Source organism: Pristiophorus japonicus, chromosome 3, assembly GCF_044704955.1.
Source record: "Pristiophorus japonicus isolate sPriJap1 chromosome 3, sPriJap1.hap1, whole genome shotgun sequence".
NCBI classification, from domain to species: domain Eukaryota; kingdom Metazoa; phylum Chordata; class Chondrichthyes; family Pristiophoridae; genus Pristiophorus; species Pristiophorus japonicus.
In genome coordinates this window covers 304,927,262-305,049,157 of record NC_091979.1, presented here as the reverse complement: position 1 = coordinate 305,049,157, position 121,896 = coordinate 304,927,262, and the positions used below count along the sequence as shown (strand labels likewise).

The 121,896-nt window shown below is 43.9% G+C and overlaps 1 protein-coding gene across 5 annotated transcripts; it reads right to left on the bottom strand.

Moving 5' to 3' along the window:
* Positions 1-900: 900 nt before the first annotated feature.
* On the bottom strand, positions 901-91,605 carry rhobtb1 (Rho related BTB domain containing 1). 5 transcript variants are annotated; one of them, XM_070876856.1, is made up of 11 exons: positions 91,334-91,605; positions 80,093-80,169; positions 69,996-70,197; positions 69,016-69,119; positions 54,824-55,009; positions 36,357-37,342; positions 35,056-35,174; positions 9,555-9,705; positions 6,312-6,400; positions 3,945-4,050; positions 901-1,983 (listed from the first exon to the last, which is right to left on the bottom strand). In XM_070876856.1, exons 3-11 carry the CDS (start codon positions 70,185-70,187, stop codon positions 1,817-1,819), a joined length of 2,100 nt encoding a protein of 699 aa, XP_070732957.1. In that variant the 5' UTR covers positions 70,188-70,197; positions 80,093-80,169; positions 91,334-91,605; the 3' UTR covers positions 901-1,816. The 5 variants fall into 5 exon arrangements, with proteins under 5 accessions (XP_070732957.1, XP_070732956.1, XP_070732958.1 ...); XM_070876855.1 differs by lacking the exon at positions 80,093-80,169 and having other exon boundaries at positions 91,334-91,604; XM_070876857.1 differs by lacking the exons at positions 69,996-70,197; positions 80,093-80,169; positions 91,334-91,605 and adding an exon at positions 55,226-55,297 and having other exon boundaries at positions 69,016-69,105.
* Between the last annotated feature and the right edge of the window lie 30,291 nt (positions 91,606-121,896).

Here is a 121,896-nt window from a genome sequence, read left to right as displayed (position 1 = left end):
CGTAACCTGCAGGGTTACGGACCTAGAGCTGGAACATGGGATTAGGCTGGATAGTCTCTTGTTGGCCAGCAGGGACACGATGGACCAAAATTGCCTCTTTCCGTGCTGTAAACTTCTATGATTCTATGACCACCACCTCCAAGTCACACACCATTCTGACTTGGACGTGCCTCGCTGTTCCTTCATCGTCGCTGGGTCAAAATTCTGGAACTCTCTCCCTAACAGCACTATGGGAGTAACTTCACCACATGGACTGCAGCGGTTCAAGAAGGCGGCTCACCACCACATTCTCAAGGGCAATTAGGGATGGGCAGTAAATGCTCGTCTTGCCTGCGTCGCCCACATCCCATGAACGAATTTTAAAAAAAAATTTCTGTGGTCAAATCCTGGAGTGGGATTTCAACTCCTGACTCAAGAGGCAAGAGCGTTACCAACTTAGCCAAGGCTGCCACTTTTGTATGACATAACACATCCAGTATTTCAAATTACGATCTACAGATAACTGCCATTGTACAAATAACAAAATAAATATAGAAGCATATGTTGTTTTCTTCGTTGAGCACCGTAGTTGTGTGTTTTGAGCAATGCAATCTAAGCATTGACATTCATTCAGTGAGATGATAGGTCCTTGGTTGGATCTGTAATTAACCTGTCAAGTTATTTCTGTCAGATTATATTAATTAATTGCAAAGTATTTTACTTCAGAAGCCTGTTTTTATGTAAACACTAATGAAAATTCATTTTTTTCAAGTCAGAGAAGCTACAGAACAAATGCTCCTTTTGTGGAATATATATTACTGTATATTAGTAAGGATTGTGCAATAAAAAGAAAAAAAACTGGCTAATCTTTTGAAAAAAGTGTGTTATATGCCACTGTACAATTCTACCATGACACAGTCATAACATATATTTAATTTTATTGATGCATAAAAATGAAAGGTAATGAGCACAAAGATCGAAGGCTAAAGAAACTGCAACCAAATGAACCAGCCACTTGGTGTCAGCAGCTGACAGCTACAGGCGATTGAGGTTACGTGTTATGTACTGAAATATAATTACATGCAGAAAACTTTTGGCAAAATAGGATTGAACGCAACTTTAGTACATTATTTTCCCACTGCTCGAAAGAATCCAACTGAATCAATCTCTTAACACTTCAAAACTTTACTGTTAAATAACACATAGCTTCAGTTTTATTTTTGTACGCTAATATTTGGGGTATACAGTAAATGTGCAGTAATAATGATAACTATAGCAAGATAAAACAGCATGACTGAAAAGGTACATATAGAGAGAGCAGCAAACCGCTCCTAGTTACTTGTGTGTGTTTAGGTCCATATAGAAGCAAGTCACCTTTTTCATGGATTAGTTACTAAGCCCTCCTAATTATATAAGTTTCCTAAAAACTAAATTACTTCTTTGACTCTACTTTGGTTACAACAAAGGTATAGCCAATACCGGTACAAAAATAATTAAATATTTTATTTTGAATTAAAACACAAGAGTGGCAATTCTTTTCACAACAAAAGAAATGTCACTGTTGACAGTTAATCTATATTAAAAGTATTTTAAATCAATCTATAGGCACCACATGGGGACCAGTTTGTTACAGCAAGCATGTGTGTTTTTTTGGACAAGAGGGTTGTGCTTCAGACGCAACAATGATTGTTTAAATACACATGGCAGATTATCCCAAGACAATGAGCCATTTTTACAGTAAACAGAATTAAGACAAATACGTTTGTGGGTTTTTAATCTACACAATAATGCACAGGATGTTCTGGCTGTTTACTGGAGTTGGTTTCTCATGGAGGTTTTAGGCAACAGCAGAATGATGCCAGAAGCACCACCTGCGTTTCGAGTGATGCTTGTGAAGAGCAACCTCATCCTTCTCACGTTCCCTTTTCACTCTCTGGTAATGGTCCTCTTCTTTAAGGTACCACACAGGTGGCCAACGGTGCTTTTCAAAATACTCTTGGTTTTCTGGTAATTAAAACGGTAGAGTTACAAATCTGAACTGTCGCTTTGCAAATTTAAGATTCCTCCATGTTCTACAATACTCCAATCAATTTAAATGTTTTTTTAAAAAGTCAAGCTGATGAGAAAGCAAACAAGAACAACTTTCAATAGTGTAAATCTTTACAGTGTAAAGATTTTGCACACAAAAATTGCTGTTAGACTAAATAATCCAGGTTGAACACGTTTTAAAAAAAAGCCTGCATAGCAATAAACTTTGATGAGAATTGAATACAGTAAGGTTGTGAGTGCTACAAACTACAATCGTTTCTTGCTCAAAAAAATAAATTATCCAGCAGTACAAATTAAACAAGTTTAAGGAATTAGCGCTGGAGGATTGTTTTTGTTGCATGATTTCAATCCTAAATAGCAGATTATTCAAATGAAGCAATTTTGAATGATGAGGATTAGACCATATCTGCTGTTGGTCCACTGGTGAAGGAGGCAGCTGACTTCTGCAGTTGAATTTACAGAAAACAATTAAATCCAGTTGAACAATGCGAAAAGTCTATAGCGTACATTAGATTGTTGATATAACACATATCGACCAACAAGAGAGAGATCATCTCCAGGGTAACCATTCAAAGATGCATAAAATGATCCTTTGCAGGTTCCTAGGCACTTCAGCTTACTTAGGTGTGTGGGGGACCTGACCCATCCACCTCCATGGCACGAACCTGGTATTGCAGTACTTCCAGGAACGGTGCAGTGGCTCTAGGCCTTTTGGCTAAGAGCATTGGCGCAGAGTGATCCTTGGCGTGTGCAAGGTGACCTCTGGCGTTTGTGATTTGACAAAGAATTGGAACGATTGGCTACGAATTTCAAAAAAAAAAAAAATAATTAAAACTTTGTCAAATAAACATGAGCCCAGTAGAAAGATACCGCTGCCAGCTTTTCCAAATGTATCTCTTCTATTTACTGTTTAACTGTAAAAGCATGTGAACAGTAAAAGGTCACTCATGCTATTGTACCGCCAGGATCGAAGGTCATTAAAACAAATGCAACATTAAGGTGGTACGTATCCACTGGATTTTACAGGAAAGTTGTGGCTTTGTGCAGGAATTCTGAAACATTTATCAAGTGTTGTGCATTATTTCAAATACACTAAAGATATCATTACCTATTTACCAGAAATCCTCCTCTCCTCTTATTCTGTGAACCATCCCTTAGCCGAAGCAGCAAGCAACATTCATGCTTTGAACCATTTGCCAGAGTTGCTCATGCCCAATGATGCAACGTGCGAGAGGCCCAGACTAACTTGCTCACCACAGCACACATGTCTGCAACAGTAATTGAGGGGTCGGGAACTGGCTCCATGGGAGTGAAGGGGGCAGGTGATGGGTATCATGGAAGAGAGTAGTCTGATGGATTGGGGGGTTGGGGAGAAAAGCCGTGGGGTATCCTGCACTCCATGACTACTGTGCTGACGGGTTTATGTAATTCTTCAAGCTCTGATCCCTAAATTTTCTGTGAATGTTTCATGTACATCAAGATACTGGGAAGTGGAATACTTATCCAATTTTAGGCATCTCATATGAGCACTGAACACTCACATACTAGATGTAGAGTAACGTTCCCCTCGACTCTGGTCTATCATCATTAACATTGTGCCAACTGAACCTCAGAAGTGCTGCAACGAGTTTAGATTATCATCCATGCTGTAACAATTTGACATCAGCTATTGTCTTGGCTCTGAGAATTTTGTGCTGTAGGGTTTTGACATTTAGTTATTAGTTTTATATCGTCTATACACTTTCATGCACGACTCTTGTGATCAACAGAAAGAGATTTTTTAATTCCATCAATCTAGGTTGGATTCAAATACAGGCTTCAGAAGTGGAAGGAGGGAATGTTAATCCACTGCATTACTCTGTCTCCAAGATTTAATAATGATATACGAGTAAATCAGTAAATATTCAGTTTCTTACCAGGAGATATTGCCTTTATCTCTTTCCTGAACTTGCAGCAAACACTGTTGTAGCTCGTACAAATGTGATGCAAACACCAAGCGGCCAGTTGATGTGCATTATGAAACTGCAAGTATAAGGGGTAGAGAAGTTTTTTTTAGATCTGCTATGTTTAATATATAGGATACCTGAATAATAATGCTTCATTATGTCACAAATGAATTACAGAAGCTTTCCCATGAATGATGGCCATCCTTCAGTTGCTGAATACATGGCAGCACCAGTAAGACCACAATCTATAAATGTTAGCAAGCTGGCTAGAAATTGAGACTAACTCCGTGACAACGTATTTAATTATTTGTTTTGTGGCAATTAAAGGGCAGAGAAAGTCTCTATTACACTGAAACTGTAATTTATACTTTACTTCACCAGTTGTTTCGTTCAACCTAGATTGAACTATACAGGAGTCTCACTGATAGACAAGTCTTTTTTTTTAAATCGCAACATCTGCAGCAGCTGTAAGAGCTGACAGGCCAATAGGAAAAAGTCCTAGTCCACTCAGCTGACGTCATCATGGGGGCGGAGTTAGAGCAACAATTTCCAGATCATACATGTGGTTTAAAATTTTTTTTTTTAGAGTGTGCAGATAACATGTCTAATTACTTAAGAACATGTACATAATACAGGGTAGCAAAACAAACACAGTATCTGCCATGCCATTCTCTACAAAACCGGCAAAATAGGTCAATTGTATTTAGAGCAAAATCATTCCAAATGTTTTTTTTCTGAGAGAAACGGGGTTAATGTGTTATTCTAAAATAAGCTTAGCATTCACATGACGGAAAAATGCCACATAAGGTGTAAGGAAATAGTTTAACTGCCAAGGAACATAATGGCCGCAGGATAAACATGAATGCCGACTTTCTACAGTTACCACTTGTTACAGAACCTGTTCTACAACACATTTCAAAGCACAGCTGCACAATAAACAGGACAATGTACCATTGCCAATGTACCACGTGGGTTCTTTCACTTGTGGAAAATGGCTATTGTTCTTCCACTTGCTCGGACTGCTGTTAGAGATCATAGCCCCGAAAAGTCCGTTAGTCGCCTCGCTGTCTGATGCGTGGCAGGGCAGCGCTGCCCCCAAATCCAAGGAAAGGTACATTAACATAAAAGGGGTAGGGGCCTGTCCAATTTAGTGTGTTGTCTGCATCATGGGGGGGGGGGTGGGGGTAGATAATCGTGCAGCACGATGACACTGTCAGATGGGGGCAGGCCATGGCTTTCTTCTAAGCCACAAAAACTCCTCAGGTGTTTGATTTTCACTTTAGTCATGGCAATCAATCGCTCAGAGACTGTGTGCCATTGGACAATTACACTGCGGGCCCAACTTACACCTCATGCGCAGCAAGTACGCCTACATCATGCTGTACACTGGCTGCAGGATTGGAGAATTTCTGCTGGATGACACCATTCCTGCTTCTTCCAGTATCGCCGGGACCAGGAGGGCAGGAAACGAGAGTGATGGACCGCTTCCCCTAGATCCCCATCTGTTGCAATTTTGCATCATGCTGGATGGAAAAGACATGTGCCCCAGACTCTCTCCTCCCCGCCCTCTAAAGATTTTGAGATAAAAATCAAAGGGAATTTGGGGCTCGTAAGTCACTCATGTCTTTGATGCCTGAGGTTTTTTTGTTGTTGCAACTCATTGGCCTTGGTATTCTGCAGGCATTTCCCTGGCAAGAGACTGCGGAATCCCTGAAGAATTTCGAGACCATAGTCACTAAAGAAACATGCAACTACTAAAAGGAAAGGTCTTGCATTTATATACAGCTTTTCATGACCATACGACGTCCCAAAGGGCTTTACAACCAATGAAGTACTTTTGAGGTGCAGTCACTGTTGAAATGTAGGAAATGCGGCAGCCAATTTGTGCACAACAAGGTTCCACAAACAGCAATGAGATACATGATCAGATAATCTGTTTTAGTGATGTTGGTCGAGGGATAAATATTGGCCAGGACACCGTGGAGAACTCCCTGCTTTTCTTCGAAATAGTACCATGGGATCTTTTACATCTAGAGTGCAAAGGGGGCCTCGGTTTAACGTCTCATCTGAAAGACGGCACCTCCAGTAGTGCAGCACTCCCTTAGTATTGCACTGCCCTCTAATTCCACATAGTAATACATCCACTGCCAAAGATCCCATGCAGTGTTCTTTTTCATTTTGTCATTTAATTGCATTAAGAGGCCATGAAAGGATTGTTAAAGTTAATCTTGTATCGTAAATGGTTTCATACTGGTTTACATACTAATTCAGGAGGTATTTTTATGCCAGCTGTCAGCCTAAAGCTTATTAATGTATATGGTTATGGAAATGACCTACTTGGGCAATTTCCAGGTATGTCAACACTTCTCCATCAATATCAACACCTTCTTTTACTGCTTTCATCAACTCCTGCACAGCATATTGTTCTGTAAAGGAGCAATGTACACAATTACATAACAAAAAAATGGAAAACAAACAAAATTACCCATAAATTAAGACTAAATACAATATACCTGAATTCCCTTCATCAGAATAATCTGGAATGTTCTCATCTGGCACATGATATTAAGGATGTAATTTAGTTATAAAATGTTCCCAAATCCCTCGCGACAAAATGGTTAGGAGGCAAGATCAAATCGAAGCTGGCTTCATCTACACCACCACCAAAGCATTGAGCTTTCCAAATTACTGACACATGATTACAGCCATGTGATTTCAGTAATGTCTGGTGAAAAAGTTGTAATTTTGTAACTTTCAAAAATGAAATTTTTATTACACGGTTGGAATTAACATTCACTGGGGGTAATTTTGACTTTGAACGATAGTGTAAAATGGACGCTATCAGATCATTTCCATTAACTTCAAAATTCAATGTCAAAATTACCCAGACTGCTTTTTAATGTTCTGATGACTCAGAAAAGGGGGGCCACTATATCATGTAAATTCAGCTTGGGTGCAAAATCTGCTCCCACCTATTATGGGAAAAAAAAACTGTGCCCCAAGTGCCTGCGAATCACAAAAGCATTAGGAATAAGGAGGCCACCTACTCCTTTGGAAAACAAGTGGGTAAATGGGGTAGAGGTGCAAAGAGATGTAGGGTTACAGATTCACAAATCATTAAAAGTAGCAACACAGCTTAACACAGCCATAAAACATGCAAACAAAACATGTGGTTCATTTCTAGAGGAATAGAATTCAAAAGCAGAGAAGTTGTATTGTACTTGTGTGGGACCTTGGTTAGATCATACTTATCAAGTAATGTGCACAGTTCTGGTCTCCAGATTATAACAATGATATAGAGGCACTGGAGGAAGTGTACAAAAGATTTACATGGATGATACCAGGAAAGACTGAACAAGCTGGGGCTCTTTTCTCTAGAAAAGTATCTGAGAGATTAAAATTATGAAGGAGTTGATAATAGGGTAGATGTAGAGATAATGATTCCACTTGTGGAGAGTCCAAAACTAAGGGCCATAAATATAAGATAGTCACCAATAAATCCAATAAAGAATTCAGGAGAAACTTCTTTACTCAAAGTGGTGAGAATGTGGAACTTGCCACCACAAGGAGTAATTAAGGTGAACAGCATAGATGCATTTAAAGGAGAAGCTACATAAGTAGATGAGGGAGAAAATAATAGAAGGACATGTTGGCATGGTTAGATGAAATAAAGTGGAAGGCGGCTAGTGTGGAGCATAAACACCAAATGTCCTGTTTCTGTGTTGCAAATTCTATGTAATTCAGAAGCGTAACTCAAAGTGATGATGCTTTAGAGCTACAGTGCAGATTTTGTGTTTTTGTAGCGCGATAGCTGCAGGAAAAATGCAGGGAACAGCACCAGACCTTATACATGGTCTTCTTCGACCTTGCAAAGGCCTTTGACACTGTCAACCGCGAGGGGTCTATGGAACGTCCTCCTCCGTTTCGGATGCCCCCAAAAATTAGTCACCATCCTCCGCCTGCTCCACGACGACATGCAGACCGTGATCCTTACCAATGGATCCATCACAGACCCAATCCACGTCCGGACCGGGGTCAAACAGGGCTGCTTCATTGCCCCAACCCTCTTCTCAATCTTCCAAGCTGCCATGCTCCACCTCACAGTCAACAAGCTCCCTGCTGGAGTGGAACTAAACTACAGGACCAGTGGGAACCTGTTCAACCTTCGTCGTCTCCAGGTCAGATCCAAGACCACCCCAACCTCTGTCGTCGAGTTACAATATGTGGACGATGCCTGCGTCTGCGCACATACAGAAACTGAACTCCAGGACATAGTCTACGTATTTACTGAAGCGTACGAAAGCATGGGCCTTACGGTAAACATCCTCCACCAGCCTGTCCGCGTCACACAGCACTGCCCCCCAGTCATCAAGATCCACGGTGCGGCCCTGGACAACGTGAACCATTTCCCAGTCCTCGGGAGCTTCTCATCAACAAGAGCAGACATTAACGACGAGATTCAACACCGCCTCCAGTGCGCCAGTGCAGCCTTCGGCCGCCTGAGGAAAAGAGTGTTTGAAGACCAGGCCCTCAAATCTGTCACCAAGCTCATGGTCTACAGGGCTGTAATAATACCTGCCCTCCTGTATGGCTCAGTGACATGGACCATGTACAGTAGACACCTCAAGTCGCTGGAGAAATACCACCAACGATGTCTTCGCAAGATCCTACAAATCCCCTGGGAGGACAGACGCACCAACATTAGCGTCCTCGACCAGGCCAACATCCCCACCATTGAAGCACTGACCACACTTAATCAGCTCCGCTGGGCAGGCCACATTGTTCGCATGCCAGACACGAGACTCCCAAAGCAAGCGCTCTACTCGGAACTCCTTCACGGCAAACGAGCCAAAGGTGGGCAGAGGAAACTTTACAAGGACACCCTCAAAGTCTCCCTGAAAAAGTGCTACATCCCCACTGACCCCTGGGAGTCCCTGTCCTAAGTGGAGGAAGTATATCCGAGTGGGCCCTGAGCACTCGAGTCTCATCGCCGAGAGCATGCAGAAATCAAGCGCAGGCAGCGGTAAGAGCGTGTGGCAAATCTGTCCCACCCTCCCCTTCCCTCAACGACTATCTGTCCCATCTGTGACAGGGACTGTGGTTCTCGTATTGGACTGTTCAGCCACCTAAGAACTCATTTTAAGAGTGGAAAGCAAGTCTTCCTCGATTCCGAGGGACTGCCTATGATGAGAGTAAGGGTAGGTGAATTAGAGATTATGCTGTTGCAGGCGGGGGATGTTGGGGTGTGTTGGAGTTCACCAGGCCCACTGAAAGAATTTCGAAAGACACAGTAATAAGGTGTTCTATTTACCAAAGAACCACTCTCCTGTGTTACACTTTACAGATGGAATAAGCTAATCCTAGATCCCTGTTGTGATGCATTAACAATTGGTCACACAGCCAGAGCAATATAATTTCTTTACATTTCTGAGTTGGTTTTTTTGCACTATTTTACTAAACAACACAGGGTGCTACTTAATTTCCTTTTGGAAAATTAGTGGTAAAATATTTGTTTTTCTAGTCAGTATTTATTCTTGCCTGATGTGCTACTTGGCCTCGTATCCCTTTTTTAACACTTACCTGTCAGAGCCACAAAACGTGGAAGGCACAGCCTGTTTGCCAGGACAATCAGCTCAATTGGATCAAGCTTTGAATTGAATGAGAATTGGCTGGTGTACAGGTACTCTAGAACTGCTTGCATGCAAGCCTTGCTCGTGGTAGGGAAATAAACCTGTAAGTAAAGATAAAGTACTATTATAGGACCAGAACTTGTTCTCAAGTGCTGCATAAATATATTCATGGTTAATAAAAAGTGTGTTATTAAATATTAATATAAAATTGCATACATGAAATTGTGCCCAAAATGTGAATTAAAATCACTTTAATCTAAATTTGGACGGTCATGACAAGAGACTATCATTCTGCTCCATCAAACATTTAGGACTAAATTCAGTATCACCCATTTTGAGGCAGTAAGCACGCCTGATCGGTAAGTTTAGCACCTTGGGAAAGTTAGCATCGGCTATCGTGAAATTCGGTTTCAGCGCTCCAATGGGGAAATGGAGCGGTAAATCAGGCGTTGCACAATTCTTAGGGTGGTGAAGCCGAAAATCGTTGCTCTAACTTCCCAGAGCAAATCTGGATGATGCGATGGTCGTTAGACATTCCAGCGCCAGCCGCTTCTTAAAGGGGAGGTAAGATGACTGCGCAGGCGCTGTCTCACTATCGCAGTCTGATCAGAGCGGCAATATGGCTGAGGGTGGAGCTCGGCAGCGAGCCCACTGCTTTTCAAACGCGACTCTGGAGGCTTTAATAGAGGCTATGGAGAGGCGAAAGGAGGTCCTCAGCCAGAGAGAGGCAGGAGGCCACTGCCAAGAGCTTTTAGATGTCTGTGCAGGGAGATGGTACAACACGTGTCGGCAAGGAGCACAGTGCCCAGAACTGCGTCATAATGTCGCAAGAAGTTGAATGACCCAACTCAGGTTGTCAGGGTGAGCATCCTTTCCATTAACCTTACAATGCCATAATGTGAACCTCACTGTCTCACACAATGTACAGTTTGTGCATTACCTGCTCCTTCAATGTGTACCAGCCTATGCTCTTCGCTGCTGAAGATAGCTGGAAAGTTTCGCCTCAGTTCATCAGTCATGCCCTGGGCCTCGATGCGTAGCTCTCTTTCTTGGTCCCTACTCAGCCCCAACACTTCTCTTACTACTTTTTCACTCTTTATATGCATTTGGAAAAATTTAGCCTTACCCTTAAGCTTAGCTGGTAGCCCCCAAATCCCACCATTCACACAGCCACTCTGCACATCTATTAAGAATGAAATGGGCATCTGCAGACTTCCATACAGTAGCAGCTATTCAACTATGCACCTTCTTTTGTTAGTTATTGCAGGCGAAACTCGCTCACAACCCGCAAGAGTAAATGCAGACCGGAGGAGGGGAGCCTCACATCCACGCCCTCACAGAGGTGGAAGAACGAGTGGCCCCCTCATGGGCGCAAAAGTGGGTGCGGTAGCGGTCGGGGAAGCCGAGCCCCCTGGGTACAGCGACGGTATGTTCATCCTCTTCCCCTCTTCTAGGAGACCATTTACCCCCAAAGCCACATGCCTTTCCCACTTTACATGTCATCATCATCATCATAGGCAGTCCCTCAGAATCAAAGAAGACTTGCTTCCACTCTTAAAATTAGTCCTTAGGTGGCTGAACAGTCCAATGCGAGAACCACAGTCCCAGTCACAGGTGGGACAGATAGTCGTTGAGGGTGAGGGAGGGTGGGACAGGTTTGCCGTACGCTCTTTCCACTGCCTGTGCTTGATTTCTGCATGCTCGCGGTGATGAGACTCGAGGATGCACTTCCTCCACTTAGGGCGGTCTTTGGCTAAGGACTCCCAGGGGTCAGTGGGGATGTTGCACTTTATCAGGGAGGCTTTGAGAGTGTCCTTGTACTATTTCCTGTGCTGGGCAGGCCACATTGTCCGCAGGCCAGACACGAGACTCCCAAAGCAAGCGCTCTACTTTACATGTCATACGTCACCTCCTTGTTCTCTTCCTTCCCCCTCCCCTGCAGCTAACCGCACTTCTGTCACTTTGTGCTTACAGATATTGAGCCAGAAGCGCAACAGCCTGTCAGCGAGCCGTCCACCTCCAACGACTAGGGAGGCGAGGAGGAAGGATGACAGTTCTGCACCAGTCCAGCAGGATCCAGCTTCCGCAGACAGCGGGGACACCACCTCGGTGGATGAACCGATGTTCATGGGCTTTGAGGAGTTTGATGTTTCTGGACCCAGTGGCCTGCAGCAACACTAAGCGTGAAGGGAAACTCGGGAGCCAGCTCCCGGAGGGAGTGTGATACTCCGATGTGGACCTGGATTTTGAGGGTATGGTGACAGAGTCTAAGGGGATGCACTACGAGCTTATGGCAAGGATCCCGCAGAGGATGGATGCACTTGCTGAGAGATTGGAGGAGGCCACTCAAGCATTGCCTGTGCCTCTCAGCAGCCCATTGAGCCCATCCTTGGCACTTACCAACGAATGTTGGAGTCAACGAGCGATCGTGGGGACCCAGAGGCAACGGCGCAGGCCACGGCTGATGTGGCATCAGCTATTATAGCACAGGCCGAAGCCACGCAAGGCCTTTGTGATGTGATGCAGTCACTGGTTGGTGGCATCAATTCCCAGTCTGCTGAGTTTCAGACTTGGTCTGTTCTCATGCAGACTCAGATTGATGCCACACAAGCACTGACCACTGCCATCATCTCTGGGGAGCTCACTGCAGCAGACTGCACCTGATGGCTCTGCCACGGTGGAGTGGCTGTGTCGATGGAAATGGAAGGTGCTGTCCTCTCACGATTGACAGCATTTGGCTCCCACCACTGCCACTCTGCCTTTGCACTGCCGCGGTCTGCACCCCACCCATCCGAGACTGCTGTTGCCTATGCTGAAGTGGTGCAGTCCAGAGCTGGTCTGGGGCGCCCTGCTAGACCATCTGCAGTCTCTGCCTCACAGACTCAGTAGCCTTCAAGCAGCCTTGCAGCAGGCACTGCGGCCACATTAAGGAGGAGCAGTAGGCATGGGAGGATGGAAAAGGGAAGGTCTGGCAAGTCTGTCAGCAAGTCGCACTAAGGTGTTTCCCACCATATCGTGTAAATATAATTGTACATATTTCGTGGAAGTTTGACGCGTTATTTGTGGAAGGTCTTGGCAAAATATGCTTCATGAGAGCTGGTCTTGCATTTCAGATGGGAGGTGCGTTTGTACATATATTCATGAAGTTGCTTGTGTGTTATGCTGTTTCAAGGGGCATTTGTTACATTCTTTATTAGTTGCTGGTGATGGGTTATTAGTGTGCTGTTTGAGGGCACACTCTTGTTACAGATTATAAAATATTTATTTGACCATTTGTAAACCCGTCATGTATATTAATTGCAAATTTCACGGAGCTGTGCCATGAGCCTAGCACATAGCAATGTGACTATGAGGCCCAGTTGACATCTGTTGGTTGATTCAGCGAAATCGATGGAGGATGAGGCGCTGACGTATGGCCCTTGTAGCGGCAGTGTTGGCACAGTGCCTCCTTCGTGGCTGCTGATCCTCCTCCTCGTCTGCTTCGCCATGCTGTGCGTCAGCACGCTCCTCTTCCTCCTCCTGAGGTGGAGCTGCAATCCCCAGTGACAATGCCTGGACCCTCATGATGGCCAGGTTGTGCAGCATGCAGCAGGCAACAATAAAGAGCAAGATTTAATCAGGGGAGTACTGAAGGCTCCCTCCAGAGTGGTCAAGGCAGTAGAAACGCTGCTTCAGCACCCTGATAGTCTGTTCTATGAGATTCTGGGTGGCATCATGGTTCTCGGACCGAGGCTCAGCAGGGGTGTTTGGGTTGCGGTGGGGTGTCATGAGCCAGGTGACTAGAGCACAGCTTTTGTCGCTAAGCAGCCAGCCACGTCTTTGATGTGGTGACTGGAAGAATCGTGGCACAGTGCTCTCCCGTAGGATGAAAGCATCGTGTGCGCTGCCAGGATAGTGGGCATTGACGGCAAGGATGCGCTGCTTGTGGTCGCACACTAACTGCACATTGAGGGCGTGGTAGCCTTTGCGGTTCCGAAACACCTCCTCATTCTGGTGCAGTGCGTGCAATGCCATGTGGGTGCAATCAATGGCGCCCTGAACCATCAGGAAGCCCGCTATCGTGGCAAAGCTACATGACCATTGCTCCTGTTGCTCCCTGGTCATGGGAAACTTTATGTAGTCCATGCGCCTGTGGCAGAGTGTGTGTGATCTGGCGGATGCAGCAATGAGCAGCAAATTACAAAATGCTGCAGATGTACCCTGTTGTGGCCTGGAACGATCCAAAGACATAGAAGCGGAGCGCCACAGTTACCTCCACTGCGACGGACAGCAAAATCCGGGTCCCGATGTCAGCCTCAAGGTCTGGCTGCAGGAGGTGGCATAGCTCGGTGACTAACACCTTGTGGAACCGCAGCCTTCCAACGCACTGCTCCTCAGACATGTTTATGTCTGACAAGTAGCCCCGATAAACCCGGGGTGGCGGGGGTGCAAGATCTCCTGTCCCGACGTCCACGGGGTCTCCTCATTCATGGCCCCACATTGCCAATCTCCCTTCTCTGTTGACGCCGCTTGGAAGATGCGAAGGTGGCGTGCTAGCACTACACCTATCAAAATGCTCATCTTCAAATCACTAGGGTAAGTATAAATTGCAAGACAATATCTGCCGCAGCAATCCAAGAGAAACACACACTGTGCTCTGTGAAAATGGAGCACTTACTGTGACCTCTAAGTAACCCGGTTGCTCATCCCTTTAAATACCCTCCCGGCATCGCTCAAAGAAGCTGGGACTGCCTGTTTTCTCTGGCGTGTTCAGCAGCTGGCAGTAAGTGAGGCGCACAAAGCGAATTTCACACCCAGGGTGCTACAAGCGTACGGACGTCATGATCTGGCTGGCGCTAGAGGGCACTAACGGAAGGCGATAACCAACCGAATTTCGTGCTCATAGTACTCCTACTTTATTACATTCACCAACTTGGTATCATTGGATACAATTGTTTGTAAACATTGATGAATACAGTTTTATTGTAAGAAAAAGGAAGATAGGAACAGACATTCATCATTTGGGAGCATTGATCTTGTATGCAGGCAGTGGAGATGGTTCCCATGCATATGGTTGTGATAATGGAGAACTACACTTTATAGTAAATTTCTTATGGCACGCAGGACATCCCAGAGAGTGACAGTCTAGGAGACTTCTGTGGCAATCACAGGAAGAGATTCCAAGGACATTGGTGGCTCCTGGAGCAGCAGCTACCATTGCTTCAACTGTTTTGACAGTCAGCTGAACACAATGCTTTCACAGAACTTCACCGAGTGTATTCTGTCTGTAATGACACCAACTTGCAGTGCATCTAAGTCTGTGCCTTGAAACATTTTACTATGTTAAAAGGTGCTATATAAATGCAAGTTGTTGCTGTTGTGTCCTTGAATTATTGGAACCTTTTTGTTGAATTTTGTTCTGAAAAGTAAAGCACATAGGGATCGAAATTTGCTACTGCCAATTTTGAGGTGGTGTCACCAGCTGAGAGGATTTTTTAACGGCAGGCGCTAGACGTGGCCCCGAAACATGGAATTCAGATTTGTAAGTGGCGTTGATTGTGCCGTTAAGCAGGGCCTCAACATAGGCAGCATTTGGAACTGTGCCACAGATATAGTGGCGCCACCTGGATTCCATTGAGGCATTGATTGGGCGCTTCAATGCCTCGTGGTTATATTCGCTTCCTATGCACTCACTCAGATGGTGAGGATGCAGACCTAGAAGCAGCAGCTCGCCAGCATGCCCACCAGGTCTCGGACGCCACCGTGAATGCACTCTTTGATGCCCTGGAGAGGTGGCGGGAGTTGCTCAAGATAGAAGCTGGGAGGAGACGTCAACCACAGACGTGCAGGGGTCCCCCCTGTGGTCATCCCACTGCAAAACAGATACACTGCTTTGAGTGCTGTTGAGGGGGATGACTCATCAGGAGCGGGCAGCAGCAGCCAAGTTCATGGCACCGTGGCTGGCTCTGTTGCACAGGAGGGCAGGAAAAAGAGTGGGCGAGCGATAGTGATAGGGGATTCAATTGTAAGGGGAATAGATAGGCGTTTCTGCGGCCGCAACCGAGACTCCAGGATGGTATGTTGCCTCCCTGGTGCAAGGGTCAAGGATGTCTCGGAGCGGGTGCAGGACATTCTAAAAAGGGAGGGAGAACAGCCAGTTGTCGTGGTGCATGTTGGTACCAATGACATAGGTAAAAAAAGGGATGAGTTCCTACGAAATGAATTTAAGGAGCTAGGAGCTAAATTAAAAAGTAGGACCTCAAAAGTAGTAATCTCGGGATTGCTACCAGTGCCACGTGCTTGTCAGAGTAGGAATCGCAGGATAGCGCAGATGAATACGTGGCTTGAGCAATGGTGCAGCAGGGAGGGATTCAGGTTCCTGGGGCATTGGAACCGGTTCTGGGGGAGGTGGGACCAGTACAATCCGGACGGTCTGCACCTGGGCAGAATCGGAACCAATGTCCTCGGGGGAGTGTTTGCTTGTGCTGTTGGGGAGGAGTTAAACTAATATGGCAGGGGGATGGGAACCAATGCAGGGAGATAGAGGGAAACAAAAAGGAGGCAAAAACAAAAGACAGAAAGGAGATGAGGAAAAGTGGAGGGCAGAGAAACCCAAGGCAAAGAACAAAAAGGGCCATTGTACAGCAAAATTCTAAAAGGATAGAGGGTGTTAAAAAAACAAGCCTAAAGGCTTTGTGTCTTAATGCAAGGAGTATCCGCAATAAGGTGGATGAATTAACTGTGCAAATAGATGTTAACAAATATGATGTGATTGGGATTACGGAGACGTGGCTCCAGGATGAGCAGGGCTGGGAACTCAACATCCAGGGGTATTCAACATTCAGGAAGGATAGAATAAAAGGAAAAGGAGGTGGGGTAGCATTTCTGGTTAAGGAGGAGATTAAGGCAATAGTTAGGAAGGACATTAGCTTGGATGATGTGGAATCTATATGGGTAGAGCTGCAGAACACCAAAGGGCAAAAAACGTTAGTGGGAGTTGTGTACAGACCTCCAAACAGTAGTAGTGATGTTGGGGAGGGCATCAAACAGGAAATTAGGGGTGCGTGCAATAAAGGTGCAGCAGTTATAATGGGTGACTTTAATATGCACATAGATTGGGCTAACCAAACTGGAAGCAATACGGTGGAGGAGGATTTTCTGGAGTGCATAAGGGATGGTTTTTTAGACCAATATGTCGAGGAACCAACTAGGGGGGAGGCCATCTTAGACTGGGTGTTATGTAATGAGAGAGGATTAATTAGCAATCTCGTTGTGCGAGGCCCCTTGGGGAAGAGTGACCATAATATGGTGGAATTCTGCATTGGGATGGAGAATGAAACAGTTAATTCAGAGACCATGGTCCAGAACTTAAAGAAGGCTAACTTTGAAGGTATGAGGCGTGAATTGGCTGGGATGGATTGGCGAATGATACTTAAGGGGTTGACTGTGGATGGGCAATGGCAGACATTTAGAGACCGCATGGATGAACTACAACAATTGTACATTCCTGTCTGGCATAGAAATAAAAAAGGGAAGGTGGCTCAACCGTGGCTATCAAGGGAAATCAGGGATAGTATTAAAGCCAAGGAAGTGGCATACAAATTGGCCAGAAATAGCAGCGAACCTGGGGACTGGGAGAAATTTAGAACTCAGCAGAGGAGGACAAAGGGTTTGATTAGGGCAGGGAAAATGGAGTATGATAAGAAGCTTGCAGGGAACATTAAGACGGATTGCAAAAGTTTCTATAGATATGTAAAGAGAAAAAGGTTAGTAAAGACAAACGTAGGTCCCCTGCAGTTCGAATCAGGGGAAGTCATAACGGGGAACAAAGAAATGGCGGACCAATTGAACAAGTACTTTGGTTCGGTATTCACGAAGGAGGACACGAACAACCTTCCGGTTATAAAAGGGGTCGGGGGGTCTAGTAAGGAGGAGGAACTGAGGGAAATCCTTATTAGCCGGGAAATTGTGTTGGGGAAATTGATGGGATTGAAGGCCGATAAATCCCCAGGGCCTGATGGACTGCATCCCAGAGTACTTAAGGAGGTGGCCTTGGAAATAGTGGATGCGTTGACAGTCATTTTCCAACATTCCATTGACTCTGGATCAGTTCCTATGGAGTGGAGGGTAGCCAATGTAACCCCACTTTTTAAAAAAGGAGGGAGAGAGAAAACAGGGAATTATAGACCGGTCAGCCTGACATCGGTAGTGGGTAAAATGATGGAATCAATTATTAAGGATGTCATAGCAGTGCATTTGGAAAGAGGTGACATGATAGGTCCAAGTCAGCATGGATTTGTGAAAGGGAAATCATGCTAGACAAATCTTCTGGAATTTTTTGAGGATGTTTCCAGTAGAGTGGATAAGGGAGAACCAGTTGATGTGGTATATTTGGACTTTCAGAAGGCGTTCGACAAGGTCCCACACAAGAGATTGATGTGCAAAGTTAGAGCACATGGGATTGGGGGTAGTGTACTGACATGGATTGAGAACTGGTTGTCAGACAGGAAGCAAAGAGTAGGAGTAAATGGGTACTTTTCAGAATGGCAGGCAGTGACTAGTGGGGTACCGCAAGGTTCTGTGCTGGGGCCCCAGCTGTTTACACTGTACATTAATGATTTAGATGAGGGGATTAAATGTAGTATCTCCAAATTTGCGGATGACACTAAGTTGGGTGGCAGTGTGAGCTGCGAGGAGGATGCTGTGAGGCTGCAGAGCGACTTGGATAGGTTAGGTGAGTGGGCAAATGCATGGCAGATGAAGTATAATGTGGATAAATGTGAGGTTATCCACTTTGGTGGTAAAAACAGAGAGACAGACTATTATCTGAATGGTGACAGATTAGGAAAAGGGGAGGTGCAAAGAGACCTGGGTGTCATGGTACATCAGTCATTGAAGGTTGGCATGCAGGTGCAGCAGGCGGTTAAGAAAGCAAATGGCATGTTGGCCTTCATAGCAAGGGGATTTGAGTACAGGGGCAGGGAGGTGTTGCTACAGTTGTACAGGGCATTGGTGAGGCCACACCTGGAGTATTGTGTACAGTTTTGGTCTCCTAACCTGAGAAAGGACATTCTTGCTATTGAGGGAGTGCAGCGAAGGTTCACCAGACTGATTCCCGGGATGGCGGGACTGACCTATCAAGAAAGACTGGATCAACTGGGCTTGTATTCACTGGAGTTCAGAAGAATGAGAGGGGACCTCATAGAAACATTTAAAATTCTGACGGGGTTAGACAGGTTAGATGCAGGAAGAATGTTCCCAATGTTGGGGAAGTCCAGAACCAGAGGTCACAGTCTAAGGATAAGGGGTAAGCCATTTAGGACCGAGATGCGGAGGAACTTCTTCACCCAGAGAGTGGTGAACCCGTGGAATTCTCTACCACAGAAAGTTGTTGAGGCCAATTCACTAAATATATTCAAAAAGGAGTTAGATGAGGTCCTTACTACTAGGGGGATCAAGGGGTATGGCGAGAAAGCAGGAATGGGGTACTGAAGTTGAATGTTCAGCCATGAACTCATTGAATGGCGGTGCAGGCTAGAAGGGCCGAATGGCCTACTCCTGCACCTATTTTCTATGTTTCTATGTAGACACCTATGGAGGGAAATTGCAGAACGAGTTTCTGCAAGTGACAGGACAGCCACTCAAAGCCGAAAAAAGTGGAACGAGATCATGTGCCTGGTGAGAGCAAGTATCTTAAACGTGAAACGTTAACATGCTATGTTCTGAGCTCAATGTGCACTCTCTGTTCAATGTAGTGTTTTGGAATCCATGCTCTACATAGGTGAGGCCAGATACAAGGTTCCCATTTGAAGCATCACCCATTGCAAGAGCCTGCATGCGCAGTTAACCTTGCTGCTCGGTTCTGCAGACTTACCCTATGTTGTTAACTCTTCAGTCTTCATATGCGTCTCGAAGACGGTAGCCTCCCTGTTATGGTTATGTCCTGGTCCCCTAATTCAAGCATTGCCACAGCAAGTGCATGCAGCAAATGGAAGTTACATCAAACTGTGAAGACTCTCATACAGTAACATCGACTAAACTATGTAAGGCACTTGGGACAGGCTGATACGAGGGCTCTAACTCAGACGTTCTCTATAATCTTACAGGAGAAGCTTGCCCAGGGAGCAGATGAGGACTGGAGGAAGGGGACTCTGAACACCAGGACCTAACTCCATTGGAGGAACGTGTCTCAGTGCTGATGGACGTTCAAGTTGGTGCCATGGCGGTGGGTGAGGCCGGCCGATTCCTCCCTCCCGGGGACAGTGACGGTATGTTGAGTTTCTTTACAGCATCCAGCAGGTCACACAGGCCTGACACCACAATCCTTCAGCTCTTTCCATGAGACTGCCATTCTTGAATGGCCTTTGCCGCTCCTGGCCCCCTCCCCTGCAGGTAACCACTCTTCTCTGGCTTTGTGCTTTCAGATGATGATTCAGTGGCAAGGGGCCTGCACATCAGCCTTCCACTGTGGGCGACGGTGGAGAGGATGAGGAAGCGGAGGACACCTCTCTGGACGTGACAGAGCGGGGCCAGCAGCATTTTGTCGGAAGACATGGTCGGGGAGATGGAGGTGGGTGATGCTCCGGGACCTAGTGGCCTGCAGCAACGCCACAGGGGAGGAGTGATCAGTGGGCAGCTCCCCGGAGGATGAGTGCACACCCGAGTGATGCTCAGCAGCACTCTGATGATGAGGCCAACTTAGAGGATCGCGCAAGCAGTCATTCCAGATGCACAGCTATCTGCTGGGCATTTTGTTAAGGGTGTCCTAGAGTGTCGATGCACTTGTTTTGAATGTGGTGGAGGCCACCTCAACGATTGCATGTATCTCATAGAGTCCAGCTTTGGTAGATACTAACGGATGTTGGATGCTTCAAGTGATCAAGGGGACCCAGACGTGGGGGCACGGGCTATGGCTGATGTGGCAGTAGCCATTGCGCACCAGGCCGATGCTATGGTTGGCCTGCAGACTGTCATGTCATCAGTGCGTGGTGGCATCAATCAGCTCTGTGGTGTGCTGCAGTTGCAGTCCGCCCTGATGCAGAGCCAACTTGAATCCACACAGGCACTGACCACTGCCATGGTGTCTGGGGCCCCATCAGTTGCATGAGGAACTAACGCTGGCTCAGCCAGATAGCTCCAGATACTGAGGCTCTGTCCCAGGGGAGTAGCAGTGTGTCGGGCCTGTTGGAACGTGATGTCCTCTCTCAGGACATCATTCCGTCCTTGTCCTTGTCCCTGCCGCTCACTGCAACCCATCCACGAGAGTGCTGCCGAACCATGCTGAGGTGATGCAGCCTGCAGCTGGGCCTTCCAGGGCCAAAGCTAGTGCGGAACGTCCTGCTAGACCATCAGCTGTGGCAGCGGCGCCAACACAGCGACCTTCTACTAACTTTGCTGCAGGCACTGAGACCCCATTGAGGAGGAGCAGTAGGCCTGGGAGGGAGGAGAAGGGAAGGATGGGAAAGCACTGAAAAAGAGCCGCTAAATATGTGCGAGTTAGTGGCCAGAAATGGTGACCTTGCTCGAATATGAACTAATGTCAATAGTTGCACTTGCATGAGCCATTAAAGAATTGTCTGATGCTGGCCAGAGATGCTGTCCTAGTTCCATTAAGTAATGTGAGTAGTTGCACGTGGATATGGGTGATGTTTCAAGGGGTCTGGTTTCAATTATTGTTTGCTGTGGATGATGGTGTCCTTTAGTGTTTCTTTACAGCACACTATGGCTTTTTTTGCATATAAAAATTGGTTTCATTTGTCACAATCTTGTCTGGCCATTTATATGCACGGAGGCTTGGACGCGATGTATTCAGCAGATGGCCAGGTGAATAGGCTGGCCAGGTATAGCGGGGCCCGCAATACCACATGGATACAATCAATGGCCCCCTGAACCATGGGGATGCCCGCTATCCTGGCGAAGCCATGGGAACGCTCATCCAGGTCTTCCCAGGACATCTGAACTTGATGTAGTCCATTAGTTTGCTGTAAATGAAGCAACGTACAGCAAACTGCTACATGTTGCACATATAGCCTGCAGGAGACTGGAAGGAGCCGGTAGAATAGAAGTTGAAGGCTGCTGTCACTTTCACTGCCATGGACAGCGAAGTCCTGATGTCAGCTGCCAGGTATGTCTGCAGGAGGTAGCAAAGCTCCATCACTACCTCTTTGCGGAACCTCAGCCTTCCTGATCCTGGGAATAATGCGCACGGTAAATCCTGCAACTGTATGGCTTCCTGCCCTGCTAGTTGGGGTCTCTCCTCTGGCGAGCATCCACATTTGCCATAAGCTATCTCAGCATCCGGCAGATTTGAAGTCCTCGCCGCAGGACGACAGTGCGTGATCACTAGTGCCCCTATAACTTTGCAGAGGTAAAATCGATATGCTAGTTCCAAATGTATCCGATGTTGAATGCAACAATGTCTCCGAGATGCCAGTACTGAAGCTTAGTCAGTAGCCGCAGGACGCCAGCACCTTCAAACTGTGCGAGCAGCCAATGCAGCACAGACCGCGAACTCTGTGGGCGAGCTGCAACTCCATTTAAATAAAACCCTGGATTCATTTCCCCGCCCCGAGCACGGCAACTTTTTCAGATGTCACTGCCGTCAGCCGATAAGTGAGGCGGCCAAAGTGAATTTGGTGAGACGGCGCCAAGGAAGCATTGCACGCGAGGTGACATGATTTCCATGGAGTTAGCCGGCAGGACTTTAAATTTTAATGCCCTTGAAAAAGGACAGCCGAATTTCCCATCAGGCGTTAATCACGCCTAATGCCGCCAGCCAGCTGTTCACGCCCTGTTGCCACCTCACTCGGGCAGCATCAGCTGGCGGTAGCAACCGAATTTCGAACCCATAGACTTGGGAGTCACTTGTGTAGATACTTACCGCTTAGTGGGCTTGGCTGATGACGAGAGAGTGTATTATGGGGATAAGGTAACTCTCTGTAACCTAACTCACACCAAGTCCCGTTCACCCATCACCCCTGTGCTTGCTGATTTACATTGGTTCCTGGTTAAGCAATGCCTCAATTTCAAAATTCTTTCACTTTGATTTCAAATCCCTCCAAGGCCTCGCCCTCTTCCAATCTGTAATCTCCTTCAGCCCCACAACACCCCACCCTCTTCCCAATATATCTGTTGCTCCTCCAATTCTGCCCTCGAGCTTCCCTGATTATAAATCACTCAACCATTGGTGGCCGTGCCTTCAATTGCCTAGGCCTCAATCTCTGAAATTCACTTCCTAAACCTCCCTACCTCTTTTTCCTCCTTTAAGTTGCTCCTTAAAACCTACCTCTTTGACCAAGTTTTTGTTCATTTGCCCCAATTTCTCCTTACATGGCTCGGTGTCAAATTTTTGTCTTATAACATGCCTTGGGACGTTTTACTACTTTCAAGGCGCTATATAAATACAAGTCGTTGTTGTTAAATGCATGTCTTTGTGAGGCAGTTGTGAATGAGGCGAGGGGGAAGGACAGGAGGGGAGAAATTTCTATTCATTTTCTCATATTAAAACCCTCAGTTATAGGTTGTTGCCTTGTTCGTCTGGCTGCAGACGGAGGGCTCTCCTGTTCCACTTCCTCTCTTTCCTGTGCCCACTTCTCCTGATTGGAGGGCCCTCTCCAATCTTCTTCATCCACTGTCATCCCCTTCAGCTTCAGAAAGTATCAAAACCTTTCTGTCGTGTAATATTCTGTGGGATGCAGCAAGCCAAAATGGCTTGGCTGTACTGCAGGAGTGAGTACCCCAGATATTTGAGACTTAAGAATACCTACAGTCAGCTCCATTGAAATTCATATAATCCCATGAGCCTCAATGCATTTATTGGAGTCTTACTGGGATTATAAGTCATGACTGCAGGATAGACCCTGATTACCAATGAACTATTTCAATACATGGTTCTGAGTTATGAAGGCTGATTTGATGGATTCATGTATGATAGATAGCTTTCAGTGTAGTGCGGATTAATATGTACGACGAGGTGAATGGAATCACATACTACCTGAAGATCTATCGAATGAAAGCTTTGCCTATTAATGAGACTGAAGGGGTTGGAGTGCGAGGCTTTCAAGGCTACAGATGCTCCGTCAATTGCTCCTTGCATCTGTGGGAACCCTGCCAATCTACTAAAGTGGACTTCTCACTATATTGTTTCCCCAAACAGGTAATAAACTGCGAGGCCAGAGCAGTGGCCTTCTTTATAGAAGTGTATGCTGGTGCCTGACATATGTGACAAAAGTCACCTGAGGCTGCCTGAAAGGATTCAGTGCAAAAAACAATTGAGGCAGTGGTCACATTCTCTGCTACAGAGCATGTGTGTGGAGGTGCGTCGCTGAGTCGGGAGCAGCATCGAGGAGGTGCGTGGAGAGGCATGAGATCCGGGGTCGGCGAGAGGCCTACAAAAGGCCCAACGCGGCGGCAGTCGGGAGCAGCGTGTGGAGGTGCGTCGCCGAGTCGGGAGCAGCGTCGAGGAGGTGCGTGGAGAGGCGTGAGTTCCGGGATCGGCGAGCCGGTGCAGCTACAGGGAGAAGGCAAAAAAGAAGTAGAAAGAAACAGAAAGGTGACGTCACAACCAAGGGGGTAAGTGATTGGCTGGTGATTGGTGAGTAGTTTTTCTTTTTCCTCTTCCATAACAGTGAGTAAACTTTAACATTGTTGTTGCTTATCTAAGGGTCAAGTCATGGCAGGAGAGCTCGGTCACGTGTTATGCTCCTCCTGTACCATGTGGGAACTCAGGGACGACTCCAGTGTTCCTGACGACTACGTGTGCGGGAAGTGTATCCGCCTCCAGCTCCTGAGGGACCGCGTTGCGGAGTTGGAGCTGAAGGTGGATTCACTCTGGAGCATCCACGATGCTGAGAATAACGTGAGTAGCGCGTGTAGCGAGTTGGTCGTACCGCAGGGAAAGGGTCCACAGCCAGATAGGTGCAAGGAAGGTAGTGCAGGGGTCCCCTGTGGTCATCCCCCTGCAAAACAGATACACTGCTTTGAGTACTGTTGGGGGGGGGGGGGGATGACTCATCAGGGGAGGGAAGCAGCAGCCAAGTTCATGGCACCGTGGCTGGCTCTGTTGCACAGGAGGGCAGGAAAAAGAGTGGGAGAGCGATAGTGATAGTGGATTCAATTGTAAGGGGAATAGATAGACGTTTCTGCGGCCGCAACCGAGACTCCAGGATGGTATGTTGCCTCCCTGGTGCAAGGGTCAAGGATGTCTCGGAGCGGGTGCAGGACATTCTAAAAAGGGAGGGAGAACAGCCAGTTGTCGTGGTGCACATTGGTACCAACGACATAGGTAAAAAAAAGGGATGAGGTCCTACGAAACGAATTTAAGGAGCTAGGAGCTAAATTAAAAAGTAGAACCTCAAAAGTAGTAATCTCGGGATTGCTACCCGTGCCACGTGCTAGTCAGAGTAGGAATCGCAGGATAGCGCAGATGAATACGTGGCTTGAGCAGTGGTGCAGCAGGGAGGGATTCAAATTCCTGGGGCATTGGAACCGGTTCTGGGGGAGGTGGGACCAGTACAAACCGGATGGTCTGCACCTGGGCAGGACCGGAACCAATGTCCTAGGGGGAGTGTTTGCTAGTGCTGTTGGGGAGGAGTTAAACTAATATGGCAGGGGGATGGGAACCAATGCAGGGAGACAGAGGGAAACAAAAAGGAGACAAAAGCAAAAGACAGAAAGGAGATGAGGAAAAGTGGAGGGCAGAGAAACCCAAGGCAAAGAACAAAAAGGGCCACTGTACAACAAAATTCTAAAAGGACAAAGGGTGTTAAAAAAACAAGCCTGAAGGCTTTGTGTCTTAATGCCAGGAGTATCCGTAATAAGGTGGATGAATTAACTGTGCAAATAGATGTTAACATGAATGATGTGATTGGGATTACACAGACGTGGCTCCAGGATGATCAGGGCTGGGAACTCAACATCCAGGGGTATTCAACATTCAGGAAGGATAGAATAAAAGGAAAAGGAGGTGGGGTAGCATTGCTGGTTAAGGAGGAGATTAATGCAATAGTTAGGAAGGACATTAGCTTGGATGATGTGGAATCTATATGGGTAGAGCTGCAGAACACCAAAGGGCAAAAAACGTTAGTGGGAGTTGTGTACAGACCTCCAAACAGTAGTAGTGATGTTGGGGAGGGCATCAAAAAGGAAATTAGGGGTGCATGCAATAAAGGTGCAGCAGTTATAATGGGTGACTTTAATATGCACATAGATTGGGCTAACCAAACTGGAAGCAATACGGTGGAGGAGGATTTTCTGGAGTGCATGAGGGATGGTTTTCTCGACCAATATATGTCGAGGAACCAACTAGGGGGGAGGCCATCTTAGACTGGGTATTGTGTAATGAGAGAGGATTAATTAGCAATCTCGTGCGAGGCCCCTTGGGGAAGAGTGACCATAATATGGTGGAATTCTGCATTAGGATGGAGAATGAAACAGTTAATTCAGAGACCATGGTCCAGAACTTAAAGAAGGCTAACTTTGAAGGTATGAGGCGTGAATTAGCTAGGATAGATTGGCGAATGATACTTAAGGGGTTGACAGTGGATGGGCAATGGCAGACATTTAGAGACCGCATGGATGAACTACAACAATTGTACATTCCTGTCTGGCGTAGAAATAAAAAAGGGAAGGTGGCTCAACCGTGGCTATCAAGGGAAATCAGGGATAGCATTAAAGCCAAGGAAGTGGCATACAAATTGGCCAGAAATAGCAGCGAACCCAGGGACTGGGAGAAATTTAGAACTCAGCAGAGGAGGACAAAGGGTTTGATTAGGGCAGGGAAAATGGAGTACGAGAAGAAGCTTGCAGGGAACATTAAGACGGATTGCAAAAGTTTCTATAGCTATGTAAAGAGAAAAAGGTTAGTAAAGACAAACGTAGGTCCCCTGCAGTCCGAATCAGGGGAAGTCATAACGGGGAACAAAGAAATGGCGGACCAATTGAACAAGTAATTTGGTTCGGTATTCACTAAGGGCACAAACAGCCTTCCGAATATAAAAGGGGTCAGAGGGTCTAGTAAGGAGGAGGAACTGAGGGAAATCCTTATTAGTCGGGAAATTGTGTTGGGGAAATTGATGGGATTGAAGGCCGATAAATCCCCAGGGCCTGATGGACTGCATCCCAGTATACTTAAGGAGGTGGCCTTGGAAATAGCGGATGCATTGACAGTAATTTTCCAACATTCCATTGACTCTGGATCAGTTCCTAGCGAGTGGAGGGTCGCCAATGTAACCCCACTTTTTAAAAAAGGAGGGAGAGAGCAAACAGGGAATTATAGACCGGTCAGCCTGACATCGGTAGTGGGTAAAATGATGGAATCAATTATTAAGGATGTCATAGCAGTGCATTTGGAAAGAGGTGACATGATAGGTCCAAGTCAGCATGGATTTGTGAAAGGGAAATCATGCTTGACAAATCTTCTGGAATTTTTTGAGGATGTTTCCAGTAGAGTGGACAAGGGAGAACCAGTTGATGTGGTATATTTGGACTTTCAGAAGGCTTTTGACAAGTCCCACACAAGTTAAAGCACATGGGATTGGGGGTAGTGTGCTGACATGGATTGAGAACTGGTTGTCAGACAGGAAGCAAAGAGTAGGAGTAAATGGGGACTTTTCAGAATGGCAGGCAGTGACTAGTGGGGGACTGCAAGGTTCTGTGCTGGGGCCCCAGCTGTTTACACTGTACATTAATGATTTAGACGAGGGGATTAAATGTAGTATTTCCAAATTTGCGGATGACACTAAGTTGGGTGGCAGTGTGAGCTGCGAGGAGGGTGCTATGAGGCTGCAGAACGACTTGGATAGGTTAGGTGAGTGGGCAAATGCATGGCAGATGAAGTATAATGTGTAGAAATGTGAGGTTATCGACTTTGGTGGTAAAAACAGAGAGACAGACTATTATCTGAATGATGACAGATTAGGAAAAGGGGTGGTGCAACAAGACCTGGGTGTCATGGTACATCAGTCATTGAAGGTTGGCATGCAGGTACAGCAGGCGGTTAAGAAAGCAAATGGCATGTTGGCCTTCATAGCGAGGGGATTTGAGTACAGGGGCAGGGAGGTGTTGCTACAGTTGTACAGGGCCTTGGTGAGGCCACACCTGGAGTATTGTGTACAGTTTTGGTCTCCTAACCTGAGGAAGGACATTCTTGCTATTGAGGGAGTGCAGCGAAGGTTCACCAGACTGATTCCCGGGATGGCGGGACTGACCTATCAAAAAGACTGGATCAACTGGGCTTGTATTCACTGGAGTTCAGAAGAATGAGAGGGGACCTCATAGAAACGTTTAAAATTTTGATGGGTTCATACAGGTTATATGCAGGAAGAATGCTCCCAATGTTGGGGAAGTCCAGAACCAGGGGTCACAATCTAAGGATAAGGGGTAAGCCATTTAGGATCGAGATGAGGAGAAACTTCTTCACCCAGAGAGTGGTGAACCTGTGGAATTCTCTACCACAGAAAGTTGTTGAGGCCAATTCACTAAATATATTCAAAAAGGAGTTAGATGAAGTCCTTACTACTAGGGGGATCAAGGGGTATGGCGAGAAAGCAGGAATGGGGTACTGAAGTTGCATGTTCAGCCATGAACTCATTGAATGGCGGTGCAGGCTAGAAGGACTGAATGGCCTACTCCTGCACCTATTTTCTTTGTTTCTATGTTGTTCTCCTGGTAGAAGTGAGCTGCAGGTATTCAGCCAGCAGCTGACAATAGCTCCGGGGGAAATGAAGCTTTGAGGCACTGAAATCTATAAGGCTTTCTAGGTCTGTAAACCCGGAGGAGAGGATATTGACAAGTAGGAAACAAAACTCTTCTGTGTTGCCTCATTCTAGGAGCCTCCAATCTAACCACTTCCATATCTTCCTCTTCAAAGCACTGGAATAGAGGGATTCCCATCTGGAAATCTATTTCCCCAGCTCAGGAAGTTATTTTCTCAAGTACTCATTATGGGCCAAGTTTCCACATGATTTGCGCCTGATTTTTAGGAGCAACTGGTGGAGAACGGACTATCTTAGAAATCGCAATTCTCCACATTTTTTTTTCTGCAGTTCTAGTCAGGTAGAACAGTTCTACTTTGGAACAGAATTTTTTCTTCAAAAGGGGGCGTGTCCGGCCACTGACGCCTGATTTCAAAGTTTCCACAGTGAAAACGTACTCCAAACTAACTTAGAATGGAGCAAGTGAAGATTTTTGTAGAACTGAAAAAACCTGTTCTACACATTAAAAAATCAGGCGCAGGTTACAAATTAGGCGTAGGGAACGAGGGGTGGCCGGGGGGGGAAGTCATTAAATTCGACAATAAATCCTTAGTTATACTTATACAAATATTATACAAATAAATCCAACCTGAACAAACATTTATAAGCAAAGAAAAGATTAAACAAACCATGTTCCTACCTGTGTGAAAGTTCTTCAGGCAGGCCTTTAGGAAGCGGTTTGCCGTCGGGACCGAAGGCTGAACGGGCCGGGCCCGAGATTTCGGGCAGGGCCCGTCCCCAGCACCAGAGGTAGGTGGCGTTGGGTCGGGTCGGGGAGAGAGGTTCGGTTCGGGTCGGCGGGGGAGGGAGGGAGAGAGGGGGAGGGAGGGAGAGAGAGAGGGGGAGGGAAGGAGAGAGGGAGGGGGAGGGAGGAAGAGAGGGAGGGAGGTCAGGTCGGGGAGGGAGGTCAGGTCGGGGAGGGAGGTCAGGTCAGGTCGAGGGAGGTCAGGTCGGGGAGGGGGAGGTCAGGTAAGATCCAGTCCGGGGGCGAGAGTAGAGTCGAGTCCAGTCGGGTGGGAGCGGGAGCGGCAGACGTAGACGGGTCGAGTCGGGTCGGGTCCGGTCGGGGGGTGGGGGCGGAAGCAGGAGCGGCAGCGACAGGCGGGTCGAGTCGGGTCCGGTCGGTGGGGGGGGAAAAGCAGGAGCGGGAGTCGGCAGGAAGCAGGAGCTGGCCGTGGGAGGAGCCTTATTCACGCAGCCCCAGTGAGGCCATTCGGCCAGGGCTAGAGGCTGCGTGCTTCGGGCCCCTCCCACAAAGTTACGGGCGCCTGGAGCTACTGCACTTGCGTGCCCACTGTCGCGCGCATGTGCAGAGCTCCCGGCACTGTTTTCAGCGCAGGGTCCTAGCTCCGCCCCCTACAGCTCCTGCTGCGCCGCGCCGAGGGCCAGAGGACCTGCAGGGAGGTGGAGAATACGGAGGGTTTTTTTAGGCGCACTTTGTGGTGCGAAAAACGGGCGCCCAGCTCGGAGGGGCGCCCGTTTTTTATCGTGTGGAAACTTGGGCCCTATAATTGGTCAGAAGAGGTCTTCAGAGGAGCTCTAGAGCAAGAATCACCAAAAGAAATCACTGAGTAGGCAGTTTCTGCAGGCTCCAGTCAGGAAATCCTAAATGACCTCCTCCATGTGATACCCACCTTGTTGTGCTGCTCACTCAGTGGTGCTGTTCTGAGGTCAGGTTAGGGACGATAATTAGGGAAAACTGCATTGAGACCTGTTATGAATGCAATAAAGGTTCAAACTGAGTACTGTTTAACTAAGCAAGGTACAACCTCGGCTCTGCTTTATTTAGGCCCAAAGTACCTGACTCTCAAAATGGCTGGCCTTTTATACCTGAGCAGCACCATGTGCGTGCTGCTCAATGGGCTCCAACAATGACGCCATCTGGTGGCTACAAACAGCATGTACATACATGACAATACCCCCTCTAAGACTTATCACAGTCTTTCACAGGTTGAGACAGTCCGGTGCTTTGCACTCCCAGGTTGACCGTCTCAGTTCGATTCCAGTCTTGGGTGAGTGCGGGGTCTGTTGTGGCTGATGGCTGGATGACTGACTTGTTGGGGGTGGCAGTGACCATGTCAGGAATTGCAAGTTCATTTTTATTGAACAGGTCCATGATGGAAATTCCAGGTTCACTGATGACCCTCGAGTCCTCTGAAGACTGCTGGTAGGTTGGTTGTCAATGGTTTCTTTGTCCGACTGTTCTGGCTCGTCTGTATGTCTCAGCTTTGTCTGATCCATGTGTTTCCTGCAAGTTTGCCCATTCTTGAGCTCAATAATGAATACTCTGTTGCTCTCCTTGGCCATGTCCGTACCAGTGAACCATTTGGGACCCCGACCATAGTTCAACACATATACAGGATCATTAACAGAAATCTCGCATGACACAGTTGCGTGATCATGGTACCCTTGTTGACTTTGTCTTCTGAATTCAACATGATTATTTAAATCCGGGTGTACCAGAGATAGCTTGGTCTTAAGATCTCTTTTCATCATGAGTTCAGCAGGCGAGACCCCTGTGAGTGTGTGGGGTCTTGTCCTGTAACTCAGCAGTATGCAGGACATGCGGGTCTGCAGTGACCCTTGGGTTACTCTCCTCATGCTTTGCTTGATAATTTGTACTGCATGTCCAGCTTGCCCGTTGGACACAGGCTTGAACGGTGCTGACTTTACATGTTTTATGCCATTAAGTTTCACAAACTCCTGAAACTGCCGACTGGTGAAGCACGACCCATTGTCGCTCACCACTATGTCAGGCAGACCATGTGTCACGAACATGACATTGAGATTCTCTATGGTTGCCGTGGACCTGCTGGATGACATGATTATGCATTCTATCCACTTCGAATAAGCATCCACCACCACTAAAAATATCTTGCCCAGGAAGGGACCTGCAAAATCTACATGGATCCTGGACCAAGGTTTGGATGGCCATGACCACAGACTCAGCGGTGATTCCGCTGGTGCTTTGCTGAGCTGCATGCAAGTGTTGCACTGATGCACGCATGCTTCCAGCTCAGAATCAATTCCTGGCCACCATACATGAGACCTGGCGATTGGCTTCATCATCACTATACCCGGATGTGTGCTATGTAACTCACGCACGAACTTCTCTCTTTCTTTCTTGGGCATTACAACATGATTGCCCCACAATATGCAATCTTCTTGAATAGACAGTTCGTCCTTGCAACGAATGTATGGTTTGGCCTCCTCACACATTTGCTTAGGTATGGCAGACCAATCCCCCTTTGAGGATGCAACCCTTTACCACTGATAAAATCTGGTCCTGGCTGGTCCCGGTTTAACTTGTTAAGCCGTGACAGGGGTTTCTTCACTCAAAAGCATCCATGATTAACATTAGATTCACCGGTTGTGGCGTTTCCACCTCCGGTGTGGGCAACGGAACCGGCTCAAAGCATTGGCACAATTCTCTGTGCCAGGTCTGTGGCGAATGACAATCATAAGCAGATAATGTCAGTGCCCATCTTTGAATGCGGGATGAAGCTTTGGTATTGATACCTTTACTCTCGGAAAACAATGAAATGAGCAGCTTATGATCAGTCTCTAATTCGAACCTCAGACCGAACAGGTATTGATGCATCTTTTTAACACCGTACACACACACTAAAGCTTCTTTTTCTATCATGCTGTAGGCTCTTTCCGCTTACGACAAACTTTTGGATGCATACTCGACAGATTGAAGTTTCCCTGACTCACTGGCTTGTTGGAGTACGCAACCAATTCCATATGACGATGCGTCACATGCCAAAACTAAACGTTTACATGGGTCATAATGTACCAGCAGCTTGTTCGAGCAAAGCAGATTGGTGGCTTTCTCGAAAGCTCTGTCTTGTGATGCGCCCCACACCGTTGTCCTTTTCTCAATAGTATGTGCAGTGGTTCTAATAAGGTGCTCAATTTAGGTAGGAAGTTCCCAAAGTAGTTGAGTAGACCTAGGAACGAACACAGCTCCGTTCTGCGGCTTGGATGCATTCTTGATGGCCTTGGTTTTCACGTCAGTAGGTCTGATGCCATCAACGGCGATTTTCCTCGAGGAATTCGACCTCTAGTGCCATGAAGACGCACTTCGAGTGTTTCAGTCTGAGTCCTACTCTATCCAAATGCAGTCGAACCTCTTCCAGGTTCTTCAGATGTTCCTTGGAGTCACGACCGGTGATCAGGATGTCATCTTGGAACATGACGGTTCTGGAAACGGACTTCAGTAGACTTTCCATGTTCCTCTGGAATATTGCTGCAGCCGAGCGAATTCCAAAAGGGCACCCGTGGTAAATAAACAGTCCTTTGTGCGTGTTAGCGCACGTAAGTCTCTTCGACGTCTCGATCAACTCCTGTGTCATATAGGCCGACGACGTCAAGTCCAGTTTTGTGAACAACTTCCCTCCGGCTAGCGTTGCAAACAAGTCATCAGCCTTCGGAACGGGTACTGATCTTGTTTCGAAACCCTGTTGATCGTAGCCTTGTAGTCTCCACAGATTCTGACTGTGCCATCACTTTTTAGCACAGGAACAATGGGACTGGCCCATTTATTAAATTCGACCAGTGATATGATCCCTTCACGCTGGAGTCTGTCCAGTTCAATTTTGACCTTCTCCCTCATCATATACGGCACTGCCTGAGCTTTATGATGGACGGGTCTTGCATCTGAGTCCACGTGGATCTGCACCTTGGCTCCCGTGAAGTTGCCGATACCCGGTTCGAACAGCGAGGGGAACTTGCTCAATACTTGGGTACATATATCTTCCTCCGATGACAACGTCTATATGTCGTTCCAGTCGCATCTGATTTTCTCCAACCAGCTCCTGCCGAGCAGCGTTGGGCTACTGCCTGGAACAATCCACAGCGGTAACTTGTGAACCGCATCGTTATACGACACATTAATTTATGCACTGCCAATCACCTTTATCAGTTCTTTGGTGTACATGCGCAGCTTGGCGTTAACAGGGCTCAGCCTGGGCCTCACAGTTTTAGTATTCTACAGCTTATAAAATACCCTCTAGTTCATGATCAATTGACTCGCCCCAGTGTCCAGTTCCATAGATATCGGTATACCGTTAAACTTCACATTAATCAAAATTGGTTTACTCTTGGTTATGAAGGAGTAGAGTCCATACACTACCTCCTCTGGCATCTCAGATTGCGTATCCGGATCCGCGCTAGTCTGACTCTCATCCTCCACGTGGTGTGTTGCAGCTCGCTTGCTCATCTGTGGACACTTGCGCTGGAGATGCCCCACTCTCAGACAGCCTTTGCAACTATATTGCTTAAATCGGCACTGCTGGTGCCAATGATTTCCCCCACAACTCCAACACGGAGAAGTCGGATCCATTCCCACTTGCGGACTTTGGACAGCCACAGGTTTCACGAATGCAGCCGGATAGGCCCTGTCATGTGCCGCTCTGCCGAATCAATCGCATTTACAGTACTTGCCGAGGTTCGGTTCTTCACCGCTATTTGCTTTAGACTCCTGTCTGTCGTCATACATGATTGAGCGATCTGGATGGCCCTTTTTAAATCCAACTCTTCCACCGCCAGAAGTTTGCGCAGGATCACCTCGTGGTTGATACTGATAACAAAGTCGTCCCGCACATGGCTGCCAACACCGTCCCGAACTTGCACAGTCCCGCTAGATGTCTCAGGCTGGCAACGAATTCTGCCACACTCTGGCCCTCCGATTGAATGGGTGTATAAAACCTGTATCTCGAGATGATGATGCCGTCATCTGGCTTGAGGTGTTCCCGTACCAATGTACACAACTCCTTGTATGTTCTCTCTGTTGGATCACTAAACATAAGTAAATTCTTTATCAGACCGTAGGTCTTTGAACCGCACACAGTGAGGAACACGGCCCGGCGCCGATCTGCATCGTCGACTCCCTTCATTTTGTTGGCCACGAAGTACTGGTTCAAATGGCTCACAAAGTCTGCCCAATCTTCTCCCTCCACAAATCCTAAAAATCCAATCGTGCTCATTTTGCAATCAAAGATTCTTGTATTCTCGTCACCAAATGTTATGTTTGCAATAAAGGTTCAAAGTGTGTACTGTTTAACTAAGCAAGGTACAACCTTGGCTCTGCTTTATTTAGGCCCAAAGTGCCTTATACCTGAGCAGCACCATCTGGTGGCTAAACAGCATGTACATACATGACAAGACCAAAGCCATGCCCACCTATACCCATTTGCATGGGAGAGGGCGGATCTGAGCGGATGGTACTCCAGACTACCATGTTTAAAGAAGGAGAATTTTGGTGCAATTTGTTTGGAGCAGTATTGCAGCAGTAAATCCATACTGCCCTATTTTATTGTTTTCCCTCAAAAAAAAAGGGAAATTCCAGCTGAGTATCGGGAAGATACTCAGCTATAAGGGCACCACAGCCAAGCCAGCTTCCATCTTCGCCTGATGTTTACACTCTTACACAGACAAAAGGGGCCACTGTGTAACAATCAGGAAAGGGATTCCTGGTCCTCCCCACCACAGAAGCGCAAATACTAATTGCAGGCATGCTCACCACTGCTCCAGCGGAAATCAGCTAACTCAGAGAAGACCAAGGCCTTCCTGATCTATATGGCTCGGGTGCTCACTAACCAGGTGAACCAGGAAACAAGTCAGACATTACAGTTTCAATCTTTTACATCATTTACAATATTAATTCATAAATATCTAATATATTTTCTCTAAGAATATGAAGCTTATTGCACTAACCTCTTTGTTTGAACTCTCCAGGAAAGACCCTCCAAACATAGCTGCCATCCACTCACAGCTGGAAATCAACAAAGACTTGTGGCCATTAATACACCCATCTTCTAATTTAAGCGTTACATCTGCCATTGAAAATATAAAAAAAATGTTGCCAACATCGTAACTGTAAAATCTAAATGTAAAACAATACATACTAATTACTTTCTTCTAAGCATTAGTGACAGGAGATAATTGAATTCTGCATCTGGTGCATGCTATAAATACTTCAGATTGTTAATCCGCAGACAACATGGCACCAAGAATAAAATTATTTAAACCAATTACCCTTTCAACATTCCAACCATTATTGTGACTGTTATCTGATACTATGCTTAATACACGAGAAATGCCATTTTACATATACACAGGTGTTCTGTGGACAGTTTATTTTACGAAAAGTCAACAGCGCTGGCAATGTTTCATCTGGTTTGTTCAGTTTCTGCTAATGCTTTGTTGGATCCAAATAAAGTCATATACTTCTCACATCGTCTTATCAAAAGCAAGAGGCTGTGCACAGGAGACAAATATGTCAAACCAATTGCTACAAACCTCGGAGCATTTACAATATAGCTGCAGTGTTGATGCCAAGCAGTTTTTTCTGCATTGATGCTGTAATTAAGATCCGGAGTCAGGACCTGATCTTACACCAGAACGAAGCAGAGCAAGACTGGTGGAGAGAGTCTCGCTCCACTTCATTTTGGAGTCAATTCAAAACTACTGTGCAGCAACACCAAGCTTGGAGTGTGAATGAGCTTTCTGATAGCACAATTATGGGAATTCGCATAGAAAACAGGCCAAGGAAAAGCAGGGTCAAAAATCTTGTGTCATGTACAAGAAGAAACAAATGAAAGCTTCACATATTCTGTTACCAGCTAAGAGCGAAACAATGAAGTTGGCATTGGCGCTCTTTAACTACTCCAATGTTAGTCACAGCATTTTGTTGTACCTCACTGCAGAGCCCGTGTTTACGCAGAAGGTTAAGTATTAGAATATTAGAATGCAAATGTAGCTGGCTAAATTTCAAATCACATTAGATTTTTCAAAAGCTGTTTCTCTTTAAAATCAAACTGTATGGCTTCTTGCTGTGTGTGAGATTACCAGTTATTTATTATTAATAGTTAATGTAGTCATGTTCAAAGTTGTTATATGCATTGAAAAAAATGGATTGGAGTCAATGGATTTTAGATTGACAGGAATAGACTGTACAAATTAAAATAGATTGTTACAAGAAACTGTGCAGTGAAATTAGAAGTTGAAAAACTTACCAGAAAATGTTCCTTTCGCTAAGCATTCCTTTATTCGGTTTGCTTTCCTGACATGAAATGCTTTTGTGATCTCCTGATTCATAAAGGCTTCTTTATTTTGAATATTTTCAACCATCATACGCAAGTCAAAAACTTCCAAAATTTCTGCTATTTGTGCAATTCTCATCAGATTTTTTTCATTTTCATCCAGCTCTCCTGTGTAGAGAAATCGTAATACAGCTTCAAAAGGCCCTGGCTGGATTGAATGGTCCATTCTAACCACTGTCATAAGATCCATCCTCTTTGTTACGGGGTTCTCCAGGACTTCTTTGTGAATATGATTAAAGGCCTTGCTCCATGAAGACAACGATCTTCCTGCCCGTGTTCCCTTCACTGCTGAGGATTCATCCTCGTACAAGTTCATTTTTAAAATGCCATCACTCTTGGATGTTTTTAGAGTGCAGTGCATTGAATGAACGCTGATCTCACTGCTGTCGTCATCTGTATCAAGGCTCAAAGTTCTCATCAAATGGTCTCTGCCTAGTTTCGGCGGTTTCTCATTTTTCCCACCATATGTCTGAGATTCACCAGTTAGATCCAACAAAAAAAGGTCATAAAATTTTGATGATGAGGTAGCCAGGTATACCTTATGAGCATAGATTTTAACCTGGTTCTGAAGTACAAACATAACATCAGTACACAGTGGATTGTCGAGCAGATGGCTAGGTCTAAAAGCACTCACAGGATTATCTGGAACTTTTATTACTGGAGGCGGTGGCTTAGGTGGTAGGAATGGTGCCTGGAGTAAAGGCTTCTGCACCTTTTTTAAATGAGATTTCCAGAACTGAAGGTGTCGCCTCGAAATCAGTGCACCTCTGACGGCATTATCAAATACATCTTTGATGCCAAACTGATCAAACACACTTGTTTCGTAATATGGGATCCCAAGTTCTTTGGCTACCTCTCGGCCTTTTTCAGGAGGTAAAATGTCATTGGGTCTTATTGGTCTAGGGCATAAATACAACAAAGTAAACTATTTGAAATGTAGTACATTTGCCAACATAACAGTGACTGCACTTCAAAGTAAGTTGTGTGACGTGCTTGAGACGTTTGATATAATAAGTGGCTGTGTAAATTGTAAGTCTTTCTTTTCTTTACAATGACCCAAACTTATTGATAATAGTGGATATCTACTTCATCAATGGAAGCCAAGTGCATCTCAAATCTATTAGAAAACCGCTTCACGACATGCCAGAGTTATAAAGGTGTCAAATGAGTTATTGATCCTCTAAAAAAAATATATACATTTTTGTTGGGAAGTCATTCTCCATTGGTGGCCTATATTTGTTTATAGGCCCCCAAACAGTAGTTGTAATGTAGAGCAGAGTATAAATCAGGAAATTAGAGGCGCATGTAACAAGGGTAACATGGTAATCATGGGGGACTGTAATCTTCATATAGACTGGGCAAACCAAATTTGCAGTAATAATGTGGAGGACGAATTCATGGAATGTGTACAAGATAGTTTTCTAGATCAGTATGTTGAGGAACCAACTAGGGAGCAGGCTATTTTAGATCAAGTATTGTGCAATGAAAAAGGGTTAATTGATAACCTTGTAGTAGTAAAGGGGCCCTTAGGGAAGAGTGACCATAATATGATAGAATTTTTTATTAAGTTTGAAAGTGATTTCGTTAAATCCGAAACTAGGGTCTTAAATCTAAACAAAGCAAACTACTTAGATATGAGGGATGAGTTAGCCAAGTTAGATTGGGAAACGACATTAAAAGGTCTGATGGTAGACAAGCAATGGCTTGCATTTAAAAGAATTAATACATAATTTACAACAAATATACATTCCTTTAAGGCATAAAAACTCCAGAGGAAAAGTGGTCCAACCGTGGCTAACAAGAGAAGTTAAAGATAGTATTAGATCAAAGGAAGAGGTTTATAATATTGTCAAAAAGAACAATAAGCCTGAGGATTGGGAGGATTTTAGAATTCAGCAAAGGAGGACCAAGAACTTGATAAAGAAAGGGAAAATAGAATGAGCGTAAACTAGCGAGAGACATAAAAAGACTGTAAAAGCTTCTACGGGCATGTAAAAAGGAAAAGATTAGCGAAAGTAAATATAGGTCTCTGACAGGCTGAGACAGGAGAAAATATAATGGGGAATAAGGAAATGGCAGAGAATTTAAACAAATACATTGCGTCTGTCTTCACAGAAGAAATTGCAAAATACCTCCTGGAAATAGATGAGAATCAAGGGTCTAGCAAGAATGAGGAACTGAAAGAAATTAATATTAGTGAAAAAATAGTGCTGGAGAAATTAATGGGACTGAAAGCCGATAAATCTCCTGCACCTGATGGCCTACATCCTAGAGTTTGATAGAGATGGCTATTGAGATAGTGGATGCATTGGTTGACATCTTCCAAAATTCCAGATTCTAGAAAGGTAGCCACGGATTGGAAGATAGCAAATGTAACCCTGCTATTTAAGAAAGGAGGGAGAGAGAAAACGGGGAACTACAGACCAGTTAGCCTAACATCGGTAGTAGGGAAAATGCTAGAATCTATTATTAAGGACATGGTAACAGGGAACTTAGAAAATAATAATAGGATTGGGCAGTCAATACGGATTTATGAAAGGGTAATCATGTTTGATGAATCTGTCAGTGTCGTGAGGTTGTAACTAGCAGAATAGATAAGGGGGGAACCAGTGGATGTGGTGTATTTGTATTTTCAGAAGGCATTCGATAAGGTACCACACAAGAGGCTATTAAACAAAATTAGAGCTCATGGGATTGAGCATTGGTTAATTGTCAGAAAACAGAGAGTAGGAATAAAGGGGTCATTTTCAGGTTGGCAGACTGTAACTAGTGGGGTACTGCAAGGATCAGTGCTCAAGTCTTAGCTATTCACAATCTGTATCAATGATTTGGATGAGGGGACCAAATGTAATATATTCAAGTTTGCTGATGATACAAAGCTAGGTGGAAATGTAAGTTGTGAGGAGGGTGCAAAGAGACTTCAAGGGGATATAGACAGGCTAAGAGAGTGGGCAAGAACATGGCAAATGGAATATAATGTGGAGAAATGTGAAATTATCCACTTTGATAGGAAAAATAGAAAAGCAGAGTATTTGTTAAACAGTGAGAGATTGGGAAATGTTGGTGTTCAGAGGGACCAGAGTGTCCTTGTACATGAATCATTGAAACATGCAGGTACAGCAAGGAATTAAGAAAGCAAATGGTATATTGCCCTTTATTACAAGAGGATGCGAAGATAAGAGTAAAGATGTTATACTGCAATTACATAGGGCCCTGGTGAGACCGCACCTGGAGTGTTGTGTACAGATTTGGTCTTCTTGCCTAAGGAGGGATGTGGTTGCCGTAGAGGGAGTGTAGCGAAGGTTCACGGGACTCATTCCTGGGATGGGTGGGGTAAGTGGGGGGGGAATTGTCCTATGGAGAGATTGAGTAGACTAGGTCTATATTCTCTCGAGTTCAGAAGAATGCGAGGTGATCTCAATGAAGCATACAAAATTTTTACAGTGCTAGACAGGGTAGTTGCAGGGTGGATGTTTCCCTTGGTTGGGGAGTCTAGAACCAGGGTCACAGTCTCAGAATAAGGGGTCGGCCATTTAGGACTGAGATGAGGAAAGATTCCTTCATTCAGAGGGTGGTGCATCTTTGGAATTCTCTACCCCAGAGGGCTCAGTTATTGAGTATATTTAAGACAGAGATCGATAGATTTTTGAATATTAAGGAAATCGAGGGATATGGGGATAGTGCAGGAAAGTGGAGTTAAGATAGAAGATCAGCCATTATCTTATTGAATGGCGGAGCAGGCTCGAGGGGCTGAATGGCCTACTCCTAATTCTTATGTTCTTATGTCACTGGCAGCCTGTGCCATAATAGTGTGTCATTCTCTAGCACTGACAACAAACCCCATAAAACAAATATAAACAGCGAACACGTTTAGTCAGAACTGTGCCCAGACCAGCTAATATCTGTCCTGAAATGCGAAGAATAATAGTCCCAGTGCCATGTCCACACTGTTGTCACCACTAAGAAGAGGTTTCATCTGGTTTTGACTTGTGCTGGGTACACTACGATGCCAGCAGCATACTGATGCAAGACCCAGAATTAACTTTGTGCTTGCATGGGAGCACAGTGGAAAAAGATGTCAACCAATAGTAGACTAAGATTTTTTTATAAATCTGTTTCTACCAAGCATGAATTTGGAAATTGGGCAGAGAATTATGTTTTGGCTGACAGTGCAACCATGTTAAATTGGATGAAAAAGTATTTCTTACAGTCATAAAAGCTACCAATTTAGCTAATTATTGGGGGTTCAATTCAATTTCATCAAGAATCAGCGCAAATTGGGCGTCATGTATGGAATTTAGACTAAGTCATAAAAATGTAAAAATTGCCAGCAAAGCAGAATTACATAAAAATTACAACAAGGAAACAGACCATACAGCCCAACCAGTCAGTGTTGGCGTTTATCCTCCACAGGAGCAGTGGTCCTAAATCCCATGTGCCTTCCCATTTATCGCCCTTTCGTTCAATCATCTATCGAACCTATGCTCATGGCCTCTGCTTCAACCACCATCTCTGGTTGTGCATATCACAGCCTCACAACTCTAAAAATAAGTTTCTCCTTCTCTGAGTGGAATGGAAAAGAATTTATGTTCTTTGGAATACAATGCTACATTTGTAATATAATGCAGCGGACATTTTTAGAGTGGTAAAGCAGCAAGTCTGGTCTCCATTGTTGAATGATACAATGTTATAACAAACTATGAGGGTACTATTACATAATAGAAAGAGCATATTTTGCAAAGTATACTTGTGGAAATATATATATGCTTATGACAAGTAGTGTATATTTATTGATGAAATATACAATCCAAAGCACGTGTTACATTAATATTTAGGTGAAGGGAGAATCGCAAGATAAAAAAGTGCAAGACAAATGATTCCAGAACCCCGTCAAAAAACATTTCAGATTGCACTGCAACACTCGGGACTAATGCACAATCTAGAAATAAAATGGGAAGAAAAAGTCATTCTACTCAAAACAAAAAGAGACACAGGACAAAGACTTATTCCAAACAGAGAAGTGTTATGACAAGTAGTAACATATTTGGATTAGAAACTGTATGAAAGTCAAATGAAGTTGTATTCACTGTATAACAAATAACCTTAAAACACATATGCATATCCACAAATACATTTTTAAGTGTTATATTACTCTACTAATCAAAGTTGAAAAATGTGTCTTTAAGTATAAAGTGGCTTGCGTAAAAAGTACTGAGAGATAGATAAATAATAAAACTGTGGAAGTTAGACTGCTACAAATGTACAATTTAGATATTTATTTACAGATATAATACAAAGAAGCATTAAGAGGATTAATCGGTGGAGATGCCCTCAATACAGAATCAGCCACGTTACCACCTGAACATTTTCATTAGTGAGCTTCAACCGACTTAGAGGTCTGAATCGTGACATTGTGATGCTGTAAAGATGACTAGTGGAACCTCACCAGTGTAGGACTCATCAGCCGGTGTGACAAACTGGCAGTATAACAATATACAGCATTTTTCAGGAGTGATCATACATCTGTCACTAAATTATCTGCCTGGTCTTGACGAAGCTAATGATTGAGCTTTAGGTTGAAATCTAGACTTTGGTAAAACTTTCACCATTTTAGATTGTCCATCCCATTAGGAAATTTCTCCTAACCTCTCTCTTCAGGTAATTCTAAAAGGCTCAACTCAGCTTCCTCAACTAAGTTGAGTATCATGAGTAAATACACATTCATGCTTTTGCTTCCCACGAAATTCACCAACAACTAGGTTTTTTTGGTCTTGGTTTAGCAGTTTGTAGCGATCCCTTTAAGGAACACTGATTTGGCCCCATTCCAGTCAGTGCGAGTGGGCGGGGCTTGTACTGTTAAGGCACCGTGCATTTGTGTATCAAAATTGTATTGAGGTCCCAAGTACATCATAGGCCCCTGATTTAGGAATATTGACAAGGCTCCTGCTTATTTTAAGACCCCCTGCAACATTGCAGCCGAAGCAAAAATAGTGGGATGTTGGCAGTCTTAATTTTGATATTCATCTAATAATAATAATAAATAGTAAAACGTACCAAGGCGCTTAATGATGATGCAAGATGCAAGTTGGCCTCTATATCTTTTTTATATGACTTTAGAGATAGAGAAACTCATTGAAACATTGGCTTTGGTTAGCTGTAACTTTAAGGGAATTCTTTTGACTTTGTGACATGGGAGAGTAGTCAATACATGAAACCACCCAGATAACATCCAGTTTCACTGAGGTCAGTTTTTTATGTAACAGCACGCAGGTTGTAAGTCAGCCAGGATGTAGTCATTTGTTTTTTTTTTAAAAAAGATAATTGACATAGCAATCTCTGGAAGGACACAAGGGTATTTTATTCCGAGATTCGAAATAACATTAAGAAAAGCTTCTATTAAAGTCAGCTGGCAGAAGCAATCAAGTCATCAGAAAGTCAAGTGACCCTGTTCGTACCCATCTCTATTAATACAAACAGTTAAACATCTTAACTGCCTGAATATTGAAAGGGTTCCATTTGATCTTCGAATAAGCTTGATTCAACACCAAAGAAAAGGCAGACATAATTTCCACCACTTTCGGCAGAGGTGGAAAACAGGCAGCTATGAATCGCTGCCCAATTTTCCTTTCTCTCGACTTCACCCGAAGGGGCAGTTGGGGACTCGGTCTAACAATTCATCCAAAAGACAGCAACTCCGACAATGCAGCACTTCCTCAGTACTGCACTCAAGTGTCGGCCAAGATTATGTGCTCCAACCTCGGGAGTAGAGCGTAAACCAACAACCTTCTGACCCAGACACAAGAGATCTATCATTGAGCCAAATCTGAGGCTTTTAACAAAAATGTGGCTGAAGGCTTTGCTGCCAATAGTGGGGAGAAAGGAGGGGGAAGGAATAAAGAACTGGACTCAGGGAAATGGACTGTTTAGGAGGGGTAAATGGGATGGAGGAGCTTGGGCCAAGGGGGGGTAGGGCAAGACTGTGGAAGAATTTATAGACAAGTATCTTAATTTAATTTCTCATCAATATAATGCCCCTCGGCAACATCATCCCAAAACGCCTCTCTCAATCCCTCCACAGCCTCTGATTTGTCATGCTGTTTGTCCGACACCCGATATTGGATGAGCAGAAATTTTCTCTAATTAAATATTAGGAAGATCAAAGCTCTTGTCTTTGGTCCCCGCCACAAATTGTGTTCCCTAGTCACCGACTCCATCCCTCTCCCTGGCAACTGTCTGAGGCTAACAAGGCCAATCACAACCCTGCCGTCCTATGTGACACAGAGCTGAGCTTCTGACCCCATATCCTCTCAATCCGCCTCCATAACATTGCCAGTCTTCGCCCCGCCTGAGCTCATCTGCTGCTGAAACCCTCATCCATGCATGTGTTACCTCTGGACAGATTATTCGAATGCTTTCGTGGCCAGCCTCCCTTGCACTATCTGCAAACTTGAGGTCATCCAAAACTCTGCTGCCCGTATCCTAACTCGCACCAAGTCATGTTCACCCACATACTTGCTGACATACATTGGCTCCTGGTCCGGCAATGCCTCAATTAAAAAAATCTCATCCTTGTTTTCAAATTCCTTCATGGCCTCGCCCCTCCCGATCTTTGCAACCTCCTACAACCCTCCGAGATTTATGCACTGCTCCAATTCTGGCCTCTTGCGCAGCCCCAATTTTCATTGCTCTACCATTGGCAGCCATGCCTTCAGTTGCCTAGGCCCTAAGCTCGGGAATTCTTACCCTATACCTCTCTCTCCTCCTTTAAGACTTGCATTTATATAGCGCCTTTCACAACCACCGGACATCTCAAAGTGCTTTACAGCCAATGAAGTACTTTTGGACTGTTGTAATGATCCTCCTTAAAACCTACTTCCTTGGTCACCTGTCCAAATAGCGCCTTATGTGGCTCGGTGACAAATTTTGTTCGATAACGCTCCTGTGAAGCGCCTTGGGACATTTTACAATGCAAGTTGTTGTTATTGGGGTACAGGAAATCAGTGAAGGTCAAGAAGCACAGAGGTAAGACAGGTAACTTATCTACTTTCACTGACATTTTCTTATGTTTTAAGTGCAGTATTTACAAAGGTTACATATCGCCATGTTAAAAGCCAATCTCCAGTCACCAACAAGATGGAGACAATGCTATCAGATGGTGCACGAGCTGACCTCTCTGTAATGGCACAGAACTGTCACTGGCATAAACGGTAATCAGCAGGTCCTGTGCTTCTCCATACATGCCGCTGCTGGAGGGCATGTTCACAAAACAATCTGCTGATGTGTGAGGACAAGGAACAATAGTCACCTACAAGTTCTCTGAACCACTGCAAGTGTGGTGTTAGGAATGCCCAGTGCTCCATTCTCTGGATGGTTAATTCTTAACATTAGGAAACTGCAGAGTCCCAGTGCACTTTTTAAAGATAGTTTTGCATGGAGTTAGTTAGCTGCTATATCGGAGGGCCAATTTTACAAATGTGTGCTACTGGCAGGGATCCTTGCCTGCCTGCTGGGCCTATCAGGAAATCAGGGACCTGCTGCCTGCGATCCTCCATTCATTCATTTTAATGGCTCCTTGCCAGTAGCACCGCATTTCTAAAATAAGTCTATTGGTGCTAAACCCAAACAATGTTTGACAAGAGATGGTCTCATACCTCCTGGCTTCAGTGCATTGGTAGTCAGAGTAAACTACCATTCCGGTGTCGAGGTAAAAGTACAAGGACAATGTGCGAGTTTATGATTATTCTACAGCAAGTGGACAGAGGAAAAGTTCTCCCATATAAAAAGGAATTAAAAAGATGTCCTGAGGATAATTTTCATAAACGCTGGTTTTATTTTAAGGAGTTTTACTGTTTGGAATATTGTACAATGAGGTCAAAATTGGGCATTGTTGTGTTTGCCTGTGTCCATTAGTCAGCAGTTGTGTGGAAGAGATCATTATTTATGCTTATTGCCGGTTTGTTTGTGGTGGAACGGGCACAGAAGTGGCACAGCAGAGACCGTTAAAGGAAGAGGTTCCTAATTGATTGGAAGCTCAGCAGCGATTCAAGGGCAGGATGGCTAAGCTCTTAGCTCCAGTGGAGGAGCAGCGTACCTTGTTGTGTTTGGGGCGTTGCCAGGGCTGCTTGCCGAGTTAGTCAAGTGCAGGTTGCAGTTGGTGGCGATGATTTTGGCAGCCTCAGATGGTCAGTCTTGTCACAGGATCTGGGGACTTTGAGAACACTTCCATAGATCGTGGGAGCAGATGAGAAGGATGGTTTGTGGACTCACAAAGATTGCCATGCTAAGAGTAAATCCAGTTTGTCCATTTTTGAGTACATGAATAAATATCAACAAGAGTTCACTTGCAGCTAAGTTTTACTAAGGCAGCATGCAAAGCAGTCAAACAACCTTTCAGCTCTTTGACACGTGCACATGCATGCCCCTGTTGGAGCATGACAGACTTTGTTGCTGGCACAGGAAATCTTGCATATAAATTTTGCAAGCGAAAATGACCAAACATGCTATGAACAGAAGCTACTTACCTGTTGTGTAATTCATTAAAGGTGGCACATTGGTTGGGTATTTAGTTCTCCCTGCTCTCCCAAATTTCAGGGTACGTAGGTTTTGTACCTGCTTACAAGAAAAAGTCACACAACAGGTGGGATCAACAGTGGATGGAGCAGGCTCGTGGGGCTGTATGGCATACTCCTGCTCCTAATTCTTATGAAAGCTGGGTAATAGTTGGCCATCACAACTATCGCCCAATAGCTTGCTATGAGGTCACTACCCTCCAAATTCTGGGGTTTGCGGTCAGGTGTCACCCAAGTTCAGAGCTAATACCTTCTTTTATTCATTATTATTTCTCTTCCTACTTGCTCATTCATTCACTAATGTATAGGCATACCTGCACTTCAGCACCAACAACACACAATGGGGTATGATTTTCATCTTCCTGCAGCCCTGTTTCTAGGAACCCAACACTGCTGCCAGCTGCTCTGAAATATCCCAAAAAACATGAATACTGCTCCTGCCCGCACAAAAATCTTCCCATCCACCGCTAAGTGAGCTTGCCAGGATTGCCTCCCTTCCCCCTTTAAAGGCTTACTTCCAACTGAGCTCCAGAGGAGCAACCTGAGGTAGTATTAATAAACTTGCTGTTTGAGATATATGCTGTTGCTTGAAAGGACCCAATAGCATAGAAGTTCACGTAACAGCTGCCACCAGTCATTCTTGTCATGGGACATTTGTAGGCTGTGATTAAGGTGATGGTATAATTTAATTGGCTGCCTCTATGAAGTGACAACAGTGAAGGCAGATCTCATCTAACAAGTCAAGGTAGCTGCGCCTTGGTCTGTATAATGAGAGGTTGGATAAAAATGGGTGTGGGCAGTCCAGCTCAGGCATTTATGCACTTTCCTCTTATTCCTCATCACATCCTCCTTCAAAATATCAAAGGGATGTTCATCTTCTTAAATTACAACTGCCAACAAACAATAGATGCAAAATATGACCCTGCCCCACAAAAATTGGAAAAAATGCCAAAAGTAGGCCTAAAGGCAAACCCATGCAACTAAAATTATACAGAAACTATATAAACTACTTAATGCAGGAAAACTAATTTGCAAAGTTATTAATGGCACTCATTTACCAAAACAGCTAACCAGTGCTTCTCTCCAGCACTCATTTTAAATGGGCTGGTCAGGCATTTTAGAATAGGTGCTCAATGTCTTCAGCACATTCCAAGAGTAAAAGAAAAACGCCACACTCTGAACATCAGATTCAAAACAGACCCAAGGCCTGCTCCTCCAATTCTTTTGCCGGCACTTAAATATACTGTCCAGAATACAACTGAGCAGAGTAGGATTTATGGGTTACAGAACTCTGGAAGGTAACTACCGGGGCAGGAACACAATTAGATTGCGGTGTTAAGTGACTGCAAAAATGTTGTGATTATAAGGTGGTGGTAAAAGCCCCACCTTTCCCACTTTAGCCTCCCACATTATTCCAATCAAGCGAAATAAAATTTCTGAAGAGTATTCACTCAGCAGCTCTTATTTTCTTGCCTATTTTTTCCATCTCCTTCAACTTAACTCATTTCTATTTTAAAGTTTTTCTTTGTGCTCATCTTTCCCATACCTTTTCACTGCTTTACTTTGCTATTCTCATTCAATCTTTTACTGCCTGACTGAGATGACTGTGGAAATATCAGAAAGAATTCACGATTAATAAGAATTTAGCTCAGGCTTGAGTTTAAACCGGTAGACTTAGTGTCTCTTGCACTGAAAACAGCAGGCACTGACCTCAGGGTGAAGGAGATAAGGATAAAAGTTGCAGAAGGTAAAGCCAAATTCAAAGGAGTCACCATGTGTAAGAGATAGTGTGTGAATAATGGATGTTCAGTTAACAGGGTCCCTACAAACGCTAGTTAACGAACAAAAGATCAATTGCAGGAATAACAATGGGCTGAATGGGAGGGAGGTTTAGCTTAGCAGAAACACGCTGTAGGAACAGCAGGGGTGGGAAGGGATGGAAAAGACCTAACTGCTCAAGATATGGAGCACACACCAGTAACAAAGGCACCAGCATTGGTAATAACTCATGGAGGCAAGACAGGGTTACGATAACAGAAGAATGTATATGTACAAAGTTCAAATGTCAGCAGAATCTGTCGAAACCAACACGTGTTTAACAGCGAGAAGAATGGGTATAACTAGGCACAAGATTTGGAGGAAGTTAGCGAGAACCTAGGAGCAACACGCGACAGCAAGAATCTGGGGTAGAATCCCTCAACTGAAGTCGGATGGAGCTTGATCACCTCGGATCGAATCGGGTAATTTCTACATAGGTTGTGAGTCCTAAATTCTGTAATCCATACATGCTCCACCTCACAGTTGATAAGCTCCTCTCTGGAGTGGAGCTAAACTACAGAACCAGTGGGAAGCTGTTCAACCTTCGCCGTCTCCAGGCCAGGTCCAAGACCACTCTAACCTGTCGTTGAGCTACACACAGAGGCTGAACTCCAGGACATAGTCGACGTATTTACCGAGGCGTATGAAAGCATGGGCCTTACGCTAAACATCAGTAAGACAAAAGGTCCTACACAAGCCTGTCCTCACCGCACAGCACTGCCCCCCAAACATCAAGATCCATGGCGTGGTCCTGGACAACATGGACCACTTCCCCTATCTCGGGAGCCTCCTATCAACAAGAGCAGGCATTGATGATGAGATCCAACACCGCCTCCAGTGAGCCAGTGCAGCCTTCGGCCGGCTGAGGAAAAGAGTGTTTGAAGATCAGTCCCTCAAAACTGTCACCAAGTTCATGGTCTACAGGGCCGTAGTAATACCAGCCCTCCTGTATGGCTCAGAGTCGTGGACCATGTATAGAAGACAGCTCAAGTCGCTGGAGAAATACCAACGATGTCTCCTCAAGATCCTGCAAATCCCCTGGGAGGACAGACACACAAACATTAGCGTCCTCGTCCAGGCCAACATCCCCAGCATTGAAGCACTGACCATACTTGATCAGCTCCGCTGGCCTCGTGATTGGCATGCCAGACACGAGACTCCCAAAGCAAGCGCTCTACTCGGAACACGTCCACGGCAAATGAGCCAAGGCGGGCAGAGGACACCCTCAAAGCCTCCCTGATAAAGTTCGACGTCCCCACTGACACCTGGGAGTCCTTGGCCATAGACCGCCCTAAGTGGAGGAAGTGCATCCGGGAGGGCGCTGAGCTCCTCGGGTATCGTCACTGAGAGCATGCAGAAATCAAGAGCAGGCAGAAGGAGCATGCGGCAAACCAGGCTCTCTGCCCACCCTTTCCCTCAACGACTATCTGTCCCATCTGTGACAGAAACTGTGGTTCTCGTATTGGACTGTACAGCCACCTAAGAGCTCATGCTAAGAGTGGAAGCAAGTCTTCCTTAATCCCGAGGAACTGCCTATGATGATGAATCCATATAGGTTGTGAGTCCTATATTCTGTAGTAACTAATGAGCAGTGTTTGTTAAAGCATTTATTAAAGATAAGTTGGCTTGTGAATCTAGTCATAGTCTTTTGTTCAGGTTAAACTTACAGTGGGAACCCTAAAAGAAAAACTGCGAACCTATTTGTTCGATCTTCCGAACATCAAGTGAATTCGGCGCACCATGACCTTTGTACGTCATCCAACAGTTTTCCCATTTTTTCTAGCTTTTTATAAAATTATTTGTAGGCCATTAACTGCCACTCTTGTGTTCTCCCCACCTCTTCATTTTGTTCAGTCCGATAAAGGCGCTCATTTGTCTTTTAGTTTCCAATTCTGATGAACAGTCTACACCTGAAACATTTATCCACCTTTTTACTTTTCAGATGCTGTCAGATCTACTGTACATTGCCAGCATATTTTGTTTTTAATTGAAAGATATCACACATTGCAACAAATAGGAAGCACAGTTACTCAGTTAATGGTGTCGACCTAATTAGAGGGAGATTGAAAGGAATCTTGGAGTGACAGTACAGTCAACTCTTAACAGGGAATCTTCTGACTTTATGCTCTCAAATGGAAGCCTTACTGGAAATTTGTGCACGCACTGGAAAATTATGCTGAGTACAGGGCCCAATTTTCAATATGCAAGTCAAGTTCCCCACTGGAAGTGCAACATCATAAAATTGCCCCCAACTGGTCCAGATACTGTGAAGCATGAATTATTGAAGCTAATAGAAAGGTGGGTTACAGCACCAAGTCAGTAGATTACAAGTTTGAAGCCACCATGGTGAAACTGTACATTGCTCTGGAGCCTTTAATTCAGTTCTGACCACCACGGCACTAGGGAAACATCCTTGCTCTGCAGAGATTTTCCACAAGACTGATCTCTAGCATCAGAAGACTGAGTGAAAGAATAGTCTAGAAAAGCTTGAACTTTTCAGCCAGACGAGAGGGAAATCTTATGGAGGTATACAAGAGTGCGGGGGAATGGGGAGTGGCTGCTAGTGCGGTTATAAGAACATAAGAATTAGGTACAGGAGTAGGCCATCTAGCCCCTCGAGCCTGCTCCGCCATTCAACAAGATCATGGCTGATCTGGCCGTGGACTCAGCTCCACTTACCCGCCCGGTCCCCATAACCCTTAATTCTCTTATTGATTAAAAATCTATCTATCTGTGATTTGAATACATTCAATGAGCTAGCCTCAACTGCTTCCTTGGGCAGAGAATTCCACAGATTCACAACCCTCTGGGAGAAGAAATTCCTTCTCAACTCGGTTTTAAATTGGCTCCCCCGTATTTTGAGGCTGTGCCCCCTAGTTCTAGTCTCCCCAACCAGTGGAAACAAGCTCTCTGCCTCTATCTTGTCTATCCCTTTCATGATTTTAAATATTTCTATAAGATCATCCCTCATCCTTCTGAACTCCAACGAGTAAAGACCCAGGTTGGAGAGGATTTAAACTAATTTTGCAGGGGTTTGGGCACCATGATGTAGCAGTAGAAAGGAGAAACAAGGAGCACAAAAGATTGTGAGAGACAAATAGCACTAGAGTAAGAAATAGTACAGTATTAGATGGGGTCAGACCGAGAGAGAATACAAGATCTAAGATAGGTTTACAGTGGAGGTGTGTAAATGCACGAACGTGGTAAATAAGGTTGGTGAACTGCAGGTGCAAATAGCCACATGGGAATATGATGTTGTGGCAATAAGAGAGACCTGGCTCAAAAAAGGGCAGGATTGGATACTAAATATTCCTGGATATAGGTGTTGAGGAAGGAAGGAAAGAAAGAAGGTATTGACCAAGGAGAAATTTATAGTGCTGGAGAGAAAGGATGTCCTGGAGGGGCCAAGGACAGAATCTATTTTGCTTAGAGTTAAAAAAACAATAGTGGTGCCATTACACTACTAGGTGTATTCTCTAGGCCACCAAATAGAGGAAGGGTGGGGCCAATTAGAGACCAAAAAGGAGACCTAAGTATGGAGGGAGAGGTACAAAATGAGTTCTTTGCATCTGTCTTTACCAAGGAAGAAGATGCTGCCAAAGTCTTATTGAAAGAGGAGGTAGTTGAAATACTGGATAGGATAAAAATTGATAAAGAGGAAGTACTAGAAAGGCTGGCTGTACTTAAAAGTAGATAAGTCACCAGGACCGGATGGGATGCATCCTAGGATGCTGAGGGAAGTAAAAGGTGGAAATTGCACAGGTACTGGCCATAATCTTCCAATTCTCCTTGGATACGGGGGTGATGCCAGAGGACTGGAGAATTGCAAATATTACACCCTTGTTCAAAAATGGGTGCAAGGATAAACCCAGCAACCAAAGGCCAGTCAGTTTAACCTTGGTAATGGGGAAGCTTTTAGAAACAATAATCAGGGACAAAATGAACAGTCACTTGGACAAGTGTGGATTAATCAAGGAAAGCCAGCACAGATTTGTTAAAGGCAAATTGTGTTTAATTAACTTGATTGAGTTTTTTGATGGGCTTCAACTTTGCTGGCAAGCCTATGGAATAAAAGGGACAGTGACAGCATGGATACAAAATTAGTTAAGTGACAGGAAACAGAGTCGTGGTGAATGGTTGTTTTTCAGACTGGAGGAAGGTACACAGTGGTATTACCCAGGGGTCGGTACTAGGACCACTGCATTTCTTGATATATATCAGTGACTGGGACTTGGATGCATAGGGCACAATTTCAAAATTTCCAGACGACACAAAATTTGGAAGTATAGCGAACAGTGAGGTGAATGGTGATAGACTTCAAGAGGACACAGATAGGCTGGTGAACCGGGTGGACACGTGGCAGATAAAATTTAACATAGAAAAGTGTGAAGTGATACGTTTGGTAGGAAGAACGAGGAGAAGCAATATAAACTAAACGGTACAATTCTTATGGGGGTGCATGAATAGAGAGACCTGGGGGTATATGTGCACAAATCACTGAAGGTGGCATGGCAGGTTGAGAAAGCGGTTAAGAAAGCATACGAGATCTGGGCTTCATAAATAGAGGCAAAGAGTACAAAAGCAAGGAAGTTATGATGAACCTTTATAAAACACTGGTCCTGCCTCAACTGGAGTATTGTGTCCAATTCTGGACACCACACTTTAAGAAGGTTGTAAAGGCCTTAGAGTGGGTGCTTAAACAATTTACAACAATGATTCCAGGGATGAGGGACTTCAGTTACATGGCTAGACTGGAGAAGTTGGGGTTGTTCTCCTTAGAGCAGAGAAGATTAAGAGGAGATTTGATAGAGCTGTTCAAAATCACAAGGGGTCTAGACAGACAGAGTAGATAGAGAGAAACTGTTCCCATTGGCAGAAGGGCCGTGAACCAGAGGACACAGATTTAAAATGACTGTCAGAAGAACCAAAGACAACATGAGGAAAAACTTTTTTTTAAAACGCAGGGAGTGGTTAGAATCGGTTAGGATTTACGCAGATGCTAACTACTCCCTGCATAAAAAATGTGCAGGCAGATTCAATCGTGGTTTTGAAAAGGGAACTGGATAAGTACCGGAGGAAAAGAAATTGCAGGGCTACAGGGAAAGGGTGGGGGAGTGGGACTAGCTGAAGTGCTCTTCTCGAGCCAGCACAGGCTCAATGGGCCGAATGACCTCCTTTTGTGCTGTAACCATTCTATGAATCCATTCTACTCTATATTAAGCAGAATAGATAAGGAAAATCTGGAACATGTTAAACCATGACTGCAGAACAAGGTACTAACAGGTAAAAGACAAGCCCAGCACTGAAGTCAAGAAGTACTTCAATGCAAGAGATGATGAATAGGTGCAATGGGGTCTTCCCAGTAGGGTAGTAGTGGCAAACTCTGGAATCATTAACGAGACAGTTGAATACTTTTGATAGCAAAAACTAGATTTCTATTGAAGGATGTGCTTGATGGGTCTCCTTGGCCTATAGTTACCATTGTGTAACAGCCTGAAGCATAAACATGGAGGCAGGTAGTATTAATAAACACAAGATGGTGTTGGAAAGTTTTATGGTGAAAGAAAAAATTGAGGAGAGACAGAGTATAGTATGGTATTTTTTGAACTATGAGACTGACTTGATGGGCCACAATAGTCTTTTCCAGTTCTGTACATTCTTGTATAACTATGCACTTGGTTAAAGACATGGCGCACAATACCAAAAGCATAACACCTCTGTGACATACGAGGCTCATAAATTCCCCGTAAAGTGAGGCTTGGGTGGATGAAGGGAAAGTTACACTCAGGAACTTCATCTGTGGACTGTGGCAGCCAAGTCCCTTTCATCTGTTATGGCCCTGTGGAGGATACCTCCATACAAGGGTCTTTTTCCAAGGATTTTGTTGCACATCTTCTGTTTCGAAGCCACCCTTAGCTACACCAGTATCCTCGTGTTGGGCAGAGACCAGCTCCTACATCACTATGGCTTGCTGTTGCTCCAGCTCAAAGGTGAAGACATGGATGATTCATATGCGGAAATGTTAAACAATGTTTTGCTTTATTCTTGATGGACTATATGGAAAATGAACAAAAAAGAAAAATACTCAATAACTGATCAACAGACATTCATTAACGAGCATCACACATTATTGGGATGCACGTTATACAATATGTATTGGTAATAGCTGAAACAGCAACATGTGAAGTGATCGAGGCAGAGTTATTAAAAAACTTACCAGAATCACAAATGTCAGGTGGGGCTGCTCCTTGTTCTACAGGATGCAGTGGTTGGGGCACCTTCATTTCTGCACAAGCCATTATTTCCTCTTTGCCCAGGTTGAGTCTTTCAAAGTAAATCTCTTGTTATTTTTTTTTTGCCTTGCCATTTGTTGCAAGTTTTTGCACTTCCTACAATCTTCAGGCATTCCACTAAGTTTTGCTTTCTTTGCAGCAGTACACCCATCTTTTTAATGGGTTTTAATAGTTGATTGTTTGGGGATTTGGTGCGCAGAATAAATCTTGGCAGTTAACAAACAGATATTTTCAGTGGGACATTGGAAAACTTTGGTTTCCTTTGTGTGTCTGTATTCAGTGCCATTCTCTGCTCTTTGCCAACTTACAAATGGAGATAATCCACCATGCACAAGCAAATTGGCTGGTATTATATTTATTGCGTCCACTTATTACAGTTAAGTTCTGAATCTGCATCTTCCATCAGAAAAACAGGTTTGTGTTGAAAGACGCAGCAAAAAGTAGCGGATGGTTATTTTATTATCCCTTCCTCCCACATCTGTCCACAATCTTTCCAGAGGCAACTTGGAAGATTCAAATTTAGATATGTAGTAACAATTAGAATCAGAGTTATATAAAGTATGACTGACTATATAAAGGAGCAAAATTCACTTGTATGTGTAACAACTTGCATAAGAATATTACATCAGGATTATAATTACACTATGTGCACTTGTACTGAGATACACATGCCTTTTATTGCATGGATGTTATATAGTACCTTGCTAAGGGGCGTCGTGCACGATTTACAGCCTCAAGATCAGCATAACGCAAGTCCAGCTGACAGCCAACTAAGACAACAGGTGTTCGTGGGCAAAAGTGCTTGATTTCAGGAAACCACATTGTTCTTACATGGTTAAGGGAATTGGGATTAGCAATTGAGAAGCACAGGACCACCACATCAGACCTGAAAAATGAAAAAGATTGCAAAAGGTTATTTTGGATGTTTATGCAGTTCTTCACTTTATCATCAAGATCATTAACATTTTTCTCTCAGCAGTGCATATCATTTCCTTCCATGCAAAATTGGTGCCATACTGCATATGAGCAGAAAATACTGAAACATAAATATCTAGTCATGCACTTCCTCCTGGTAGTACTAGAACTAACTTTGCTACATTACCTCATGTGGTATGTCCACAATGCTGGTATGAGTTAGTTTCCCCGAGGCAGTATTTACTTTGGCTCTCATTCTCTGTACAAACGTTAATAAAAACAAACGTTTTGATTATATTTTTAGTTTGAAAAGTAATATTTAATGTTCTATTATTTTTAGTTTGAAGAAAATACTTTTTAAACATGTTAAGGTTATTTTAATATATTTTCTGTATGCCATTTCTGCCTCAGCCTTCTACTATTCTAGGGAATAAGTTTTAGTTAAGTATTTTTCTGTAAAATAAAAAGCATATAATAATAATCATACTCTTAAGCCATTTAAAGCTAATCAAGCTTTATATAACCAGCATAAAATGTATAATAAAATATATTTAAAACAAACTAACAGAAAAACTTTCTTTTTAAAAGGATGTATATCATTTTTGATGACCTAACGAGGCATTCAGAAATGAGAAGTTTTTTTCTTTTTTTAAATGCCTTTCCAAAGTTTCACTTCTGATATCAGTTACCTTGAACAAAACACAGGTAAAAATGTGTTAAAGGTGACATAGTGTAGCTTAATAGGTTGACACACTTTTCAATATTTGCCTAGACAGATGAGATGAATGCCCCCACTATCTGATGCGCAGGTCAAGGCTCTTAATCCATTTTCCAGTGACCACAAGTCCAAACAAACACAACTGCCCATAATTTAACACTAATTGTGCAGGCACACTCAGAAAATCCATACTGCTGGATAGTGAGGGAGATGGAGTTGTACCTATAAAATAGCGAGTGCTTGTCTAAGAAATTGGGTAAATGACATTGTTTGGGAAGCTCTGCACCACCTCAGACCTATGAGCGTTCGCTGCTGTGACTGAGTGTCCCATTTTAACTCACTCTCCCAAAAAAGATGCTGTCATTTTAATATTGCTTCGAAGTGTTTCTCTTTTTAAAAAAAAAAATCCAAAATCCAAAATGCAAGAAGAAGAAACCATGACTCATGAAATCTATGACTGCACAAACTTAAGTGTTTCATTTACCGTATCTTGAATGTGGGTCAGAGGAAACCGTATAAACAAAAACAGGTTCAACAAACGCTATAGATTGTTGACAAAATAACAAACAATTTATTTTACAGTTGAGCAATAAATTCATGCAAAATGTTTGTTCAGAAAGGTTTGGCATGTAGATAATGGGAAAAATCAAGAAACTTATAATTTTCCTTGACATTAATTTTCAGAATGAATGAAAAGTAGAAGGAAAGAAAATTTGAAATAAATCTCCCCTTGAATGTTAAGTTTTTGTCATGCAAGTGTGCTAAAATTGAACTGTGGAGGTGCCTCGATTTAAATTAAAGCCCCCTTTATTATACTGGGTTGCCTTGTAACATGAACAAATCAATTCTCTTGGAAATGCAGGCAGCAAAACGTTTCATGATTTTCACTGGAGACTTCCAACTGAATATGATAGAGGATAGCTAAACAGTATGCGCTGGTGGCACTTGGCACTGGTTGCCATTTTGCGTCTGGGCTCTCTGCTTCCCAGTTCGGAACAGTCTCCCAACATTCTGGCCAAAGCTGTAAAGTCACATGCACGCACTTTTCCGTTATGTTGAATCTACTTAAGAGGGAGTTAAAATTACACGGTAGTAATTGCATCAAGAGACTTTCCTGAAATTATAAAACAGTAAGAGTAAACCTTCAGGAGAATTGGAAATGTCACCTGAACCCCAAGATAAAAATATTGCTCTCAATGATTCCCAGGGCTTTGTGACTTTGTAAGATTTGGTCGACAAGAATCAAAAGATCATTTCTTACCAGGAGTGGCTGCTCACTATGTGTTGAGCTGCAAAAAAGTACATTTCACACTGTATACAATGAGGTAATTTGGTAGACTGAATGAGTTGACTGTAGTTTGAAGTCTAAAGGTGCTTTTATATTACAGGAGTGCACTCGACTGTAGACGTGTGGCTCTGTGCCATCAGCTGAACTCAATGTCGACAGTTGAAGCTGCAAGGAATCGACAGTAGGAAACAAAATGTATCTCTGAATTTGCTGTCACTAAGCTCAGCAGAGTAAAAATGAGCAAGCACTCTCATTATGTGATCTCACAGAACCAGATCTGGTCTGCTAATATGTGATTTGTGGTGAGCTTTAAAGCAGATTCTATATCCCTTATTGTGACCTCTATTAGAAGAATGGATTTCTTTGTGGCCTCATCAGGAAGATGTGTGGCATCTCAGTACTTAAAGTCTACTGGAGAAGGACAAACAGCCAAATTTATTGCATGCTGGACATACAGTGGAGCTTGTGCCTGTGGAGACCAGAACCCGTCATCAACTGTAAAAACGGGGAGGGTTGCAAGAAATTATCCTCTCTAACAATGAACATAAACATTTGTAAGTGCCTTTGGTTATCCAATAGCTTTGGCCTCCAGAGCAGTATAACACCATGGTGATACTTTAACCATGAAAAAAAAACTTTTGCCTGTTAGTAGTTGTACCACATTGGAATCTGCACCAATCAACTTCACTTCACATTGTATGGTACAGTGACTCCCACGGTGGTCCAGGCTCGCAATTTCCCAACTACTTTCTGGCTCATTTCATCACTGCCCTTTTTTACATTATTTAACTATTCTTTCAGTTCTGGCTTACTTCCTGACATCTCAGTCCTCAATGTATCTTGTTCACTGTCCCACATCCACTACAATAACTTACAAGTGAAAATTAAAAATAAAACTAGAATTAAGGAGTTTTGACATGAAATTACTTCAGACACACTGGTTATTAAGAATGCTTATTTCCAGGACTAGATTGCTGTGGGATACTGCATACGCCAAGATATTTTAGTATGACTGATTGTTTAAAAAAAAACAGTAAAAACTTTAGTTCCCCCTGGAGATAGATTTTAAATGTTTACATAAAAGGTGAAATGGGATTTATGAAAGTGGAATGCTACATCTCAGATAACATTATAGTGAGGGCACACTATATACTGCTGTGCTAATTTGTACACTATTATTGTTGTTGTAACATTAAAATATTTAGAAACATTGAAATATTAAACTATATATGTATATACATGAAGACGACATGAAGTTATTGTCGACTGTTGTGTCTAGTGCATTTGTGTGTATGGCTCCCCGCTGGAGTGGAACTACAGAACCAGTGGGAAGCTGTTCAACCTTCGCCGTCACCAGGCTAGGTCCAAGACCACCCCAACCTCTGTTGTCGAGCTACAGTATGTGGGCGACGCCTGCGTCTGCACACATTCAGAGGCTGAACTAGTCGATGTATTTACTGAGACGTACAAAAGCATGGGCCTTACGCTAAACATCCGTAAGACAAAGGTCTCCCACCAGCCTGTCCTCGCCGCACAGCACTGCCCCCAAGTCATCAAGATCCACGGTGCGGCCCTGGACAACGTGGACCATTTCCCATACCTCGGGAGCCTTTTATCAGCAAAAGCAGACACTGATGAGGAGATTCAACACCGCCTCCAGTACGCCAGCGCAGCCTTCGGCCGCCTGAGGAAGAATGTTCGAAGACCAGGCCCTCAAATCTACTACCAAGCTCATGGTCTACAGGGCTGTAGTAATACCCGCCCTCCTGTATGGCTCAGAGACATGGACCATGTACAGTAGACACCTCAAGTCACTGGACAAATACCACCAACGATGCCTCCACAAGATCCTACAAATCCCCTGGGAGGACAGATGCACCAACATCAGTGTCCTCGTCCAGGCCAACATCCCCAGCATTGAACACACTTGATCAGCTCCGCTGGGCAGGCCACATTGTCCATATGCCAGACATGAGATTCCCAAAGCAAGCGCTCTACTCCGAACTCCTTCATGGCAAACGAGCCAAAGATGGACAGAGGAAACATTACAAGGACACCCTCAAAGCCTCCCTGATAAAGTGCAACATCCCCACCGACACCTGGGAGTCCCCGGGCAAAAACTGCCCTAAGTGGAGGAAGTGCATCCGGGAGGGCGCTGAGCACATCGAGTCTCATCGCCGATTGCATGCAAAAGACAGCGCAGGCAACGGAAAGAACGTGCAGCAAACCTGTCCCACCCTCCCTTACCCTCAACGACTGTCTGTCGCACCTGTGGCAGGGACTGTGGCTCTCTTATTAAGACTGTTCAGCCACCTAAGGGCTCATTCTAAGAGTGGAAGCAAGTCTCCCTCGATTCGGAGGAGGAGACGACGACGACGACGACGACGAATGATGGATGATGATAGATGATGATGATGGATGTATGGCCCAAGAAATATACCCAAGGTGCCTGTCATCGCTCAGTAAATGGTCATGGCAGAGTAATGGTTGAGGGAGGATTTTAGGTTTGATAAAGTTGATTGCAGTCAAAGTCATCAGCAACCACTGGCAACTATCAGTCAGTTGTTTTAATCAAATCAAGATCTGCAGTTACCTGTGAGAATGTATACACACATTGAAGTTGAGAATGTGGGAAAATGTATAGGGATAGTGGAATTGAACAAAGGATTCATGGAGGAATAGCCTTAAGAATGTCAGACTGCAAATGTTACAACATTGATACAACTAACAGACTAGCTCCAAGGTCTTGCTAAGTCACACCAGTAAACTTGAAACAAGAAAGACTCTGAAAGGCTCCTTTGTGTAAAAACAGCCCATACAGATGTCGGCTCATGAGTGGACAAAGGGAAGGAGGGATCAAAGGGGATAGGCTGAATTGAATGTCACTCTAATTGTATCTTGTACTGAAATGTATAACCGTTGCGCCATTACAATGTTAAGGCACTTGTCCGTAGGGAGTGGGTGCGCTCTATAGGGAGAGCATTCCTTCTGTCTGATAAGTCCCGGCCGGTGAAACAAAAGAATAAAGTCTGCTTGGTTATAAGCGGCAACGGTGTTCGACTCAATGAATTCGCTGAACCAGATTGAGGGAAAAGAATCCACATTTACATTTGGTGTCAGAAGTGGGATCTCAACAGACGACTGCCGAAAACTTGCGAATTAAGAGCCAGACTAGCCTTGGACGAGACAGGAGGAAAGTGGCCACTGGAGTGAGTATAATTTAAATACCGCTCCAGTTTCCTTCGGTTTCAAAAGTCTGAGGAAAGTTTGGCCACTCGCTGGTTTTCAGGTAGTGTCTGAACGAGATCCAGGATAATCTGGCGAATACCTTCTAAACTTAGAATAGGGAAGGATAGGGAAATCGCGCGGCGACACGAACCGGGCGGCGACTCGGAAGGATAGGTTAGAATAGGTAAATCTGGAACCTGGAACAAATTAAGTAAGGCTTACCGCACGGAGACGCGGAGGGATTGCGCGGCGACGCGAACAGGAAAACCGCGGGGCGATGCGGAGGTTAGGGAATTAAGTAAAATTAAGCCGCGGGGCGATGCGGGACTGTGTAAATTTAAAATTGTACTTATTTCAGGTACGGCGTCGATCTTGTATATCACTTGGTCTGCCTAGGCTCTGGATAAGATAACTTAAACCACCGCGGGGCGACGCGGGGACAATCGGGACGAATTAGGACCCTGATCCTATGCGGGGCGACGCGAGGATGGGTAATTTAGATAAAACTACGAATTCCTTGAAAGGTCATGGATCCAAAAATATAGCCGGCCAAAACAATTAATAGGAAAGAAGAGAGACTTTTGTGAACGTCTGTTTTAAATGAGAAGTGCTTGTGTGATTTTGACTGTGGATATGAAAGCTTTGTGAACGTCTGTTTTAAATGAGAAGTGCTTGTGTGATTTTGACTGTGGATAAGAAAGCCTGTTTGGGAAACCGGGGAGTTGTGGTTTGTTTTAGCTCCACCCACTTTTTCAAAGAGTGAAAGTTTTTTTAACCCTTCGTAGTGTTGTCCTGTATGTGGGAAGTTTAAGAGTGTGAACCTTGAATTACATATATTCGGATGATAAGTTACGGAGTTAGGAAATGCACAAAGGATAGGTTTGTTGAGTAAAAGATAAAAAATACATGGTCCCGGTGGTTGAAAAAAAAAGAATTTATTTGACACGCTCACTTACTTGTCGAAAGAAAACATGCAATGATTAATTACATTGGGTTGAAAGACATAAATTTAGTCTCGGAATGAGATAAAGAATGCCTTTTAAAAAAAAAAGCTTCTAAGCTCAAAAAAAGTTTTAACTAAAGATTGAAATTACACAGTTTGAATTGGGATTTTGAGATATTCAGAGAAGGCACAGCAAAATACTGAGGTGGATTCAAAATTTTTTAAAATTATTATATTAAATCTGCAGTTTAGAAGAGACAGTATAACACGACCTTGAGACTGGAACAATTGAGATAACGAAAAGCAGCCCTCAGCCTACGTGCCAGACTTCCCTCTAGTTATGGAAAAGACGAAAAAAAAGATGCAACCTTGAAAGAAAACAAATTGAACGAATTTGAAAGAAAAAGTGTCGATTGTCTGAGATTTTAAATTAACAAATTTACCGAGACCCGAGCCCTCTGTAAAATACAAAACCTAATTTGAAGAAAGGAGATCTTAAAAAAAAAAGACATAACGTACTAAATAGGTGCTGAAAGGAAAAAAAATGTTCTGAGATTTTAAATTATGAGAAAGTTCCACTGCAGTTTGAAAAGATGCATCACTTCTGTCGAGTTGGCAGGAGAACGCCACTAAATTAGGGCTCTCATTAATGGAAGGATATGTTAAAACCGTAGACGTCTTAAAGAAAGAGTGCGCGCACGAGAAACGTACTAAGAGTTCCACTGGGACCTCTGAGAAAGGTATCGATAGACTACGTAGTCAAATGGTTGGCTTTGCATTTACCGAGGCTGATGACGAAATTGAATTTCAGTAAACAAATAGCTATTAAAAATGTGTGGTCTCGTTTTAAATCAATTTAAAAAAAATCTTTGGCAAGTACTTGAATTAGAGTTTAAAAAATTGGAGTTTAATCTAAATGCTGCCTTTCCTGATGAGAAGACTTTTATTATGACGGCTTTACTAATGATTTCTGCTGTTTAATGGATTCCTAATTTATAAGCAAGTTTTGAAGGCACAAAGATTTTTTTTTCAGATGATTACGTGAAGTCACGTAATGACATCAGGTCTTCTTACAAACCTGTAAAGGAGTTAACCCTTTCCATTGACAGCCGTTTTATACTGAACATTATTAATTTGGATTTCTTAATAGAAAAAAGACTCACCTAACAGAGGAAATGGTGCGATAGTCAGAATAAAATAAAAACAGAACTAGCTTATGTAATAATACTTGCCTGATACAATAAAGAAATAGATACTCAAACAAAACAAATTGAAGAGTTAAAAGGCTAAGATAAATAAGCTGAAAGAGATCCACAAACCCAACCTAACCCTGACCTCTGATTTCACGGAGTGACCTCGACATGCATGGATAAAAGATGAGTCAGACTAAAAATCCTGCAAAGGATAAGTTAGCCTCGGAAAAACCAATGCCAACCATCCAAGATGTCATTAAAGCACAGGAGGACGCTCCTGAAAAAGATAAACTGTTGTGGAAAAATTATGCATGTACTTATGACAATGTTTCTAAACTCTGGACCACTCCCGCGGAACAGACTTGCATGTCTGACGAGTTGGCCCTATGGGTTACTGAATGTATGCATTTTGCTACTCATTGTGGAGCAAGGACAACAAGTGACACATTTTTGGCTATTTGGTGGCACCCTAGACTCCAGGCGCTGGCCCAGAACATCAGTAGTCGCTGCCTTGTTTGCCAACAGCATAATCCAGGGAAGGGAGTCCCCTGTGATTGGGGTAAGACGCCCCTACCCGAAGGTCCCTTTGTGACATTGCAGTTGGACTACATTGAGTTGCAAAGAGTTCAGTGTTACAAATATGTGTTAGTAATAGTAGATGTGTTTAGCAAATGGATCGAAGCCTACCCTACCCTGGACAATAAGGCTCAAACTGTTGTTAAGGTGTTAATGAGGGAAATTGTTCCTAGATATGGTATCCCAGCTCGACTGAGTTCCGATAATGGCCCTCACTTTATTGGCCAAGTTAACAAAGAATTCTGTTCCCAGATGCGCATTAACCAGCAGCTGCATTGTGCCTACCGACCCCAAGCTGCGGGACTAGTTAAACGTGCTAATCAAACTCTTAAAACCAAGCTTGCAAAACTGGTAGCATCAACCGGACTCAATTGGCTCAAACTCCTTCCCATAGCCCTATTCCAGATCCGAACTACTCCCACCGGTAAGGCTAGACTGACCCCCGCTGAGGTCATTTATGGTAGGCCCCTTAGGACCCCCTGGAATCAGAATGTCCCCTCCACTGTCCAATTCCACCACATGACTGAGGAAATGAACACCTATGTTCTTTTTCTGACTCAGGCTCTGTGAATAGCCCACAACCAGGTTAGAGATGCTCACCTCGACCTCCCAGTTTTACCCGAATTGTCCCTCGTGGCACCAGGGAAGTATGTCCCGATTAAGAAATGGATTCGGAAGGGATTAGAGCCACGATGGGAGGGGCCTTTTCAGGTGTTACTCACTACCCCCACTGCAGCCAAGGTTGAAGGGAGAAGTGCCTGGGTTCACCTGCACCACTGCAAGCTCACCACCCTCTAACGAACCTATTTTACTGGTTATTCTAACTCCTGTTTCTGTTCCAGACTTCCTCTTCTCCATAGCTGAACAAGGTCCTTCCTAGAAGCGTCCTGACTAACCGAGTGAGTCCCGAGGAGAACAGTTTGAACTCCTACCCGTAGTGATAGACAACCAGCTGCACCGACGGTGACCTGAGAAGAGAGGTGAAAAAACCGAACTCTTTGAATCAGCAAAATATTCGGACTATTTATCCTTGTCCATAGAGACACTACAAGAAACATTTTGTTCCCGAGTAATAAGATGAAACTGTGTCTGTGTGCCACAGTCTGTATAGTAGCGTTGGTGTACGTCAGGTGCGGCACATGGGAGGGGAGACTGAAGCGAGAGCTCCATGTAAACACCTTTTTGTATATGTGTTATGTTTATGCGCGAAAATGGGAACTTTTCTAGATGCTGGGTGTGCTCACATATCTCTATACATTCCAAAGGGGGAATTCCTTTGCGCCCCGTTCCACTGACCCTAACTGAGACTGTCAAGTGGCTTCTGAGCCAGACTAGCATGAGAGGAGGGGGGCCAATATGAAAGATGAAAGGCAGGTCAAGATGTTGGTCTGGGAGCAACCAGCCTGCCCTTCGGAGCTTTCCCTCAACTGTGAGAGAGATAATAACGATACTTGCTTCTCACGTATCCCTCTTGCTTTCAAAGATTGCAATCTAACAGGTATCGTCAGAGGGATCACGGAGGGCAGGAGGAGCATCATACCGTTACCGTGTGGACAACCACGGGGACGTCACTAAGTGGGAGAGTGCTGGGTACCCCATTAGTCAAACGTTCCAGGGATGGTACCAGCCACCCTACGACCGTGAAAAGGAACCCCCATTCTTAGCCCTGACTAATACCTCGGGGATCGGGAGGCCAACCGGGAACATATGTTTAACCCGAAATGACACCAGCAGCAAGGGACATATCATAGGGTACAGCAATTGCCCACACAGGTGCACGAGTCACTATCCTCTCTCACCTTCCGAATAAAACAGGTGGAGGTCTGTGGGCCCAGTCTTAGGACCCCGACACAATATATCAGAAGGCAGCGTATAATGGCACGTATTTTGTGTGCGGTCATCGGGCATACCCCTGGTTGCCTAGGTGATGGACAGGGTCCTGCTATCTGGGATATGTGGTGCCATTTGTGCGGCAAATACGTACCCTGGCGGAAGCACATGCCTCCAGCCGACACAGGTGAGCCCTCACCCTCGCCGAAAGGTTCTTTGAGGTCATGATGTTCCCATTCGGGATAGGACGCAGCATGGATGAAGTACAGAACCTAGAGAGAGTATTGGAACAGATAGCTAACTATACCACTGAAGCTCTGGAGGACATCACGGCCGAAATGGTAGCAATGCAGACCGTAGCATTACAAAACCGAATGGCCCTCGATTATCTGTTAGCTGAGAAAGGGGGAACGTGTGCCCTGATAGGATCTGAATGTTGAACTTACATTCCCGATAGTTCAGAAAACAACCAATCTCGCTGATCACATAAGAAGGGAGGTGAAGAAGTTATCCACGCCAGCAGGAGGATCTAGCTTGTTTGATTGGCTATCGGGTGGATCCTGGGGATCCTATCTAACGCATGGGGCAATTATTCTCATCGTAGTAATAATTACCTGTTGCTTGATTGTTGGTTGCTTTAACCTTTGTTGTAAAGTCATGATGGCAAGGTTAGCAAACCCTCTTGTGGTCACGGGCTCCCGGGTTATGATCCAGCAAACTAAAGACCTACTCGACAAGGAGGATCAGGAAAGAGAGTGTGAACGGCTGAATGCTATACTCCTAGAATAATCCTAAGGGTTATCATGGAATGATAAAAGGGGGGAATGAGAATGTATACAGACATTGAAGTTGAGAATGTGGGAAAATGTATAGGGATAGTGGAATTGAACAAAGGATTCATGGAGGAATAGCCTTAAGAATGTCAGACTGCAAATGTTACAACATTGATACAACTAACAGACTAGCTCCAAGGTCTTGCTAAGTCACACCAGTAAACTTGAAACAAGAAAGACTCTGAAAGGCTCCTTTGTGTAAAAACAGCCCATACAGATGTCGGCTCATGAGTGGACAAAGGGAAGGAGGGATCAAAGGGGATAGGCTGAACTGAATGTCACTCTAATTGTATCTTGTACTGAAATGTATAACCGTTGCGCCATTACAATGTAACGGCACTTGTCCGTAGGGAGTGGGTGCGCTCTATAGGGAGAGCATTCCTTCTGTCTGATAAGTCCCGGCCGGTGAAACAAAAGAATAAAGTCTGCTTGGTTATAAGCGGCAACGGTGTTCGACTCAATGAATTCGCTGAACCAGACTGAGGGAAAAGAATCCACATTTACACCAGCAGCTTTCTGTTTTAGGGCTTCTTATTTCCTGCAGACTTCTGACACACGTGGTTTGTCTGCAGCCTGGGCACAAATTCACCATTGATATTTTTGGACAACTATCCATACTCCTTAAACCAGGGGCATATGACTGAATCCTCTTATATTCTGTTCTTCTCTATGGACTGCAGATTGTGTCCCAACTTATTTATAGTAAGCAATTCAATTAAAACCTTGCAGGTCAGAAGTCAAGTAATAGCGAAGGAAATTGTATAAAAGATTTCACAGCAGCTTGGTGCAAATGAAGCAAATAACTTGAGAGTGGATTACTGTGTATGATGTCTATAGGAATACATGACATTATAAAAATAAACCTTCAATTAGAACTGATTTGGAAAGATGGGCAAGTGACTTTGGATCAAACTCACTTTTAAAGGGGCATGTACTTTTCTAATACAAAAGCAAAATTAGATGGAACAGAAGCATTTGCCTGTTGCCTCATGGTAGGGAGGAAGAGGGGAATTTGGTCTCATGCCTGCCTATAGGTTTACCGCTACTTGCCCAAATCAAGCCATGACATAGGTCTTGTTACACTGGCAACAGCTTTTTAAGGCATAAATTGTCACAAGTACACTGTGATTCATAAGTTAGCTCTCAGATTGATCTCATTATTCAGTCTTCTGCATTCATGGGATTTTAAGAATTGACATTCTGTAGTAACCGATTTATTATTATTCAGACATACATATACACAAATTCTGACATAGCGCAAATGCCCTCAAACAGACTCTCTTCAAAAAAAAGGAGCAAGTCAAATGCAAACAGTTGACCAATCTTGCTAATTTGGGCCTAGCTCAGCTATAAGCAAGTATCACATTTTATTGACATGTTAGATGGAAGGAACAAAAGAACTATTTGCAGAAGCCATCATAAAACACCCAACCCTGTAAAGCACAGTTCCTGTCAGCTAGCAGCATTCCCAAGAGCTCTAGAGAAGTCACAGCCCAGATGGTTCCATCCTCATTTTTCAAGGGGATCTGCAGCAGACAGCAGAAATTGATGTAAACTAACAAATAAGGTACACATAAAAAATATAGTCCTTCCACTGAAATCCATAAAATAGATGAGGTACCTCATTCATAAATATTTGAACTGAATTGAAAATTTGTTACATCTTGCTAATTTGTTACATACTAATTACTAGCAACCTTGAGGGTCTTAAGTATTTCAGCTCTTTCAAAAAACTAAACTTTCTGATGAAAGGTCAACGACCTGAAATGTTAACTTTGTTTCTCTCTCCATAGATGCTGCCTAACCTGTATTTTAATTAATTTCTAGTATTTTCCATTTTTTTAATTAAATCGTACATTTGTTAGTTTTCTTTATTCCGTCTCTGCCATTCCTCATTCCCACTCAGACCTCAATCTCTCAGTGTACCAATTCAAGCAAAACCCCCAGAAACATGGGAAGCTTCACAAACCCACAACTGAAATTGGAATTTTGGGCAGGCAGTGGACGAGCTCCTCGCTGTAACACAAACTTTTAAAACGACCTCCCAGATCTCTCTCCCTCATGGCCTCGTTGCAGCCTTCTCGACTGAGAAATTGACTTTTGCAACTTCAGACCCAAGCTATCTCACCGCTTCCTGACAGTTCATATTCCACTTTGGTCCTTTAGATTTCTGCTCCCTTTTCACTGTCTGGCTGGATAACCTTTGCATATCATCAAGCACGTTAAAACAAAAACAGCTAGAAAAAGATGCAAGAAAAACATCTCTTCATAGGCTATTTTTGTACTTTACCCAATGTTCTCCCCTCCACTCTTTCCTCAAGTCTTATAAAAGGGCTCACCAACCTTCTCATTTAACACTGATGAAGGGTTTCTGCCCTAAATATTAAGCTCTCTTTTCTATTTTCAGATGCTGTCTGAATTGCCATATATTTTTTGTATTGATATTACATACTTCACTATGTTTGGAGAATGGATAACATGAGTACTAAAACTTGAGCTGCACAACACATCAGGTTTAAAGTCTAAAAACCTGCTATGAAATTACATATTTGGTGTTTTTTTGGGGGAGCCATAAGCTTCACCTCCTCTCTATCCCACCCATGTCTGCTTGTGATGCTTAACAATTATTTTAATTTTGAAAAATCCCCAAGAAAACATTTTTTTAAATGCAGCTGTGTAATTTATGGGGAAAAATTATAGGGAATCATTGTTCTGCCTTCCGCGCACCAGCATTATTTTATATCCTAATCCCTCAAAAATGTTGGCAACCATTAACTAAAATATTAGACAGCACTGGCAAGCAAAAAGGAGTTGGAAATGAAGGCATATGTCTGCCCAATAAGCAATTAGTAACCACATGATGGCAATACTTACATCCCAAAAGCCAAGTCAAAAGCTATTGGTTTTAGACAGGGAAAAAGAACGTCAAGTAATTTGTACATCATTCACAGCTTTTTAAAAGGCTGGTAGTTTGTGGAATCAAAAGATCTAAAAATTTCATGTTGATTGCCAACATTCTAGGTTAAATCTGCAGCTGCTGACTTAAGCCTACTTAAAAGCTGTTTCTAGAAAACAAACACCAATGCCATTTTGTAATATATAAATCTGTTTGTATTCCATTGTAAAGTTTACTGAACCTAAACTTAAACATTCAAATTTTTAGTATTGGTACATCAGGCCACTCAGGTACAATAGTATAGTACTCATCTTACACTTGCGATCTTATCAAATTCTTTCTTTAATGCAAGATTCAAACTTTTTTTAAACTGCAAGATTGAAAAATACACACACACACACACACACACACACACACACACACACACACGTGTTGTATATGTGGCTTTTTTTCCGCTTGTATTTTTTTTTACCTGCCATATGCAAAACGCCTGTCCTTATGGTGGTCACCAAACGTATCCCACAGCCTGAGTGATATGCTAACTTCATCTACAACATCGCGGGAACGTTCGAGCACCTAAACGTAACCAACATTTAATGTAATAGATTGAAACAATTGAAAGTCCAATTGTGGTATTTTCAACACCAAACTTTAATGTATTACATTATGTCGCTCAGAGAGAATAACTCAAACATATCACCCCGCATTTCACTAAAAACAAGGAACACAATTACAATGCTATAGTTGTAACTGAGCAAAGAGAACAGAATTTATTACATTTGAAGTTAAAATATGCAACTTGATTGCTCCACACACACAATCTTTTAAAATCAATGCAACCAACAATTTGTAAACTACACGGATTATGAGGTGTTTATTTTGAGAACCCCAAGTTAGCTGTAAAGATATTAGTCAGATCACTTTAGTATCTTCAAATAGTTCAGTTACAGTACTAAACATATTTGCAGGGCTCTTACACCTCATCATTAATCTTAACTAAAAAAATATTCAAAACCTTAAAAAAAAATTGAAAAGGTAATCTTTTATTTCCAATGGATTTTCAATTTCCAGTTCTCAATTTGTATCCAAACATGTATTTATTCAGTTCAAAATGAATTTCACACTATATAGTTTTTTAAAAAAGTTTTATTAAATTTACGTTTAGAACTATTATTTTTACGAGTGAGTCTAAAATGGCATTAAGATGTACATTTGAAAAAAATTAAATAACTGGACGGTGTATCCAATCAATCCACTGTTCAATAAAATAAATATTATTTTTGGATGACAGTAATATTATGTGAGTTCTCCGGAGAACCAAGTAAAAATTAATAATATTTACATTAGAGTATATTCAAAGCATGATCTTATGGGACTTTATGTATTGTGTATGTTTAATTTTTAAAGTGAAGTGTTTATTAAGTCACATTTATTGAAAAAAAACATTCTTACCTCTTGGCAAACACGATACTGATCAATTGCCCAGACAGTGGGAACGTGGGTGGACAGCAGCTGGTACTGTGTCAAGGTGGTATTGCATGCTCTCGCACAGATGAGTCGTGTCTTTCCCACAGCGTTGTCTCCGACAACAACACACTTGATAGTTTCAACATTCGGCCTTTCATAATCCATAGCAGTGTCCATTTACAGTAAACTGCGTTGGAACAAACAAAAGAATGTCGAGCACTTGCATAACCACATTTGAAGAAAAGCTACTTCATTCAGCAAAACAACCAGAACACAGCAAATGCGATCTAATTTGGAGTCGGTCACTCCATTTATACTGTGGCTCGTATTAATTCATAGACAAATGTTGCAACTACTCTGGTATTTTTCAGTGCATTCAGGCCAAATCCTGCTGGCATCTCTAGTCTTTATAAAAACAAACCTGTCATGCATAAACAAAACTTTACTGTTTAACTAGGCTGGATTAGTTGTCACCCTGGAAGTGGAAAAGGCCAGATAGATGTAGGTTGCAACCAAATCCTGCTGACCAAAACCTGTAGTTCTGTTTACATTAGTCTACAGATTTTATGATTGTGTGTTGGGAATGGAAACACCACAACACAGAAGGGGAAACCTCTTTAAGCTGGTCTTAGAATCAAAAACTCTTATGAAAAAAGGCCCACAAAATAATAATTAATCATGTCAATGGCAACTATTTGTGGTTTTAATCATGTGCATCATATGGGTGGGAGGGGGCAATTTTTAAACTGTCAGTCGCCTATTCCTCACCTGAATAATGGATGGCCGGCCGGCTATTGAACACTGTGGAGAGTGCGGAAAGAGGGGGCACCTCAGCTGCTGATGCCCAAGGCTCAACAGATGCAATTTTCAGGCAGGCTTGTAAATGGGAGAACAACCCACCACTGCTTAAATATGCAATACAGCGTCCTATGCCTGTTGTGAGACCGCCACATCAACTTTCATGTACAAATTGACGATATGTGCAGCGTTCATCTTCCGCCCATTTGTACTGGGAGCTGAATGGCCGAACCAGGTCTTTCAATGAACCACTGGAGACCGCACAAGAAACGGCCCACAAACTTTTAATTTTCCTTTTCTGTTAGACCCAGGAGGAGCACTTCTGCTCCTTCTGGGACCCGCAAAAACGTCCAGCCAACTCATTTGAGATCTCTCCCTGGAATTTCCCCCATCTCCTCACCAAGACCTAGCCTGCTGGCCAGCTTAGCATGAAAACCAGCTGATTCTCCACCTTCCCACAACCAGCTGCAGACGGATACAGGCAGCTAATCAGCAGTATGATAATGAGGCTTAGGATTCAAAATGGCTCGGGCCTCATGCTGGCAGCCGCTCCACAGACATCACGCCCATCTTGGGCGGAAATCGAAGATAACCTCATGGTCTTTATTATTCACAGATCGCCCCTGGCATTGCTTGTTGAGTCAGAGGAAATACTATTTATACAATAGGAGTGTTATACCACACAACACACAAAGAACTGATTTCCTGCAGCATTGCTCAAGACAAAAATATTTCCTCTTATAACAGTTGTTGCTTCTTTCCCACTAGTCCTTCATGTTACTCTTTCAATCCTCGTCAACAATTTGGCACCTTTCATATAGAAAACATTCCAAAGGTTCTTCACAGATGCCTTGTTGAAAAACAGATGCCAAGCCAAAGAAAGAGAGCTTTAGGAGGGATGACCAATGATTTGTTCAAAGCGGTGGGTTTTAAGGAAGGTCTTAAAGGAGAAGCAAGAGGAATTTGGAGAATTCTGGAGAAATGGATCTAGGCAGCTGACAGTACATGACCAATGATGAGTCAATAAGTGGAAAGGATGCACAAGAGGCAGAAGTCGTAGGGAGAGAATTTGAGGGAAGAGGTTTAAGGGCTGGAGGAGATTATAGGAGATAATGTGCTGACATGGATTGAGAACTGGTTGTCAGACAGGAAGCAAAGAGTAGGAGTAAATGGGGACTTTTCAGAATGGCAGGCAGTGACTAGTGGGGTACCGCAAGGTTCTGTGCTGGGGCCCCAGCTGTTTACACTGTACATTAATGATTTAGACGAGGGGATTAAATGTAGTATCTCCAAATTTGCAGATGACACTAAGTTGGGTGGCAGTGTGAGCTGCAAGGAGGATTCTATGAGGCTGCAGAGCGACTTGGATAGGTTAGGTGAGTGAGCAAATGCATGGCAGATGAAGTATAATGTGGATAAATGTGAGGTTATCCACTTTGGTGGTAAAAACAGAGAGACAGACTATTATCTGAATGGTGACAGATTAGGAAAAGGAGAGGTGCAACGAGACCTGGGTGTCATGGTACATCAGTCATTGAAGGTTGGCATGCAGGTACAGCAGGCGGTTAAGAAAGCAAATGGCATGTTGGCCTTCATAGCGAGGGGATTTGAGTACAAGGGCAGGGAGGTGTTGCTACAATTGTACAGGGCCTTGGTGAGGCCACACCTGGAGTATTGTGTACAGTTTTGGTCTCCTAACCTGAGGAAGGACATTCTTGCTATTGAGGGAGTGCAGCGAAGGTTCACCAGACTGATTCCCGGGATGGCGGGACTGACCTATCAAGAAAGACTGGATCAACTGGGCTTGTATTCACTGGAGTTCAGAAGAATGAGAGGGGACCTCATAGAAACGTTTAAAATTCTGACGGAGTTAGACAGGTTAGATGCAGGAAGAATGTTCCCAATGTTGGGGAAGTCCAGAACCAGGGGACACAGTCTAAGGATAAGGGGGAAGCCATTTAGGACTGAGATGAGGAGGAATTTCTTCACCCAGAGAGTGGTGAACCTGTGGAATTCTCTACCACAGAAAGTTGTTGAGGCCAATTCACTAAATATATTCAAAAAGGAGTTAGATGAAGTCCTTACTACTAGGGGAATCAAGGGGTATGGTGAGAAAGCAGGAATGGGGTACTGAAGTTGCATGTTCAGCCATGAACTCATTGAATGGCGGTGCAGGCTAGAAGGGCCGAATGGCCTACTCCTGCACCTATTTTCTATGTTTCTATAGGGAGAGGCAAGACAATGGAGAGATTTAAAGACAAAGGGAAAAAAATCTTAAACTTGAGACTTTGATGGACGAGAAGACAACGTAAGTCAGCAAGGATGGGGATAATGGACAAGTAAGACTTGATAAGGGATAGGATACAAGAGACAGAGTTTTATGAGGGGAAGCCGGCAAGGAGAGCGCTGGAGTAGTCGAGACTGGAGGTGACAAAGGAATGAATGAAGGCTTCAGCAGCAGAAGGCTTGAAGTAGGGGCACAGGTGAGTGTTGTTATGGAAATGGAAAAGTAAGTGATGGAAAGGATATGGAGCGGAAACTGAACTCGGTCTGATTAAGCCGTAGATGGCAGGCAGGGAGCGAGGTTGACAGAGTCTGTGGTAGTGCCAAAGATAATGGTGTCAATCTTTCCAATGTTTAGCTGAAGGAAGTTAAGGCACATCAAATGACTGAATAGCAGGAAACCATTGTGACAGCATAGAAGCAGTGGAGGGATCGAGAGGTATAGCTTGGTGGCATTGGTATACATATACAAGCTAAACCAGTGCTTGCAGATGATGTTTCGGAGGGGAAGCACATAGATGAGGAAGAGGAAGGGTCTCAAAAATAACCATTTTTGTGATGCCAATAATTCGCTGTAACATGGAAAGGGAGAATGCAATGTGGGTGTGGGGGGGGGGGGGGAAAGAGGGTAGTTTTACAAATATTAACTCTTTGTTTAAATGCTCAAAGTTGCATGAATAAATAACCGCTTTGTATATCTATTGTTTCCTGTCAAAAACTGTCTCAAACATAGATCATACTTCCCACCATCCTGATGTTGCTGTACAAAAGAAACAAATTTACTTTTGCTTTCAAAAGTCCCCAAAATATAATTTGTATTTTTGTCTTTGTATTGGCAATAATATTCCATCACTTTGAAAAGGAGGAGTGTTACAAATTAAAAGTGCTGTCACGCTTGGAAATGCCAGTCTTACTATGAATCCTTAAAAATAAATCAAGACATTTTCGATACAAATGCAGGCTGAGAGCAGTAGCCTGCTGTCCGATCTCTTCAGCTGAGGGTAATGGCTTTGGGAAACCACATGGATTGAAAATTTAAATTGTGAACAAGCCTCTGCTGAAATAGAACATGGGAGATATTTTTTTTTTTTTAAAAACAGAAAATACTATTGTGTAGGTATTTTCTATAATTTTCTTGTAAGTTCTCATTTTTACGTCTTTATTATGTTACAATAGTAAATCGCTTTAATGGAGAAACAAGACTGCCAAAATAGAGCTCTTTCTTGGGTTCACAAACGGAGGTTTTGTCATTATGTTACTGATTGTTTTTCTATATGCTTTGCTTTTCATTGGAAATTTATCTACCTGTTTTTCTCTCATTCAATTGGTATACTGCCTACCGAAGTTGTGATTTGTTACTATTTTGAGTATGATATTTAAGCCAATCAAATGCCAGAAGGTGGTCATAATGCTCAAGTGTAGTAGACAAAGCACCTCCTTAACACACATGTACAAAAGACAGAGGGAGATGGAGAGACAGACAGAACAGTAATGAAATTCAAAAAGCTTCCAAAAATTACCTACTAAAATTATTTCCCCGATTATGAAAAGCATTAAGTATGTGTGCATTTTATGAATTGATTGCTCTGCTAAATTACCCCATAATCTTAAATGTTATATGTAATGGGAGATAACTGTAGACTTACTGCGAGTTCGAAGCAGCTCATTAGCGGACATTTTGTGACAGCATGAAGTTCTGCTCCAGTGACATCACCAATGGGAATAGTGGATCATTTGTGGCAGCATTCATGATGTCACAGCAGGAAAAGTGCGACACACAATGTTCCCAAAGCTATCTGTCCTAACAGTTCTAGAGCATCAAACAGGGTGACGAGAAGTAACTGAAATACATTGGTAAGTATAGGATTAAAAAATAATTTGTTTGTCCATTTTCTCTTATCATTCTGAGCCGAGTATGAACCCAGGTCGCAGGTGTGAAAGGAAGTTGTACTAACCCAGTTTCAATGGAAAAAGTGATCCTTTCCCCAACACCCTCACCTTGAAGGGTACAAAAAAAAAACAAACAACAGTTGTGTGTGTGGTATAAATAAGAAACATGACTGGAAGCAGTGGTTTACTAGGATAGAAACTACACAGAATTCAGCCAATAACTCATCTGGGCTGCAACAGTTTTGCTGTATAATCTTTTGGGTGGTTTATTTTCCAGTGAATCACTGGTTCCTGCCATATATCCTGCACTAATTTTAAATCTGCCTCCAAGGCTATAATTGCAAACTGGTTACTAGGACATTACTGGTCTCACTACAGGCAAAGAAAATTGCAAAACTCTTGCTATTAAAATGCATTGCAACATCCTCTGTGGTAAGTAACAGACATATAAATCTATTTACAATTTCATTTCAAGGCCTAAGTGCTCTTTGAATAGCTTTTTTTCCACAAGGTTTCGATGCCAACTAGGTCTATGTTTAAAAAGAGCTTCAGTGCTGAATATCTCATATTTACAAGGGTAGATTTTACTAGCCGCCACCCATGCACCAAACTTTAGTGAATGGAAGGGAACGAGGATTAAGATTGGGCGCAGCGCTCAGTATTCCCCATCTGCAGGCATGCCGATTTTGTAGTGATTACATTGTACCTTTGTTATCGGTATGACTGTGAAAAGGTCAACTTGTAACCGGTAATTGTTAGTAATCAATAGTGATAAAGACAGCTAAATGATAATTAACAAAACATCAGAGAAGATTTTTATTAGCATAATCATTCTGGATTTGTAATTAGCCTTACTATTGGTGCTCATAAAATCTCACTACTGGTCACAACCTAGGAAAAGGAAGATGAGGCCACTCAGCCCCTTGAGCCAGTATGCCATTCCGAGGGATCATGGCTGAGCTGCACCTTAACTCCATCCACCTGCCTCGGCTCCATATCCTTTTAAACCCTTGGCTAACAAATATCTATCAATCTCAGATGTAAAATTATGAATTGAGTTAGCATCGACTGTTTTTTATGGGAGAGAGTCCCACACTTCTACCACCCTTTGTATGAAGTGTTTGCTAACTTCTCTCCTGAATGGACTGGCTCTGATTTTAAGGTTATGTCCCCTGGTCCTAGACTCCCCCACTAGTGGAAAAAGTTTCTCTCCATCTAGCCTATCAATTTCTTTCAAAATCCTAAAAATCTCAATCAAATCACCTCTTAACCTTCTATATTCCAGGGAAGATAAACCTAGTTATGTAATCTCTCCTCATAATCTAACCTTTGGAGCCCTGGTAACATTCTGGTGAATCTGCACTGCACACCTTCCAAGGCCAATATATCCTTTCTAAGATGCCTGGCCCAGAACTGTGCACAGTACTCTAGACGTGGTCTAACCAGGGCTTTGTATAGCTGTAGCAAAGTTTCTGCCCTTTTATATTCTAGCCCTTTAGTTATAAAGACTAACATTCCATTAGCCTTTTCCATTATTTTTCGTACCCGATTACTACATTTCAATGATCTGTGTACATATTGGACCTCCACTGTTCCTAGCTTTTCACCATTTAAATAACTCAGATCTATCCTTTATTGCTCCATAATAAATAACCTCACACTTACCTGTGTTAAAATCCATCTGTCAGTTTCGCCCACTCACTTAATCCATCAATGTCTCTTTGTAATTTTATGTATCCGTCTATACTACTTACAATACCACCAATCTGTGTCATCGGCAAACTTGCGTTATCTAAGTCATTAATACAGTGCATAGTTGAGGCCCCAGCACACCACTTGTCAGACACCACTAGTCACTTCCTTCCAATTAGAGTACAGACCCATTATCCTCACTCTGTCTTCTACCACCCAACCAATCTCCTAACAAGGTCAATGATTTATCTTCAATTCCATGAGCTTTAATTTCTTATGTTGAACCTTATCCAATGGAAGTCCATACAAATTACATCCAAAGACATTTCCCTGTCTACTGTAGTTATTGCCTCAAAAAATTCACTTTGGTTAGTTAAGACTTGACCTACCCTTTACAAATCCATGTTGGCTCTCCCAAATCAGCCCAAATTTCTCTAAGTGCTCAAGTTACTCTGTCCTTAATTATAGATTCCAATAACTTCCCCATAGGAAAAATGGTCTGTTATACAACAGTGTAAAGAAAAATGAACCTACATATAGCATCGTTCACATCCATAAAATGTTCCAAACTGTTTCACAGACAGTGAAGTACTTTTGAAGTGTAGTCGCTGTTGTAATGTAAGCAAATGCGACAGCCAAATTGCATACAGCAAGGTCCAACAAACAGCGATACGATAGTGGCCAGAATACTTGAAGAACTCCTCTGCTCTTCTTCAAATAGCGACATGGAATCTTTTACATTCACCCGAGAGACAGACCTCCATGTTAAATGCATCATCCAAAAGATGGCACTTCAAACAACGCAGCACTGCATTGGAGCGTCAGGCTAGATTATGTGCTCAAGTCTCTGGAGTGGGGCTTAAACCCAAAACCCCTTGACTCAGGGGCGAGAGTGCAACCACTAAGCCAAGGCTGACATGACTCTTAGGAACCAACAAGTTTGCTGCTAATTGTGTCCCATTTCCTGGTTACTAGTACCTGTAATGTAATTTTTTTTTTTTTTAAAGTAGTGGGTGTAGAAGATAGCTGAGCAGAACAGTGTTCCAATTGTACCAGTGGAAAATAGAGGACATGCGTTCTATCAGTGCAAAATCATAATTCCCTTCTTCCTTACCCCAAGAAGGAACAGGCAAATTCCTATTCTTGTGATGCAAATTCTTTGATTTTTTTCCCTCTGCTACCACATAGACTCAGCCCAAAAGCACTGATAAACCCATCTTAAAACCAATAGGAGAAAGTTACACTATTATTGCCATGTTTGGCTACCTAGAACATTTTCCTTAAATTGTACAGCAAGAAACCCAATGCCCAAGTCATCGTAGATCTCTGTTCCATTTTCAAAAATGTCCTGTTTAATTGTGGGCAGGCAGACTAGTCATAGCTCCAGCAGGAAGGAGTTGGCAGTAATAATGTAAATAGAAGCTAGCAAATCAGTGGGTAAATTCATTCCATGGGTGGCACTTAGCCAGGTTCAATCTCTGCTGGTTCAGCCAAACTCAGTCAGAACACCAGTGGGGGTGGGGTGCTACAATTGGTTTTGGGTCACTTGGCTAATAAAAGGTTTAAAAACCTTCCCATTCCTAATTATTATCCAGTGATTTCTGCTGGTGAAAGGACAGGATCATGCTTGGCTGTTATAGAAACATAGAAAATAGGTGCAGGAGCAGGCCATTCAGCCCTTCTAGCCTGCACCGCCATTCAATGAGTTCATGGCTGAACATGAAACTTCAGTACCCACTTCCTGCTTTCTCGCCATAACCCTTGATCCCCCGAGTAGTAAGGACTTCATCTAACTCCCTTTTGAATATATTTAGTGAATTGGCCTCAACTACTTTCTGTGGTAGAGAATTCCACAGGTTCACCACTCTCTGGGTGAAGAAGTTTCTCCTCATCTCGGTCCTAAATGGCTTACCCCTTATCCTCAGACTGTGACCCCTGATTCTGGACTTCCCCAACATTGGGAACATTCTTCCTGCATCTAACCTGTCTAAACCCGTCAGAATTTTAAACATTTCCATGAGGTCCCCTCTCATTCTTCTGAACTCCAGTGAATACAAGCCCAGTTGATCTAGTCTTTCTTGATAGGTCAGTCCCGCCATCCCGGGAATCAGTCTGGTGAATCTTCGCTGCACTCCCTCAACAGCAAGAATGTCCTTCCTCAAGTTAGGAGACCAAAACTGTACACAATACTCCAGGTGTGGCCTCACCAAGGCCCTGTACAACTGTAGCAACACCTCCCTGCCCCTGTATTCAAATCCCCTCGCTATGAAGGCCAACATGCCTCTATAACTGAATAATCTGCAGACACTCACTAGCTTGGCTACTAAGACATGATACTGCAGGGATCATGGTACCCACAAAACTGTACCCCTACAGAAGTCATTACCTTTAGTAGAGGAGGGAAGAAAACAATGGGGAAAAAAAAATCACTGGCGAACAGATTACATGAATTATTTGCACATGACAGAGGGTCACAAAATGTTGCTTAGGTATGTGTGGCTGTGAAATTTGAGTTAGTATTATGGCCAATGCCAACAGTGAGAAAATAGTTCTGCCCTTCTGTTGCCATAATTTATTGTTTTTAAGTTAACTGAAAGTAGCTTCATTTTGTGTTTTACTGAGAAGTGCTACAGTGGGTATTAATTGAGGGTTCTCATGACATACATTTTCTGTTTTAAGGGCAATACAAAAATTTGGTTCCTGGATATGCCATAATTTGATGGCGAGGGATTTGGCCAATTTCAAAAAAGGATAATTCAAAAAAAAATAAAACTACACGTGACATTTAATCCAGTTTACAACCTTGGCCACACTAAAAAAAAATGTAAGCACAGTTCTTGATTAAAAGCCACACTATATTTCTTTGAGAAATAATTTTAATTATGTAATGCTTTAAATAAGCAAGTGACCTGCTCACTGGGATCTGCAAATATTACTCTTATACTGGGATATTTGTAGCTGTACAAGAATGCATTTTATGTTAGGGCTCCAAAATGTTTCACCACCACTCTGCCTGCCTCCTCCTTGAATAAGGATTTTGGCACAATAATGTTATATTTCAGTAAGAACGGCTGCCAATTTATTTTATAACCTGCACCAGGGAATTTCCTGCATGCAAACAAACACGAAATTAATTCACATGCAGTCTCAATTATGACATAACCAGTTAGAAATTGTTTCACAGTGAAAATCTCATTACATTCTCAATGACACGAATAATCTTTTTTCTGAGTATTGCCGCACAAAGTCACTTTTATGTCAAAAATAGAGACATCAGCCGAGTATTGTGTGCTGTGCTCAAATATATTACTGTCAGAATCAGTTAACAGAGTACATCCAGGTTACCTCCTAGAGCAAAGTACTTGAACAATATAAAATTTCTGATCGTATAAAACTCATCTCTGTGCACACATACTTACCAAGTGGCTTCTGGAAAATTCTCTCTGATGAAAGCTATTTCCGACTAGGTCATGCAGCACAATAACATCAGCGTAATCTGCATTGTTAATAATTGACAGGTCATCTTAGAAAACTCCTCTGGGTTTAACATGATCATGTTACACGAAGAATAAACTATGGATGGAGATATTGTTACAGAATTACAGTACACAGAACGCTGAGGTCATAAACTCCATGACTGAGACTCAGTTCAGTCATCAGAACTCCAAAATTCTATTAGTCTTACAAAAGACCCGTCTTTCATTTAAAAAATATGCAAATCTGCAAGCTATTATGAGTGATGTTATTACATAAACTTCCTCTATTTTAAGAGATATTAATATATTTAACATAAATCAGTTAGAACCTCCATTAAAATATCAGTGAAATGAATCTCGAGTGCAATATCACTTACTAATTTCCAGGCTATAGTTTTCTAAGAATAGAAATGACGTGTTAAGTCAAAAGGTATTTTAGGGTACATTCATGCTACAAATTTAGTGACTTCACACTGACGCTAAACTTGTGTAATATAAATCTGTTAAAGCCTGAACTGACAATGAAGCAAAATAGAGTGAGGCCCCGCTCGTTTCGATAGTCTCATTCTGTTTCAATCCTTTGTCAGATTGGGCCCGACTCCAGATCCAGGTTATACTTACACTATAGCTGCTGTGTGAGTGCAAAGTAAAATCACTTCGGACAGAGATTATAGTTGTAGTGTAAAAGCATTCCAGAGTTAAACTAAAACGTGCGCTTTAACATCTGACAGCAGGCCTTTCAATGAAGTGGCTGGAACAATTATTGTGACAATCAGCTGTGACTTGCAATTATGAGCCATTTAACTGCTGTAATAATGCCATGGCAGGTGTATTTGCTTGTGCAATACTGGAGCAGCTTAAAGTAAGGAATGCCATGTTTACTAAAGATGTGCTGGAAACCCTACTGGAAGGTATTGGGGAGGGATACACTTTGTGGAACCAATGCCCATCTCCTCTTCCCCCACCCCTCCAAGAAGCGCCTGATGCACTACACATGGGAGGAGGTAACAGAAAGGGTGAATACATTGTCCAGGATCTATGGAAGCTGACAAGGCATCAGAGAAAATAAAAAGATGTTGGACCAAGGTAAGCCAATAATACTGTTTTACAAGTCCCGAGTACAAATGCATAAAAAATGCTAACAGTTTAATCCTTTATGTTGGAAGATGCAAAGCAGTAAAGTAGGTTACAGTCCCTCCAGCAAGATTGAGACCATCCATCCAGCTGCCTCTGCTACTCACACCACCGCCCCCCCCCCCCCACTTCTTCAGCAAGACACATTTACCGCCCCCCCCCCCGTAACGCACCCTGACCCCCGCCAAAGGCTTCCATCTGCCAGAGATCTGACCAGCTGTTTTTCTCTAGTTTCTCTCCCATTTTCCCTCATGCGCTCTCTGGACTCATCTTGTCCGAGACCCATCTCCTGCTCCCTTGACCCCATTCCCACTAAACCACTGACCACCAACTTCCTTTCCTGGCCCCCAAGGCAAACTGACACTGTACATGTTTCCCCCGCCGCAGGTACTATCCCCCTCCCTTTCAAGCCCGCCATCGTCACCCCATAGTCATTGCAAACTGCTAACTCATCTCCAACCTCCCTTTCCTCTCTAAAGTCCTTGATGTCTTGTCACTTTCCAAATCCGTGTCCACCTTTTCGACAACTCCATGTTCGAACTGCTCCAATCAGGTTTCCGTCCTTGTCGCAGCACTGAAACGGCCCTCATCAAAGTCATGAATTGCATCCTCTGTGACTCTGACCATGGTGTATTTTCCATCCTTGTGTGCCTCAGTCTGTCTGCAAACTTTAACATGGTCAATCACACCATCCTCCTTCAACACCTCTCCTCCATTGTCCAGCTCACTGGGACTGTCCTTGCTTGGTCCCACTCTTACCTATCCAATCATACCCAGATTATCCCCAGCAATGGCTTTTCTTTCTGTCCCCTCACCATTACCTCTGGAATTCCCCCCCCCCACCCCCCCAAGGATTTATCCTTTGGTCCTCCTCTTCTTCATTTACATACTGCCTCATAGCAACATCATCCATATGTACGCTAATGACTCCCAACTCTACCTCCCCACCATCTCTCAAACACTCCACTGCCTCTGTGCTGTCAGACAACTTCTCGAACATCCAGTCTTAGGTGAGCCGCAATTTCCTCCAGTTAAACACTGGGAAAGACCGAGGCCATTGTCTTCGGCCCCCGCTATAAACTCTGTATTCTCACCACCAATTCCATCCCCTTTCTCCCTCTCAGACTGTATGCAACCTTGATGTTCTGGTAGACCTGGAACTGAACTTCCAACCCTCTATGCCACAAAGACTACCTACTTCCACCTTCGTAACATTGTTTGTCTCTATCCTCGAAGCTAGAGGGGCCGAATGGCCTACTCCTTCTCCTTGTCCATCCTTGCCTTAGCCCATCTGCTGCTTTGTCTTTGGCAGGCAGCTGAACGGATGGTCTCAATCTTACTGGCGGGACCCATGTCTTTCTTGCCTCCAGACTCAACTATTGCAATTGTCTCCTGGCCAACCTTCAACTATTTTAGTTGATCTGTAAATCAAATGCCCCCTTATTAAAGGGGCATTAAACCGACAAAAACAAATTAACTTTTGACCATAAACTGAATCAAATTAAAATTTGGTTGCCGGGGGTGATGATGCACTCCAGTCTCTCCGGCACCCACCTCTCGTGGAAGGCCATCTCCATCTCCAGAGACACCCTGGTTCGGAGGTAACCGCGGAAGAGAGGCAGGTAGTCGGGCTGAACGACCCCCTCGACCGCTCGCGGCCAGGTCTGGTTGATGGCCACCTTGGCCATGCCCAGGAGCAGTCCTACAAGGAGGCTTTCTGACCTGTCCACACCCCTCTGCACAAGATGCCCAAAGATCAGGAGCGTGGGACTCCCGCGTAGAGAGCACTCTATTGGGGACCCCCGCCTCCTCCGGACAGCAAGATGTTGCGTGGCCCACCTTCATGCTCAATATATAGGAACAGGTGTGAGCCATTTAGCCTCTTCCACTATTTAATTAGATCATGGTTGGTCTGTCATTCAACTCTATTTACCCGTTGATTCATATCCCTCGATACCCCTACCTAATAAAAATCTGTCAATTTCAGTCTTGAAAATTTCAATTCATCCAGCATCCCCAACCTTTTGGGGGAAAGAGTGTTTCATATTTCCACTGTCCTTTGGGTGAAGTGCTTCCTGATTTCATTCCTGATTTTAATATTATGACCCCTTGTTCTCAAATCCCTCTAGAGGAATTAGCTTTTTTTCTTTCACATAGCTTCGGTTCTTATCTATTCTTTCAAATCCTTTTATTATTTTAAACACCTCAATTAGATCATCCCTCAACCTTCTCAACTCAAGGAAATAAAGTTGCATAAACTTGGATTTTATGTAAACATTAGGTCATTCTAAACTCTGCTGTTCATACATATCATATTCCACACAAAGTTCCTCTCATTCATCATCCCTGTCCTTACTGACCTACTTTGACTCCTGGTCCCCAAACACATACAATTTTAAAACCTCGCTCTTGTTTTAATTCTTCCATTGCTCTGCCGTTTCCTATGTCTGTAGCCTCCTCAAACCCAACAATCCCCCCATTCCCAAGAACTCTAATCCTCAGGCTCTGGCCTCTTGTGCACTGCCCCTCACTCCCCGCCCATAATACCTCCTGCTTTGGCTTGCCGTCCACGTTGTCTGATTATATCTCTGCAACACTGGGGACACTTTTGTACACGAAAGGTGCTATATAAATAGAACAAGGGCAATGTATACATGGCTTGAATGGGTAGACTGAGAATATATGGAGATAATTAGCAAGAGCATATGACAACCAGTACGTACAACAATTCTTAAAAGAAGTTTCACACAAAGAATATAACTCTTCAATTTGCACTATGCAGTAAAGATGTGTGTCCATTTGGCACCATGACTGAATTTTCAGCAATTCTGTACTATTGTTTTACTTGCAGGGCCAAATGACCTTCAACTGGCAAGAACAGATTATGGCACAAAGCAATTTAAGCCTTGCAGGTTGGACTTGATTTCAGGCTTCTAGCGCCTTGTCAGAGAGGTAGGTTTAAAGGAGGAGAGGTAGAGAAGATTAGGGAAGGGATTCCAGAGCTTAGAGCCTTAAAACTTACCTCTTTGACCCAAGGCTTCACCTTGAAGTCACCTTCACCTCAGACACAGCTACCTCCCTTCCAAAGGAAAGTCTTCCAAATTGGTCAGTAGCCAACTGACATGCCCTCACCAAGTGCACAGCAGGTAGTAGGAGCTTCTCACGAGTGGAACAGCACAACTCATCATAAAATGTGAGCGTGCATTGTCACCATACCTCTAACCACAGGAAAGAGCACAAGCCATACCCTCAGCAGCTCTACCAGTTGGAAGTGTGGTGCTATGGCTGCATCCACTTGCTTCTCTGCGACCCAATCATAGAACATAAGAAATAGGAGCAGGAGTAGACCATACGGCCCCTCGAGCCTGCTCCGCCATTTAATAAGATCATGGCTGAACTGATCTTGGGCTCAGCTCCACTTCCCTGCCTGCTCCGCATAACCCTTCACTCTCTTATCGCTCAAAAATCTGTCTATCCCCACCTCAAATATATTCAATGACCCAGCCTCCACAGCTCTCTGGAGCAGAGAATTCCACAGATTTACGACCATCTGAGAGAAGAAATTCCTCTTCATCTCAGTTCTAAATGGGACATCCGTTATTCTGAAACTGTGTTCTAGTTCTAGATTTCCCACGAGGGGAAACATCCTCTCTGCATCTACCTTGTCGAGCCACCTCAGAATCTTATATGTTTCAATAAGATCACCTCTCATTCTTCTAAACTCCAATGAGTATAGGCCCAACCTGCTCAACCTTTCTTCATAAGTCAACCACTTCATCTCAGGAGTCAACCTAGTGAACCTTCTCTGAACTGCCTCCAATGCAAGTATATCCCTCCTTAAATAAGGAGACCAGAACTGTACGGTGTGGCCTCACCAATAGCCTGTACCATTGTAGCAGGACTTCTCTGCTTTTATACTCTATCCCCCTTGCAATAAAGGCTAACATTCCATTTACTTTCCTGATTACTTGCTGTACCTGCATACTAACTTTTTGTGTTTCATACACAAGGACTCCCAGGTCCCTCTGTATTGCAGTATTTTGTAATTCCTCTCCATTTAAATAATAATTTGCTTTATTTTTCCTGCCAAAGTGGATAACCTCACACTTTCCCACATTATACTCCATCTGCCAACTGTTTGCCCACTCACTTAGCCTATCTATATCCCTTTGCAAATTTTTTCTGTCCTCTTCGCAACTTGATTTTCCCACCCATCTTTGTATAAACAACAAATTTGGCTACATTACACTAGGTCCCTTCATCCAAGTCATTAATATAGATTGTAAATAGTTGAGGCCCCAGCACCGATCCCTGTGGCACCCCACTAGTTACCGTTTGCCAATCTGAAAATGACACATTTATCCCGACTCTCTGTTTTCTGTTCGTTAGCCAATCCTCTTTCTATGCCAATATATTACCCCCAATCCCATGAGCTTTTATCTTGTGTAGTAACCTTTTATGTGACACCTTACTGAATGCCTTCTGGCAATCCAAATACACATCCGCTGGTTTCCCCCATATCCATCCTGCTCGTTACATCCTCAAAGAACTCCAGCAAATTTGTCAAACATGATTTCCCTTTCATAAAACCATGCTGACTCTGCTTGACCATATTATATTTTTACAAATTTCCTGCTACTGCTTCCTTAATAATGGACTCCAGCATTTTCCCAATGACAGATGTTAGGCTAACTGGTCTATAGTTTCCTGCTTTCTGGCTGCCTCCTTTTTTAAATAGGGGCGTTACATTTGCGGTTTTCCAATCCGCTGGAAATGCAATCTCATCCGCTAAGGGACCAATGTTTACTTTAGCTACTCTCTTTCTTTTTATATACCTGTAGAAGCTCTTACTATCTGTTTTTATATTTCTTGCTAGTTTACTCTCGTACTCTATCTTCCCTTTCTTTATTTTTTTTTTAGTCATCCTTTGATGATTTTTTTAAAATGTCCTAATCCTCTGGCCTCCCACTTGTCTTGGCCACTTTGTATGCCATTGTTTTCAATTTGATACCATCTTTTACTTCCTTAGTTAGCCACGGATGGTTCTCCCTTCTCAAAGTCTTTCCTTCTCACTGGAATATATTTTTACTGAGAGTTATGAAAGCTACTGCTTTTCAACAGTCTTACATTTTAATCTATTTTCCCAGTCCACTTTAGCCAACTCTGTCTTCATACCTTTGTAATCACCTTTATTTCAGATCAGGTTTGAGATCCAACTTTCTCGCCCTCAAACTGAATTTGAAATTCAACCATGTTATGGTCACTCTTTCGTAGAGGATCCTTTACTGCGAGATCATTTATTAATCCTGTCTCATTATACTGTACCAGATCCAGGATAGCCTGGTTAGTTCCGCAACGTACTGTTCAAGGAAACCATCCCGGATACACTATGAACTCTTCCTCAAAGCTACCCTGGCCAATTTGATTTGTCCAATTAATGAGGATTAAAATCGCCCATGATTATTGCTGTACCTTTCTTACAAGCCTCCATTATTTCTTGATTTATATTCCATCCAACAGTGTAGCTACTGTAGACTATGCCCACCAGTAACTTCTTCCCCTTATTATTTCTTATCTCCGCACAAACTGATTCTACATCTTGATCTTGTGAGTCATGGCAGGTATCAAGCCTTAGATATACAAGTGTGGGTTCTCATATCTGGCCTCTTCCAGCAGCTGTTGTCCCAAGTCTCAAGAGTTTCCTCATTCGCTAAATGTTGGACATCTATTTTCAGGCAGCTTATGTTGTGCCAGGCACAAGTTCTGGATACCCAAGTGTAAATGCTGCATACCAGCCTTAGTTATCACTAACTGTGCTTAACATAGGACTTCACGAGGTGTTTTGATTGATGTGCTTGCTGCGAGGCTGTTCTCCCTCTCCAGAATACTTGATGACAGATTGTTGTAGGTCAGAGATCGTCCACCCTTGAACTGCTTCTCTTTTCCCCCTAAAACTCTGGATCTCTGTTGCATGCCTACAAGTTTTGAACCACAAAGGAGAAAAGTCAGGACATGCCACAAACTTAACCTGCACTGAAACTTTGACATCACTGAAGGAAATGCCAAAGTGACCTCCACTCCCCACATCCCATAGGACCATGTCCAGGCTGATACTGGCATCCACTAGGCATCAAAATTAATCTTCAATTAGGATTAGTGCCTCTTGAATCTTACAACAAATTAACTTTTATGATCCTCTCGAGTCATGCAAGACTATAACACAGCAGTCGCCGGTACCCACAACCATATCCCACTAGTTAGCCCGTTGCTCAAGATGCTGGGTAGACCACACTAGATCCCCAGCACAATATCTGCAAAAAGCACTGCAATATTCCACAAGTAGAAGATCAGGTGATACCTTTAAAGCAAACCACAAGCAGAAAGGGAAAGCACAACTGAAATCATGCTGATAATATTAGCACACCATGCAATATATGAAATAAAGCCACTACAATAGATTTGAACAGGGTGATAAATATTTGTGTCACTGGTTAGAATAAAGCAGGAGCCCAAAAGATGAGAATAGATGGTATTTGAGGATCTGTACAGGACAGTGTAGTGAGTGGTGGTTTGGGAAGTTTACATTGCAATTATGGATTGAAGCTTTAAAAGAAATACTGTAGCTGTGGCACTTATTGAAAGGCACACCAGTCTTCCTTGCAACACTGCTGGTTCAGCAGCTAACTCCTCATTGTCACTTTAATTCTCTTGCTCTACCAGAGTTTTACCACCCTGTTCATTGACATGCAGGATGAGACCTGTGCAGGGTGATGTTATGGAGTAAGCAGCAGATGACGATCATTTGATACACTGTGGAGGCTGTACCAGGAGGTATTCCTGCTCTGTCAAGACATCCCAATCTCTGCTTTAAGATCCCATCAGCATGCTCAATAATCATTCTGTTTGTAGTATGTGCCTCATTTTACCTACACTCGGTTTCTGTCCATGGTCGATGTAAAAGTGTCATAAGCCATAGCTGCAGAAAGTAGTCTTGGTCTCCAAAGAGCCATGCTTCCTCTCTTCCCTCCCCTTCAAATAAGGGCGACAGATGATTGCCTCAAGAAAGGTTTTGAAAGAACTCCTGCATGTCGTGTTAGTGATCTTACGCCAGCTGGACACAGAATAAAATCATTTTTAGTTCATATACGGCAATGGCAATATGGGTGCAATTGATGATCACCTAACCAGAGAAAGGGTAGGAATGGGTTTGTGCCACCACACTGTTGCTGTTGGACAGTGATGATAGTGGTGAGGTTGGTGGCCATGCTGAATTCATTACCTCCCTGATCTTCTGTGGACAGCAAAATGGTCAACGTTGCACATATCCTTAGTGCTAGCAGATCAACAGCCACTGGGATTTTAACAGTAACTAGCAGCGTCATTTGATGTTGCATCTGTCCGTGGTTCCTCCTAACTGATGACACAACTCCTTGCTAATCTGCAGCCTTGATTGAGGTATTGCTCCTTTTATTTCCAAGTAACTGCACCTGGTATTGTACACTTGGTTGCCACCTAACATCACGTGTAGTAATTTCCTACTCTTGCTGCTTAGATAGTTGCAGTGCTAGTGGAGCACTAAATCCAAATCTCGTTGTATCCAAATAAAGTGTTTGCTTGAGCTCACCTTTCAGTAATCAGTCAAATAAACTGACTACAACCTCTGTAGCAACACCAGTCACATGAGGGCACGCAATGCACCCTAGATGTGACGCATTAGCACTTCGATATGGCTTGCTTTCAACTTTAATCATTATGTTGGTAATAATAATTACCCTAATGGAAGATTTTATTGTTGAACCGCACAGAAAACACTTCCCCCTGAAGGACAATTTGGCCGAAAAACAATAGGTGGGAAGTGTGTGGTAAACAGCAGCCCCAAATTTGCTGCTCAATAACCCACCAATAGCACAGGTGTCACACTTAACACCAACGGTAATCCCTTGTTTTGTTTCTCATCGATGTTATTGGCTTTGCTGATTTTCCATCAGCCCCTAGTTTTCCAAGTGCTAATCTATATCAAAAATGAATCACAAAATAAAAACAATGGTCGTTAAATTATGTTGCAGGGCAATGGCTGTAGACACTCAATGTGTTCTTCTGAAATTCCTCTCAACTTTAGTGGAGGCATTAACCCAGCTAAAACAAATGAATTAACGTCACTGCTGAAATAGCAAGAGGAATTTCAAGCACGCTAAGCATTCAAACACATCATCCCACAGTAACTTCAAGGCTAATATATTAAATCACAACAAAGTTATTAAATATAACTATGGTTTTACCAACATCATCACACTTGTGTGTTTATTACAGCACAGCCAATTTGAACTTTAAATTCTAAAAATAGTGAGATTCAAATGAAAACTCTCAAGTTAAAAGATTCAGCTTTAATATAGGCATTTGCTGACTGCATTTAAAGGGCTAGACTTTCCAGAAAGCCCCTCAAAGCCCGATTGCCCACCCAGAAAAACTGCCAGCATTTTGCAACTAATGCTGGCGAGAATTTCCACAATTAAGTTAAAAATAATCGCCTGGCGAGAAAATGGATCTTGCACAGTATTCTCGGCGGTTAAAGGCGAAACTAAGTGAAACGAGCGATTCGTAACATTTTTTTTAAAAAATTTACTCCGAGGCTGCGTTTGAGCCAAGGGGGAAAACTTTTTTTTAAATTTCACTAAAAAACAATAAAAAGTTAAAAAAAAACATTCCCAAGATAGTTTTAAAACTAATCGTCATTTTACAATTAAAAATTAAATAAAGAACTTTTAACTTGCCTTTCTTTGCAGAGTACTCACCTACTGCCCTACTTAAGCAGCTTTCACAGAGCCGTTCCCTCGGCGATCTGGACGGGCTTCCATTGAGCCCTGGAGATTTTCTCGGCGGTGCATTTTGGCAGTTTGCTCCTGGCGGGTGCTTCGCGATTTGAGCGGTACCATTCAAAAAGTAAGGGGAAACTTTCGCCGGGCTCCCAAAAACAGCTGTACCGCTGAGAAAACCGCCAAAAATGAAGGTGAAAGTCTAGCCCCTTGTGTCTATTCAGCCTTTGTTCTTGAACTATTGTTAAGTATTTTATTTGGTTTGTAATAATTTTTCTTTATAAATACTGTCTTGCAGAAGTACTTCCATCTATATTCACTATATTGTACAGAATATGACTTCAGAAGGAATATTGTCACAACTTGAGAGGCTAGTTATTTTCAAGAGGTCCCCTAGGAGAAAGCAACTCTAACATTATCTGCAGTTTAATTTAACTGTTGACGTACCATAGGCGATCTGACAAAAGCAATTGTCCCTTTCTATTCTGTACTCGTTTCCCAAATGATGCTCCCACTTCCAAAATGGGATAGGATCAGAATAAAGTAACTCGGGTATTGTAAGTTTATTATTTTCAAGAACATAAATAGGAGAGCTAAATGTAATGGCAAGGAAAAGTAGAAGTGTTTAAAATAGCTACACGGAATTATTACAGTAACAAGCTACTCCAAATTTGAAAAAATGTTACTGAAATAAATGTTTATTTTAAAAAGGTCAGCGTGCCAGCTGAAAAGTTTTAAAAGTGGCGGGTTTGGATCGACTGGCATTTCCCCCAATCTACTGACAACCTATTGCAATCGTCTTGGGGTTTAACACGGGACATGTCCCGTCAACTCAGACCGGCAGATCGCACACACAACGACGCGAAAGTCTCCTTTGCAGTTAACAGCCTGAACAAGGGGCACGGCGCTTCCAATGCGCCCATCCATCTATGCCCAGCTTGCAGGACCGCTGCCCGGCGGCGGTTGCCGTAGTAACGCACAACAGAGCGCGCGCCGCTCCCACCGGCCGGACACCCCAGTCCCCTGGGGAGGCTTGAAGCGCAGTCCCTCGAACCCCCGTAGAGCAATAAGTTTACCGGAGATCTCGGTCGCCGCTTCGAGCGAAGACACAAACTTTTATATATATATTTTTTTTTAACAGTCAATGCCCCTCCTCCCAAGCCGAGTAGCTCCCGGCGAGTTTCCCGTCTCCCGTCTCCTCCTCTCGGCGGGCGGCCGCCTCAACATCCCGCCTTACCGTCGTCTCCTCAGGTCCGCGACGCGTTCTCTTCACCACCATCCCCCCCCCCTTCGGACCACAGCAAGGTAACTGAGTGGCGAAAGGGGGGCGGCTGGGATAGGTCTCAAGTCAACATGCCCGGCTCATTCCGCCACACCGCCGCTCTCGGTTCCCTTCGCCTCCCTCCCACCCCTCAGCCACTCTCGTCAAGTGAGAGGTGGACGGTTGGCATCCGCGAGCTGTTGTGCTGTCACAGGGGGGAGGGGCGCGCGGCTGTGTGTGTGTGTGGAAGAACCAGCTCCCGCACGCCGCGCGACCCGGCGCACGCGGCTCCTGCCGTCACTCAGCGCCAAGCGCGCGGCTCTTTGTGACGTCAGCGCCCGCCACCCTCCTGTTTGTAACCCGCTGCCGGGCTTCCATTCATGAAAAGCGTGCTTGCAGGTCTGCTTTTTGGGAAGGGAATGGTTGGTTGTGACGGTGAATTGCGCCAGATGGGCGACACTCCTTTTTTTTTCAGAGCAAGCAGTGCTGGACAAGACTTTAAAGCCCTAAATGCCCCATAATTTACCTCTCGCATGTGTGTGCATTGCGTGCTAATAAAGGGTTAGTCGGTTAGGACTTGTTGGACCCGATGGAGTGAAGCCATACACGCAGAATTTACCGCTTCACTCCATCGGCTCTGACAATAACTACCCATAGACAGTCGCACCGTGCACCGAGTAATGCAAAAATGCAAGTGCATCAGTCAGGGGCAATTCGTGCTTATATTGTCCAGCATTGTTTGTCTTGAAAATCAGAAGGGACGTCAACATGCATCCTTATCTGGCGCAATATATTGGTAATTTTTATTTAAAAGGTGTACATAGAATTCTCAAATGTCAAATTCCTTTAGTACTTCCCGCATATGTTGCAAGTTTAATATATTCTAAATTCATGCAAAATGCTGATTTCGTTTAGGTCGAGTTAGCCGAACAATCAAATTTAGCGAGACCGTTATTGTTGGGTGACTTTATCCATGTAGATTATTAATATGAGAGACGTTGCGTTAGATTTGTCATTTTACTCGGCGTTAATAGTTTGTGACATATTACCGTCAGACTATACTAATTTAGAAGGGAATTTAACCAATTCATCCTAGTGTTAAAAATAATCAAATCAGAACGTTCCTTGTCTGATCGGCACTCCTAAGGGCAATTGAGCAAAATCCAGAGCGTAGAAGAAAACAAATGTGTTTTATTTGTGTAAGCAATGCCCAAGCTATTGTCCCTTCTATGCAGCCGCGTTGCTATCCCGCGGCGCTCCACTTCTTCATTCGCTTATAATATCCGAGAAACACCGTTATCACCAAAGGCGATAAATGTCGAGTTTCATTAGGAGGCAAAGTTCTGTCTGCAGCCATGGACTGGACTCACTGAAGCACGTCTGTCACCTACAGGAATTAAAAGATTAGTGAATACTTCCTCAGTTAAGTCTTTCAGTCTAGTCGACTGGACTGAAAGACGAGTAAAGGTTTCATGTAGCACGGTCCGTCCATTAAATGTTACCTCTTTCATTTTGTTACTGCTATCACCACCTTTTATGGTCAGTTTTTTTTTAATGGGATTTCTTCCAGATTTAAATTTACTTTGCAAAAGACTGAGTTTCGAATGCACGTGGCATCTGTCTCTAGTTATATAAAAAATCCAGACAACAAAAACACTATTAGCGTTCCAGGGCAAAATGCAATTATGGTAGTGTCACTAAAAAGGATCAAAGATTGCAAACATATTTTATCAGATTGTAGAGGTTCACAAAGATTAACTGACGCCGTCTAATCAACTACTCTTCAGACGGCACGTATAGTTTATTTATAAACTGCTTAAATATTTGTGCAGTGACCCAACCCCCCACCCGAATCCATTGTGTTTACAGAATAGATGTGGGACTGACGCCGTTTCCGCATAAGACTGCGAGTCTGTTTCCCCACAAATTCTTAGATCTCTTTTGTTAAGACAGCTACGTGGAGAGATTCTGATTCATTAATGTAATTACTAATTTATTCAGCATCTCATCTCTCTTGGTTAATTATGAAAGGAGAAATATTTCCAGGTTAAGTCATAAGAGCATACGAAATAGGAGCTCGAGCCTACTCCGCCATTTAATAAGATCATGGCTGATCTGATCATGGACTCAGCTCCACTTCCCTGTCTGCTCCCCATAACCCCTTATCCCCCTATCATTTAAGAAACGGTCTATTTCTGTCTTAAATTTATTTAATGTCCCAGCTTCCACAGCTCTCTGAGGCAGCAAATTCCACAGATTCACAACCCTCTTGAAAGAATAAATTTCTCCTCATCTCAGTTCTAAATGGGCGGTCCCTTATCCTAAGATCATGTCCTCTAGTTCTAGTCTCCCCACCAGTAGAAACATCCTCTTTGCATCCACCTTGTACAGCCCCCTCATAATCTTATACGTTTCGATAAGATCACCTGAATTCCAATGAGTAGAGACCCAACCTACACAACCTTTCCTCATAAGTCAACCCATTCATCCCCGGGATCAACCTAGTGAACCTTCTCTGAACTGCCTCCACAGCAAGTATATCCTTTCGTAAATATGGAAACCAAAACTGCACGTGGTATTCCAGGTGTGGCCTCACCAATACCTTGTACAGCTGTAACAAGACTTCCCTGCTTTTATATCCTCTGCAATAAAGGCCAAGATATCATTGGCCTTCCTGATCACTTGCTGTACCTGCATACTATCCTTTTGTGTTTCATGCACAAGTACCCCCAGGTCCCGCTGTACTGCAGCACTTTGCAGTCTTTCTCCATTTAAATAATAACATAGCTCTTTGATTTTTTTCTGCCAAAGTGCATGACCTCACATTTTCCAACATTATACTCCATCTGCCAAATTCTTGCCCACTCACATAGCCTGTCTAGATCCTCCTGCAGCCTTTTTATATCCTCCTCACACATTACCTTTCCTCCCATCTTTGTATCGTCAGCAAACTTGGCTACGTTACACTCAGTCCCCTCTTCCAAATCGTTAATATAGATTGTAAATAGTTGGGGTCCCAGCACTGATCCCTGCGGCACCCCACTCGTTACTGATTGCCATCCAGAGAATGAACGATTTATCCTCACTCTTTTTTTTCTGTTTTTCAGCCAATCTTCTATCCATGCGAATATATTACCCCCAACCCCGTGAACTTTTATCTTGTGCAGTAACCTTTTGTGTGGTACCTTGTCAAATGCTTTCTGGAAGTCCAAATATACCACATCCACTGGTTCCCCTTTATCCACCCAGTTTGTTACATCCTCAAAAAATTCCAGCAAATTTGTCAAACATGACTTCCCCTTCATAAATCCATGCCTGACCGAATTTTGCTTTTCCAAATGTCCAATTACTGCTTCTTTAATAATGGACTCCAACATTTTCCCAATCACAGATGTTAGGCTAACTGGTCAATAGTTTCCTGCTTTTTGTCTGCCTCCTTTTTTGAATAGGGGTGTTACATTTGCAGTTTTACAATCTGCTGGGACCTCCCCAGAATCCAGGGAATTTTGGTAAATTACAACCAATGCATCCACAATCCCTGCTGCTACTTCTCTTAAGACCCTATGATGCAAGCCATCAGGTCCAGGGGATTTATCTGCCTTTAGTCCCATTATCTTACTGAGTACCACCTCCTTAGTGATTGTGACTGTGTTAAGTTCCTCCCCCCCCCCCCCCTATAGCCCCTTGACTAACCACTGTTGGAATATTGTTAGTGTCCTCTACCGTAAAAACTGATACAAAATACTTGTTTAGGGTTTCTGCCATCTCCATGTTCCCCATTACTAATTCCCCGGTCTCATCCTCTAAGGGACCAACATTTACTTTAGCCACTCTTTTCCTTTTTATATACCTATAGAAACTCTTACTATCTGTTTTTATATTTTGTGTTAGTTTACTTTCATAGTCTATCTTCCCTTACTTAATCAATTTTTTAGTCATTCTTTGCTGGCTTTTAAAAGCTTCCCAATCTTCTGTCCTCCCAATAGTTTTGGCCACTTTGTATGCCCTTGTTTTTAATCTGATACCGTCCTTTATTTCTTTAGTTAGCCACGGATGGCTTTCTTTTCTCTTGCACCCTTTCCTCCTCACTGGAATATGTATTTCTTGAGAGTTGTGAAATATCTCTTTAAATGTACACCACTATTCATCAACCGTCCTACACTTCAATCTGTTTTCCCAGTCCACTTTAGCCAACTCTGCCCTCATACTTTCATAGTCTCCTTTATTTAAGCTTAGCACGCTGGTTAGAGATCCAACTTTCTCACCCTCCATCTGAATTTGAAACTCAATCATGCTATGATCACTCATTCCAAGGGGATCCTTTACTAAGAGATTGTTTATTAATCCTGTCTCATTACACAGGACCAGATCTAAGATAGCCTGCCCCCTGGTTGGTTCCGTTACATATTGCTCAAGGAACCGGTCCCTTACGCACTCTATGAACTCTTCCCCAAGGCTACCCTGACCAATTTGATTTGTCCAATCAATATGAAGGTTAAAATCACCCATGATTATTGTTATTCCCTTTTTACAAGCCCCCACTATTTCCTGGTTTATGCTCCGACCAACAGTCATTTCATGCTAATCATTCGGCAATAGTCTGGAAAGTAAAACGAAAAGAAACTAGGGTTTATTTCTAGAGGGATAGAATTGAAAAATAGAGAAGTTATTCTGAACTTATATCAAACTTTGGTCATACCACACTTCGAGTAGTGTGTACAATTCTGGTCACCATATTATAAAAGATATAGGCCCTGATATTGGTGGCTGGCACTGGGTATTGTTGCTGTTTTCCTCTCCCACTTTCCACTTGCGCTGGAGCAGATGGGCCGGGCACTGTCTGCTGATGTCCTCTGGTGGCCAGGTTGCATAAGTGGCCTCCCGCCCACTGGAGATGCTAGATTGGTGCGGCTGGGAGTTGGCGCCAGCAGGGGGAAGGACCGCTACGTGGAGACTGTTCTTACCCCAAGGTAGGTATGAAGACATGAAAGAAAAGATTAGTGAACATCTTTAAAAAACATTTTTTTTACAGCAACTTACCTGGATGGGGTATCCCAGAAGGTGTTCCAGTGTTTTAAAAAAATTTTTGGTAATTTTTTTTACTTTTCAATGTTCCCCCCTCCCTGGGCCTGACTCCATCCTCGGCGGCACTTGGGCGGCAAGCTCATTTGCCGCAGAGATTGAGAGCTCCTGCCCACTGCTGCCCAGATTGATGGCGTAAGCCGTTATATTGCCGCCGGGCAGTGCTGCCACCTCTTTTAGAGGAATCTTTTAGGCAAAGTACCCCCGGTCTCTCAACGGCCATCAGTAGTCCTTTGGGTGGCAAATGGGCAGTCCTTGCAGCTCATGAAAACCGGGGCCATAGAGGCACTGGATTGCTTGCAAAAAAGATTTACAAGGATGAGACCAAAAATGCGAGGGTATACCCATCAAGAAAGGATGAACTGGCTAGGTCTTTTTTCGCTTGAAAAGAGAAGGCTGAAGGGTGACCTAATAGAGATCTTTAAAATTATGAAAGGTTTTGATAGAATAGACAGAGAGAGAGAGAGAGAGAGTGTTTCTACTTGTGAGGAAGACCATAACTAAGGGACATCAATATAAGATAGTCACCAAGAAATCAAATAGGAAATTCAGAGAGTGGTGAGAATGTGAGACTCGCTACCACATGGAGTGGTTGAATCAAATAGTATAGATGCATTTAAGGGAAGGCTAGATAAGCATATGAGGGAGAAGGGAATAGAGGATTATGCTGATAAGAGTTAGATGAGGAAAGATGGGATGAGGCTCAAGTGGCACATAAAGGCTGGCATGGATAGGTTGGGCCGAATGGCCTGTTTCTGTGCTGTATATCCTGTGTAATCCTATGGATGTTGTCAGTTCAAGTCCCACTCTAGAGATCTGAGCACATGTTCTCACCTCAGGCTGACTCTCCAGTGCAATACGAAGGGAGTGTTGCACTGTTGGAGGTGCGGAATTTTGATGAGATATTAAACCAAGGCCCCATCTGCCCTCTTGAGTGGTCATAAAAGATCCTTTGGCACTATTGCAAAGAGCAGGGGAGTTATCCCCGGTGTTCTGGTCAATATTTATCCCTCAGTCAACAGATTATCTGGTCATGTATCACATTGCTGTTTGTGGGACCTTTCTGGGTGCAAATTGGCTGCTGCATTTCGTACATTATAACAGTGACTACAAAAAAAGTACTTCATTGGCTGTAAAGCACTTTGGGATACCCTGAGGTCATGAAAGGCACTATATAAATGGAAGAACGTTATTTATTTCATCAGAAATGTTTGTTAGTTTCAGCCAAAGTATACTGTCTTGTGTCACTGTCTGGCATGCAAAAATAGAACGCTGTGCATGTGCAGCTGCACGGGCTGGCATCCGAACACCTGTCAAATTTTAATGTTCGTGGAGAGCTGAGGGGCCAGTCATTATAGACAACCTGCAAAATGATATAAAATGTGTAGTATAATTGGCTTATTGTAGACTACATTAATCCTCTTGCGAAAGTTAAGGTTGAATTTAAAGGTGATTAACCTTTAAGTGTCAGCATGGCTCAGTGATAGCACTCTTGTATTTGGGTCAGAAGATCATGGGTTCCAAGGCCCATTCCAGGGTTTCAGCAAACAATCGAGGCTGACATTCAGTACAATACTGAGGGAGTGCTGCATTATTGGTGATGCCCTATTTCAGATGAGATATTAAACTGAGGTTCAGATGGATGTAAATGATCCCAAAGTGCATTTTCCAAGGAAGAGTAAGGAGTTCTCCCTGTGGCCTGGCTAACATTCATTGCTTGCCCAACACCATTCAAAAGAGATTAATTGTTCACTCATCTCATTGCTATTTGTGTGACCTTGTATGAATATTGGCTCCTGCATTTTCCTACAAAACAATAATGAACAGACTCGAGTATTTTAAAATATCCTGAGGATGTCCAAACATATGAAAATGACTACGGTGAAAAACCAGCTGGTCATTCGAGCTTGTCGCATACATTCATGGTGCAACTGAGCATCTTGATCCCCCTTCCCCTGCATCCACCAGCAACCAATGTTATGAAAGAAAAGAAAAAGAAAGACTTGCATTGCTTGACCATATTGCTTTACAGTCAATGAAGTACTTTTGAAGTGTCACACTGTTGTAATAGAAACACAGAAAATAGGTGCAGGAGCAGACCATTCGGCCCTTCTCCCTGCACCACCATTCAATATGATCATGGCTGATCATGCAACTTCAGTACCCCATTCCTGCTTTCTCTCCATACCCCTTGATCTCTTTAGCCGCAAGGGCCACATCTAACTCCCTTTTGAATATATCTAACGAACTGGCCTCAACAACTTTCTGTGGTAGAGAATTCCACAGGTTCACAATTCTTTGAGTGAAGAAGTTTCACCTCATCCTAAATGGCTTACCCCTTATCCTTAGACTGTGACCCCTGGTTCTGGACTTCCCCAACATCGGGAACATTCTTCCTGCATCTAACCTGTCCAATCCCGTCAGAATTTTATATGTTTCTATGAGATCCCCTCTCATTCATAGAAACATAGAAAATAGGTACAGGAGTAGGCCATTCGGCCCTTCGAGCCTGCACCGCCATTCAATAAGATCATGGCTGATCATTCACCTCAGTACCCCTTTCCTGCTTTCTCTCCATACCTCTTGATCCCTTTAGCTGTAAGGGCCGTATCGAACTCCCTCTTGAATATATCCAATGAACTGGCATCAACAACTCTCCTCGGCAGAGAATTCCACAGGTTAACAACTCTCTGAGTGAAGAAGTTTCTCCACATCTCAGTCCTAAATGGCTTACCCGTTAACTTAGACTGTGTCCCCTGGTTCTGGACTTCCCCAACATCGGGAACATTCTTCCTGCATCTAACCTGTCCAGTCCCGTCAGAATTTTATGTTTCTATGAGATCCCCTCTCATCCTTCTAAACTCCAGTGAATACAGGCCCAGTCGATCCAGTCTCTCCTCGTATGTCAGTCCTGCCATCCCGGGAATCAGTCTGGTGAACCTTCGCTGCACTCCCTCAATAGCAAGAACGTCCTTCCTCAGATTAGGAGACCAGAACTGAACACAATATTCCAGGTGAGGCCTCACCAAGGCCCTGTACACCTGCAGTAAGACCTCCCTGCTCCTATACTCAAATCCCCTAGCTATGAAGGCCAACATACCATTTTCCTTCTTCATCGCCTGCTGTACCTGCATGCCAACTTTCAATGACTGATGTACCATGACACCCAGGTCTCGTTGCACCTCCCCTTTTCCTAATCTGCCACCATTCAGATAATATTCTGCCTTCGTGTTTTTGCCACCAAAGTGGATAACCTCACATTTACCCACATTATACTGCATCTGCCAAGCATTTGCCCACTCACCTAACCTGTACAAGTCACCCTGCAGCCTCGTAGCGTCCTCCTCACAGCTCACACCGCCACCCAGCTTAGTGTCATCTGCAAACTTGGAGATATTACACTCAATTCCTTCATCTAAATCATTAATGTATATTTTAAGTAGCTGGGGTCCCAGCACTGAGCCTTGCGGCACCACACCAGTCACTGCCTGCCATTCTGAAAAGGACTCGTTTATCCCGACTCTCTGCTTCCTGTCTGCCAACCAGTTCTCTATCCACATCAGTACATTACTCCCAATACCACGTACTTTAATTTTGCACACCAATCTCTTGTGTGGGACCTTGTCAAAAGCCTTTTGAAAGTCCAAATACACCACATCCACTGGTTCTCCCAGTCCTCAGGTTTGATGCTTTTTCTGGCCAATTTATATGCCTCTTCCTTGGGTTTAACACTATCCTTAGTTTCCCTTGTTAGCCACAGTTGAGCCACCTTCCCCATTTTATTTTTACTCCAGACAGGGATGTACAATTGTTGAAGTTCATCCATGTGATCTTTAACTGTTTGCCATTGCCTATCCACCGTCAACCCTTTAAGTATCATTCGCCAGTCTATTCTTGCCAATTCACATCTCATTCTTCTAAATTCCAGTGAATATAAGCCTAGTCGATCCAGTCTTTCTTCATATGTCAGTCCTGTCATCCCGGGAATCAGTCTGGTGAACCTTTGCTGCACTCCCTCAATAGCAAGAATGTCCTTCCTCAGATTAGGAGACTAAAACTGTACACAATATTCAAGGTGTGGCCTCACCAAGGCCCTGTACAACTGCAGTCAGACCTCCCTGCCCCTATACTCAAATTCTCTCGCAATGAAGGCCAACATGCCATTTGCTTTCTTCACCGCCTGCTGTATCTGCATGCCAACTTTCAATGACTGATGTACCATGACACCCAGGTCTCGTTGCACCTCCCCTTTTACTAAACTGTCACCATTCAGATAATAATCTGCCTTCCTGTTTTTGCCACCAAAGTGGATAACCTTACATTTATCTACATTATACTGCATCTGCCATGCATTTGCCCATTCACCAAGTCACCTTGCAGCCTCTTAGCATCCTCCTCACAGCTCACACTGCCACCTAGCTTAGTGTCATCTGCAAACTTGGAGATATTACATTCAATTCCTTCGTCTGAATCATTAATATATATTATAAATAGCTGGGGTCCCAGCACTGAACCTTGCGGTACCCCACTAGTCACTGCCTGCCATTCTGAAAAGGACCTGTTTATTCCTACTCTTTGCTTCCTGTCTGCCAACCAGTTCTCTATCCATGTCAATACATTACTCCCAATATTATGTAATGTAGGAAACGCAGCAGCAAATTTGAGCACAGCAAGCTCTCACAAACAGCAACGCGATAATGACCAAATAATCTCTTTTAGGTGTTGGTTGAAGGATAAATTTTGGCCGAGACACTGGGAGAACTCCCTTGCTCTTCTTTGAATAATGCTATGGGATATTTTACAGCCACCTGAGAAGGAAGACTGGGCCTTGGTTTAACGTCTCATCCGAAAGACAGTGCAGCACACCCTCAGTACTGCACTGAAGTGCCAGTTTAGATTGTACAGTTAAGACCCTGGAGTGGGGATTGAACCTTCTGACTCAGAGGCGAGAGTGCTACCATTAAGCTAAGGCTGACACTGTAATCTCCTGAGAGAGGCAAAAATCAGATTTTAAAAACTCTAGGTCAATTCAGGGGCCAAAAGTCTGGGAAATTCTTCTCTAAGCCTTCCAAAGGCGATCAAAATGAGTTCCAGGAGACCACAGTGACCATGAATCACATCACCTAATACTCTGCAAATCTTTTGTGTTATCAACCACAGCCAGGAATTCATCCAGCTCCTTGTTGAGCGCTTGCTGCAAATCTAGATTCACTGCATGAGCCAGCAATTTGTTCCATAGGTCTATGACCCTCTGAGAAAAGAAATACCTCTCTGTTCAATGCTTACATAACTTATACGCATGTTGCCTGGTTCTCCCTAACTTATCTAATTCAAATACTCTATCAAAGTAGGAATATGTGTGTGTGTATGCTAGGCCGATGCAGCACAGCCTGGTCTCCAATCATCTTGTATCTCCTGCCATTGGACCAAGACCTTGCTTTGTCAAGTTTGTGTGGTAGTTGGTGTGCAACGGCCACCCAACGTTAAAAGAATTCACGCAGAGGCATCTTCCATCCCTTAAAATGAAGTTCGGGAACTGGAACATCAGGACCCTCATAGACAACCCCAACAGCGACAGACAGGTACGTCATACTGCTATCATTGCCCAGGAACTCGGACACTTCGAAATCGAGCGAGACACGGTGAGCAGGAGAAGGTCAGCTGAAGGAATAAGGTGGTGGATACACCGTCTTCTGGAAAGGCAAACCAGAAGAAGAACGCCGTCTGCATCAAAAATGAGCTAATCTGGCGTCTTAGAGATTCCCCTCATGGGATAAACGAATGCCTCATGACCCCTTGGCTCATACTAACCAGGAACCAATATGCTGCGGGGTGTGCACGCCCCAACCCTGGTAGCTACGGACGAGGCCAAAGAGGAATTCTATTCCAGCCTTGAACAATCCCTGTCACGAGTCCCAACGGGCGTCAAGCTGATTGTCCCTGGCGACTTTAATGCCAGAGTTGGAAAGGACACAGATTTCTGGAGAGGTGTGATTGGCAGGGAAAACCAACATCAATGGTATCCTCTTGACGAAGTGCTTAGAACATAGTCTTGTCATAGTTTCGTCAGAAAGACAAGTGCAAGACCACATGGCAACACCTGCGTTCCAGGCACTGGCATTTGCTAGACTATGTCATCGTCCGAGCGAGGGGCCGCAAGGACGTCTGCATCACTCCCGCCATGATGGGAGCTGACGACTGCTGGACTGACCACCGCCGAATCCGCTCTGTTATCTCCATCAACGTAGCCTCAAAACGGCAGCGGCAACAGAGATGTTGCCACAGAAAAATCCAACACTGAAGCACTCAAAGACCCTGCAAAGAAAGCCCTATTCAGCCAACGTCTCACAGCCATACTGACGACTTCCAATTAACCGGAGCCGCAGAGTGTCGAAAGTGCCTGGTCTGCCCTCAAGTCTACCATAATTAGCACCTGTGAAGAGACTCTTGGTTACTCTACCAGAAAACATCAAGACTGGTTCGATGAGAATGACCAGGAGATCCAGGAGCTAATAAACCGCAAACACAAGGCATTTTTGAATTGGAAACAATACCACAACTCGAGTGAAAGAAAGCAGACCTACAGACAACTGAAGGCCGAGATCCAACAAAAAACTCGTGACCTAAAAAACGGATGGAAAAGGAGGAACAGGTGGAAAAAGGGGAGATCCAGAAACTAACCGACAATCACGACGTGCGTGAATTTTTTAGCACAGTCAAGATGACCTACGGCCCAAGCACTCAAGGGCCTACTCCACCGAGAGCTAAGAACGGAGAGGTATTCATTAAGGACAGAGAGGCAGTCAGTGCCCGCTGAAAGGAGCACTTCGAAGATCTCAACCAAGACACTGGGCTGGAATTTCCAATGGCTTACTGCTCGATTTCTGAGCGGTATTGGCCATTGTGGACGGTAATCAGGTGAGCAAAAGTTTCCTTACCCGAGTTACGCCGGCGGTTTCGAGGTACCGCTGTTGAGTGGACTGCCGGCATGCACCGTCCTGAGATCGCACTGGCGCGATATTTGGTTGAGCGGTGACCCGTAGGTAAGTTTATTTTTAAAAACGGCCACGAGTATCAGTGGAGCTGGGCGGTAGGTGAGTAGCTCTTCAAGAAAAAGATGAGTAATTGGTTTTTTACTAATTATTTTTAAAATGTATTCAGATTTAGTTTTAAAGTGTTTTGGGAATGTTTTTATGATTTATTAGTTGATGTTTTTTGAAAAATTATTTTTATTGTTTTTCTGGTGTTAGGCCCAATCCGCAGCCTCGGCGTAAATTTTTATTGATTTTTAACATTTTTTTAGCCATTTTGTTTACGAACCGCCCAATCAACCCTAAATTGCATTTTTTCACTCAGAATGGGGGTGCAAGGCCCATGTTTTTTGCTCGGCAGATTTTTTTATTTTTTGGGGGGAAAGTTTTCGCCGGCGATAATCTTCCCAGTCTTAGCGGTCTTTTGGGCGGCGATCGGATGCTGGCAGGCTGATAGGAAATTCTAGCCCTCTGTCTTTGACGTGAGTGTCCTTGACTCCATCCCACAGCATGCTACCTGCCACCACCTCGGCACAATCCCAGCCGGCATGAGGTTGAAAAGGCCACCCAACAACTGAAAAACAACAAGGTCTCAGGAGCAGATGAAATCCCCGCCGAAGTACTAAAGCAAGGCGGAGAAGTACTCTTGGCACGAATCCATGACTTCATCTCTCTTATCTGGAAGGAGGAGAGCATGCCAGGAGATTTCAGAGATGCCGTAATCGTGACCATCTTCAAGAAAGGTGACATGTCTGATTGTGGTAATTACAGAGGAGTTTCCCTGCTATCTGCCGCAAGGAAAATCAGCGCAAGAATCCTCCTCAACTATGTCCTCCCAGTGGCTGAAGAGCTCCTCCCAGAGTCGCAATGCAGATTCTGTCCACTAAGGGGCACAACGGACATGATCTTCGTCGCGCGACAAATCCAAGAAAAGTGTAGCGAGCAGCATCAACCTTTGTACATGGCTTTCTTTGACCTCTCAAAGGCCTTTGACTCTGTCAACCTAGAGGGATTTTAGAGTGTCTTCCTCAAATTCGGCTGTCCTCAAAAACTTGTCACTATTCTCCGCCTGCTTCGCGATGACATGCAAGTCATGGTCAACCACAGACCTAATACAAGTGCAGACCGGGGTCAAGCAAGGCTCATCTCAATCTTCTTCGCTGAAATGCTTCATCTCACCTTTAACAAGCTCCCCACTGGAGTGGAGTTAATCTACAGGACAAGCGGGAAATTGTTCAACCTTCGTCGCCTCCAATCCAGATCCAAGGTTGTTCTAACCTCTGTCATTGAATTACAGTATGCAGATGACGCTTGCGTTTGTGCACACTCAGAGGCCGAACTCTAAACCATCATTGACACCTTCACTGAAGCTTACCAGAGTCTAGGCCTTACATTAAACATTCGTAAGACAAAGGTTCTCTACCAACCTGCCCCCGCCACACTGTACTGCTCCCTGATTATCAAGATCCATGATGAGACCTTGGACAATGTGGACCACTTCCCAAACCTTGGGAGCCTATTATCATCAAGGTTAGACATCGATGACGAAGTCCCCCACCATCTTCAGTGTGCCAGTACAGCCTTCGATCACCTGAGGAGAAGAGTGTTCAAAGACCAGGATCTCAAACTCGGTACCAAGCTCATGGTGTACAGAGCAGTAGTGATACCTGCCCTCCTATATGCTTCAGAGACATGGACCATAAGAACATAAAAATAGGATCAGGAGTAGGCCCCTCGAGCCTGCTCTGCCATTTAATACGATCATGGCTGATCCGATCATGGATTCAGGTCCACTTCCCTGCCCACTCTCCATAACCTTTTATTCCCTTATGATTTAAGAAACTGTCTATTTCTGTCTTAAATTTATTCAATGTCCCAGCTTCCACAGCTCTCTGAGGCAGCGAATTCCACAGACCCACAACCCTCTGAGAGAAGAAATTTCTCCTCATCTCAGTTTTAAATGGGCGACCCCTTATTCTAAGATTATGCCCTCTAGTTCTAGTCTCCCCTATCAGTGGAAACATCCTCTCTGCATCCACCTTGTCAAGCCCCCTCATAATCTTACACATTTCGATAAGATCACCTCTCATTCTTCTGAATTCCAATGAGTAGAGGCCCAACCTACTCAACCTTTCCTCATAAGTCAACCCCTTCCTCTCTGGAATCAACTTTGTGAACCTTCTCTGAACTGCCTCCACAGCAAGAATATCCTTTCGTAAATATGGAAACCAAAACTGCATGCAGTGTTCCAGGTGTGGCCTCACCAATATCTTATATAGCTGTAGCAAGACTTCCCTGCTTTTATACTCCATCCCCTTTGCAATAAAGGCCAAGATTCCATTGGCCTTCCTGATCACTTGCTGTACCTGCATACTAACCTTTTGTGTTTCATGCACAAGTACCCCCAGGACCCACTGTACTGCAGCACTTTGCAATCTTTCTCCATTTAAATAATAACTTGTTCTTTGATTTTTTTTTTGCTAAAGTGCATGACCTCACACATTCCAACATTATACTCCATCTGTCAAATTTTTTGCCCACTTGCTTAGCCTATCTATGTCCTTTTGCAGATTTTTTTGTGTTCTCCTCACATTGCTTTTCCTCCCATCTTTGTATCGTCAGCAAACTTGGCTACGTTACACTCAGTCCCTTCCTCCAAGTCGTTAATATAGATTGTAAATAGTTGGGGTCCCAGCACTGATCCCTGCGGCACCCCACTCGTTACTGAATGCCAACCTGAGAATGAACCATTTATTGCTACTCTCTGTTTTCTGTTAGTTAGCTAATCCTCTATCCATGCTAATATATTACCCCCAACTCCGTGAACTTCAATCTTATGCAGTACCCTCTTATGTGGCACCTTATCAAATGCCTTCTGGAAGTCCAAATATACCACATCCACTGGTTCCCCTTTATCCACCCTGTCCGTTACATCCTCAAAGAATTTCAGCAAATTTGTTAAACATGACTTCCCTTTCATAAATCCATGCTGACTCTGCCTGATCGAATTTTGCTTTTCCAAATGTTCTGCTAGTGCTTCTTTAATAATGGACAACATCTTCCCAACCACGGATGTTAGGCGAACTGGTCTATAGTTTCCTGCTTTTTGTCTGCCTATTTTTTTTTTGAATAGGGGCGTTACATTTGCAGTTTTCCAATCTGCTGGGACCTCCCCAGAATCCAGGGAACTTTGGTAAATTACAACCAATGCATCCACAATGCTTGCCGCTACTTCTCTTAATACCCTAGGATGCAAGCTATCAGGACTATGTACAGTAGACACCTCAAAGCACTGGAGAAGTACCACCAACGCTGCCTCTGCAAAATCCTGCAAATTCATTGGCAGGACAGGCGCACCAACGTCAGTGTTCTCCCTCAGGCCAACATCCCTAGCACGAGGCATTGGCCACGCTCGATTGGCTCCAATGGATGAGCTATATTGTCTGCTGTCCAATAGTAGATTCCCGAAACAAGCACTCTTCTCCGAGTTACGTCACTGCAAGCGAGTCCCAGGAGGGCAGAGAAAACGTGTCAAGGACACCCTCAAATCGTCCTTGAAAAAATATAACACCCTAGCCCAAGACCGCTCAAAGTGGAGGAGAAGCCTTTGAGAAGGCGCCAAACACTTAGAGTCTCTTCGTTGGGAGCACGTGAAAACCAAGTATAAAGGAAGGAGCGTATGACAAATCAAGCACCTCACCCACCCGTCCCTCCAACCACCATCTGCCCCACCTGTGACAGAGACTGTAGATCCCGCATTGGTCTCATCAGTCACTTTAGAACTAATTTTAGAGTAGAAGCAAGTCATTCTTGACTCCGGGGGGACTGCCTTAGCTACAGTCTAGTCCCTTTTATTATTTTAAAGACCTCAATCAAATCTTTCCAAAGACTACTTTTTTTTCTAGTAGGAAGACCCAGCTCTCTGAGCTTATTGTAGTGAAAGACGCTCTTTTCTTTTACTGAACCGAGACATATCAAATATGAACAGCTGGAAATGATATTATTAGCATTTAAATGCCAATTAAAATAATGTACTGAAGTTACATTGTTTGGAACTAAACATGTCCAGGCCTAATAAAATCAATATATTACCATGTCATGATGATTCTTTGAAAATATGATGATTGATGACCAATGCTAATCTGAAAAACTTTATGGAAATAAGCCCAAGGCAGATCTCTCAGTAAAAATCATTGGTAGAATCTGGCTCTCGCAGCATAACAAAAATTCAAACTACATATGCAGCATAAATAACTATTAAGCATTTTTTGGCAATATGCAAGCCATTCTGTTCAGCTCCTAGGAGACACATTGTGTTTCTGATCTTGATTCTAGCCTTCTTCCTGACTGCTCATTCAGGCTTAATTTGACAGCGTGCAACAACAACAACTTGTATTTATATAGCGCCTTTTATCATTGTAAAATGTCCCTGTTGGGGTAAAAAGGTTTTTCTCTCTCAGGGTGGATTAACTGATATAGTTAATCGACACCTCGCCCAGCTCCCACTGTATAACGACCACGGAAGTAAACAAACGAAACCTCAGGTTTACCAGCTTTATTTCGAGCAATGCACGGGAAGGTTCAGTCTAAACCTTCGAAATACAAGAGTTTTCAAGTATAATTTAGACAGGTTTTGGAGCGGAGCTACCCTCCTACAAAATCATCGATAGGTCTATTGATATCAGCGAAGTTACATTGATTTGTCGACTCTTATCAGACTAGCTCTGAGCGGTACATGCAATTGTCCATCTCCCATCATTGTGTTGTTCCATTATTTGCCCTCTACCCCAATCTTTATGTCGCCTAGAGTAACTGTACCAAAATACTGGATTCCTTATCTCTTCCTCAGAGATTTCTAATCAAAAACTGCTGACTTTGCCTGTTTAAATGTTACTAAGGTTAACTATACAGTTCAATGCATTATTGCTTTGTGCTATACCTACAAAAGCAATTGTTACATACATTGGCAATATCTCAGACCTAATACTGATTTGTTCACTACCTTTCTATTTATCCCTTACAGTTCCAATGTACTTTACAGGAATGTTATCATACAAAATTTGACACCGAGCCACATAGAGATATTAGGACAGGTGACCAAAAGCTTGGTCAAAGAGGTAGATGTTAGGGAGTGACTTTAAAGAGGTGGATAGGTTTAGGGAGGGAATTCCAGAGCTTAGGACCTAGCTGGCTGAAGGCATGACTGCCAATGGGGAACGAAGGAAATCAAGGTTGTGCAAGAGGCCAGAAGGAACCTTGGGATCCTCAACCCTGAGCTTAGCTTCAGCCCTACCTCTTGGGTCCATCATCAAGATCATCTACTTCCATCTGTGTCACAATTCCTGCCTATGTCTATTTAATCCTTCTGCTATTGAAAGTCTCATCCACACAACATTGCACATCTTATGTAACAAATGTCCCAATTCACTTTAAAAGAGACTGCAGGACAACAAGCAATAGAGTTGGAGAGAGGTTACAGGAGATGGCTTTTCCTGATTTCTCACATACTCTCCTCTCAATCTCCATCTGAGATAAACAATGACTTTTTGAAATAAAATGCCCTTAATGCTGAGCCATGAAAAGAGAGATTAAGATGAGTGACCCAAAGGATGATGGAAGAGATGACTTTTGAGGAGAAGAGAAAGATGGCGATGCAGAGGAGATGAGCAGTGAATTCCAAAGCGGAGAAACAATTTATCCAGAACTCTGCTATGCATATACCCTGCCCACACACCTATCTCCCCTGTTCTCACTGACCTCCAATTGCTCACCACCTCCCATTGCATCAACTTTGAAAGCCTAATCCAAGTTTCCGATTGCCCACATAGCTTTGATCGACCCTACCTTATCTACTTTCTCCAGACCTACATTCCAGCATACTCTGGTCTATTGTGCGCCCCTGCATCCCAACGTCCAATCCATTCTCAGAGCTTTCAGCCACCATACCCCAACACGCTGGAACTCTCTCCTTCAGCCCCTCCAGCTTGCCACTTCTTTCCCACTCTTCAAAAACCTCCTTAAAACCCACCTCTTCAACTGCATCTTCAGTCACTTGCTGTCATTTCTCTCCAAATGTTCTGCTTGGTGTCCTCTAATCTCCTGGAAAGTGCCTTGGGACATTTGTTACATGAAATGTACTATATAAATGGAATTTGCTGTTATTGAAGGAAGTGAGATGAAAGAATAGTTGTAAGTTACAGTAGAGTCAGTGGAATACATCCACTACTAACGATACTTGATGTGTGTATTTATAGGCCAGTTGCACTGCACATTTTTCACAGTCAATGCAAGTTTCACATTGCAGCAATTCAGAATTTATAACACAAGTCCAATCTACGCCAAATCAGTTAATGCTAAGATTGCTTATCAGGAACAATGAGAGACCATCTTCAAGCGATGTAGCCTTAATCAACTGTCGCTTAACTGCTACCAGAGAAAAACTAATATTTTTTAAACTCCATTGGTGAGGCAGAGGGGTATATAATGAAAGAAAAAGGTTGACAGACCTCAGCTCTCTTCCAATGTTAACAAATGTCAGCAGACGTCAGACGTGGTGAGGAAATTTTGCACAAGCTTTCTGTTGTGTATAGAAGAACTCCACGAGGCTGAGTACTGTGAGCTAAACTTAGTGTGACCTTAGTCTTCTTTATTACAACTCCAGAGTGCCTAAACAACATGGCAGCCAACCTTTTATACTGGGCCTTGCACGTGTGTACAGGTGACCATTAGGACTCCAACAGTCGCGCCCTCTGGTGGCAAGTATTACATAGTTACATACATAACATCACTCCCCCCCCCCCCCCCCCAAAGTCTTCGGTACAAGTTATTTACAAGTTGAGGCGATCCGGAGCCCTTCCCTCCCTGGTTGATCGTCTAAGTTCAAACCATGGCATGTGTGAGTTGGCCGGACATTTGCTGCACTGCACCACGGCTGATCTGACCGGACTGTCAGGAACAGTAGGTTCATCCTCGTAATTGACAGCAAGGTCGATTGCTGGTTGGGTGTGTGTTGGTGGATCGTCGATGGTGTCCTCTTCAAATCGTTCCTGGTTGTCAGTAAATTGCAATTTGGTCTGATCTAAATGCTTTCTGCACGTTTGGCCATTTAACAGTTTGATTACAAACACCCTATTCCCTTCCTTGGCCAAAACAGTGCCAGCAACACACTTGGGACCATGACCGTAATTCAGGACAAATACAGGGGGTCGTTAACATCAACGTCACGTGAAACAGCCGTGCGACCATGGAACATGTTCTGCCTGTGGTGCCGGTGACTAGGGTGAGTTTTGAAGGCTCTCTTCATTTACAATTCTGCCGGGGGAACCCCGGTGAGCGAGTGGGGTCGTGTCCGGTAACAGCAGAATGAGAGTCAAGCGGGTCTGCAGGGAGCCATCTGTCACGCGTTTCATGCTCTGCTTGATTGGACTGCCCACTCCGCTTGACCGTTAGACGCGGGCTTAAACGGAGCAGACCTAACATGCTTGATGCCATTGCGGTCATAAACTCGTTGAATTCCGAGCTGGTGAAACACAGTCCATTGTCGCTGACAAGGATGTCGGGTAAGCCATGGGTGGCGAACATGGCCCGGAGGCTTTCAATGGTGTCTGTGGAAGTGCTGGATGACATGATTACGCATTCAATCCATTTGGAGTAAACGTCCACAACCACTAAAATCATCCTTTCTAGAAAGGGGCCGGCAAAATCTACGTGGATCCTGGACCACGGTTTGGAGGGCCATGACCACAGACTCAGTGGAGCCTTCCTTGGTGCATTGCTCAGTTGCGAGCAAGTGTTCCACTGATGCACACATGACTCCAAGTCCGAGTCAATGCCGGGCTGCCAAACATGCGACCTGCCTTCATCATGACAATGCCTGGGTGGGTACGTATAGACGTTTCCCTGCCTTTTTTTGGCAAAACCACGCGATTACCCCATAAGATACAATCCGACTGGATGGATATTTCATCTTTGCGTCGGTGAAACGGCTTAATTTCATCTTGCATTTCCCCGGGAACGGCCGACCAGTTCCTATTTAGGACGCAACTCTTTACTAAAGATAGCACAGGATCCTGGCTGGTCCAGGTTCTGATCTGGCGAGCTGTGACGGGTGACCCCTCGCTCTCAAAAGCATCCATGACCAGTAGCAAGTCTGCGGGCAACGCCATTTCAACCCCAGTGGTGGGTAATGGTAGCCGGCTGAGAGCATCAGCACAGTTTTCAGTGCCTGGTCTGTGGCGGATAACATAGTCATAAGCGGATAATGTTGGTGCCCATCTTTGGATGCGAGATGAAGCATTGGTATTTATACCTTTGCTCTCTGAAAACAGCGAAATGAGTTTCAAGCTCAAAACGAAGTCCAAATAGGTATTGGTGTATTTTCTTAACCCCATATACACATGCTAACGCCTCTTTCTCGACCATATAGGCTCTCTCAGCCTTAGACAGACTTCTAGACGCGTATGCAAACGGTTGGAGGTTGCCTGATACATTGGCTTGCTGTAACACACAGCCAACCCCGTACGATGAGGCGTCACAAACTAGCACTAAACGTTTACATGGGTCATAGTGTACAAGTAACTTATTTGAACATAGTAGGTTCCTGGCCTTCTCAAAGGCTGTGTCTTGAGATTTGCCCCAAACCCAGTTATCACCCTTATGTAGCAACATGTGCAAAGGCTCTAACAACATGCTCAACCTGGGTAGAAAGTTACCGAAATAATTGAGGAGTCCCAGGAACGAATGCAGCTCCATCACATTCTGTGGTCTAGGTGCATTCTTAATGGCCTCTGTCTTTGAGTCGGTGGGCCTGATGCCGTCTGTTGCAATCTTTCTCCCCAAAAATTCGACTTCTGGCGCCAGGAAAACACACTTGGAGCATTTCAGCCTGAGTCCCACTCTGTCTAGGCGACTTAGAACCTCTTCCAGGTTGTGTAGATATTCGATGGTGTCACGACCAGTGATCAGGATGTCGTCTTGAAACACAACGGTGCACGCAACAGATTTAAGCAAACTCTCCATGTTTCTCTGGAAAATGGCTGCAGCCGATCGAATCCCGAAAGGGCACCTGTGGTATATAAACAGCCCTTTATGTGTGTTGATGCATGTCAATCTTTTCGAAGATTCAGCCAGTCATGTAGACAGAGGTTAGGGCCAAATTGGTGAATGACTTCCTCCCCACTTATGTTGCGAACAGGTCATCCGTCTTGGGCAGTGGGTACTGATCCTATAGTGAAACTCGGTTAATCGTTACCTTATAGCCTCCGCAGATTCTGACTGTGCCATCGCTTTTCAACACCAGAATTGGACTAGCCCACTCGTTGAACTCAACTAGCGATATGATTCCTTTGCGTTGGAGTCTGTCCAGTTCGATCTCGATCTTCTCCCTCATCATGTACGGAACCGCCTGAGCCTTGTGATGGACGGGCGATCAGGGCCTAGATGGATCTGTACCTTGGTGCCTGTGAAGTTGCCGATGCCTGGTTCGAATAGCGAGGGAAACTTGCTCAGCACTTGAGCATACGAGGCGTCATCCACTGAAGATAGTGCTTTGATGTCATTCCAATTCCATCTAATCTTTTCTAGCCAACTTCTGCCAAACAGCGTTGGGCCATTGCCTGGAACAATCCACATTGATAGGTTATACACAGCTCCATCATACAATACCTTCACTTCCAATGACTGGTATGAGCTCTTTGGTGTAGGTTCGCAGCTTTGCATTAATCGGGCTCAGTTTGGGCCTTTGTGCTTTATTGCCCCACAGTTTCTCGAAAGCCTTCTGGCTCATTATTGACTGACTCGCACCCGTGTCCAACTCCATGGATACTGGAACTCCATTTAATTTGACTTTCAGCATTATAGGAGGGATCTTGGTGATGAAGGTATGTACTCCATACACTTCTTCCTCGGGTTGAGTTGCTTGTGCTGCGTGATCCACGCCGGATCGATCATCCTCTGCCACGCGATATGTCACAGCACGTTTGCACATTCGCTGGAGGTGCCCCATCGTTGCGCAGCCTTTGCACACGTAGTGCTTGAATCGACATTGATGGGCCCGATGATTACCCCCACAGCGCCAACATGGTGCAAATGCATTCACAATCACCCCCGATGGCAGACTCTGAGTCACCACAGATCTTGCAGCCGCAGACATATAGGCCCTGCCATATGCAGTTTGGCCTCCTAATGACATAGAAACATAGAAACATAGAAAATAGGTGCAGGAGTAGGCCATTCGGCCCTTCTAGCCTGCACCGCCATTCAATGAGTTCATGGCTGAACATGCAACTTCAGTACCCCATTCCTGCTTTCTCACCATACCCCTTGATTCCCCTAGTAGTAAGGACTTCATCTAACTCCTTTTTGAATATATTTAGTGAATTGGCCTCAACAACTTTCTGTGGTAGAGAATTCCACAGGTTCACCACTCTCTGGGTGAAGAAATTCCTCCTCATCTCAGTCCTAAATGGCTTCCCCCTTATCCTTAGACTGTGTCCCCTGGTTCTGGACTTCCCCAACATTGGGAACATTCTTCCTGCATCTAACCTGTCTAACCCCGTCAGAATTTTAAACGTTTCTATGAGGTCCCCTCTCATTCTTCTGAACTCCAGTGAATACAAGCCCAGTTGATCCAGTCTTTCTTGATAGGTCAGTCCCGCCATCCCGGGAATCAGTCTGGTGAACCTTCGCTGCACTCCCTCAATAGCAAGAATGTCCTTCCTCAGGTTAGGAGACCAAAACTGTACACAATACTCCAGGTGTGGCCTCACCAAGGCCCTGTACAATTGTAGCAACACCTCCCTGCCCTTGTACTCAAATCCCCTCGCTATGAAGGCCAACATGCCATTTGCTTTCTTAACCGCCTGCTGTACCTGCATGCCAACCTTCAATGACTGATGTACCATGACACCCAGGTCTCGTTGCACCTCTCCTTTTCCTAATCTGTCACCATTCAGATAATAGTCTGTCTCTCTGTTTTTACCACCAAAGTGGATAACCTCACATTTATCCACATTATACTTCATCTGCCATGCATTTGCCCACTCACCTAACCTATCCAAGTCGCTCTGCAGCCTCATAGAATCCTCCTTGCAGCTCACACTGCCACCCAACTTAGTGTCATCCGCAAATTTGGAGCTACTACATTTAATCCCCTCGTCTAAATCATTAATGTACAGTGTAAACAGCTGGGGCCCCAGCACAGAACCTTGCGGTACCCCACTAGTCACTGCCTGCCATTCTGAAAAGTCCCCATTTACTCCTACTCTTTGCTTCCTGTCTGACAACCAGTTCTCAATCCATGTCAGCACACTACCCCCAATCCCATGTGCTTTAACTTTGCACATTAATCTCTTGTGTGGGACCTTGTCGAAAGCCTTCTGAAAGTCCAAATATACCACATCGACTGGTTCTCCCTTGTCCACTCTACTGGAAACATCCTCAAAAAATTCCAGAAGATTTGTCAAGCATGATTTCCCTTTCACAAATCCATGCTGACTTGGACCTATCATATTACCTCTTTCCAAATGCACTGCGATGACATCCTTAATAATTGATTCCATCATTTTACCCACTACCGATGTCAGGCTGACCGGTCTGTAATTCCCTGTTTTCTCTCTCCCTCCTTTTTTAAAAAGTGGGGTTACATTGGCTACCCTCCACTCCATAGGAACTGATCCAGAGTCAATGGAATGTTGGAAAATGACTGTCAATGCATCCACTATTTCCAAGGCCACCTCCTTAAGTACTCTGGGATGCAGTCCATCAGGCCCTGGGGATTTATCGGCCTTCAATCCCATCAATTTCCCCAACACAATTTCCCGACTAATAAGGATTTCCCTCAGTTCCTCCTCCTTACTAGACCCTCCGACCCCTTTTATATCCGGAAGGTTGTTTGTGTCCTCCTCAGTGAATACCGAACCAAAGTACTTGTTCAATTGGTCCGCCATTTCTTTGTTCCCCGTTATGACTTCCCCTGATTCTGACTGCAGGGGACCTACGTTTGTCTTTACTAACCTTTTTCTCTTTACATATCTATAGAAACTTTTGCAATCCGTCTTAATGTTCCCTGCAAGCTTCTTCTCGTACTCCATTTTCCCTGCCCTAATCAAACCCTTTGTCCTCCTCTGCCGAGTTCTAAATTTCTCCCAGTCCCCGGGTTCTCTGCTATTTCTGGCCAATTTGTATGCCACTTCCTTGGCTTTAATGCTATCCCTGATTTCCCTTGATAGCCACGGTTGAGCCACCTTCCCTTTTTTATTTTTACGCCAGACAGGGATGTACAATTGTTGTAGTTCATCCATGCGGTCTCTAAATGTCTGCCATTGCCCATCCACAGTCAACCCCTTCAGTATCATTCGCCAATCTATCCCAGCCAATTCACGCCTCATACCTTCAAAGTTACCCTTCTTTAAGTTCTGGACCATGGTCTCTGAATTAACTGTTTCATTCTCCATCCTAATGCAGAATTCCACCATATTATGGTCACTCTTCCCCAAGGGGCCTCGCACAACGAGATTGCTAATTAATCCTCTCTCATTACACAACACCCAGCCTAAGATGGCCTCCCCCCTAGTTGGTTCCTCGACATATTGGTCTAAAAAACCATCCCTTATGCACTCCAGGAAATCCTCCTCTACCGTATTGCTTCCAGTTTGGTTAACCCAATCTATGTGCATATTAAAGTCACCCATTATAACTGCTGCACCTTTATTGCACGCACCCCTAATTTCATGTTTGATGCCCTCCCCAACATCACTACTACTGTTTGGAGGTCTGTACACAACTCCCACTAACGTTTTTTGTCCTTTGGTATTCTGCAGCTCTATCCATATAGATTCCACATCATCCAAGCTAATGTCCTTCCGAACTATTGCCTTAATTTGCTCCTTAACCAGCAATGCTACCCCACCTCCTTTTCCTTTTATTCTATCTTTCCTGAATGTTGAATACCCCTGGATGTTGAGTTCCCAGCCCTGATCATCCTGGAGCCACGTCTCCGTAATCCCAATCACATCATATTTGTTAACATCTATTTGCACAGTTAATTCATCCACTTTATTGCGGATACTCCTTGCATTAAGACACAAAGCCTTCAGGCTTGTTCTTTTAACACCCTTTGTCCTTTTAGAATTTGTACAGTGGCCCTTTTTGTTCTTTGCCTTGGGTTTCTCTGCCCTCCACTTTTCCTCATCTCCTTTCTGTCTTTTGCTTTTGCCTCCTTTTTGTTTTCCTCTGTCTCCCTGCATTGGTTCCCATCCCCCTGCCATATCAGTTTAAATCCTCCCCAACAGCACTAGCAAACACTCCCCCTAGGACATTGGTTCCGGTCCTGCCCAGGTGCAGACCGTCCGGTTTGTACTGGTCCCACCTCCCCCAGAACCGGTTCCAATGCCCCAGGAATTTGAATCCCTCCCTGTTGCACCACTGCTCAAGCCACGTATTCATCTGCGCTATCCTGCGATTCCTACTCTGACTATCACGTGGCACTGGTAGCAATCCCGAGATTACTACTTTTGAGGTCCTACTTTTTAATTTAGCTCCTAGCTCCTTAAATTTTATGCACAGTACTTGCCAGTGAGCTTTGATGTTGAGAAGATATCTGTTTGGTGTTATCATCCATGGCCATGCATGCCTGGGCGATCGCGATGGTCCTGCTTAGGTTTAGGGTTTCGGCAGCCAGCAGCTTTTGAAGAATGACCTCGTGGCTGATGCCCAGCACGAGAAAGTCCCGCAGCATTTGCCCCAATGCAGCTCCAAAATCGCAAGGTCCCGCGAGGCGTCTCAAGTCGGCGACATAATCCGCCATGTCCTGGACCCCGGAGCGATGGTGCATGTAAAAATGATATCCGGCCATGAGGATACTCTCCTTCAGCTTGAGGTGGTCCTGAACCAACATGCACAACTCTGTATATTGCTTCTCTGTTGGTTTTGTCGATGTGAGCAGATTCTTGATGAGACCGTATATTTTAGGCCCACAGACGTGAGGAGAACTGCCCTGCACTTGGCCGTGTTAGTGTCTCCCTCCAGCTCGTTGGCCACGAAGTACTGGTCGAGACACTCGACGAAGGCTTCCAATCATCAGCCTCTATGAATCTCTCTAAAGTTCCAACAGCAGCCATGGTTGTGTGAAGGTTCATATTCTGTTACTTGTCGCCAATTGTCGCGTATGGAAGAACTCCACGAGGCTGAGTACTGTGAGCTAAACTTAGTGTGACCTTAGTCTTCTTTATTACAACTCCAGAGTGCCTAAACAACATGGCAGTCAACCTTTTATGCTGGGTTTGCACATGTGTGCAGGTGACCATTCGGACTCGAAACAGTCGCGCTCTCTGGTGGCAAGTATTACATAGTTACATACATAACACTTTCAAATGAGAATGCACAAAGCTCTGCTTTCCCCCAGCAGGAAAGGATGCAAGCAGGACAGTATAACTGCAAGCTGCTTCCTCTGTCGAAGCAAGTGCCAGTATAAGCCACAGTAAAAGGTACCCACTGCTTTAACAAAAATTTGGATATTCAAAACAAAAGTACAAATAAATAATGCCATACAAAGTATGATCTCACTGTATGAATTCTCAGTGTTCTGAAGGATGCATGTCCAATTACTTGGGTAGGGTGAGATCATCCTTTTAATGAGAAGTCACATGAGATGGCGAGTCGGGGTGCTCCTCAATTATTGGCAGAATTTCAGCACCACACTTATGATCTTTGGGCACAGGGTAATTTGGCGGACCTTCCAGTGGATCTGCTCTTGGTGCTGCCTAAGACAGCCATTCACTGATCCAGGATGAATGCGGCCTGTGAGGAGGGTCTTCTCGCTGCCTATCTCTTGTCTGTGCCCAGGTGGCCCTGGTGAGGGCACAAATGATGCCCACTGCTACGCTTGGGGCCTTCATCGAATGATGGATATCACAGGATCATGGATAATTGACATGGATAATATTATGATTTAGAATTATGAGTTTATTTTAGTTGATTTAGACTTTATGTTTAAACCGTTACAACAACAACAACTTGTTGCCAACTGTTATACTGTATTAATGGTGCCACCTGAGATGAGGGCACCTTTATGCAAGTGTTTTTCTGTTAATGACACTGGGGCAACCTAGTGCAACCCTTATTACATAAGAACATAAGAAATAAGAACAGGAGTAGGCCATATGGTCCCTCGAACCTGCTCCGCCATTCAATAAGATTATGGTTGATCTGATCATGGACTCAGCTCCACTTCCCCGCCCGCTCCCCATAACCCCTTATCTCCTTATCGTTTAAGAAACTGTCTATTTCTGTCTTAAATTTACTCAATGTCCCAGCTTCCACAGCTCTCTGAGGCAGTGAATTCCACAGGTTTACAACCTTCTGAGAGAAGAAATTTCTCCTCATTTTTGTTTTAAATGGGCGGCCCCTTATTCTAAGATCATGCTCTCTAGTTCTAGTCTCCCCCATCAGTGGAAACATCCTCTCTGCATTCACCTTGTCAAGCCCCCTCATAATCTTACACGTTTCGATAAGATCACCTCTCATTCTTCTGAATTCCAATGAGTAGAGGCCCAACCTACTCATCTTTCCTCATAAGTCAACCCCCTCATTCCCATAATCAACCTAGTGAACCTTCTCTGAACTGCCTCCAAATATGGAAACCAAAACTGCATATAGTATTCTGGGTGTGGCCTCACCAATATCTTATATAGCTGTAGCAAGACTTCCCTGCTTTTATACTCCATCCCCTTTGCAATAAAGGCCAAGATACCATAGGCATTCCTGATCACTTGTTGTATCTGCATACTATCCTTTTTGTGTTTCATGCACAAGTACCCCCAGGTCCCGCTGTATTGCGGCACTTTGCAATCTTTCTCCATTTAAATAATAACTTGCTCTTTGATTTTTTCTGCCGAAGTGCATGACCTCACACTTGCCGACATTATACTCCATCTGCCAAATTTTTGCCCACTCACTTAGCCTATGTCCTTCTGCACATTTTTTGTATCCTCCTCACACATTGCTTTTCCTCCCATCTTTGTATCATCAGCAAACTTGGTTACGTTACACTCAGTCCCTTCTTCCAAGTCGTTAATATAGATTGTAAATAGTTGGGATCCCAGCACTGATCCCTGCGGCACCCCACTAGTTACTGATTGCCAACCAGAGAATGAACCATTTATCCCGACTCTCTGTTCTCTGTTAGTTAGCCAATCCTCTATCCATGCTAATATATTACCCCCAACCCCGTGAACTTTTATCTTGATCCAATCAAAAATAGGTATGAGGTTGGGGGCGATGCTGCTTTAGTGGCTCAGTGAGTAGGTGCACCACAGGTTAGAACCCAGCTGAAGCCGTGATAGTGGAGCTTCATTGAACCCCAACACGAGGGGAAGCGAAAATTAGCCAGGTATCCCTTCCCCACCCTCCCTCCTTGTAAAAGAGTGCGTGCACTTTGCTTGGGGGCAAGCTCGCCCGTCCCCCTGGCTCAGCCAGGTTTGAATAGCTCTGGTCTAACCTCACGCATAAAGAATAACCCCCGTCCCCAGACACTAGATGGTTCCCAGCATGTGTAACTGGACTCCAGGAGAAGGGAAAGTGGTGTAAAATATATGTATATATATTAAAATATCTATTTTTTCTCACTTGCAGAGGCCTGTTTTGTGATCCTGGAAAAATTGTATCGCTCTTTGGACTTTTATAAGTTCCACGCGATCCAGCTGATCCTCAATTATTTAAATGTGAATGGCGCTGGAAATACAATACTCTTGTGCATGAAACTGATCCTGAAAAGGGCAAATCAGCATATCCCAAAACAGTCCAAATGATTATTCAATCAGTTTCTAACCATGTCCCCAAATACACAAATCGTCCTACAATTGTTTCAATTCAGTTATATTTTATGCCACTAACAAACCGTATGTTTACTCTTCCATATAATTCTATATTTACTTTTCAATTATCTTTGTGATATACACTTCATGAACAATACAGTAAAATACACCGAGAGATAAATATAGTGGAAGATAAATATGCGGAGATATAAATACACAGAGATAAATATTCTGCGAGATCAATATGCAAGTGCTCTGCACCTTGTGACAATCTCTGCCAATTTCACCCTAAACATTTACATCCCCAGAACAGACCTGAAATATGTTAGAAGGGTTTTTTTGCTTTCCGATAAGCCTCTTGTGTTAAGTGCAGCTTGCTCCATCCTGTCATTTCTCCTTTGCTTGAAGCTGAGGACATAAGCTCCACATGTGGTGTGGGACAAGATCAGTTCCTCCAGTGACGTCAATCGCTAGTCCCAGCTGACTATAAAGCCAACGGTCTCGATTGAAGGTTTTTGCTCTTTTTCTAGAACAATTTGACGCTGTCAGATTTTTTTTGTGCTGAGGTCACATTATTGCACTAGCCTTGTGAAAAGTTAGTAATTCTACGCGTAACTACATCCCCCATTATTCAGCTTCTTGCATGTTAGACGATCGGAAAAGATTACTGCACCCCTGTATAACATTTCAGTCAAAGTGAAGATTAAGTAGGGTGGCCCTTTTATTTCGGTATTGCTGCAGAACAGGCATATCTAATAGGTCTCACATTCACTGTCCTTGAGTTGGATGCAGATAGAAAGCAGCCCAAATTTTTACTGTCAGCAACAAAGATGCTTAATTTTTGTTTGAAGCGATTTCTAGACTTACAATCACAATGAAGATAATTAAAATGACCATCAGCTGATAATAATGACGATTAGAGATGAAGGTGATACTTAATTACAAATATAATAACTTAATAACTTTTATTTATATAGCGCCTTTAACGTAGTAAAACGTCCCAAGGCGCTTCATAGCAGCGTTGCAAGACAAAACAGTTACATTTGACACTGAGCCGCAAAAGAAGAAATTAAGGCAGATGACCAAAAACTTGGTTAAAGAGGTAGGTTTGAAGGAGCATCTTAAAGGAGGAAAGAGAGGTAGAGAAGCGAAGAGGTTTAGGGAGGGAGCTCCAGAGCTTAGGGCCCAAACAGCTGAAGGCACGGCCACCGATGATTGAGCAATAATGAGGGATGTTCAAGAGAGCAGAGTTTGAGGAAACATAGAAACATAGAAAATAGGTGCAGGAGTAGGCTATTCGGCCCTTCGAGCCTGCACTACCATTCAATATGATCATGGCTGATCATGCAACCTCAGTATCCCATTCCTGCTTTCTCTCCATACCCCTTGATCCCCTTAGCCGTAAGGGCAAAATCTAACTCCCTTTTGAATATATCTAACGAACTGGCCTCAACAACTTTCTGTGGTAGAGAATTCCACAGGTTCATAATTCTCTGAGTGAAGAAGTTTGTTCTCATCTCCGTCCTAAATGGCTTACCCCTTATCCTTAGACTGTGACCCCTGTTTCTGGACTTCCCCAACATCGGGAACATTCTTCCTACATCTGCATGATTTC

What these genes read in the sequence shown, in the direction of transcription:
- rhobtb1 (XM_070876856.1), bottom strand. Translation starts at nt 70,187, where the DNA reads ATGGACACTGCTATGGATTATGAAAGGCCGAATGTTGAAACTATCAAG. An exon ending in ACGTTTTGTGGCTCTGACAG is followed by an intron (nt 6,401 to 9,554) that starts GTAAGTGTTAAA and finishes GCTCCTTTACAG; the next exon opens with AACAATATGCTGTGCAGGAG. An exon ending in GATAAAGGCAATATCTCCTG is followed by an intron (nt 1,984 to 3,944) that starts GTAAGAAACTGA and finishes TTTAATTACCAG; the next exon opens with AAAACCAAGAGTATTTTGAA.